The sequence below is a fragment of the Felis catus genome, chromosome B1 (genome assembly GCF_018350175.1).
Source record: "Felis catus isolate Fca126 chromosome B1, F.catus_Fca126_mat1.0, whole genome shotgun sequence".
NCBI classification, from domain to species: domain Eukaryota; kingdom Metazoa; phylum Chordata; class Mammalia; order Carnivora; family Felidae; genus Felis; species Felis catus.
In genome coordinates, this window is record NC_058371.1 from 37,546,236 (window position 1) to 37,680,736 (window position 134,501).

Sequence of the window (134,501 nt, forward strand, 5' to 3'; positions counted from 1 at the left end):
CCAATAAATAGGGCAATCTGGAAGAAGTGGACAAATTCCTAGAAACATAAACTACCAAAACTGAAACAGGAAGAAATAGAAATTTTGAACAGACCCATAACCATTAAAGAAATTGAATTAGTAATCAAAAGTCTCCCCCCAAAAAACAAGAGTCCAGGTCCGGATGCCTTTCCAGGGGAATTCTACCAAACATTTAAAGAAGCACTAATACCTATTCTTTTAAAGATATTCTAAAAAATAGGAATGGAAGGAAAGCTTCCAAACTCATTCTATGAAACGAGCATTGCCTTGATTCTAAAACCAAAGATTCCACTAAAAAGAACCACAGACCAATTTCCCTGATGAACATGGATGCAAAAATTCTCAAAAAGATACTAGCCAACCAGACCCAAGAATACAGTAAAAGAATCACTCACTATGATCAAGTGGCATTTATACCTGGGATGCAGACTAGTTCAATATCCACAAATCAATAAATGTGATAGATCACACTAATAAAAGAAAGAACAAGAACCACATGATCCTCTCAATAGATGCAGAGAAAGCATTTGACAAAATGCAGCATCCTTTCTTGATAAAAACCCTCAAGAAAGTAGGGATAGAAGATCCCTCAAGATCATAAAAGCCATATATATACAAGAGACCCACCGCTAATATCATCCTCAATGGGGAAAAACAGAGCTTACCCCGTAAGGTCAGGAACATGACAGGGATGTCCACTCTTGCCACTGTTATTCAACATAGTATTGGAAGTCCTAGCCTCAGCAATCAGACAACACAAAGGAATAAAAGGCATCCAAATTAGCAAGGAAGAAGTCAAACTTTTCACTCTTCATAGATGACATGATACTCTATGTGGAAACAATAAAAGATTCCACCAAAACACTGCTAGAATTGATCCATGAATTTGACAAAGCCACAGGATATAAAATCAATGCACAGAAATCGGTTGCATTTCTATCCAACAATAATGAAGTGGCAGAAAGAGAAATCAAAGAATAGATCCCATTTACAATTGCACCAAAAGCCATAAAACACCTAAGAATAAACCTAACCAAAGACATGAAAAATCTATACAACTGAAAACTATAGAAAGCTTATGAAAGAAATTGAAGAACACACACAAAAAGATGGAAAAATACTCCATGCTCATGGATTGGAAGGACAAATATTGTTAACATGTTGATACTACCCAAAGCAATCTACATATTTAATTCAATCCTTATCAAAATAACACCAACATTCTTCACAGAGCTACAACAAACAATCCTTTGTATGGATTTGTATGGAACCAGAAAAGACCCCGAATAGTCAAAGCAATCCTGAAAAAGAAAACCAAAGCTGAAGGCATCACAGTCCCAGACTTCAGGATGCATTACAAAGCTATCATCATCAAGACAGTATGGTACTGGCACAAAAACACTTAGATCAGTGGAACAGGATAGAGAACACAGAAATGGACCCACAAATGTATGGCCAACTAATCTTTGACAAAGCAGGAAAGAGTATCCAATGGAATAAAGACAATCTCTTCAGCAAATGGTGTTGGGAAAACTGGACAGCGACATGCAGAAGAATGAACCTGGACCATTTTCTTACCATACACCAAACACAAAAATAAACTCATACACACTCATATGGTGTTTCTTACACAATACACAAAAATAAACTCAAAATGGATGAAAGACTTAAGACTGGAAGCCATCAAAATCCTAGAGAAGAAAGGAGGCAAAAATCTCTCTGACCTCGGCTACAGCAACTTCTTACTCAACACATCTCTGGAGGCAAGGTAAACAAAATTAAAAAATGAACTACTGGTACCTCATCAAGATAAAAAGTTTCTCCACAGTGAAGGAAACAATCAGCAAAACTAAAAGGCAACCAAAGGAATGGGAGAAGATATTTGCAAATGACACATCAGATAAAGGGTTAGTATCCAAAATCTAGAAAGAACTTATCAAACTCAACACCCCCCCCAAAAAAAAACAAATAATCCAGTGAAGAAATAGGCAAAAGAAATGAATAGATACTTTCCAAAAGAAGACATCCAGATGGCTAACAGACACATGAAAAAATGCTCAACATCACTTATCATCAGGGAAATACAAATCAAAACCACACTGAGATGCCTACCACCTCACACCAGTCAGAATGGTTAAAATTAACAACTCACATAAAGACAGATGTTGGTGAGGATGTGGAGAAAGGGGACTCTTTTGTACTGCTAGTGGTAATACAAACTGGTTCAGCCACTCTGGAAAACAGTAAGAAGTTTCCTCAAAATATTAAAAAATAGAGCTACCCTACGACCCAGCAATTGCACTACTAAGTATTTATCTAAAGGATACAGGTGTCCTGTTTCAAAGGGACACATGCACTTCAATGTTTATAGCAGCACTATCAACAATAGCCAAAGTATGGAAAGAGCACAAATGTCCGTTGACAGATGTATAGATAAAGAATATGTGATATATATACACAATGGAGTATTACTCAGCAGTCAAAAAGAATGAAATCTTGCAATTTGCAACCACGTGGATGGAACTAGATGGTATTATGCTAAGCAAAATTAGAGAAAGACAAATATCATATGACTTCACTCATATGTGGAATTTAAGATACAAAACAGATGAACATAGGGGAAGGGAAGCAAAAATAATATAAAAACAGGGAGGGGGCAAAACATAAGAGATTCTTAAACATAAAGAACAAACTGAGGGTTTCTGGAGGGCTTATGGGTGGGGGATGGCTAAATGGGCAAGGGGCATTAAGAAAGACACTTGTTGGGGTGAGCACTGGGTGTTATATGTAGGGTGTCAATCACTGGATTGTACTCCTGGAATCATTATTGTACTATATACTATCTAACTTGGATATAAATTTAAAAATAAAAATAAAAAATAAAGTAGTTCCTAAACAACAAAATAAAATGAAAATAAAATAAAATAAAATAAAATAAAATAAAATAAAATAAAATAAAATAAAATAAAAAAGCTAGATTAATCTGATCTGGGACAAGGATGTCTTACTTGGCATTATAATCAACTATGGGAACATGATTTACTTTTATCTGTGAACTAATTTCTTTTAACACTCTAGAATTTTTTTTTTGGTTTGTATGACTGCTGCAACCTTTGGGATATAAAATTACTAAAACATGATTACTAAAGTGATAATTTTTTAAAAGAAAAGAAAGAAGTGTTTTATAGCATTATTTTAGGTGATGAATGTCATAATTTATTTTATTAACTCCTGTCCACTTGGTCGAACATAAAGTACTCTCTAATTCATCACTTCTTATGACTATTGTTGTAGAAATGTTCTGGTAGATAATTATTTACATAACCTCATAAAGATTTCATTAAGATTTTTTCTTAGAAATAAAATTTGGGCTCAGTTAAGTGTCTTGGTTTCAGCTCAGATCATGATCTCATGGTAGTAAAATAGAGCTCCACATTTAGGCACTGCACTGAGAGTGGAGCCTGCTTGAGATTCTCCCCCCTTCTCCTTTTGCCTTTTCACAATTCACATGTGCTTGTGCACACACATGCATGTTCTCTCTCACTATCTTAAAAATTTGTAAAAGTTTGCATATCTTTAAGGAAGGTTTTTGATGCAGTATGTTAATTTTTCTTCTACAAATTTTATATTACTTTTCCTAATAGCACAAATGATAAAACGTGAAACTTCAAACAAAACATTTGTAAATAATGAAAGAAAAATAAATGTCTAAAATAACATAAAGCTAAATAAGCAAGCTTTACAAGTCTGTCAGAATTAAAAATGTTTGTGTGGGGATTCAAAACTTGATCCCACCATCACCATATATGGAATTGGTTCTACCACGGCTTCCATCTTCTCTATTTTAAGAGAAATACATGGACAAAATCCAAACAAATGGATTCCAGAAATAAAAAGCAGTCACAATGAAGATGAAATACACTCCCTAGGGAGTTTCACATGGGAGGATAAGGGAGTCAAGTATATGAAGCACAGTTTTCTTGATGGATATGACCAGATTGAGAGAAATGGCAGAGGGGAGAAATGTTGTGGAGGTAGGAAAATGGAGAGAGTAAGATTATATTATTCAGAGGATGGGTTACAGGAATTGCTGGGTATGAAAGGGTAGATGAGAAGGGATGTTAATAAGAGATTCTATGAAGTGCGCTTACATACCTTTGAATAACTGTGAGAGACACCAGTAAGAGTCTTGTGTCCTGCTTGGATTATTGTTCTCAAATGTGACATAGCTCCATGACTAGATTATGTGAATTAAGATTTTGAAAAGGGTCACCCAAGATATGTTTTACTCCTATTTAGCTAGTTGCCCACTACAGCCACCCATATTTTCTATTCTCAACATGTTTCCTCATGATGGCAGGGACCATTTTAAGACTCACTCCACAAAGACTTCTGCATCTTCAATGCCTTCACCACCTCTTCAGCCAACACATCAAACAGGAAAATGTGTCTGTTTTATTGATATAAGGATTTACTCTCTTCTCATTCCTGATATGGTTAATTTATATCTTCTCTTTTTTAAATTTATCTTTATTTTTTTAAGTTTATTTATTTATTTAAGAGAGAGAGAGAGAGAGAGAGAGAGAGAGCGCATGGGAGGGACAGAGAGGGAGAGAGAGAGAATTCCAAGCAGGCTCCACACTGCCAGCACAGAGCCTAATGCAGGGCTCGAACCAATGAACTGCGAGATCATAACCTGAGCCAAAACCGAGAGCCAGACACTCAACCAACAGAGACACCCAGGCACCCTGTTTTCTCTTTTTTATTTATTGAGATAGTCTACCTAGAGGTTTATAAATTTTACTTATCTTTTTGAAGAATAGGCTTTTGTTCTGTTTTTGTTGGGTTTTGCTTCCTATATTTTTTCTGATTATCTATTTACTATTTTTGCTCTTTATTTTCTCCTGTAGATACTTACTTCGGATTTAATATGCTCACTTGTTTCTAGCTTCTTAAAGTGAAAGTGTAGCTCATTTAACTGAGTTTCTGTTATTATATCTTCAAGCTAAATAATATTTTCTTTTGCAGTTTCTCTAAACTTCTATTAATTCCATCCAGTGGGTATTTCATTTCATATTTCTATCTTTTTACTCCTAGAAGTTCCATTTGTGTCTTTTTCAATATATGTCTTTTACTTATATGTTCCTCCAAATTATTGAGCACACTTACATTCATTGTTTTAAAATTCCTTATCAGCTAATTCCATCATTTCTGTAATTTCCCTATCTACTTCTATAGTCTTATTTTTTCTCCTGATTATGGGTCACCTATTTATGTTTATTCACATATATAGTGATTTCTGATTGAATTCTAGAGATCATGTTTTATATTTTTGTGTGCTGGATTTTTTTAAAGTTTGGGATATTGGAGTTTGTCCTGGAAAACAGTTACATTCCTTGTGAATCTGCTAGATCCTTTGAAAGCTTGTTTTTAGTTTTAAGAGAGTGGGTTTAGAGAAGCTCTTATGCTCTCACTAGTTTAGCATCAATATTAAGGAAGGACACTTCCGGAGTTTCCACTTTAAGCCCTGTTGCTCAGTGAAGACCTTCAACACCAGCTGATCAGAAGTAAAACACTTTCCAGACTGTGTTCATTTTAGTGTTTCCCTGAATTGTCCTTTGGCTGGTCTGGTAGAATTTTACTCTATGCATGTGCAATTTAATATTCAGTAATAGATTTAAAGTCACTACTATGTAGGTTTATGAATCTCTTTTTCCATGAAGCACCATCTCTGGCACACTGTTTCAGAAATTCTGACTACTTTAGTCTTCCCAAACTCTGTATTCTGTTTGCTCCACTCAGAAAGACTGCTGAGTTCTGTCTAGGACTTTTTCTTTTTGCTGACATCCTGAAAGTGCCTCCAGGAGGAAAGCTCTAGTAATCTTAGAGCTCACATTATTATATTTTTTTAATTTTTTACTTTTACTTTTTTTTTTTTTTTTTAGTTTTCTAGTTCTTTACAAGAAGATGAGTATGGTCCCAGTTTATTACAACATAGACTGGTTTGAAAGTCTTATATCTGTTTCATTAGGCCACAAAACCTTCCTAGGTCTGAGCAACAAAGAGCTCAAAAACAAGCACCCAAAGATCCATATGAATGTGACATAGGATCTAATTTTGAGAGACATCCAAGAAGACGAAATACAGGGGAAAAAAATCAGGGATGCTTTTATAGTCATCTTTTTTACCTTGAGAACTTTTCTTGGCTAAAACTTTAGAATTCTCTGTACAATATTTGGGTTTCATAGCTCTGAGAAGCACTGAATTCCAAATGCCCAAGAGCAAATAAAGAAAATGAATTGAGGCCTTACTAAGTGGAAGTGATTTCAAAATTCGTATTTTTTATAAGTACAAATTACATGTTTATATTTAAATGAGTATTTACATTTATGATAAAATGAGTTTCAAATTTATATTTTTCCTTGCCTAATGCAAGTCCTTCTCACTGATTCCTTACTTCAAGTTAACACAAGCTGTCTGCTGGAATCCTTTCAGCAGAGGTCCCTTCAATTCCCTTTTTTGAGGATCTCATAGAATACAGGAGGTATGAACAATATTCATTTCTGAAGTATCAAAAAGAGAACTGACACTATGTGTTGTCCCTTTGGTCTAGTTATACCCACCTAAACCTCAAAAGTCTATCTCACTGCTATCATCCTATCTTCTCCATCACCTTACTCTTGGACTATTGCCACCAGTCATCACCACTCCAATTCAACCTCCTCATACTGTTTGGTAATATTGCCTATAATTCAACTTTAATCACAGCATTCCCTAGTTGGAAAACGTTTCTAATTCCTGACTGCTACAATGTTCTCCATAATTTGGCCACCATTTTCTCTTCCAATATTCTGTCTCATTTTTTTCTTTTACTGTATTCTAGCTAAGATATTAATTTCTGATTCCTATTCATGAACAATAATTTCACAGCTTTCTTCTTTCTATCTCAGTTCACAATTTATTTCCTCTCTCTGGAATAGTTTTCTTATCCCAACTATTTGAATATCAAAATGTTGCATATATTTATTTTTTTAATTTTTTTCACATTTATTCACCTTTGAGAGACAGAGAGAGACAGAGCATAAGTAGGGGAGGAGCAGAGAGAGAGGGAGACACAAAACCCGAAGCAGGCTCCTGGCTCCAAGCTGTCAACACAAAGCCTGATGAGGGACTGGAACTCACTGACTGCTAGATCATGACCTGAGCCGAATTTGGATGCTTAACCGACTGAGCCACCCAGGTGCCCCAAAATGTTACATATCTTTAAAAGTCCCACTCTGAGGGGCGCCTGGGTGGCTCAGTCGGTTAAGCGTCCGACTTCAGCTCAGGTCACGATCTAGCGGTCGGTGAGTTCGAGCCCGGCGTCAGGCTCTGGGCTGATGGCTCAGAGCCTGGAGCCTGTTTCCGATTCTGTGTCTCCCTCTCTCTCTGCCCCTCCCCCGTTCATGCTCTGTCTCTCTCTGTCTCAAAAATAAATAAACGTTAAAAAAAAAAAATTAAAAAAAAAAAGTCCCACTCTGAAACAGTAACATTCATGAAAATTTTAACATTCTTAGAAGACATCTCTCTTTCCTCTCTGAATAATATTTAACCTAAGCCTCATTTATCCTATATATCACTGTCTACCTTGTATTATAACCACTTCAGTAAACCTCTTGAGAATAGAGTCTGTGTATCATACTTTCTCGTGATTCTTTAAGCTTCAAATGGACTGAATTACACATATGGGTGTTCAATAAATGTTTAAAGGAGGAGTGATTGATTGGAGGCCTGTATCTATTCCTTGTTGTTCCTAATGGTTAATTTTAAATGTATTAGTTTCAACCATATGAAATTGCTGTAGATTCAAAAAGAGTCAAATATCTGCAATTTAAAGTGATTTAATCTTGTACATTTTCTTCCCCATTTTAATGTGAACTACGCTTTCACAAATTGTATTACAATATTAAAGTCATAGGATGTCCAAATTAATCAGGGACAAAGAATTTTCACTAATGAAGTAAAATACCAGAAATAATTGTTGATGAAAGCACAACAGAGTATAAAACTGGCATATATCTGTTAAAGAGCTTGCATGAGCAGAAGGATAGATGTACACTCAAATCAAGCTAACTTCCAAAAGGGAAGTATCAACAAGATTTTGGAGAACTCATGGTCTGAATAAGGAGACATTGGTAAGGGTAGGAGCCAGGGCAGTTTTGAAGGCCTCAGCAGCAGCAGTTTCTGGGCTTTTATTTCTTTTACTTTTTTTAACCCCTAGTCTGTTTTTATTTAAATTCTAAATTCCTAACAGCATCTGAATGACTTGGCAGGGCAAAGTTAAGGTGAGAAAGTTGCCTGGAGCCTGGCCCTATGGACTAGTAGGTAAAGATGGGCAATAGGCATAGATTCATGATTTTTAAAATAAACTGAATATAAATACAAAGATATTTGTATATGACATTCCTGGGGAGATGTTTACTCTGCTTTGTCTTCTGGAGAAAAGTTTGAAAAAGCTTCAAGCTAAATTATCTCTATAGTATTTTCAAACTCTTAGTGTTTTCTCAGTCAATAAATCTTCATATGTAGCAAACATTTTATTTTTCCTCCTCCAACCTAGCTTGTGATTTTTCAAGTTCATGTAAATGGCTAGTCTGCTGTTTGTGATGTCTGAGGTGGCAAGAGATAAAAGAAGTTGAATTACTGACACAAATTGATAGTGGGACAAAGAGAGCCCATCTTGGCTTTGTTTATAATCCATTTAATTAAGATTATTTAGCATCTACTCTACAACAAAATTTAGCACTTAACAATACAAAAACCTTAATGTCCAGCATTGCTAGATACTGTGAGAAATACAAAGGAATTGAAGGAACGGTTCCTGCAGCCAAGAAAGTTATAATCTGATTAGGAAACACACAGGCAAGATTAATAACCATGCAAGCTTAGTGACTAAGGGTATAAATGTGTCTTCTCAGATGAAAGTGCTAACATACATTATTTAATTGTAAAATGTTGAATAGGCATGAACCCAAAGAATCATTTATTGCATGATATTATTTGTTATAGAAAACTGGCAGTAACCGGATCAACAGAACACTGTATTTCTGAGTCATTTGCCAAAATTTGGAAATAGTGTTCTTCAAAGCTCCTGAAAAGCAATTTAATTTCTATCCTTTTATGTTCATCCCATCCTCAATGCTGAACAATAGTGAGTTGGATCTAAAGTTTGAACTGCCTCACCATCCCTTCCTACCAAGGAGAAACAAACAAGCATTCCATAGTCTTTGTACACAGCCTTTGAAGAGGAAATGAGGGGCACCTGGGTGGCTCAGTGGGTTAAGCATCCAACTCTTGATTTGGGCTCAGGTTATGAATTCACATTAGTGAGATCCAGCCTCAGTAGCCCATGCCCAGCATGGAGGTTGCTTAAGATTCTCTCTCTCCCTTTTCCCCTCTCATGTACCTGCATACACACACACATTCTCTCTCTCTCTCTCTCTCTCTCTCTCAAAATAAATACAAATATGTAAAATAAAATGAAGGGGAAATGAGACACAGACAGAGGGAAGAGTTGATGATGAGTTGAAAAAACTCATGAACTAGGAGACAGAAAACTTGATTCTGGTCTTATCATTGATCCTAACTTATTGCCATGCTTTGAACAAGTCACTTAACTTCCCTATGCGCTACTTCAGGAGCAAGTATAAACCAAGAGGGGTGGGAAAAGTTTTAAATTCAACAACATTTATTTCCTTGGGAGGGTTGTCCCCAAGGAATTGCCCTTAAATATTTCCATTAAATGCTTGTGGACAAAATTGAAAACCTAATTTCAAATCATAGGTCCCTAGACTGACTAATAACTGACAATTAATGGTAAAACATCTCCCCATTTCCAAACCTAGCTACATATCTGACTAAACAGACCAAATGCCTCCCCTCTCTGATGCAGTGAAATTCTTCGAAAATAAGTTAAAGGAAAAAATCATTTGGGGGACTTGATCATTGCTCTGACTGAATTTTAACTTGTTGAAGACTATCCCTTGCAAAGGCATTATGAGTATTTAATGTGATTCTATACACAAAAACTCACAGAATAATCTGGCCAATAAAGCATTTCTACTAAAAGTTTATTGTTGAAAGCTGTGGGCTTTGATAAAGTGTTACTCAGGGACAAGTCCCAATGTTCTAAAACCTTCCTCCTCTTTTGCCTCTGTTTATGCTCTTAGTTCCGGTGCCTTGGCTGATGACAAAAAAAAAGGGGTCAGTTCTGACTCACAACACCACTGTAAATATCCTGACCCTGGTGGGCTACAGGGCCTGAGATGTTTATTTCATTTCCCTTTCATTCCATACTCAGCTGGGCTCTCAGAGATGGAAAGGGAAGGAAAGCAGCCCACGCTGACTAATCACTCCAAAAATATTTACTGAGCACTGTCCAAGTACTGTGCATGATGAGGAAACATGAAGACACATCTCAAGCCCAGGGCTTCTGAGCTGTTCCCAGGCTTTGTGAGGACCCCAAATCTAAAAAAGAACACACTAGTTCTTGGAGTGTGTGGGGTCGGGGAGGGGCCCGGGATAGGAGGTTGCTAGAAAGTGCTTATGACCTAAGGACCTCAGTGCATTAATGCATTTAAACATGTCCCCAGAGAGGACTGATTTCTCTCCAAATGTGATGACTTGGAGGATATAGTGAGTGTCCTGAGGCAGGGCAGCAGAAATGTAGTGGAGGCAGCTCCATGACCTTTCTGCTCTCTTCTAGCCCCGATTCCAGGATCAACCTAGAAGTCCCAGACTTGGGAGACCTAGAGTTACTATTTTGCATGTTTTAAGGACTGGGTTGGTTGCCTTTTCCCTATCAGAGTACTCAGGGTAGCTGATTCACGGAGAGAGGGAAAGGAGATGTTGCAAGTCCAGCCTAGTAGGAACTGCACAAACCAGAGGTGTGAGGCTCAGCACTTGGGCATGTCCTCACCACACTCTCTCAGATAAGCTTTTGGCCCAGTCTAAGGCAGAAAGAATAAAAGCTGCTGCCAATTCCAGACCACATTCTAGGGGCCAGATGCTATGCTAAATACCTCAGTTGCATTATCTCATTTGATCTTCACATCACTACTCTCTGCCCCTCCCCTCTCAGCAAGTTATTACTACTTAGTAATGAGGAGAATAGTCTCAGAGAGGCTAAGTAACTCCTCTGAGTTCACATAAGTAACACGAATAGGAGGGCAGATGCTAATACAGGTTTGTCTGAATTCAAATTCTGTGTTCCTCAGTACCTAATATGGCTTGCCAGAAAAGAAGCTGGAAACTCCATGAAAACAGTGGAAGTGGGGAGAGGGCAATGACAGAAAGAAGCAGGGGAAGATAGAGAAAGCTGTTCTCCTGGCTCAACATGGTAAGAGCCTCAGGTTTGGTTTCCTGGAGGTGGCATTTTGGTCCATTCTCAGTACAAACTGATAGGGGAATATTTGTACACCAGAGTCTTGGGCAGAGATTTTCCAGAGATGGAGGGCCCACAGTAGGACCTGTGAGAGCTCATGCTTTGGAGATATATGGAGGACCTCTGACTTGTCTAGGCAGAAGCTTACACTGAGGCATGATACAGTGCCCCTGCACCTTGGCAAACAATAGTGACAATAAGAAGGGACCAATAGGGACAGGGCTAGGTCTGTGGTACAATTCAATTGTGAGGGACTGTACAAAAGCTACAGGCATGGAGGGGAAGTGGCTGGCTTTCCAGTGTCTGTTGTTTTTGGTATTTTTGAACCCAGCTTTCTCCAAGTTCCTTAATAAAACTGCAAAGGAAGAAGATCAACATGGGGAAGTGAAAACTACCTCTGCCTGATGCAGTCTTCAGAAATATTAAGAAATGGAAACATTTCGGGGTGCCTTTGTGGCTAAGTTAAGAGTCCAACTTCAGCTCAGGTCATGATCTTACTGTTCATGAGCTCAAGCCCCGCATCGGGCTCTGTGCTGACAGCTCAGAGCCTGGAGCCTGCTTTGGATTCTGTGTCCCTCTCTCTCTCTGACCCTCCCCTGCTCATGCTCTGTCTCTCTCTCTCTCTCTCTCTCTCTCTCAAAAATAAATAAACATTAAAAAAAGAAAAACAGAAGTGGAAACCTTTCATTGTTTCTAATGCTGTCTTGTTAGGTGGAAGCTCAACGCAGGGTAAAATCAATGAAGTCCATTCCTTTACACATTCACATACATTGCACAAAGAAGCATGAGAAATGGATTCTGCCTTCAAGAAGTACACAAATTTGTTTGTTTGTTTTGTTTTGTTTTCTTAACAACTTTATTGAGATAGAATTCACATATCATACAACTCAATCCAGTTAAAGTGTACCATTCAATGGTTTTTAATATAGTCAGAGCTGTAAAGCCAACATCACAATCAATTTTAGAACATTTTGTCTTTCCCAAGGAAACACTGTTCCCTATGTGTAGACCTATCTATCACCCATTAACACCCTACCCTCCAATCCTAGGCAACCACTAATTTTCTTTCTGTCTCTCTATATGCCTATTCAGTACTTCATTCATTTTTATGGTGAAAAATATCCCATAATAGGCATATAGCACATTTTATTTATTCATTCATTTATCAGTTGATAGTTCAGTTGTTTCCACTTTTTGGTTATGAATACTCATGTACATGATTTTGGGTGGATATAAATTTTAATTTCTCTTTAGTCTATAACTAGACTGAAGTTATAACTAGACTGCTGAGTTGTATGGTTACTCTGTGTATAACCTTTGAGGAACTGCCAGACTGGTTTCCAAAGCAGCTGTACCATTTTACTTTCTCATTAGCAATGTATGAGATTCCAGCTTCTCCACCTCTTCCCCAATATATATCATGATCTCTTTTTGATTATAGACATTCTAATGGTTGTGGTATCTCATTATATTTTGATAACATTTTCTCCATGACTAATTATATTGAGAAACATTTTATGTGTTTGTGAAGCATTTCTATGTCTTCTTTGGAGAAATGTCTATTCAGATCCTTTACCCATTTTCATATTGTGTTTTCTTTTATTACTTAGTTATGACTTCTTTATATATTCTGGATATTCTTATGTCCCTTATCAGATATATGATTTTCAAATATTTTCTCCAATACTGTGGATTGTAATTTCACTCTCTTGATGGTATCATTTGTAATACAAAAATTTTAACTTACCTATTTTTTTATTTTGTCAATTAGGCATTTAAAGCATTTAGTATCATATCCAAGAAATCATTGCCTAATACAAGGTCAGAAAGTTTGTACGTATGTTTTCTTCTAAGATTTTTATGGTTTTATTGTGTACACTTAAATTTATCATGACTTTTGAGTTCTATTTCTTGGTACAGAATGAGATAGGGGTCCAAATTCTGTATATAGATATATCTGTCCAGCAACATTTTTTGAAAACACTATTCTTGCTCTCATTTAATGCCTTGCACTCATGTGGAAAATCAATAGCTCAGTTTACCATCTTGTTTGAGAAGCAGTTTGCATAACTGGGGACAAGATACTCTATGAGAATTGAGGTAGTCATAGGTATTGCTAATGTTAGATTTCACAGAAAACATTCAGATGGTTAATTTGAATTATTATCCATTATGTTATTTCACAGACAAATTAAACAGTGGTAAGAATAGCAAAAGGTTTAGAGTAGAATAGACTGGATAGCTTACTAAAAGCAAGCATAATAATGTAAAAGGTTTTACTGGTTTATTCATTTTTAATATACCTCTAGAGCAAAAACTAAGGAAAAGAAGGAATGGACTCCCTATTTAGGAGCTAGGTTACATAGTATATTTATTAAATACCACTTTTATAATCCTGTATAATACAAGTTCTCCCACATGGATGGTGGACAATTCCTCCTCACTTTAGAGGCTTCTTCCACAGGAGGTGTGATACTCCTAGTCTCTCCTACTTCTCACCTCCCAGAGGAAAAGGTATAATTTAATTGGATTAGTGAATTTAAAGATAATAAACTTGGAATGCTCAGCTCAGCTCAGTTGCATACAAGGATTTGCAGTTCTCTTCTACTCCACATTAGGTCTTATGTCTTGGGGAGGAGAGGTGTGGTAGGGAGTCCTCACTTAGTTTGACATTTTCTGTTACTAGTTTGGTATGTGTATGTAATTCAGGAAATCAGAAAACTCACTTGCCCACAGATATAAGCCATATCTTATGACTTTGCCTTTATCTGCATCAGAGGTGAGGTAGGAAAAAGAGGTACTATTGATTGAATCCACTGAGATGCCATATCATTTGGTGCATGGGGAAAGAAATTGAATTTTCAGGCCAAAATGATGATATGGGAATTCTTTTGGTGGGGCCAGGATGTTAAGGGAAAAAATTATTCATTCTGGTACTTGTCAAAGAATGGTAGGGCAAATTTTATTGGGAGGGGGTGGTTATTACAATAGGTTACAGGGATTACTACAGTGGGGTTTTGCTGTAGGGGAGAGAGATTGGGCTCAATTCTGAATACAAGAAAAAGTGGGGATTAATAGACAAGGAGCAGGGTAGAACCAGTGGATGGAAAATTACTAAGATGAAACACAAGGAGTAAGGGGAGATTTTGATAATCACCTTAATGGGATTCTTGTTGAAGCCTGGCCAAGATGATCAGATGCCATTTGAGGGATGGTATACGATGAAGAACCTGAGTAGATATCAAAGGTGATCAGATATCAAGGATGGGAGATTCTGGATAAACTGACTTAGCAGGATTCTTGCTAAAACTGGGCTCTTGAGAACATGCCCAAGGACCAAGCATAGTTTACAAAGAGCTCAGAAAAGCCTGAGCGGAGTTTGGTCAAGGAGAGAGTATTTTTCTGGATTCGAGGATACAGAAAGTCTGTACTGTGATAATTAATTGTTCTATCAACCAACCAAGCTTTTTAAAAGTGAGGTATTTGAGGTTTGGTGTTGGATTAATAAAACTCCTGAGACTCTGAAGGAATTACAGTGAGAATCCAGGGTACAGCTGCTAAAGGAATCCCAGTTCAACTCAATCATTAGGAAGTTCTCTGGCTGAGTCTAAGCACAGTAAGAAATTGAAGAGGATGAATTTTAAACTTTAATTTCCTTGACCTTTAACTCATAGAAACAAGTTAATTTGATTATGGAGATTAGTTTCTTTGAACTTTGACTTAGCAAGGAAATTTAGTCTCTGAACTTTAAATTCCCCCTGGGAATTTGATAATAAGGGGCGTTTATATTCAAATCTGGGACAGTCCTAAATTGCTGACATTTTATTATTGAATTGTCTTAAGACAGTTTATAATTGGAAGATCTTAGTGGGTCATTTAATTTCATTGGAAAACCTCTGATAAATGTTGAAAAATATAATTAGATATAATTTGGGAAAGGAAAGGGAGTCAATTTTCAACCATGAGTACAAAGTAGTCTTGGGTTTATTTAACTGGGGGACTGCTTTGACCAACTTCAGAATCTTTAGGGATAAACTAAACTAACCGGATACTCAAAGAAACGATAGTTGGCCCCTGAGTGGGAACTGAGGGGACAACACAACTGCTCTAATTTAGTGCTGATCTCCAGCCTTGAAGAGGAAGAACATATTCTTTGTTGACTCAGCTTAATGGCTAAACCCTGTGGGTTAAACAACTAGAGTGGTTAGTAGTTGTCATCCTCATTCTTGGTATTTCTTTTAATGTGAAGTGTGGCATTCCTGATTTCTATCTCCCCACAGAAGGATTTCTCTGTAGATTGAGAATAACATTTGCAGGGCACCTGGGTGGCTCAATCGGTTAAGCAACTGACTCTTGATTTCAGCCCAGGTCATGATCTTACCTGAGATTGAGCCCCATGTCAGGCTCCATACTTATACGGTAGAGCCTGCTTGGGATTCTCTCTCTTCCTTTCTCTGCCCATCACCCCCCAAAAAATAAATAAATAAACACTCTAAAAAAAAGAATCACATTTGCCCACTGACTCCATTCACATTCCCCTATCTGGTCTTTGTTAATGATAAAGGTGGTGTGTCAATTTTTCAACCACAGCCACTTTTTCTTTGTCTTATCAATATTTGGGTGTGATACATAGTAGAAAAGAATGGTGTTGTTCAAACTGCCCAAAGAACATCACCTTAAATTGCTAGTAGTTTACAAGGCTTATTTCACATATGCATACATACACATTTGTGTGATAAACAAAATATAATTTTATAAATCTTATAAATAAAATATATTTTATATTCTATAATATATTTCCACACATTATGAAAAATAATTTCATAAAACATGAAAATATATATTATGTTTACAGTTGTCCCTTAAACAAAATGGGTATGAACTGCCTGGGTCCACTTATATCCCTTTTTTTTTTTTCAATAAACACAGCAGAAAATTTTTTTTGTAAATTTTCAACAATTTGAAAAAACTTGCAGACAAACTGCATAGCCTAGAAATGCTAAAAAAAATTAAGTTAGGTATTAGTGTAAGAATATAATATTAATACATATAACATACAAAATATGTGTTATTCGACCATTTATGTTATAAGTAAGATTTCTGGTCAACAGTAGTCTATTAGTAGTTAAGTTCTGGGGAGTCAAAAGTTACACATAGATTTTCAACTGCACAGGGGTTGGTACCCCTAGCCCCCATGTTATTCGAAGATCAACTATATATGAAATATACGTAAGAATTACATATGGAATATATACACATACATATATTAACATGTATATACAGATACCATACATATATATAAACATACTAGTTTTGTCATTTGCCATTGCAAGCATTTAAAATGTACATCTATTTGACTTTTATGCTGGTTTGCAATATTTGCAAAAATAAAAGTGGCTCTGATTCTCAGACTGAAAGCAGTGATTATCAAACTGAACATGCATCAAAACCTCCTATTAAAACAAGATTGGTGGCACTCACCACAGAGTTTCAGATTCAGTAAGTGGAGGTAGTGCCTGAGAATTTGCATTCCTAAGAAGTTCCCACACTTTGAAGATGACATGACAAATAATAGGAGTATATTGATACTCCCCAGATAAACCTATCTTTGGATAATACTTTATGTTTCTTTTTAAGTTTTTGTTTAATTTATTTATTTTGAGACAGAAAGCATAAGTAATGGAAGGGAAGAGAGAGAGGGAGAGATCTGTGTGGAGTTGATGTGGGGCTCAAACTCACAAACTGTGAGATCATGACCTGAGTAGAAGTCAGGAACCAGACACTTAACCAACTGAGCCACCCAGGTGCCCTGATTAACACCTTAATTTCATACTTAAAGGACTTCTGTTGCCATATGGATCTTAACATATATTGTAATATATATAACCAAGTTCTACTTTCATGGAAGTCAGCCACAACCTGACTTCACCTTCATTCTTTGCTTGCTAGCAACTGGATAAGCAATTGCATTCCATGTTTGAAGTAAGCAGCCAATGAATACTTGGATAGGTACCCTTTTTAATGGCAGCCTTCAAGTTTTGCAGAAACTGTAAAGTTCTCCCAAAGAGTGCTAACCACAGGGACCATAGATGCACATGTCTCCACCTCTTCAGAAAGCCAGCAGTCTCCCTCCCTAGTTGTCCCTCAAAGGCCAGACACAGTGACAAGAAGAGAATCTGAATGCCTGCCAATTCTACCATAAGTTCAGACAATATCTTTGTTGATGCATAAGACATACCTGTTAAAGGAGGCATCATTTAAAGTACTAAATCTCTTTTGCCTCAAGTGACAAGTGATTGGGATTATGAGTCTTGTTCTCACCACACACGTAAAGAGGAAAAGTGAAATTACCCATATTACCAGGTCTGAAACTGAGACACAAAGGGATAAAACTCAGAAAACAGAAAGCAAATATTTTAGAGATTTAAACCCCAGTATAAGTAAGGAGATAATTATGAAGCACTCAGACACTTTTAGTGTCTTTGAGACTGTGGTCTGGGGCTCGCATATCTACATCCCTCTTCTGAGACATTCCTTATGTGTAGAAAAGTATGCTTGTTCCCACACAGTGCCAGAGTCCTGCCTATAGATGATTAGATCAAGGAGCAAGCCTGATCCAAATAGCCAGGGCCATATGGACACTTGATTCTTGAGAAGGATGGCTGACTTAATCAGATCTTCTGGGTGTCCAAAGCAGCAAATGCAGTTGATAGAATAGTGTAAAAGTGGAAAAACACAAGAAAAGACAATAAGAAAAAATCAAGAATAAAAAGAAGCCACAGGCAGAAATAGGAAGGAAAAGAACAGAGAGTAGAATAGGAAAAAGAGGTAGAGAAATGAGAACACCTATGTGGCAGATTGGTTTCCAGCGCTGTTCTCCTTTAAGGGGCTGCTTTGTTTACCTCCTCTTCCCTACTCAGAGCCCTCACTGGGGGTGTGCTAAGGCTTTTATTGTCCTTACAATAAACTCTCATAAATTAAGATAACCTGAATAAGTTCCTAGTTCTTGCAAACATATCGTTGTTAATAGAAATAAAGATAAGAAGCGATTGTTACAAATTAGGATCCTGGACCCAAACCAAGAAAATGAAACATAATACAAGTAAATTGTGAGTTGCTTCATTTCAATTTAAAAAATTAATCAGGTCTGACTGAACAGTAGGTTATATAGACTCGAGGACACCTCAATGCAGTGTATTTGGTAAAAAGCAAACTCAGTCTTACCTTGCTTTAACAGACTAAAAGTGTGTTGACAGAGAGAATGGGTGGATGGGGGAGGGAAAAAGAAAGAGAGAGAATAGCTGCACTCTGCCTTGAACAAATACTTGGACTAATGTGGCATCTTCAGGGTCCCACACTTCATAAGGATCCTAACTAGACATCATGTGGGCACATAGTAACAAGGATGGTTCGTGGCAGCACAGATTAGGTGTTCTCCCCAAAATAGTTCCTAGACATCCATGTACCTTCTGTAGCACCTTGCTACATCTTATTTTATTTGTTCAATGACCATAGTCCCTACCAGACTCTAAGCTTCAGAAGACAACACACCCATCTTGTTCACTGCTCTGTTCCTAGCACCTAGCACAGTGATGAGTATGGTTCAAATAATTGAAATATCTTGAAATATTTGTTGAATAAATGAGAAAAATCACATCATATGAGTAATGGCAAAGTAAAATGGGAACATTAAATTTGGAAAGGAGGAAACTCCTTTCCACTAGATTGTGGACTCCTTACACTAGATTGTGGTTTTCAAATATCTGAAAGATTTTCATGTGGAAGAGGGAAAGGCTTATTAAGGACTCAAGCGATCAGAATTAGCATCGTGCTGAGGATAAGAGAACCAGACTGGCAGTCAGAGCCAGAGCTCATTCCCCAACTCATGGTAGATTTGTTACTTAGACCAAAGCCATAATTTCATCATTTCTAAACTCTGCTCAAGCTTCAACATTTAATGAATAATTCAATGGTAGATAGATATTACTGACAGAGAAATTTTTATTTTAATTTCACAAAACTCCCCAACATTTACAGATATCGAAGATAGAATGGTTTATCAAAAATAAAATGGTTTGTGACTTCTCTGTTAATATAAATCAACAAGCAGAACTGGCTAACTACTTGTTTTGTGTGTTGTAGTTAGGATTCTTGCTCTGGGTGAGATGTAGGATAGGATAACTTATCCCCATCAAATTCTACAAAATTCATATTACAGGGTGAGTTTTTCAGCTTGGATGTCAAGAATGTGAACCAAAGAAAGAAATGGCTTCTGTTTTATTCTGTAGTTTGTTAATTATACAACTTAATTTTACTGAGCCTCAGTTTTCTCAATTGTTAAATGGGGGTAATAGTTTCTGTTTTTCCTACATTAAAAGATTGGCAAAGATCAAATGAGATGATGTTTGTACTTCAAAAATATAAAGTATGTACAAATATATTAAGTCTCTACTCTGGAGGAAGAAAAGGAAATCCTGAAGGACCATATCTTCTGATGACCAGGCCAAGATTCTGTCAACCTAAAGCAAGACTGTTCTTCCTCAAATCCCCCTAGACATCTTAGACATAGTTTGCATCTCTCTTTCTCTTTCTCTGCCTGGGGATAATAGGGCTGTTAACTTGTATTTTAGCTGTGGAGATTTCTCTTGCTATGTAAATGTCAAGTTCCACTTGACTAGAAGTTAATATATAATGTCTTCCCTTTCCTCATGAGTATAATTCTGTTAAATTATCTCTTTATTCTCACATTGATTTTCTTTTCTTTTCTTTTTCTTTTTGCTTTTCAGTTTTAAGTCCTAAAATAGCATATTCTACCCTACTGCTTTACTGTTTTCAAGGCAATAATGATGGTGTCTAGTATTGTGGGAGTTTAATGCAAATCATAGTGAAGTTGGCTGTGCTTCAAGATAGCAAGAGCACTGCCAAATGGGCATTTATCAAGGATGCCTGACAACCCCAGGAGTCTAAACTACCTCACATTTGCAGCCTTTCCTTCACAATCCCCCATCACCTTCATGCAATCCAAAAGGAAACACAAATTTTATTATCTCCATTTTACTGAGAGGAAAAAACTAAGATAGAAAATAATTAAGTTCTTTTATAAAGTCACGTGGCTGGTGCTGCACATGAGCTTACAAATTTGGCTTCCTGTTGGCACATTACTCTTACTACTAAGTCTTTAGACACCATTAGATATTAGATGCTTCTGTCTTTCCCATGGGTTAATTCTACTTCCAATTCACTTTTATGATATGGCAAGCATATCTTTCAACTGCTGGCCAGTCTTGCCAGGAAAGGCTCTGACCTTCATCATGGTATCTTTTCAGGCAAACTGAAAGAAGCCCAGGCTAAGAAAGGGTCTTCAGAACAAGAAGAAATAACTAAGAGAGAAAGCTTGTCTTTGTTACAAAATTTCAGTGTCTGGCTCTTAGAGCTTATTGGGAAACATATACTGGGGGCCTAAAGTCTGCATGGGTGGCAGGTACCCTGAGTGAAAGGAATACAACTGCCATGTATATATAGTGACTTGAGGTTTAAAAGCATTTTTATATTGTCACCTGATTTGGCCTTGGTGACAACTGAGTTAGATATATATGATAGATGTGGGGGGTATTCTGTGCACTTTACAGATAATCAGCTGAGATTAAATGACATTCATGGTCATGTAGCTAGTAAACATCAGAGCTACCCATGAACTCTAATCTTTGGATAATACTAGAGGATTTTGTCTCAGTGTAAATGAATCTCAAGTATTGACTCTCACAGGAATATATTTGGGAAAAAAAAGTCTCTTTTGGTCTCCCAGAAATAATACTATAGAGGTAAACACTGTCCACTATTCTCCCTTGTAAAAAGCTGACCCTACATTATTAATGGTAGGTTCACTGACACATCACCTCTTCAAGGCCAGGAAGGCCCTTTTTCCCTAGATCTGGCTTTTTTATGAGCACCCCAAAGAGAGAATGTGTTTTTAAGCCAGCTAGAGACCTCCCATGCCCAGAGGGAGAGGCACTTTCTCAGAAAGCACTCTTGCACAAGAGCCCCTTCCTTTTTGTTTCTCCCTCTCCCACCTGCACCTCAATGGAGAGTTCCTCACCTTTCTCCAACACCCCTTCATTACCAGAATAGCCAACCAGCCACCCTGTCAGTGCATACCTCCTGCCTTCTCACCAAGCATCCTCTTCCTCAACACAGATTAGGGCCATGGCAGGCCAGTAAAATCAGGTCTAATGGTAGAGGGATTCTGAGAAGCTCTTCTGAGAAGCTTCGAGCCAGCAGAGGTGGCTCCAGAAAACCCCTTCCCCCTCCCAGCACTAGGCTTAGCCCTGCAGCAGTGGCAGCAGGGAACCTAACCACTGCAAGTTGAAACAGGACTCCCCGCCTCCCCTCTCAGCTTTAAATAGGATTAATGAGAGAGAACATGGTAAACACTGCTCTGAGAGGTTCCAGAACAGGCAGTCAGCTACTTCCTCTCAAGCTGCCATTTTGGACAGGGTCCCCTGGCTGCCTCCCCCTTAACTTTAAGTTAGTTCTTTTGTTCTTAGCATCCTAGCTCTGCTGGGAACCCAATTTTGGGATCTCAAGGACAAGATGAAGTCCCATTGCCCTCCCAGGTGACTCCTCTCCCCATGCTAGTGCCATAGAGTTCACTCTTGCCTCATTCATTAGACTATATTCTTTGATAAAATTCAAAGATTTTAGGAAAGGAGGTGGGCAGTGGAGCTAGGAAGGAAACAATATAAACCTATTGGTTTCAGCTTAGTGTGACATGCTCCATTGTATAGCAATCACAGTATCCCCAAGAATTTTAGTAAACATATTTTAATCTGCTTTATATTTGTGTGTGTGTGTGTGTGTGTGTGTGTGTGTGTGTGTCCCTCCCTGTGGAATTACACCGTCAATACCACTCGAAAGTGCCAGAAACCGAGGGTATGGGCAGGAGACTTGGCCAAAGTTTCCCAGCTGGGTTTCGGACAGGGGGAGGAGAGGTATCAAAGAAAATAATTAAAGGGGTTTCTGTATGACAGGTGTGGTGCTAAGCACTGTGAGATAGGTACTAGTACTAGGAAACCTCCAGCAAACTGATGCTATTTGACATTTTGCCTTGATTGTATCATGAAAACAAACTTCTCAAAGTTTACTAAAAGCCTCTTCTGGATGGAATGCTCACCTGGCTGCTGCAACAATCCTTCTTTTTTGTTTCTAGCAAACTTAGCTAAAAAGAGTCAGAGAATGCTGAAAGTAACCTGAGAGAATACCCGGTACAGCTACCCACCACCTCTACTCCTCTGTCCCTTTCCGTAGCTCCTCTATTTTTTGCAGGCAATAAGATTGAAGCCTTCTCATGGTGACTGCAGTCAGTCTGGGAATAAAGCAAAATGTATGGTCAACATCTAGAGAGGTTCACATATAAAGTATAGGGAGTGAGGTTAACCCCAGAAGACCTAAGGGGAGAATCACAATGCTTGTTGAGAGGTGCGGTGACCTGGAGATTTCAATGAAAAAGCCAGGCAGGCCAGCAGTAGCTTCTCATCCCAGAAGACCAGTGTCTGATCCTACCAACTCTTAAGGTACAACATCAGCCTTTCCGTCTGGGACCCCCCCCCCAATCCCAGCAGCTTCCTGAGAAATGACTGAGTAAGTGTGTGAATTAAATTTCAGCACACAGGGTCTAAAAAGCCTCTGTTATCCCCTCCACCCCCTCCCTCTTGGGGGAAGGAAATGATCATGCCAGCATTCCCCATAAGGGATCTAAATGATTTCCCAGAAGCCATGCTCTCATATGCTCTGTTTGTTTAAAAGAGTTCAGGGATATGAGTAAATGTGAGCCTGACAGGGTCCATTTGCCAAAGACCTCCCTCAGAACTGACAAAGGTCATGTCAACTTCTTCATCTGCATGTGGATCCTCAGCCCTAGGGAGAAATTAGCCCAAGGTCAATTAGTCTGTTAGTCACCACCCATATGCTCATTGGCAGGCTAAGTATTATTAGGGATATAGAAAAATAAGAGGTGGTCCCTGCCCTCATTTAGTCATTAAATATTTGCTGAGTGCCTATCATGTGCCAGGCATTGGGCTGAGCACTTAAACATCTACCAGGAAAACAAGATGCATTCACCTGAAATAATAGAATATGAGTTACAAAATGCACAATAAATGAAAGAATAGCAGGACATAGGTGGGCTATTTGATAGGCTTCAGTGAATTGGGGGTAGGGGACCCAGGAGGACTAAGTGAGGGCTTGGGAGGGCCTTGAAAAACTTCTATTATGGTTTGAAGGAAAGCAAGGGAAAAGAGATGAATGTGGCTTTGATGAAGGTGGGGAGCAGTATAGAACCAAGGAGACATACATGCTGAGGAAGAGGGAGAAATCAAGGTGAATAGGTAAGGAAGGGGGCATACAGGGAGGTGTTGGAGATACTAGAAAGCTATTTTATCTCTTGTGCTTATAGTAGTTCCTGGAAGACTTCAATTCATTTCGGGGGTCTCCAGTCTTGGGTAGAGCTGAGAAGGGTCAACCTGGAAGTCAACTGGAAGAGATAGCCTGGAACAATAGAGAGAGGAGAAGCTTTTGATGAACTTGCATTCCAGTCTTTTTTCCTTCACTTACTAGTGGTGGGATTTGGCGTACATTATTTAATTTACTCATTTGGAAAACAGAGATGGTGATTTCTGTGATTTTTAAGTAAGACGCTGTAGATAAAATGTCCAGCAAAGATGAGATACATCATAGGCAAGCAATGACTGTTTTTCTCCATGGCTTCCTCTTCCCCTTGTATACAAAGGTGAAATGTACAGGTATGTCCCAGTATATATTCCACCCCAACCAATTGGTCAAAGTCAATTATGGTATTCTCCTTGAGTATGCCAATGGTTGCTAGATGGTGTCTCCAATCCTATCCGGTGTCAGCTGAGAGCCTTCCAGGAAAGGTTTTCTTGATCTTAAGAAAGAGATGCAGGAAAAAAAAAAAAAGGTCCTTTATTTCTCAGCCCATCACTGGTTCTGGGTATGACCACTAGACTGGCATATCCAACCAAAGTCATGAAGCAAACATCCTGAGGGCAAAGCCCATACTCCAAGAATGGCAGAACAGAGAGATGCAAAGACCTCACCTATGATGACACTGTGAAGCCAAGGTATGAACTAATTTGGAAGCTAATCTCTTAATGTATTAATTCATGAGATTTTTGTTACCTATTGTTTAGGCCAGTTTGATTTAGGCTTTTTGTTACTTATGATGGAAACATCCTCCTGATTCACAGTTTGAGACAAACTAGTCAAAACCACAGAAGAGATAGATTCCAAAACAGGTGATATGCCAGACCAGAATTAGAAATAGCCTATTGTACCCCACTGAAAATGGTATTTGAGGTGAGGCAGGACATGTCAAATCATAATACTTCCTCCTTATTTCTCTGTAATCTAGTTCAACCCTGTATTTACATTGAAGGGTTTGCTAAAGGATTATCACATGAGCCTTGTCAGCTGATGGATGAACAAAGCCTATTTACACTAGAAGCCAGTTAGTGCCATTTGAGCCCTGGTTTTGCATTAGCTAATGTGGCTGTTTCACTACTTTCTGCTCAGGGGAAGGCTGCCTGCCTTTGGTCTCCACTAACCAAACCAAACCACATTCAGGCACTGTATCAGTTACAAGGCTTCTGAGGCAGCAATAGGATACATGCCTCAATACCTTGGGGTCCCAGCTCCAATAAAGCTGGGTCAATTTCTCACCTTGCTCTTTGACTCAGTTTTCATTGAAAATGAAAGAGTCGGATGGACAAACTTCTTGAGATAACTTGGGCATGCAAGTGTAAGTAAGTCTTCATTTGATAGGAATTCTAACATCAGCATGTTCTCCCTAGGGCTCCTAAAGGTGTTTGTTCCCTCTACAGCTTCCCTGGTCTCCTGAATACAGATTAAGTACTCAGAATGAAGTTCTACATGATAATCGTCCTGATGATAATGATTAACAATTTCTTGGAGTCATTTAGTACTTTCTAGGAAAGGAAAAGCATTACTCGCATTTTATCCTATTTGTCTTCATAACACCCAGAGAAGTCAAGGAAGAGATGTTCCTCCCAATGCAAATAAGAGTTTACTAAAGTTCAGGGATAAGAGGTACAAGGTGTCCAGGGACAAACAGGGAAGGAATGTAAATTCTGGTTACAAGAACTAAACATCTGGAAAATTCCAGGGAACTGTTTCCCCCACCCCCCAATCATGGAGGGAGACAGGACACTGGTGGGGCATCCGTCCAGGTCAAGAGGCATTGGATTGACCTGGTTTCAGAAAAATCAGCCTTCCTGTACTTTCCTGGGTAGCTTGGATATAGATGCAGTAGTGACTCAGTGATCTAGCACTGTATTTTCTCATCTACTTTTGGAGATTACCCAACCTCAGTTAAATATAGTCAGCTCTTTTTTTTTAAGATTTTTATTTTTTTAAAGTAATCTCCACACCTAACATAGGGCTTAAACTCACAACCCTGAGATCAAGAGTCACATGCTCCACCCACTGAGCCTACCAGGCGCCCCTATAGTCAGCTTTTCTTACTGTCTAACACAAGTATCTGGAGTTTTAGACTTGAAGTAATATTAAACAACTATTTTACATGTTTTTCTTTTCTTACCACCTTCAACTTCATTAATTCTTTTCATTTTTGCATCATTGCCACAAGACAGGTGAAGATAATGTTAATAAGCCCATTTTACCAATGAGCAAAACAGAGTCTCAGAAAGGTTTTAAAAAGACCACAAATGTGAAGAAGTGGGAGTAGATGTGATTCTTTTGTATTTGAGTCCATTTCTCTTTCTAAAATATCATCTTTCCCCCCTCTATAGACCTCATTCAAATATTTGTGAGTGCTTTCTGTATACCAACAATGTACTGGGTATTCAATGTTGAACAAGAAGGATATAGTCTTTTGAATGAGAAGTTTACAGAAGAACACACAGACAAGATGGACAATTATTTAAGTTGTAATAGGTGAAAGTACATTGAGAAAGGCAGAGGTGTATCTAGTCCAGAGAGGCTGTTAGATTAACTGGTCCATGGGCCTGGTCCTATGTAATTAGTCTGAGATCCTAAAGATAGAAGCCAGAATGGCAAACTACTTGAATCTTAGGTGGTGAACAGATGAGGAGGGTAGGGAATTTTTTACAAAAAAATGCTTTGTGACCCATCTTTCCAGACTAAGCTCAGGCAAAGGAGAGCCTGAAGGATACAGAGGTCCAGATGGGACACCTGGGGCCCAGTTAGGGCAGTGCCCCTTCACCAGAAAAAGGAAGAGGAGCCACATCGAGAATCCCAACAGGGGCGTCAGGGGCAGACACAGCGAGTCAGTGTGTTACCATACCCAACAGCTGAATCAGGGAGCTAATTATGGCTTTCTGCTTCTGGAGACCACATTCCTGAGGCTTTTAGGAAAACACACACACACACACACACACACACACACACACACACACAGTACCATGGCAGCTCTCCTCCCCTTATTCTGTTTCCTTACTTCCACCCCTACTTTCAATGCACCCCATTCTATCTTTGAAGCATCCCTTGCACAGGGCATTTCTGTTATTTCATACTGTATCCTGGTTCTACCAACACACCAACACACTGCCCATACCCTTTGCCTAACTCAGTCATTATAAGAGCGCTACACATCATGCTTTATATTCTCCCTAGAAGGTCTCTATCAGAGAGTCACACTATGTCAGTGCTGGATGAATGCCCTTAAAGAGTCTCATTCAAACTACTACAGATGAAGAAACTGAGGACTAGTCAAGGGTGTGGCTTATCCAAGAGCATTTAAGTAGTAACTGTAGGGCCAGAATGAGGAACAGACTTCCAGGACTTTTTTCCCCTTCCATGGAATTTCACATCTAAAAACACAAAAATTAGTTTGACTGAAGTCTGAAGCCAACCTGACCCCTTATTCTACCTTCCAAGATAATACCTTTTTTTAAAAAAAAAAATTTTTTTCAACGTTTATTTATTTTTGGGACAGAGAGAGACAGAGCATGAACAGGGGAGGGGCAGAGAGAGAGGGAGACACAGAATCGGAAACAGGCTCCAGGCTCTGAGCCATCAGCCCAGAGCCTGACGCGGGGCTCGAACTCACAGACCGCGAGATCGTGACCTGGCTGAAGTCGGACGCTTAGCCGACTGCGCCACCCAGGCGCCCCTATACCTTTTTTTTCTTAAGTGCTGAGATGTTTGGTCTATATTAAACCACTCAGCAAATGTTTCTGAGAAACTCCCACCTGTGAGGGAGCACACCAAGTCCCTGACTCCACATAGTTCATGGTCTAGAGAAAGACAGACCTGCAGTAACAGTCGCCATGCAAGCAAGCTTACATATGCTGTGTCAATGAATGGGACACAAGAGGCATGGAGCTTTAGAGAAAGGAACTGTCATTTTGACTGAGATGATGGAAGAAGGGGTAAATAAGGATTGTGTTTTAGGTCTCAAATTCTGACAGGTAGAGAAAGACTTCTCAAACTGAGTGACAAGTATACACAGAGGTGAAAAAGAAGAGGTGATGTTTAGAGAAGGCTGAATAGCCTTTGGAGTTGATTCAAAAAAGTTGTAATGTTATTTGTAATAGCTACCATGTGTATGTACTTATCACATGCCAAGGATTCTTATTTAGTCCTCATAGCAAACCTATGAACTAGGAATTGGTTCATTTACAAGCAGTTATTGAATGACTACTATATGCTACCCAAGTTTTAGGTATTGAGGATACATCTGTAAACAGAGCAGACCAACAGAACAAAAGAGAACAAGTCCCTGCCCTCAGAAAGTTTACATTCCAGGAATTGTTACCCCCATTTCACAAACGCAAAAAACAAAAACAAAAACAAAAAAACTGAGATATAAGGAAGTTAATGCTCTAGCTCAGGGATGCAGAGAAGACAATTAGCAGAGCCTATCTGTGCTTTTAAACTCTATGTTGTATTGCCTTCCAGGAAGCCTGGGATTGAAAGTAGGGGTTTTCAGAGTCAAGATCTGGAAGTAGTAAGGGTCTCTTACAAAGTTTTGAGCAGTGGGGTGGCTGAAACAAAATGATGTTGCTTCTGTTGGGGCTGTCTTCCCCCACTCTACTTATAATCAGAGATTAGCCATCTCCATCTTCCCTCCTCCACACATACACACCTCTTTTGGCTGAAGATGGCATTCCCTGGGTAGAGCTATTCGTGGTTTTAGCGGATTAGCCTGGGTGAACTCTCAGGATCAGAGCTTCATGCCACACCCAGCACCCCATTTAACTGGTCTTTTGTCCTACCAAAGCTTGTAAATTGGGTTTCCTTCCTAGCTCAATTGCTAGAAGTTAAAAGTGGGAGTGGTAGAGAAAATGATAGCGTTAAAAATGCACTGGGTGAGAATTAAAGCTATAAACTTGAAATAGGCCTCAGCTATCGCTTGAAACCGAGTCCCCGCGAGGAAGCTGAAAAAGTTTGCCTTTGAAATGTCTTAGGAGTGGGAGTGCCAGTGCTCCGGCCTCCAGTCTATAGTCCTAGCAGGGTGAAGCACTGCCCTTCACCAAGGCTGCGGGTCCCTCTTTGAACCTAGAAATCCAACCTTTTTGCGGGATTTGGGGGTTGCTGTAGGGAGACCGTGCTGGGGAAAGGAAACTGGCGAGTAACTAGAAGGGGTGATAAAGAAGGAGAGGAATACGGGAAAAAGGAGAAAGCGAAGGAATGGATAAAGGAAACCGGAAGGAATAAGAACGGAGTGCACATAATAAAAGGAAAAAAAAATGAAGGGACAAGAACAAGATAGAACAGTAGGAGAAAGGGAAGGGCGGGGTGGAGGGGTGGGTGGAGAGAAAGACTCAGGGCCGCCCGGCGGGGTCTGCTGGAAGTGAGAGCTGAGAGATGGGGGACGGCGGACGGCGGACGCCAAGGAGCCCAGAGGTCTAGAGCAGCCCCAGCTGTCAGCGGTGAACAAAGGCCGCCGAGCCGCAAGTGAGAGGCTGCAGGCCCCGCCCCAGCCAATGAGCGGTGCTGGCGCTGGCCCCGCCCCACTCCGCTCCGCCCCGCCCCGCCCCGCCTTCGGCTCCGGGACCCCGCGCGGTGGCCGGCGCGCGGAGAGCTGGCGGGCGGCGGACGCGCGGGGAGGCCGAAACTTTCTCTGCCCGCCTGGTCCAGCTAGCCAGAGCCGCGAGTTGTGGCGGCGCCGCGGGACCCGCTCGGCCGGCAGCTCTGCTAAGACAACCGGGAACACACTGCGAAACACACTGAAAAAAAATTCTCAAGTCAGTCCGAGGCTCAAGGGGGCAGGTAAGGTGCGGTAGACGAGGGGTCGCTCCTGAGAAGTGTCTGCAGCCGCGGCACCCGCATCAGGGCTCCCAGGGAAACTGCACTCCTCACGGCGTGCCAGTGCGTCCGTGCGTCCGTCGGTCTTTGTCTATGTCAGATTCTGTCTAGGTGTCTTTGTCTCTGCATGTAACTGTCAGGGTCTCTCCCTCTGCCGGGGTGGGTGCTGCTGTTCTGGTCCCAGTCTGGAGAAAAGGATGCTGCGTCTGTCCTCTGTCTTTGTCTCGGTCTCCCGGAGACTGGTTTTATCTACTCCAAGCCCCGAATCTGATCTTGATGGATATTAAGTGATGTCTGAGATGAAGAAAAGGGGAGTGTGCGTGAGCCCTGAGGGGGCCAGGTCCTAGACAGAGGGTCTGACAGCTGGGGTCCGGTCACTGCACTTTGACTTCTGGAACTATGGAGATGGGCTGTGTCTGCACTCACAGGGTGGCAGGGATGCGATACAGTTAGGTCTGTAATGTTTCACTGAAGGGATATGTCACAGGGGCTGAGGTGGGTAGAGAGGGGATTAATGAATGAAGGTAAGTGGCACCCTGGAGTTGTGGGTCACCAGGATCAGTCCTCGAGTTGCCATTTAGCCAAATTAACACACGCACAGTTCCACACCCACACACACTACATTCACTTCTTTTTTTCACCCACCATAGGCAACCAGCCCCCCACTCCCTACACCCCCCATCACACCCTTCAACATACTTAACTCCATCTTTCAGAGCATACAACTCAGCAGCAACAGGCACCAAAACACCACAAGCCAGGTGAGCTTTCTCCTTCGTGCTCCAAGTGGAAAGGAGTAAACTGTGGAGAAAATGAGTGTTCTTCTCACCCACAAGTATGTCAGGCCTAGGAAAGTGCTTGAGACTTGTTAGCTTCAGAGCACTCAGTTCCCCAGGAACAAAGAGTGTTAGGGATCTAAGCATCTAAAGTTCCTGGGTCCCTCCTCTCCCATTCCATCCACACCCTCCTGCAACCATCAGCCCTGATCTTGGGTCTTGGATGCTGGCAAACTAGTGTGGAGGCATTGAGTTCTGGAGAGCTCTTGGCAAGAGCTGTACCAGATAAAGGGTCTCCTGCTCTGCTGGTAGTGCAGCCTAATTGCAGTCATGGGAGCTGAGCAGCCCAGCCACAGAGAGGTGAGCCGTCTGCTTGGCAATTCTTCCAGCGCCAGGTACCCTTGAAGTGATTCTGTAGGTAGGAGCTAGAGTTTGTAACCTGAGCTTCCTCTAAGTTCAAAAATAATTTTTGTGGGCATTCTGCAGAAAATACAGGTGTTGAAAGTGTGTATATATTTGCACATACATGAAAATGGGTATTTGAGACTGCATTTACAGGCAGGAAGGGTGTTTGTGTTCAAGGGTGGAGAAGAGCAGAGTGTGTGGGTGGAAATCTGTGGGCAGAGGCACACACACTAATCAGGTGTGGCATTTACACCTTATATTTATCCAGTGCCTTTCTTCTGAGGTGCTTTCTGCACATCACAGACGTTATCTCATTTGTTATCTCCTTTATCCTCACAATGTAACTACCAGGTTGGCATGAAGCATTGTTAATTCTCTGTGTTTTACCAGTGAAGAAACTGAGGCATGAGAGGGGCAGGGATTTCCCTGAGGTCCACTGCTAATGGGAGCAAAGTTAGGAAGTCAAAGGATAAACTCTCAGCTGAGAAGATGTGAGTGTGGACATTCACTCTTCATGAGGTGAGAAAAAACCCAGGTGGAGACAAAAAGGTTGTCTCTCAAAAGTGTCTATGTGAGAGCAAGAAGGAGGATGGGACGTTTGAGATGGTTGTTATTTAACATTTATGGCAGCCTCTGTGCACTTCATGAAGTAAAACCTGCTTTAACAATCCAGCGTGTGCATTTGTGTCTGCAGGAGGAGCCTCCTGTCTGTGTGTGCCACAGTAGATGTGTGTGAAATAGTTGCTGTCAAAGGTGTGTTTTGGGAGACCCAATGCTTTGGGAGTATGTGAGGGAAAGATTTGCCATGCAGTCTTGAGAAGCCATGTGTTTGCCTATGTCTGTCTGTCTGGACAAAGAGGTAGATGGGCTCCAGCCATATAAAAAATGGCTTTCTAATCCTGAAAATTTATTTATATGCCTTTGTACTTATTCAGCATTCACTTAATAAATATTCATTGGATACCTACAAAATGCAAGGCTTTGGGCCAGGCAGTGAGGCTACGAAGATGAATAAGGTAATGAAGGCAAACCTATGGTTAACCAGCTTATAGTCGGTGTAATGGGCAATAGTTAACATTCACTGAGTATACTATGTACACAGTACTTGTTATGCATTATCTCATTTAATCCTCAGCACAGCCCTGCAGGGTGTATGATTATTAGACCAGGAAATTAATAACATAGCTAGGGTAGAAAATGGAGGAGCAAGGAATTGAACTCTGCTCAGCTCAGCCCGGGCTATTTTTTTTTTTAATTTTTTTTTTAATGTTTGTTTATTTTTGAGACAGAGAGCATGAGTGGGGAAGGGGCAGAGAGAAAGGGAGATACAGAATCTGAAGCAGGCTCTAGGGTCTGAGCTGTCAGCACAGAGCATGACATGGGGCTTGAACTCACAGACCACAAGATCATGACCTGAGCCTCAGTCAGACGCTTAACCAACTGAGCCACTCAGGCACCCCTGCCCTGGCTCTTTCCATATTCTTCTGCTTTAAAAATAGAAATACATGTTTCCTCTCTGCAAAATATCCTTGCCCTGTCCCTCTCCCTCTACCTCCACCTAACAAGCTCCCACTTGCAATTCTGGTTTTAACCATGAGAATCAGCACCTTCAAGAAAACTTCCCCTCTCCTTTCCCTGAGTTTCTCTGGGTCACATGGCTTCCTCTGAGTTCTTCCATGCTATCCTGGCATTTACTCACTGGTCCTGAAGAGCCTGCTAAGTTCTTAGAGGCAGAGATAGTGTCGTGAATGCCTAGCTCAGAGTATAGTTTGTGGCTACTTTGATTAGGCCCTTAATAAATGCTTGTTTAATAAAGTAATGGGAAGGAAAAGAACTGTCAGAGACCATTGGCAGGGAGCATTTTCCCAATAGCAGGTTACTGCATGAACACACTTCGTTGGTGTGGCCTCTGCTTTATTATTGGGTCACCTCCTTCAGGGCCGCTGCCTAGACAGGGCTCCTCCATCTCAGTTCCTGACTCCAGTTTGGAAACCTAAGGAAAATCTAGCTCCCAGCCACCCTTCCAACATAGGCACTCTATGTCAGGTTCAGTCAACCCACAAATATATATAAGCGGGAGTTGCTAGGGTCTAGAATTGAGGTTTTAAAATTGTGCATTTGGAACCCCAAGAGGGCAGTGGTTCCAGGGCAATGATGGGGTGTTTCTAGGGGTTTGCCAACAAAGTAGTATCTAGCTGTCTGGGGAATCTTTAGGTAATTTAACTGGTAGGACTCAGAGGTAGCTTTTGAATAGATCTTTATGCTGCTACAGTTTGAAAACCACCGATCTAAAATAGACACTCATAAGCTGCTGTTGGGAGTGTGAATTGCTACCATGTTTGGGGAAGTAATCTGGTCATGATTTGTCCAAGGTCACATGATTACAGTCTGGTGACTCCCTTCCCATACCCTTTACACAACCCTATTATTTCTCAAAGGTTGCCACATGCCTTCTCAGAGGTCTCAGATTATTTTAGTTTTCCTAAAACTGCATTTCACTATTTATTAAAGATTTTATCCATGCAAGGTACCACGGAGTTGGGGGATTTTAAGAAATGTTTCAATAATGCCTTGAGAATAAAAACTGTGATGAAAATTGAAAAGAAGAACCAGAACACATGAATCAATGACAAGTACATTGAAAATTGGATTGTACTAACTTTGAACATGGCAGCTGCACAGTATGAGGGAGGTGATCTCGAAGACACCAGGGAAGAGGTGGTCATGAACTAAACCTTGAAGTTGAGCTTCAGGAATGTGTAAAAAGAGCAGACATAGCAGCAGCAAGGTTATAGTTTCAAGATGCAAGCTGAGACCTGAGGAGATGGAGCTTTTATTCCCAAGGGGAATCCTGGTGGGAGCCTGTTTCCTCCTTCCATGCAACTCAGGAAGACACTGAGAGCAGACAGAGCTGGGAAATGAAAGATATGAGGTAACTCATCTCTAACAACTGCCTTCAGCAAAATGAGTGTGCAGAATCACTTTGGATCCCCTTCTCCAAGGATTTAGAGAAGTGGGTGGGGATGTGTCAAAAATCAAGCATGGCCGCATTGAGCTTCAGGCTAACTGCCGTTTGGCAAAGCTGTCCCTGTGTCTGCAATCTCCATCCTGCTTCTGTTACTCTGTTGCTTCCTGACAGACATCAACTTCTACTTGACGGCCTATCATCATCCCTAGGCTTCCTATAATAATAATTTTAACAGCTCTTTTTATTTGTACAGGACTGTCCACTTGAAAAGGGATATTAATGTTGCTGGTGATGGTGTTATTAGTATCATTATCATCAACCCTGTAAGAAGATATCTTCCACAGTTGGACATATGGGAAAACTCAATGAGCTGATCAGAGGTGAAGGAGCTCACCCAAAATTTTAAGTGGAATGCTGGGATTTGAACTCAGTTTTCCTGACCCCCAGTCCAAGGCTATTACCACCCTATCATTAGGCCTGATGGCAGACAGAATGTGAGGGTGTATATGTGTTAGCTATCAGCTAAAACTAATTGTTCTAATCAATCCAGTAGAGTGGTGATTTTTCTTATTAAGTGACAGGCCAAATTGGTGTCTAAACAGATGTGATGTGGGTTTTGTCCAGTACCTGGAACAAAGGCAATAAGGAGCTGCCCTATACAGATCACCCACAGAATTGCTTCCAAGTCAGTTAATCACTGTGGGAGAAGATAACTGCCTTAAGGATGACTGCTAGCAGGCAGACACACACACACACACACACACACACACACACACACACACACACCCCAAATTCATTCATTCATCTCTCCCATGCTCTCCTCTGATATCCACACTCACAGTCACATCCCATAGCATGAATCCTCAGACATTCCCAGATGGCAGGACCTGGAAGATCCACACCTGTGTCTACTTGGGTTGGTCTCTCCATGGCATTATCTAAAGTGTACTTGGCAGCACCCCTCCTTGATGCCACAGAACCTCAATTTCTGCCATGCCCAGAGCAGTCTTTTGAATTGCCATCAGCCCTTCAGAGCTGCAGAATTTCCCAGGCCATAGCATCCACCAGAAGAGGGATAAATCTAGGTGAGACTTTCAGACTAAGGGGTACACAAGGACACAGACCCCTCAAAAGTGTCAAAGTGGAGTTGAGATCAGGGGTGAAGATGGGCATTATTCTGGAAATCAATTGATGTTGAAGGACAGACCCTGTCCTTTGCATGAATGTAACTGCAATGCATAGACTGCCAGGTGGTTGAGGCAATCCCTGCCTGAGGCACCAGGGTGGGGCTGTGCACTTGGCTCACTGGCCTGTTGGCTTTGGGGGCATCTTCACTCTCCTTGCAGTTGCAAAGCCATTTGCTGCTAAATCACCCTCCTCCTGGCATCCTGGACTGCTAAATTGGTCTCAACTTGCTGTACTTCCACCCACCACCTTAGTCATTATTCGCTGGCAGCATTCAGAGAGTGGGTGTAAAGCAGCTGAACATTATATTCCTGCTGAAGAGAGAATTGAGTATAGGCATGCAAGGGAAGGAGGCAAGAGAAAGCTAAGGAGGCAGGGAAACAAAGCTTGGGTTTGCCAGCACCTTTCCCCAGGAACTCCAATAACTCTAGATGGTGGGGTGGTGAGCAATAGGTGAGTGTGTCCTGGCTCAATAGGAGGAGACACGAGGGGTTTGCTCACTACTGAGGGGCTGCACCTGCTTGGTCTAGGGGGAAGAAAGGACATCAGCTATGGGAGAAAGACCGCCCCCCTATTGGCTCCCTTTTCCTTAAATTTGCAATATGTACTGTCACACCCATTGAGCATCTGTTCCCATGTATTAGTATTTAGCTTCTCTATCCTTCCTCCCTGCCTAGATTATAAATCCCTTGAAAGGAAAATATGCCATGCCTCACATGTAGAGCACCAGGTTCTGAATTCACTTAAGGTTCAGACTCAAATGGCTGAGGGTAATGGTAAGGCCTACAGTGGCCCTTCCTTCTCAGATCCTTCTCAGATCTCCCTGTGGTGCCCAAGGGCCACCGAGTTTGAAAACCCAGGCAGGCAAGAAAAGAAGGAATAACAGGGGAACTTTCAAGGCTGGTTCTCCCTCAGCTTTCAAGGAAGCTTCAGGGAGAGAAAGGGTTGTACCACACAGGAACCGACCAGCTAGGGAGGCAGAAACTTAAAGACTTTCTGTCCTGGCATAGCGAGACTCTACATGATCTCCAGCCAACAGATGGGGCACTCTTTGTTAGCTCATCCAGTGCCCAGGATTGCACTGAGGCTGGTAGGAGGTGGAGAACAGAATCAGTTCTCATGTCAGACAGCAGAGATAGCATCAGGCAGAACAGAGTGACCTTGACAGAAGGTTCTCTGAGTCACTGATAACATTCATTTGGTCTCCCAAGCAGAGGTTGGAAGGGGAATACAGTACCAACACAAGCTGGCCTGGAACCTGATGGATCCCCCAACCTTGGTTCCTTCCCTCCCACCCTCTTATCCATGAAGATAATGAAAAAAACCCTGAGAACAGAAGCCACCACACAGCTAGGGAGGCAGAAACAATGGGGAATTAACTGAGCTTGTCAAGGGATGGAAGTCTGGGGGAATGAGCCTTGAGGTTGCTCTTTACCTTCTGCTGATCACTAAGAGGCAGTCTGACCAGAGTGTCTGGAGGATGCCTGTGCTGGGTCTGCCCTGGCCACCTCAGCAGCAAGGTCAGAGGTCAGAGGATTTCAGAAGGACCCTTTAAGCACTCAGAGAACCTCCCATATTTATTGCAACCTTCAGACATTCTAACTTCAGCTCTCTTCTTCTCTTTCCCATTGAAGGGCATCTCAGCAGTGCACATGTGGAGGAGGCTGGGAAGGATTAGACTGTGCTCACATCTTGAGGAGACAACCTCCTCCAGCCCCAATACCACAGTGGCACCAGCAGGCAAACTGAACTGCAGGCAGATGGGGAAAGCAAAACCACCAGGCAGAGCCGCAGCCTCCACCTGCACTAAAAAGGCAGTGCTCCACTTAAGGGAGCTGTCTGCTCCCAGCTGCCTGCGCTTCTCCCCTCCAGGGGCCTGCAACTGCCCTGCTCAGAGGCATTGCACTGGCTGGGAGTGGGTAGCTCTTGCTACAGACAGGACCTCCAAACCCAAGGCTCCAAGATTTATCAGGAAACTAAAGAGTCTGTGTTGAAGAAATGTCCAGTGTTCTTCATAGAAACACAAAATATCAGAGTTGAAAGGATCCTTAAATTCTATGCTATCCACTCCTCCCACTCCATCCAAAACCTTCTTCCCCAAGTTGCTGTCTTTACTCACCTCCAAGAACTCCTTCTCTGGGTCCCTGGACCCAGTTTTTTCTATTTTAGTTGCATTCTCTTAAAGTTTCATATACTTTCATATACTTAAAGGTTCATATCAAGCACTCTACCAGCTCCTGGCAGGACCCACAAATGAGACAGAGACTGTTCCAGACAGGCTTGGTATTAGGGGAGACAACAGATGCATTAGAAAATATCCCTATACAAAGCTAAACTAGTCTAAAAAGTCTTCATGGAAGATATAGAAGTTGAGAAGTACCCTGTGATCTGGGTGTGATTTTATTTTTTTAATATTTATTTATTTATTTGTTTGTTTGTTTATTTATTTATTTTGAGAGAGAGAGAACATGAGCAGAGGAGGGGCAGAGAGAGAGAGAGGGAGAGAGAGAATCCCAAACAGACTCCATGCTGTCAACACAGAGCCCCGGGTGGGGCTCGACCCCATGAACTGTGAGATCATGACCTGAGCTGAAATAAGAGCTAGACACTCAACTTACTGAGCCACTAAGGCACTCCTGGGTGTGATTTTAAGAGATGGAGGGAGGGTGGAAAAGATAGGGGACAATAGGTTGTGGGGAAACAAAAGCAAGTTGAATCAGATTGAGAAGGACCTTGTGCACCCCTTGGGAGTTTGCTTGTTATTTAGTAGGCAGTGGTAAATGACAAGTAATAGGTAGACAGTGGCTTATAGTAAACCTTGGTTTTAAGAAGTTAATCCAGCAATGGAGAATAGAATAGATTTGGGGTTGGAGAGACTTCTTTCTAGAAATAACATTATTTAGTAGAATGACTTTCTTTCCTCCTTCCTATCTCCTGATTGATAGCACATGTTCCCAGAGATCTTCCACTACCTGGAAATGTAGGGTAGCTAAGGCTCAAGGAGAGGAAAGTTCCTAGTCTAGGAACTTATTTATAAGAAGATACATGGGTAACACCTTGCTTTGCACTGCTTTAGACCTAGACAGAATCACAGGAGCCTTTTTTGTTTTGTTCTGTTTTGTTTTGTTTTGTTTTTGTTTTTTTAAACAGATGAAGGCATGGAGGCCCAGACTGGGGAGGAATTTGCTCAGGGTCCCACAGCTGGTTAGTTGCAGAACTAGGATTGGTGCTCCCACTTCAGACTCTTTACATTAACCTGCTGCTAACTGTGGACAAAGATGGAAGGGCCAATAGAATTCATTAGATCCTCAAATCTTTAGTGTTAGGCAGGTTTGCCCCAGAAGACATATGTCCTTGTCAATAATGGGATATTCTCAGTCTTTGTGGGTCTCTCCCCACCCAAGTCAAAGGAGTCCCTGGACTTCCACTGAATGGACTTCCACAGCCTCCATTTTTCTCTCCTGTATTCCTCCTTATTTTTCTGGGGTCTTCAGATGTTTGATTTCCTTCTTTTCTTTTGCCTTTTTCGTTGTTCCAAGAGCTCTGAGAAGCTCCCATCTAATGTGATAGTGAAGGTTTACTATGCCAGTCTCAGTTGTGACCAGTTGTCACCTTTCCAAAATGAAAATCAAGTTTGCTGTTTGTGTCTCATATGTGCCCAATTTAAACCAAATCTTAATAAAATGAGAAGGCTGTGGGTACCGCTGAGCTCTGCTAACCACCCAGAGAGTTGATGTCACATTGGGAGAGATTCCCAGCCAGGAGGCAGATGTCCATTCCAGTGTTCAGAGAGTCAGATATGGTCAAGTAAGGACCTCCTTCAATCTCAGAACTGGGTTCCAGGGGTCCTCCTGCCCACAGCTCCAAAGATCTCAGAACATCATTCCCTATCGTCTTCTACTTGCCCAGGAGCTTCCCTTGTGTTTTCTAGAAGCCTGACTAACCAAGAGAGGATAAGGCCATGGCAGTGTCCTGTGACATCTCCAGCCTCCAGTGAGTCTTTCCTCAGGAAACACTTCAGCTCATGCCATATGCCTTTAGTCTCCAGAGAAGTTCATCCTCACCTGGATGGCAACCTATGGCCCCGGTAGAGCAGGTGAGCCCCACAAGTGAGGCTTGGGTTTTTTCATTCTTGTCAACCTTTAAGGCAAGTTTGGGAGTGGAAAGCAGAAAAAACATTGTTTTTGGCAGTGTTTGACTCTGCTACCTAACAGCTGTATGGCATCAGGCAAGTCACTTAGCCTCTCTGAGCCTGCTTTCTCATCTTTCTCTTACTATAAAATGTATTGTGTCCTAGGTAGAATTTTTGTGAAAATTACATGACCCAATATAAGTAAAGGCACATGAAACATAATAGGAGCTCTATTTCTGTTAGCCTCATCTCCTTCCTGTCAGCCAATGGAAGGAAGGCCAGCATGAGACTAAGACATCCATGCAAGAAGGCCATGAGCCCTTCATATAGACATGTCCAGGATATCAGGAAGGGGAAACTTTGGAGTCAGTCAATACTGCATGACAACTACGCCCTGTGTGTCTCTCTCTCTCTCTCTCTCTCTCTCTCTCTCTCTTTAACGTTTATCTAGAGAGAGTGTGTGTGAGTGGGAAAGGGACAGAGAGAGAGAGGGAGACACAGAATCCAAAGCAGACTCCAGGCTCTGAGCTGTCAGCACAGAGCCCGATGCAGGCCTCAAACTCACAAACCGTGAGATCATGACCTGAGCTGAAGTTGGACGCTTAACTGACTGAGCCACCCAGGTGCCCCACTCTCTCTTTTTTTTTAATGCTTTATTTTTTTGTTTGTTTGTTTTAATGTTTATTTATTTATTAAGTTTATTTATTTATTTTGAGAGAGAGCATGCGTGGGAGAGGGGCAGAGAAAGAGGGAGAGAGAGAGAGAGAAAGAGAGAATCCCAAGCAGGCTCTGCACTGTCAATGCGGGCCCAATGTGGGGCTCAATCCCACAAACCGTGAGATCGTGACCTGAGCTGAAACCAAAAGCTTAACTGACTGTGCCACCCACATGCCCCAATGTTTATTTATTTTTGAGAGAGAGAGAGAGCATAAATGGGAGACGGGTAGAGAGAGAGACAGAGGATCTGAAGTGGGCTCTGTGCTGACAGCCTAGAGCCCTATGTGAGGCTTGAACTCACAGACCATGAGATCATGACCTGAGCTCAGTCTGCTGACCCACCCAAGTGCCTCCTCACAACTGCTCTCTTATTTGCTTACTCTGGCACAAAGAGACAGTCATAACTAAAAACAATACGGGAGAGGGGGTGAAACACTTCCACCTTTGTCACTCTGGTTCTCTAACTACATTGTCAATTTGACTAAATTAAAATTGGCTAATGAAATTATGTACAACAGATGAGTGTGGCATCATTGAATGTCCTGAGGCAGAGATTCAGTGTTGAAGTAGATCTCTTGCTCACATTGGCTTATGACAAATGTGTGGAGGACAGGAGGCAAGGGACGGGAGGGCTCAGAGACCCTGAAGGGCCACTGGATTTTCCCTCCGCCCTCAAGAAGACTCCATAACACCATCTGGAGCATGTGTGGAATGGAGTTAGGGGAGAAAGATTTCTCCCCAGGGTGATTGGCTGGATACAAGGATTTTATACTGCACCTCTTTCTTTTTGCCTCCTGCCTCTTGCTTCAAAGCCAGTGCCTTTTCCATCTGGGTCATTTTCTGGATTATGTAGCATATAAGGTCAGGAAAAGAGGAGAAAGAAAAACAAATCAAATGAAACTTCTCTCTGCATTTAGTTCATTGGGAGATGAACAGATGAAAGAAGGCCCAAGTTTGGCCAAGTCTCACATAGGAGAATGAAAAGCTGAAAAGTCCACCTCTGTCTTTGGACAGAGGAACATTATTCTGCCTAAATAGCATCATTAACAAGATGGGGCAGGCAGCCTGGGTGGACCAAATCAAAGCTGCTGCTGTTTTGACACACATTCTATACCAGGGACAGATACATGAACCCTCCCATGTGAAATGAGCAGTCTGGCATTTAGTGCACCTTCCACCTGCCTTCTCAGCTCCTTCTCTGCTTTTTATTTTTCTTTTTTCTTTGTGTGTGTGTGTTTTTTAAGCAGGGGAAACTTCTCCACTTTGATGGCATGGTCCAGAAAGTTGAGGTGGTTTCTTCCATGGCACAAGCACACAGCTATTAGGTCTCTGATCTGACTTTAGAACCTACATCTTCAGAGTCTAGCAATTTCTCCATTCTAGTATGTTGGTATCTGTTGGGGAGAAGGCAGTGCCTCCAGTGACAAGAGGCTCTCATGGCTTTTAGAAACATCTGGGAGAGAGGTTGTTAGCTCAGTTGCAGGGCCATCTGATTCTAGGGCCAGGACAGCTTGAACAGATCTTAGAGAGCTGTCCATGAACAAAGGCATCCACAGGACTTCCCTCTAGCAGCCTCTGCCCTCCCCCATTAGACAGCAGTGGGAACCTCCTGTCTGCAGAGAAAGACAGAGTTCAAAGGCCTGCCCTGGGCACAGTCCCTGGGACAGCAGCTATAAACTCCCACTTGACTGCACTTCATGGATTCAGAAGCTGATGAGAGATGTGGAACCTGTTAGAGAGACACAAGGCAGCCTGGAATTAGGCCTTACTCTCATCAGCATAAAGTGGTTTCAGGAAAGCCTGCCAAGGGTCAAAAATAATGGTGCTATGTTGAGGTCCCTACTTAAAATGTCTGCACTCAGCAGGGCCCTAGAGAGGTGTGTCCCAGGATAGGAAAACAGGATGAAGGGTTGGCGACACAAACCAAGAACTCTACTCTTTCTCCACTCCTCATACCTCTTCTGCCAGCTACTGAGGACCTTGCTCTATTGCCTGGCCCTGGAGCAGCTACAGAACAGGAACAAGGAGGCAAGTGGGATTTCTGGGATCTGGTCTAATTGAAGCGCCATCTCCCTGCTTTGCCCAGACCTGTGCTGGATGCACAGCACTTCTCAGGCATTCAGGATTGGAGTCTTCAGGGACACAGTGGCAGGAGGACCCCAGGGATCAGCCACTTCTCGTTGACCAGAAAGGGCTCTTAGGATCTCACTCTTTACAGGCACATATATTTCCACATTGAGTCATATAAAGGTACTAGTAGAAGGTAGAGTCTTGTTTCTACGACTGGTGTCTATGAAGGTTTCTTTTGCCATAGTACCACAGAGTGCTCAGTATGCACCAGATCCAGTGCAAGAGTGGACATTTCATGGTGCAGACCAGCCTCTGTGCTGCTTCATGTTTACTCCCCTTGTTCCAAGCCACTGAGTTGACATCATCCCTTAGATTCTCCCACTCTCTTCTTCCTCTAGCTGCTCCATGGACTCAGGTGAAAAGCCCTCCCCACAGGTGCTCCTGTTTCAGGAGGTGGCAGCAAGTGTGGGCCGAGCAGTAACAGCAAGAGACAGGATAGGCCAACATCACATGCTTCAGTCCAAGAGGATTTTAGGGCCAGAGACCCACAGAAATGCCTCTGGGGAAGACAGAGGTATCTAATTTCATCTACGCCCTGGGGCCAGGCTGCTGTTAGCTGGCATGCAGGGAACATGCAGGGGAATGAGGAGATGTCTCTAGCTAAAAACACCCCATCACCAGCTTAAGGGGTTGTGTCTGCTCCCCCCATTCATACCTGTGCTTCTGACTATCTGCTCCTTTCCTTTAATGTACTGAGTTCTTCTGGGCAAGGCTCTATGGTAGGCCCCAAGGATACCTCTGGCATCCTCAGCGACTTTACTATCTATTTGTTAGTGATTTCTAAGCACTTTAAGAGCAATTTCTACAAAAAAAAAATTGATACATGTTTATCCATGTTTAAAAAATATCTAATCTCTAAAGGCCCTAAATGGAAATGCCCCAGTTCTTTAGATAATGAAAGAAAAGAAGTAGAGCCCAGAGAACAGCAACGTTGGGGAAAAATATATGAAGAATTTGAGTCTAGAATTAGAGCACAAAAATGCTTTCAGTCACCGAGTTCTATATGTTAAAAAACAAAAAGACAAACATAGCTGCCATTTACTAATCTCTCAAATATGTCCCACTTCCTTTACAAATAAAATCTCACTCGATATACACAGAAACTTTGTGTGGTAGGTACTACTGTTAGCTCCAATTTACAGATAGGAACAGAAGCTTGGAGAGGCTACGGTGTTAGTCCAAGATTAGGGTTGCAAAGGACTAACAAGGATTACAGACTTAACCCAGAGTATAGGAGGAGGTGAAGCAGGAGGAAGGGGCAGGGGGCAGAGTTAGGATGAGGTCTGGAGGAACAGGTAAGCCTGTGGGGAGAAGGTTGGGCAAGGGGGCAGGAGAAACACTGGCTGGTATTAAGGTCTACAGAGCATCAATACCACTAGGGGTAAACAGATGGTGTGTGTGGCTAGAGCTCTGTTGATGGCAGTCTGGGTTCAAAGCCAGGCATTGCCCCTTGCTAGATATAAAACCTGAGACCTCATTTTCTGCATCTGGGGTACAGATTACTCCAGATCATGTATGTATAGTCCTTCATCCAAACCTAACAAATGGGAGGTTAAGAGGAACTATGTCCTCCAGATTGACATCTAAGGGATCTGGACTCTGCTATTTCAACTTGGGCACCTACCTCTGGCCAGAGGCAATGGTAATGTTGGTAAACTATCTCCCCACAGCCTTTTCTGGGCAGTGGCCACTTTCTTCTTGAGCCATGGGAGGCTGGCATCAGCCTTTTCAGTGGAGACTCCTGACAGCATCCAGTTTCTGATTCTTCAATGAGGTGGAAACTGAAGAATACCTCAGCTCTGTTGGGGAGGGAACTCTGCACAGGGCTCTGCCAACAGGGACAGTTTCTCTCTTTAGAAAGGAGGAAAGATCGCTTCTTGGCCTTTCGGCTAAGATCAAGTGTAGAAAGGAGGAAAGAGCTTGGAGGCTGAAATGGAAGTAGAGGAGTCAAGACCAAATCCTGGGGACAGAGAGAGGTGGGAGCTGAGGCACACCAGTCTGGCTCCCCCGTCACCCATGAGGGTCTTTCCAGGAGTAGGCGAGTGGAGGAAACTTCACCCTGCTGGTGATAGCCTGGCTCTAGAGGCCTGAGGGAGAGGAGCAGGTCTTCTGCTCCAACTCTGCACTGCATTCTGGGAGCACTGCTGAAACCACTTTGCTGAAACCACCCTGCCAGCCCCATCCTAAAGGTAACACCACTCTGCCAAGTAGGGGGCAGAGTCAAGAACAGGCAAGCTCAGGAACACTCTTTAGAGCCAGGAAGGAAAAGAGTAGAAGGTAAGGAAGGAGGGAAAGTGTAGGTTGGAAAGTTTATAGATTTAGCTTCTGGCCTTCTTCTTCCTACTGAGTGTCTTTGTTTGACCTGCTATAACAAAATACCATAAAGCAGGTAGCTTGAACAATAAATGTTAATTTCTCACAGTTGAGAGGGCTGGGTAGTCTAAGATCAAGTTGCTGGCAGATTTAGTATCTGGTGAGAGGCCACTTCTTGGCTTGCAGACAGCTACCTTCTTGCTGTGCCTTCATGTGGTGGAGAAATAAGGTTCTGGTCTCTTCCTTTTAAAAAACACTAATCCCATCATGCAGGCCCTATCCTCATGACCTCATCTAAACCTAATTGCCTCCACAGGCCCCACCTCCAAAAACCATCACATTGGGGGTTAGGGCTTCAACATATGAATCTGAGGGGACAGAAGCTTTCAGCCCATAACACTGAGCATCTATTGGGCTGCCATGTCTAGCCCTGTGCAGGCAGCAAAGGGAGCATGAGGCAAGTAGGATTCAGGGTCCCTGCTTGTGAAGAGACAAAGCCCCAGTGACGACTAGATGTAAAGTCAGGAGAGGGTGTTAAGGAATGCACACAGGGTGGGCTGTGTATCCACCTCTCTGCATCTGTGAATAGCTCTCTGCCTCTCATCCACCTTGTGACATCGGACCAGTTCCTTGTTCCCTCTGTGCCTTGTATAGTCATTGGCAAATTGGGATGTAGAACCACCTCCTGGGGTCAATGTGAAGGTTTTTTAAAGTGAAAATTGTACTGAAGTATATGATATACATACAGAAATATGCACAAATCATGGATGAACAAACTGATGGATTTTCAAACAAATTTTACATAAATAGAACCCAAGGCAAAAGGTAAGAGTGTTAAAAGTACCCCTGAAACTCCTCTGGCCCTCGTACCCTTTGTCCTTCTGTCCCTCATCCTGACACCATAACTTTACCCTCTTTACCAACATCTTATTAATAGGACCATATAGCATTTGCATTTCAACATATAAGCTGCTGGAATTTTCATTGGTATTATATTGATTCTATAGATTGATTTGGAGACAATTCAAATCTTTAGAATATTGAGTCTTCTAATCCATGAACCCGACCTATGTCTACATTTGTTTAGATTTTCTTTATCACATTTATCACAAATTACTTCAAATAACTTAAATAATAATTTAATATATATAATTATATAATTTAATAAAATAGTTTAAATAACATTTTAAATAATTTAAACAATATGGTTTTCAATGCAGAGGCCATGTATTACTTCAGTTATTTTTGAAATGTACATTTTTTAAATGGTGGTTTTTAAAATTTCTTTTGCTGTTTATTTGTTGCTAGTATATACAAGTGCAATTGATTTTTGTATACTGACATTGTATCCAGATACTTTGCTACATTTATTGCAAGGATTAAATGAGACAATGGATGAACCCTAAGCACATTGCTTGGTGGGGGCTCACTAACTCTGACCTGCATGCGGAAGAACCGAGACCGGTCAGGGACTCAGTACTAAGGGTATCCTTAGTGAAGGAAAATATCACAATAGGAAGGTCATTGAGCTCTGGAGGGAAGGATTTGTCTGGCTAGTTAAGGGAGTGAAAATCCCTATAAATAGAAATAATAGGAGAATAAGAAAACAATCTTGAATGAACTTTGAGAGAAATTCAAGAGATCTGAATGGATTCTAATATTGGTGCTGCTCTTTATAGTTTGTAAAGCCCTTTCACATGCACTGTGTCATTGATTCTCACTGTACACCTATGAAATCACCACATGTGAGATTTTTATACCATTTTCAGAGATAAGGAAAGGGGCTCAGAGAGTTAAGGTGCTTGGCCATGTTGTTTCTCTGAGGAAGTGCTGGTTAGATAGGTTTCAAACACAAGCCTTTTGACTATACTACTTAATGGGAAGGTTTCCCAACACTGTCAGATGGTAGCATTGGTCTTGATGAGGTATGCCATGGGAGCAGGAAAAGGTTATCAGAAAGATTAGTGTGGCAAGTGTTGAAATCTGTATTTAGAAGACCTTTGTGCAGAAAGGGTTAGTGGGAAGAGAGGAGGCAGGCCTTCTTGAAGGTTACACCACATGTTAGATATGAGATGATGTAGGCCCTCAGGGAAGGAAGGGAGAGCAAATGCAGAGGAAGGAACCACAGTGAGCCAGGTACCCATGGGTCAGATCACAGCTCCCCATGAGTAATACATATAAGTGAGGAATTTCCTTTGGGGCTTTTAGATCTCAACTCCCCATTTAAAAAAGAGTGAAACTTGACATGTGTTTACCTTTCTTGGCTAATCTCATGATTAAAACTACAACCAAATAAAAACAATGAACTCTTTCTTCTTCACCTGTCCTGCTAGACCCTCTCTCCCAGCTCCTGTTATACACTGACCTTGGTAACTTTTGTAGATCAGCTCCACTCTGGCCCCCCAGAGGTGGCCCACCTTGGTCTGTTCTCATACTGGGAGCTCAGTCCTTTCAGCCAGTGACTACCTTTCAGATGGCTCTGATATGGCCTGTTCTCAGCATGAGACTGAACTTGGTGGTGGGCATGCACCAATAATTCTTTCTTCTCAAAGCATGTTTGGTTGCTGATCTCACCAGAGCCTCTCAAAGTCTTCCTTGGAAAGAACAGTTGCAGTGCTGCCCAAGAGCAGATGATGAAGGGGAGCTCCAGAGAGAATGACTCACTCAAGACCACACAATCAATCAGTGGCCCAGAGGAGCAATTTAAGGCCCTAGTCCATTGCCCTTTCTACTCCGCTATTAAAAAAAAATGAGTTGCTGGGGTGTTGGGTGACTCAGTCAGTTGAGCATCTGGCTCTTAATTTCGGATCAGGTCATGATATCAGTTCTTAGGATCAAGCCCTGTGTCAGGTTCTGCACTGACAATGTGGAGCCTGCTTGGGATTCTCTCTCTCCTTCCCTTTCTGCCCCTCCCCACTCTCTAAATAAATAAATATTTTAAAAAATTGAGTTGGGGTGTCTATAACTCAGACAACTCTGAAATTTCCTATATTGGGTCAATTTTACTTCTCATAGAAGCTAGAAGCTGGTTGTAGACTTGGAAGATTTCCATGTATCCTAGGCCTGAATGAAATACTACTTCTGGAGACTTTTCTCCTTACTCTGTCTTCCCACTCTAATAGAGATTCCAAGAGCTGAGCAGGCAGAATATGGCAGCTGCAAAGGCCAGATGCACTGAGGGCAGGGTGGGCAGGAAGACTACCCTCTGGGGTCTACAGTTATAGCCAGCTTCCTCTGAGTCCTTCCTTCCTGTGCTCCAGCCAGGCTAGTGTCTCACCAGTATCTTCCACATTCTCTCCTTGCTGGTACAAACAGCTTCTCTACATAAGCCATAGTCCTGCATCTGAAATGGGCCATGTATCTCCCAGAACAACTAGGGAAGAGGAGCACATTGAAGCACAAATGGGCAGCCTGCTTACAAAAAAGGCTCTCCAGAGAAACTACTGAACCCATGTTCCTCTGGGCCTACATCACCCTTTTCCCTGGAGACACTTCTAAGACACACCTGAATGTCCATAAAATGTTTGAGGCCATTGAACACGCTGGAGAGATCACTGGACTTAGACACCTTCTACTGAGCTTCCTTTCTAAAGCCACCCCACTCTACCTAACTAGCACTCAGCACTTTGAGGCTCCAGGGACATTCCATGGTGGGTGAAGATAGAAGGAAAACTGCCTAATTCTACTTAAAATATCTGATGGGACTAATATTTATTGATTCCTTATTATATGCTAGATGCTGTGGCAGATGCTTTACATATGCTATCACATTATCTAATCTTTAGAACAATCCCAAGGTGTAAATATTAATGGTTTTTGATCACTCAACTGGGAATGATTTTGCTCCCCAGGGAACATTCAGCAATATCTATAACATTTTTAATTGTCACAACTGGGCAGGGGAGGGGGGCAGAGAGTGGGTATAATTGGCATCTGATATATACAGAGAGAGAGAGACAGAGAGACAGAGAGAGAGAGAGAGATGAGAAAGTCTCTTACAGTAAAGAATTATCTAGTCCAATTTGTAAGTAACACCAAGGCTGAGAAGCCCAACTGCAATGGACAAATGCAAAAAGAAAATTGGGGTTCAGAATAGTGAAGTAGCTTCCCCAAGGCTCTTATAGCTAGTTAGTGTTAGAGCTCCGTTGCAGTCCACATCTATCTGACTTGAAAGCCTGTGTTCTTTTAGTTACAAAATGCCCCCTTTGAAAAGCAACTGCCTACCAGGTCCTATCTTTCCTGAGAGAGAACAAATGTCACTGTCTCTTATTAGGCAAGCAATTTGCATCTGCCTAACCAGAAGCCCAGTAAGCTCAGGAAGCAGCTGCTAAGTTGCAGACCTTTCCCTTGGGGTGCTCTGGGGGATTGCAGAGCCTCTGCTGGATTCCCTCTAGAAATTTTGGATCTCATCTAAGTAGGTATGGTATGTGCACATGCAGAGGACTTTTGAGTGCTAGTTGACGGTATTGCCAAGAAGCCCATGGACTTCAGAAGGATAGTGGGTCCTGGTGGGGAACAGGGAATATCTCCCTCATGGAAAGGCAGGGCTAGATTAGGTTCTGGAAGGCCTGGTAGTGGTATTTCAGTACTAAGAGGAGAATTGGGATCCTAACATCAGGGAGAAATGAGCCTGCTTCTTGGGTCAGGCTGGGAAGAGCAGGGACTATATTTTGGTGGGTAGGTGATAGACCATAATGAAAGCACCACCATTCCACTGCCTCTTTTCTCTTGTATCTCTTACTTCACGGTTTTACTTTTGGTGTGCTTCCTCTAATGACTTTCTTCATGGTCCTAACAACCATCTTGTTAACCATTAGTTTAAAAAATGTTGGGGTGCCTGGGTGGCTCAGTCGGTTGAATATCCAGCTTCGGCTCGGGACATGATCTCATGGTTTCGTGAGTTCAAGCCCTGTGTTAGGCTCTGTGCTGACAGCTGGGAGCCTGGAGCCTGCTTTGGATTCTGTGTCTCCCTCTCTCTGTACCTCCCCTGCTTGCACTCTGTCTCTTTCTCTTTCAAAAATAAATAAAGATTAAAAAATGTTGAAAAGGCACCACTTTTGCTGAATTGCTGAGGTAGAATAACAGTTCTCCAAGCCATTGCAACTACCTGGCCCCTAAGCAGTGGTTAGGGAAAATATATAAGCAAAGCATGAGCTAAAGATCATAGGAGCAGACCTGCTTGTGGGAGTAGAATTCAATTCAAGGAGGATATAGCAGATAAGACTGGTGGAAGGTACTTGAGAGCCGTCTTCTGCAGAACCTTGAATGCCAGGTTAATGTCCCAGAGGAAGGCAGAGACTGGATCTCTAGAACTAGCTGGCTCTGGGAGGAATGGGGTTAGGGGAAGGGGACGAGGAGCAGTATCTGTCTGGAGTGATGTAGCTGATGGTGTTTTAGAGAAGAGAGCTGCCAGGAACACCCCCACCCTTTCCTCCCTGCCTGTTCTGCAGAGGCCACCAATTTTCCTGCTACTTCTTGAAATAACATTAGTGCAGTAGACTCCCCAGCTATTAGAGGGGGAGGGCGGTCCCCCATTCAGGCAGTACTGCTTCTTATTACAAGTGTACTCACTGCTAATGAGAAGTGAGGTCTGAACACATGTGCACGTGCCTCTATGCATGTGGCAGTGAGAGGAATTATCCCAGTGAATGTTAATGAATGGACGGGACAATGAAGTACAATGAATGAGTGAGTTGTAAGAGGCCTTTCATGAGGCCTGAGTGACAGTTGAACTCCAAAGGAAGGGTGCCAGCAAGAACGGTATCCACATCCAGAAATTTAGAGAGGACTTTTACACCTGACAAAACAAGGCTGCAGAAGGAGCTGAAGTTCCTTCAATTAGCACTATTACTGGGCATATTAAAGCAGGAGGAAGGGCACACCCTTAGTGTGGGATGTCTGAGAAGATCAGGGCCAATTCCTAGAAATTCTAGAGAGGACTGAGAAAAGTAGGGGACTTCCACCTCATCTCTACCCTGATGACATTTGGTGGGGTGGGGTTTGCCTAAGGGAATGAGAACATTTTCCTTGGCCAAAGGGCCCCCTGCTCTCCTCCTGTGGTCAGTAGCAGTTCTACTCCTACTGGAAGCTAGCTGGGGGAAAGGAAACTCAATGCTGATTGCAGATATTTCTGAGGCAAACGGCTAGGTATCTGTCATTTTATATTTTCCTAACATCATACCCGTAACATTCCTTCTTCCAACCTCTTTGAGCCTCTATGTCTTACTTCCCTCCTTCATTTAACAGTCATTGAGCTGAATATGTGAAAACAAATCAAAGTGTGAGTCTTCAAGAACTCCAGAGCCTACTGGGGTGATAGGTAAATAACTAGCAACTTGAGAAGTTACATGAGATCAGTGCTGCCATAGCTTCAGGCCCTCTCTTGTGAAACCACAGGCAAAGAAGCAAGAAGGACAGGAAGGCTTCATGGAGGAAGTGATATTTGAGTGGGACCTTGAAGAGTAGGTTATCAGGCTTGGGTCATAGGGACAAGTTGTGAAAGAAATTCTAAATTGAGCAAACAGCTGAGCAAGCAAAGCTCTGAGGGTATTATGTACTGAGTGGTATTAGAGGAAATGGTGAAGAACAAGTGGAGGGTGAAGTGGGGAACAGGACTGGAAAGGGAGACTGGGACTCAGGTCATTAAAGTCATGAATGAGAGTGCAGGTCTCTGAGGAAGGAAATTAAGACAATTCTCCAAAGGGGAGAAGGTGAAAAGGACTTTAACATGAACTGATCAGGTCTGTGTTTTAGCAAGGTAACTTCCAGTTGCTTCAGTGTGGAAGATCTATTTGAGCTGGAAGAAATCTAAGGCAGGAAGTTCATTCAGTGAGCATTTATTCAGCTCCAACTGTGTACCAGGCATTGTGCTAAATGATACAGTGGTGAGTGAGATATTCCGAGGAACTCATAGTTGATAGCGTTATTTCCACAGATCTTTCCCAATGCACCCCAGGACACTCCTGGTTGCATGGAGGGGCTTTCACACACATTCTCCTATTGCCAGCTTCCCTCCAGTCCCAGAATTCCCCAACTTTGCACCAAGCCAGAATCGGCAGTAGACAAGGATAACCCCCCTGGGAAATTTCCAAGATACTGACAAGTCCTGTTGTTTTGGATCTTGCACAAGATTCTTGCCTTTGTGATGGGTAGAAACATGGAAAAGGGTGCTTTTAGGATAGTTTTACCACCTGGGGTTGCAGAAGTTTTCTGCCACTCTCCCTCCCTTCAACTCTCTAAGGGAAAATCCTCCTGAAGTAAAACCTTCAGAATGAATGTCCCCAGTTAAAACTCCACTCTTAAGTCATTTTGTGTTATTCTGTTAAAATTAATACTAGCTTTATATACTTACCTTCAATTGTGATATCCTATCCTGGGCACACTTTTAACAGTCCTTAGTTCCCTCTTCAAGGCATTGTATATTAAAATGTGTAAAACAAAACAAATCTATTCTAGGATTATATTACTTCTTGATAACTTACAGGCAATTTACACATTTTTTTTTTTGGTGGTAGTAGTAATGGGGTTAGGGATAAGTGTCTAGTGGCTTTAAATACTGTTCTTTCTATTAAAATGTAGTCCAGTCCCATGATTTCTTCTATCGTGCTAAGATGCATTCAACCACATACCTCCTTGCTACTAAGCCCTGACTTCTCTCATTTAATAACAGCTCACCTGCCATGTGACACTTGCACAAAAGAAATGAGATCTCCATAACCAACAGCTATGATATATTCTTTGCCTTCATCTCCATGGCTGTTTCAGCACAGTACCCTCCCCCTTCTTCACTCAGCTCCTACTCCCTTCCCAATCAATGCATTTACATCAAAATGAAGGCCCTTTCCCCTCCTGCTATTATCCACTTTCCTTCTCCCCTCTTACTCTCTCCTTCATTCTCTTCTCCTCCCCCCAGGCTTCCCTCCCCGCCTTGGGATCTCTCCCTTCCCAGATCCTTTTAGACCTCCTCCCCTTGCTCAGGCTTTTACCCCACTCCCTGCTCACTTCACTCTGGGGTCTGCGGGAAAGCAGAGAATTGAGGAGGAGTGGACTGGGAGCTAAAAGATATGCTCAATTCTTCTGTTTCTTCCCACCTGCAAATTAACTCACCATTCCCTCCATACATTTTCTTCTTTGCTCTCCACTGTGGCCCTACAGACACTTCCTTCCACAAGCCCAAGATCACACCCCTGAATGGTAAACCATTTGAGACACACACAGGTAGCCATTCTTTGTTTTCTATAGCATCAGCCTAGGGAACCACCCAATGAGAAGCCAAGGGCCAGATCAAGGTGTCACTCAGGACTAATTTCAGTCTTCTTTGTGCTAATCCCAATTTCCTAGATAAGGCCATCAACTCATCTGGGTTTTACTGGGACTTTCCCCATTCTAATACTGAAGTCTACTCTCCCAGGAATTTCCACAGTCCCAGGCAAATCAGCAAAATGTGTCTCCTCACAGAATTCTCTTTATAGAATGGAGCTCAGAGTACAGATGACTTAGAAAAATACAGCATCATTAAAGATGTTGAATCTAATGCATGATCTTGGTCCAAGCAGGTTAGGTCATTCAACTGTACTCTTACCATGTGAGGAAGGTCTAACACACAAGCCTACAAATGCCAACCATCCAAAGCTCTGGACCAGACTAGGGGGCTACTGAGGTACAAGTGCCACACAGAGAAGCCTTCTTTAAAGCACAGTGGGGGGAAATGTCACAGATACATTCCAGGCTACCTAGTATGTTCCAAAAAGACCCCTGGACATGGGGGTTAGGGATGAAAAAGTTTATAAATGTCCACTATGTAGTGTTTTGTGGTGTTCTAGCTAGGAAAGGGTAGCTCGTGGAATCCATGTACCAAAATATAGAATATGATTTTTATTTTTATTTTTTATTTATTTTTCTAGAATATGATTTTTAAACACATGCTATCTATCAACAAACATTTATTGAGCTCTGGGATGGGAGAACAGTGTATAAAAGTCTTATAATCTGTTGAGAAAGGTGTATGACTACAAAGGACCTGCACTGCAGTGTGATTAACACTGTTAAAAGACTAAACAGAGGGTGTGTTGAAGGCATAGGAAGGCCTTCTAGTAGAAGCCCTGTTTCAGCAAAGTCTCAGGAATTTAGGCCTAGAGAACAGCATGGGAAAACCTGGGAAGTGGGTCAGTGGAAGAATACTACATATTTATAGAACTCAAGTTAGTCAAAATGGATGTAGGGAAGGGTAAGTGAGGGAAGGGATTGACGCCATATAATATGGAGATACAAAGATAAATAGTTCTAATCATGAAGGCCTTCTCTGCCACGTTAGGAAATTTGGATTTTATTTTTTGGACAACAGAGAAGCTTTGGGAGAGGATGGGAAAGAGCAAATAACAGACCTGTTGATATCTCAAGGGAAGTATGATAGAAACGTAGATCATAAGACATTGGAAGTGGAGTCAGAGGGAAATGCTGGTTTTTAGGAAAACCAGTAATAACACATCTTAGAGACTGGTCAGTTATCAGGGTGAGAAGAGGGAAAGGGTTCTGAGCTTGGTCAGGTTTCTTGGAATCAGATTTCTGGCTTGGTCACAGTTGTACCATTCTCCAAGACTAATAACCTAGAAGGAGAGACATGCTGGGGGAAGGTGGGTAATGGCAAGGAAGAGAGAATGGTGAATTCCATTTCAGATATGTTGACTTTGAGATGTGGTGGCCTATCCCAGTAAAGATGGCCAGCAGGTAGTTGAATGTTCAGGTCAGGAGCTCAGGAGAGAAGTTTGGCTATGGACACAGATCCAATCATCACCATGTGGATGCGGCTACAGCCATGGGAAAGTATGAGCCAACCAGGACCAGAGGAGAGGGTCCAAGATGGAACCCCAAATAACACCACCTTTTCAGGTCAAAAGAGGGAAAAGTGACAGAGGGAGAGGCGAAGGGCATAGGAGGAAAGCCAAGAGATCATAGTATCATATAAGCCAAGGAAAGAGTGTCTCAAAAAGAATAAAGTAAGAAAAAAAGAACAAACAAATATGGAGTAACTGAGAGATCAAGTTTGTAACTGTTAAAAAGTGTCAGTTGGATTTATTAATATCCCTGGAGAACATTTCCAGTGGATTATCAGAGACAGAAAACCAGGCTTCTGTAGACAGAGGATAAGTGGGAAATGAGTAAGTGGCAATAGTAAGTAGGACCTTCTCTTTCAAGAAGCTTGTCTGTGAACAGGAGGAAAAGGCAGTGATTTCTAGGTGTGTGGGGGGGAATGGAGTTCAGGAGCTGGTGTGTTGCTTTTCATTTGGCAGACATATGCATGTTTAAATGGTCATGTGAGAGAATAATGGAAAGCCATGGGACACCTGAGTGGCTCAGTCAGTTAAGCATCTGACTCTTGGTTTCAGCTCAGGTCATGATCTCATGGCTTCAGTCGTTTGAGCCCTATGTAGGGCTCTGCAATGACAACATGAAGCTTGCTTGGGATTCTCTCTCTTCCCCTCTCTCTCTCTGTCTTCCCCTCCCCCATTCATGCTGTCTCTGTCTCTCTCAAATAAATAGGTAAACTTTTTAAAAAAATTACAGAAAAAATAGAAAGTCAGAACTTGTAGAAATAGAGGAATAGAACATAATTCTTAGTGCCAGACCCCTGAGAAAGTTGGAGTTGATGGAACCATGCCATAGCTAGAAGAATTAGCCTGATATGAAGACATTCCATTTTGACAGGTACAAAGTAGGCAGGAATCACTTCAACTCTAGGTAAGTTCATGAGTTCAGGGAATTGAGAGAGTTTGATCCCAGTGCTTCTACTTATCTCTGTACTATAGAGATGAAGTTATCTGCAGGGAGTAAGATGCAGAGGTGGTACAGAGCTCACAGAGTGGAGAGGTTTTAATAGATGTGACTTGAGAAATACAAAACGTAGCAGTAAAAGCCCAAGATTGCTAGGAGATCTTGATTCTTTGGTGTGGATGTAAGCATCTGGACTCAGAAAGAGTTTAGTATCCATTTGGGTGACAAAAGCACTATTTAGCAATACACGGTGCTGAGCAGAAAAAGGCAGGGAGGGCTGGATCCAGCAGAGGGGGAGGCACTGTGCCTCAGATGAGAGGGTGTAGCACAAGCAAAGGCATGGAGAAGGGGAAGGACTAGACAGGACTCTGGGCACAATCAGGGATGCTAGCAACAAGGCCATTCTGAATGTCAGATGCAACCCTGAGGGTCTATGACCCTAAGTTCTGGGACTAGTTGGGAAGGGTGTTTCACTGGCAAAGCTTGAGATAGTGGGACGTAAAGTTAGAAGGCAGGTTGAGGTTAGATTGGACAGGATGCTGAATGCAAACTAGATCTGTTATTACATGTCTATAGGGGCTGACTCCATTCTGTTCACTGCCATGTCTATAGAGCCCTGATAGTGACTGCACATAGTAAATGCTCACCAAATACTTGTGAATGTCAGACAAAGGCACAGATACTCCCAAAAGCTCTCCCCAACAGTTACAGATATCTCTTTCTGTCAAAGTGACCACTGGTACATGTACTGGGAGGTGACACATAGCTGTGGCTACTCTACCAGGCATTTCAATCTTGTTTTCACCTTGCTTGCCCCATGACTAGGCTGTGTGAGGCAATAGATGAGTTCTGGCCTTTGAACCCAAGTCCTGGGTCTACAATCAGTTTTTCTACCTGTAACACCTGGAACTCTGCTTACCAATACCTGTCCAGGGTATGGTCAGCACAGATGAGATAAGAACCCAATGCAAAGATGATTGAAGTATAAGGTCTCATAGCACTCTACGTATCACTATAGATAAAGCACCTGATAAGTGGTCCATTTAGCAGGACTTACTACTTCCTAGTTGCTTCCTGTTCCTTGTTTCTTATAGTCAACAGAACACTTAATGGCTGAGGGGAGGGGATGGGGGCCAAGAGATGTCAAAACTCTTTTTTTGACATCCTCATTCATGGCCTGGCCCTCATGGGGAGAAATAATGGCTGATACATAAGGTGACCATATGCCTCAGTTTATGTGTGCTGTTCTGATGTAATTTATACTAGTGTCTTCCTTCACTCTTAAAAGTGTCCAAATTATATGATCTCCCTGCTATAACCTGTAATGTGTTCACAGTTTCTGTGTTCCCTGAGAAAACTTGTGTTTGCAAGTCACTGACTTTAGTTGGAAACAGAGAGAACCAAGTCTTGCTTGGCAAGTTGGCTAAATAATATATTTATGCAACATATGTATCTCATTGGCCACAATCAGTACATCTTCTAGTTATACTACCCACAAGGCAGAGAGAGCCCCATAGCCAGTACAGCAGGATGGAGAAGGTACTAAAGGGAGTTCTCGTACTCTCTACTCTCTTCCACTTTGCTATAATGCAGTGGGTCACAGTGTAAGCAGGCTACCCAGGGGTATCCTTGAAGGACTCTGTGTACAAGGGGGTTTGGGCCAGACTTCTTTGCCCTGGTTTTGCATTTTGAGAGATCAGCTCCACCTGAGAAGCTCCTAGGTTTTTAAAGTCTTTGCAATGTTACTGGGTCAGGGACAATATTTCATATCCCTGATCCAAACTTTTTCAATATCTGGAGCTTTCTGATGCCCCAGAAGTACCTTCTACCATTACTCTACATTCACTGTCAATTTCATGAGCCCAAAGTGGATACTTGGGAAGATGGAAGTAGGGGAGGGAGGAAAGAAAGGATGCAGGAATGATGGATGGAAGGTGGTCTTCTTTCATTGAAGGCAGGTAAGATTTTCCTCAGGACCTTGGGTGGATGAGAAGGTTGAAGGAATCAAGAGACAGGGTCAGGGAGGAATGGGAAGTTACAAATTACTCAGATTAAATCTAATTAAAGTGCTAACCTAAGTCAAATTCACAAAGACTTCCCCAGAATTTCTTCAGAATATAAAAGGTTCCTACCCTCAAGGAACTTACAGTGAAAATTTATGTCAGGCTATGATTAGTACAATGATATAATACAAAGAAAATTCCACAACAGTGGTTGTCAAACTTTTGTTTCTTCTGGAAGTCTGTTAAAACACAGATTGTATGGCCCCAGGCTCTGGGTGGCCTGAGAACATGCATTTCTAACAAGGTTGCTGGTGGAGCTGTTTTTGGTGGTATGGGGGTCACCCTTCGAAAACCATTGCCAAAGAGGATCTAGAGATTGACATGCCTCCACTTTATGTGGGAAGGTCCACAGAGGAGGCAACACTTGAAGTGGGCCTTGAAAGATAAATAGTGTTTGAAATATCATATGATGATAGCTGACAGTTATTGAGAGCTTACAATAAGTTGGGTGTTGAGTCTAAGTGCTCTACTTGCATTGCTAATTTACTCCTCAGAGATATGGGATGAAGTAGATATGGTTATTGTCCCCAGAGGCACTGAGGACACCAAGTATGCTATTGCAGCTCAAAATATTTAAGGGACACAGCATAGGAGATGTCACCTAGGGTTGTATAAGAGCCCCTAGCTGGAAGTCCCCTCCTCCTGCCCAGATCTCAGCTTCTTCTCCAAGCCCCCCAGTATAACTGTGGTATGTCCAACCCTCTCCCTCCCCTAAAGTGTAGGTAATGGATATTTGTGTCTTGGGTTTGATTTCCTAGCATGGCATAGGACTGGCATTCCTTCCTTATGACACAGCCAAGGAAGGCAGTGGGAGGCAGAGGTGCTTGTCTACCTATCCCTGTGATTCAAAGTCAGGGAGGTCATCCCTGACAGAGGGAAGAGTATGTGAAAAGCACTAAGTGGCAAGGATGGCAAGTTGGGAAACCATGAGCCATTTAGCATCACTGGAACATGATGGGCAAGGAGGGACAGGACCAAAGCTGTAGTAAACCTCAAGTCCCAACATCTTTGGGTAGCACTTCAGAGTCTCTTTATGTGTAACGCTTACCAGAAGGTGTCACAGAGGTGGTGGGACAGTAATGAGGAATTTAGGGGCATCCATGGGCCATCCTTCAGGGTATCTAGACTTTGGAGAGAGGTTAATTATCTCACTTTCAGGACCAGTGGGGGCAGGTTCCAGGAAGGCAGGGGGATTGCCTTATGTTCACCAGAGACTCCTTTGCAAAGTGTGAGGCTTCAAGTTCACTGACAGGAACACTCCCTGGGAAAGGAAGGAAGGAAGTTGAGAAATCAGGGCAGAGGTGACACAGAAGTCAAAATTCCCCAGCCAGACACATCCAGTGGTACTAAGAGAAGATTAACTCAGGACATGTGGAGACTCATCAGGAATGGTCACAGGATTCCCATGTTGTGCACACAGATCCCAAGAGACAGACCATGCCATTGAACACTCACAAACACACTCAGATTTACACGGACAACTCCAAATCCCAAAAGCCACATTCCCTAAAGGACCAGGTTGAACTCTTCAAGCCACTCTAGGTCATTTCTAGCATCCAGAGGTCAGGAATCTGAGCTTGGCCCTCTGCCAGGGCTTCCCCAATTCCAATCCCTTTCTGAGTACCAAAACCTTCCAGGTATCTTCCCTGTCCCCTAATACATACTTTTATATACTGGATATAGTCATTGGGTATAAAAGCCAGTAAGTGGTGGGGATGAGGGGGAAAGGTGAGGAGGGAAGGGGAGCTTTTTTAGGACAAACACTCACATTCTTCCTTCACTTTATCCACGCTCCATCCTTGTCTCATGCATCCCCACCTTCTGGAAGAGTCAATACTTTCTGTTGTAAGATCTTACTCTTCTGTTCCCTAAATGATGCTCTCACAAGGGTCTTGTAGGTGGAAAAGTCTTTCTACTCTGCCTACTTCTTTCTACTCTTTCTTCCTCTTATTTCTTGTCATACCCTCACACCAACCATACTTAGATGTTCCACTTATCCTTTGATTTTTTATGGAACAATACTGCTTTTCACCTGGCCTCAGCCCCTGTTTATGGCTGGTGATGACACATGAAGTCACAGGTTGCTGGGATATGTGGATTTGATTTCATCTTTGATTTGACTTTTTTGATCTGAGCAATTTTAAAGAGTATATCTCAACATAGAATAATTCCACTCCAGCCCTTTCTTCCTCTCTTGTTTAACAAAGACCTAAGTAGGAAGAACACCAGCTAGGGATCCAGGAGGCCAAGTCTCTAGCCCCAGTTCTCCTCCCTTGCTGTGTGGCCCAGGAAAAATCACCCAACCTCTTTGGGCCTCAGTAGCCTCTTACTGTGGAACATTGAAGCAGCACCTCTGGGCTTCAAAAGCTTTTTCCCTTCTGTTTTTCTACCTATGATCTTGTACCAACTTGTTTCTTATCCTGATTGCCCTGAGGCTCCTGCCCTCTTAGGATGGGTTTCATGCATAAGTAATTAGATAGTTGTCTCTGTGATGCCACTGAAGGGTCTTAAAGCCCTTTTACTATTCAGGTGGCCCTTCCCCTCCCACTGGCTCCTTGGATGAAATGGCGATAGGTCACCTGTTGTATTTCCCTCTGACCAAGGAAGTTGGTCTGGAGAGTGAAGAGAACCACAGTATGGAGCTGGGGATAGATGAAAGAAGAGTTGGATTTTTGGTGAGGTGGAGCCACAAAGGCATTCCATAGAGTTAGAAATCTGTGGGAACCTCGAACATCTCCCATCCAATTCAAGATGCTAGGTTGTCTGATTTGCCAAAGGCTAACCAGGCTCCAACTTTGGTACCTGAACCAGGGATGTCATGTAGCTAATGGTGTGTCACCACACCCCTTTCCTAAACCATGGCCTGAATTGCTAATTTGTTACAAATTCTTCCCTACTGAACCTAAATTTGACCTTACAATACTTTAGGCAGCCACAGAGATGGCAAATAGACAAAACACGTTTCAGTCACTGTCTGAGACTCAGTTCTGACCATCAGTCAGTCACTCAAACACAGACCTATCTTCAAACCCACCCTTCCAGGAGGTACCCCACTTAGTGTGCACTCTAGGGTGGTAAGGATTTGTCAGGAAGGGGAGCTGTCTGTACCCTGCATTCTGGCCTCCAAAGTCCTAACTGGTCCTGAGGCCCTTATGTCTGATCAGGTGAGATGGAAAGGAGCCTAGGAAGTTTCCAAGCCCTCCTCTAGATATCTCACCCAATCTCTCATTTAAGATCTGAGCCACTGTTCTTTAGATGCTTCCCCCTTTACCAGGAAGAGAGGTGACTCTCTTCACCAGGTGCTGCCTAGCTCACATGGGCCCTTGTGCCTAGTAGCACCTGAGTCATGAATGTGGATGAAGCTTGCCTTCTGCTTTCTCACGTGGGAGCAGCTGCTGCACTAAAAGCAGCGGGGTTAAATTTGCATGAGCTTTGCGTGTAACTGTTGCTTTATTTTTGGAAGGGAGAAGGGCAAGTTGGGATCGGTGGGTAATCATATTCCTGAGGAGAAATGTCAATCATCACTGCTAAGACACAAGCTGCCCACCAGGATGGAGGAAGGCTCAGCCACAGCTGAATATTGACGACCTGAACACAAAAGGCTGCCAGGCAGAATGGCTTTTGATTCCTCCTGAGCAGTGGGAAGCAGCATTGCTTCCGATTGTTCACGCCTGTTGGTATGACTCAGCCTGCCAGTGATTTCTCTTTCACTTTCTGCCTTTCCACAGACCCAAGTGCACTTAAGTGAGAACTGCGTAGGCTTCTGCTCCCAACCCTCAATCAACATGCTCCCCTCCAGACCTCAGCCACTCCTCATGCTGCCCACACTCCCCCACCCTCTTTCTCCTCCACTCTCTCTTCCTTTTCATTCACCCATTCACTCAGAAAATATGTACTAAGCTTTGCACATGGAGCCCTCCAGGCGTCAGCAAACCAAACTTCAGCAGGCTTGCAGACTGAGCTGAGATGATTAACCTGCCCCAACCCTGGCCCCAACCCCAGCCCCTGACCCTCATCTAGAGCAGCAAATGGGAGGAGAGGTTAAGGACAGGAATACAAACATTGGAATTCTAGATAAGGAAAGCTGAATCAGACAATATACTAGAGGAAGGAACAGAGGGTGGGGGGAGAGTCATCTTGAAAGGAGAGTCAATTAACTCTGGGTAAGTGTCCCATTTAGCCCCAGAGAGACCTCTGCTGGGGAGCTGGCTATGGACCCACCCACCAGCCTGATGCAGCCAGGGTCCCCTTCCCCACCCTCATCCCCAGCTGGCAGTTGCCACGGGGCTGCTTTCACATCTCTGCAAGCCCCAGCTGCCCTCTGGTAGTCAGAAAGCAGGTCTAGCTGCTACAAGTCCCCATGAATCCAGCCCTGCCTGCCATAGGGAGATGGGGGTGGGAGTGAGGGGTGGCAAACTTTCCCTAAAGGTCTACTTTAGGTTTTGGGGTTTTTTTGAGTGTAGTTCACACATAATGTTACATTAGTTTCAGGTGTACAATATAGTGATTTGACAAGTTGATACTCACCACAAGTATAGCTACCTTCTGTCACCATACACTGCTGTCACAGTATCATTGACTATATTCCTTATGCTGTGCCTTTTATTATCATGCCTTATTCATTCCATAATTGGAAGCCTATATCTCCCTCTTCCCTTCATCCATTTTGCCCATCGTCCCATCTCCCTCCGCTCTGGCAGCTCTCAGTTTGTTCTCTGTATTTTTAAGTAAAACCTGCTCTTTTAACTTCAAGACATGTGAGGATCTAGTTCTAGCATCTTTCCACATTGACTTGTAATTTCACAAGCACTTGGTTTAAATTCATCCCATGTGTACCATTCTTCTTACTGGGGCCAAGCATTATCATATATGTGATTTCATTTAATTCTGTGAATACCTGATCTGTCAGGTAGGTATCAGCTGCTGTGTTGATCTAACGCATAAGGAGATAGAGATGCTGGAAGATTAAATCTCATGCTGGATGACAAAACAGATCCACCAGTCTGTGAACCTTTGTTGAGGCCTAATGTGATAATGCAGGTAGAACACACCACCAGGTAGGGGGCCTAATGAATGGTACCTGATGGTTATTCCTATAGACCCACAACTGTGCAGGCACAGGTCCTGTCTTTGGGGAGTTTGCTTAAAGGAGCAAACAAGTTACAGCAGGTAGGGACAGAAAGTGAATGTTTTGTGTGTGCCAGAGCTGGGGTGAGGTAGAACTAGAATTAGAACTACACTTCCCTGACTTCCCACCAAGCATCTTGCCATTATAGGACTCTCCTCAAAGAACAGGTCTGTGTACTTTGGGACTATCAACACTATCAAGACAGAGAAGCAGTAGGGAAAACTATAAAGACAATGCCAGAAACAGGGTAACCTGATAGCCTAGGCAGTGTTTTCTGTCAGGGTGTCTGGTGTGTGGGGAGGGGGGAACATGGGGTGGCTAGCTCAGGCCAATATAACAAAATACCACAGACTGGGGGGCTTAAAACAGACATTTATTTCTCACAGTTCTGGAGAGTGCGAAGTCCAGGATCAACACACTGACAGATTTGGTCTCTGGGGAGAGCTCTCTTCCTGGCTTGCAGATGGCCACCTTCTTCTTGTATCTTCCCATGGAAGGAAGGGAAAGGGAAAGAAAGGGGGAGAGAGATTGAGAGAGAGAGAGAGAGAGAGAGAGTGTGTGTGTGTGTGTGTGTGAGAGAGAGAGAGAGAGAGAGAGAGAGAGAGAGAGAGAGAGACAATGAACAGTGCAAGCTTTCTGGTCTCTTCTTGTAAGGACACTAATCCCATCATGAGGGCCTCATCCTCAAGCTCATCTGAGCCTACTAATATTATAATAATTACCTCTTAATACCATCAGTCACATTGGGGGTTATGACTTCAACATTAAATTTTTATGGGGGCACAAACCTTCAATCTATAACAGGTAGATGTAGGGTGAGAACCTTTATCTCACTTCTATACAAAAGAAAAAATTTAAAAACACTCGTGTGCTGGGGGTAGAGAGCACTGGCTCTAATTCAGCCAACTACTGCCAGTGTCTCCTGTGTTTTCAATTAAACCAGTGCTGATTTTTAGACTCTTTATCTAGGTGTATTTGTCTTGCTTCTCAACCAGATTCTTAAAAACATACACTGCCTTATATTTCTTTGTCTTGGTCAAAAACTTCGGATAGGACTGGGAAGTGAAAGAGAGGGTAAATTTACTCTGCTCCGAGTGGCCATTTGACTCAAAGTCTAAGAAATGGAAATTTGGATTGAAACCAGATTTGGATTCTAGTTTTTCATAGACTTGGCTTCCTATCTACCTGTTGTGGGACCTCAGTGTAAGTCATATGTCTTCTCTATGCTTCATCTTCCCTTCCAGAAGCTCGCTCAATAAATCCCTATGTTCCCTGTGAGCTGGGAACTGAGCACCTTCTTTGTTCTTTGCACTGTGCTCAATACCAAGGGGGATACAAAGAAGCTTCAGCTCCATCTCTGACTTCAGGAAGGTTTAAAGATAGTTGGAGAGATGACCATTCATCTCTGAAAGATTAAATGCTGCAGAAGCCATCACTGGACCTTGAAGTCAGTAGGAGGTCATGCAGGAGAAGGTCTATAACATGCTTAGTGAGAGGTTCTATGGATCCTTTACTTTTCCTCTCCTGTCCTTCTTCCCTCTTCCTTTCCCCTTCTTGAATCTCCATGGTCAGTGTGATTGCTTATTTTCACTGCAAGTACATACAGTACTCTGGGCCAGGAGGGTTTTGTTTCCCAGTAATACAAATATGCCCTTTTGTCTTGTCCTTCCTGAGGGCAGAGGTAGCAAGTCTGGCAGGGTTGGGTAGATGGGAAGAACTAGGGTTTGGGAACTAGGATTGATCCACATTTCTGTAATGCTCTCTCCAAGTTGAAAACAGAACAAGCCTAGACACTTAAAGGTAATTAGTTTAGCTTCAAGTGGATCTGGGGATAATCTCAAACTTCAAAGCTCCTCTGTGTGTCAAGAGCTAGGAAGTGGAGAACAGGGGATCTGGAGCTACAGGACAGGAATAAACTCAGAGGACCAGAGACCACCATCCTAAACCCACTCTTCTTTGCTCCCTGGCATCACTAGTCTTCTTCCTCTCAATCCTGTAGAGCCTAGCACAGTGCTTGTGCATCAGAGGTGATCCATACTGCTGCTCAGGTGAACCAGGGAGCTTACCTGTCCCTAAAACCTTGTTGTCATCTGCCAAAGGGAAACGAAGCTATAGCTAGAGGCCATGGACCTTGATTTCTCCTCCAGGCTTTCCTCCATCCTTGGAAACTTACTTTGCCATCCTAACATCTCTGAGCCTTACCTACAGTCCCCATGAACATTGTGCTGTAGCAAAGAGATCATGGAGTTTGGGTATAGGTTAAAGTCCCAGTTTGGCCACTGGCCAGTTAATTGACAAGGACCACATCATGTAACCTCTTTTAGCCAATGCCTCACTTCCTCATTTTTGTTCTAGGAGCTATAAATTTGAAGTCTTTGCTTTCATAGAGCTTACATTCTGGTAGAGATGCACACAATAAACAAAAAATAAGATTATTACAAGTTAAGCAATTGTTATGAAGGAAATAAACAGGCTGGAATAATAGAGAGTAATGGGGACATAGATTTTTTTCCAGCATAACCATAGAAAGCCACATGCAGGGGTAATATCTGAATTGAGAACTGAAGGATGAGAAAGATCTGCATGAAGAGCTAAGGAAAGAGAATTGTCAGCAGAGGCAACAGGAGATGTGAAAGCTCCTGAGTGGGAAAAGGTTTGGTGTATTCACCAACAGAGGAGAGACAAGTCTGGTTATACTTGTGGATGTGAGCAAGTAGGAAATGGGGTGAGATAAGATTGGAGCAGCAGGCAAAAACCAAGCTCTTCCCACTGCCTTATTCTAGGAACAATTAGAATCTTTGAAGGGTTTCCATCAGGGAGCATGATACTGTGACACTTCAGATGCTTAGGAAGAACAGACTGGGGAAAGACAAATGTGGAGGAGGGTCCACCTGAGAGGGGATGGTAGTGGAGCAAGAGAGCCACAAATAGATTCATGCAATATGTCTACCCAATATTATAGTTATACTCCAACTATGTTATATACTTCTTGAGGACAACACCCTCATCTTGGACTTCTGTTGATCACACATACATCTGTAGAACACTGATCATGTACCAAGCACTGCACTTGTTAGTTTGCTTCATCCTCATATTGGTCCTATGAAATAGTTATTTTTTTCCATTTTATAAGCAAAGAAACCTCACAGAGGTTAATTTTGAAATCCATATCTGTCTGATGCCTTAGCCAACTGTTGTATCTCTACAACTTTGTATATATAAATATTCATAAATATGTACTGGGTAGGTAAAAACTAAGTCACCCATTACCCAAGTAGTGTAATGTGCAGAGTGCAGGAGAGTCTTTGGGCGAAAAATAGCTTTCCTCACTGTGGAAAACAGTATGGAGGTTCCTCAAAAAATTAAAAATAGAACTACCCTACGACACAGCAATTGCACTGCTAGGTATTTATCCAAGGGATACAGGTGTGCTGTTTCAAAGGGACATATGCACCCCAATGTTTATAGCAGCACTATCAACAATAGCCAAAGTATGGAGAGAGCCCAAATGTCCATCGATGGATGAATGGATAAAGAAGATGTGATACACACACACACACACACACACACACACACACACACACACTGGAGTATTACTCAGCAATCAAAAATAATGAAATCTTGCCATTTGCAGCTACGTGGATGGAACTAGAGGGTATTATGCTAAGCGAAATTAGTCAGAGAAAGACAAATATCATATGACTTCACTCATATGAGGACTTTAAGACACAGAAAAGATGAACACAAGGGAAGGGAAGCAAAAACAATGTAAAAAACAGGGAGGGGAACAAAACATAAGAAACGCAAAAATGGAGAATAATCAGAAGGTTATTTGAAGGGTTGTGGGAGGGGGAGATGGGCTAAATGGATAAGGGGCATTAAGGAATCTACTCCTGAAATCATTGTTGCACTATATGCTAATTTGGATGTAAATTAAGAAAAAATAAAATTAAAAAAATAGCTTTCCTACATTTGGACAACTTCTTAGGATCTGAAGTCCCAGCTAAGCAAAAGATAGATGATGTGGGGGACAGAAAACACAACTTGTCTTTGTCAGCTGTTAAATTAACAGGGAATTCTGTATTCCTAAGTAATACCATTAGAGATTGGGATGCAGGAAAGTTGCATTTGGAATTGAGAGCACTAGTTCTGGAAAATGAGGTGAGGCATTGAGGATAACATAGGGGTGATGAATGCTGGAGAGAGCAATGATAGATACCAATGAAAATACCTACCAGTTGTGGAGTGCCTATTAGGTACTGGGCATTCAGTAGGCATACCAGACCTGTTAGATTATTTTGGTGCTTATAAACTTCTCATAACCATCCTATCAGTAGACATAATTGTGTTTCTTTGATTCTAAAAGGCCATCAATTTAATAAAAAGCTTTTCAAAGAAAACATACATTGCACTTACCCCATGATGTTTTATTGTGTTTAGTTTCTACTAATGGAATATAGAATGCATTTATTCATAACATAACTATTTTATAATTCATGATAACAATGCAAGTTTGAGTTCAAGTCTTCATATTCAGAGTCTAAAGAGTCTTCTTGTTCTTTTTCACTGTGCATGTACAGTGCTCTATAACCCACCTGGGACTTCTTTCACAACTTTAGGATTGACAGTGTAATTTAGAGCAGAAGAAAGAAGAAAGAGTTTCTTCTGCATTTCCCATTTTATTAAACTTATAGTTTCCCTCCCATCATCTGTCTTTTGACTGAGAAATACTCCTTCACAATGCATGACAACCACAGTTTTTCCCAGCTTTGAAAATCATGTGACCTATGCTTAGAGATTTGTCCAAATCTACAAATATGCTGGTGTTGACATCCCAGTGTATTCCTCAATGTGGTGACTGGCAAGGTTATTGTTATGTTAAGCATTGATTATAAAATGCATTCCTTTAACTTTTAAGTTTTTTATTTTAATTCCAGTATAGTTAACATACAGTATTATATTAGTTTTAGGTGTACAACATAGTGATTCAGCAATTCCATATATCACCTGGTGTTCATCACTGACAAGTGTACTCCTTAATCCCCATCACCTATTTCACACGTCCCCCCACCCACCTCCCCTCTGGTAACCATCACTTTGTTCACTATAGTTAAGTCTGTGTTGTGGTTTTTCTTTTTCTCTTTTTTTCCCTTTGTTCATGTTTTGTTTCTTAAATTCCACATACGAGTGAAATCGTACAGTACTTTTCTTTCTCTGACTTATTTAACTTAGCATTATATACTTTAGCTCCATCCATGTCGTTGCAAATGGCAAAATTTCATTCTTTTACATGGCTGAATAATATTCCAGTGTGTGTGTGCATGTGTGCATGCGCGTGTGTATATCACAGCTTCTTTATCCATCCATCCCACTTAGGCTGCTTCCATAGATTGGCTATTGTAAATAACACTGCAACAAACATAGGGGTGCATGTATCCCTTTGAATTAGTGTTTGTATTTTTGGTGTAGATACTCAGTAGTGAGATTACTAGATTGTACATTCCTATTACTTTTAAAAACATGTTAAGTGTGTTTCAGAATCACTTTGCGAAACTGAAGGTACTTCTCAATGTTTGAGGGTACAATTATTTCCCTCCTCTTTCTCTCCTGAACGCTCTCTGGTAAAGTCTTTTTTTTTTTTTTTTACTCCTTCACCCAAACTACTCTCATCGAGGTCAGTACCTCCACCTGGCCAGATCCATTGACCAATACAGCCATCATCGGCAGCACTTGACACCATCCTTATGAAACAGTTTCTTTCTTATGTCTCCTCTATCAGTTAGAGCCTTCTCAGTTTCTCTTTCTCATTCTTCCTCACCTTCCTGACCTTCATTAACCAGTCCTCAGACTTCCCTTATCTTCCTGCCTTTACTTCTGTAGTGAAGTCATCTAGTGACATAGCTGGCTTCTAGAACAAACAACTTTTACATGGAAATGTACAGCTCCTCACCCATCCTTCCGCCTACCCTACAGCACTCTTTGGATGTCTGATTGACTCTGCAAACTTAATGTCTTAAACCAAACTCCTACTTTCCACCCCATCTCATCCTAAACTGGCTCTTTTTGTAGTCTTTTGTTTCTCAATAAATGGCAACTTATGGCCTCTAGTTGCTTGGATAAAAACATTGAAGGAGGCACCTGGGTGGTTCAGTCGGTTAAGTGTCTGACTTCAGCTCAGATCATAATCTCACATTTTGTGACTTCAAGCCCCATGTCGGGCAATGTGCTGACAGCTCAGAACCTGGAGCCTGCTTTGGATTCTGTGTCTCCCTCTCTCTCTGTCCCTCTCCTGCTTGCACTCTCTCTCTGTCTGTCTCTCAAAAATAAATAAACATTAAAAAACAAAGCATTGAAGTCATTCTTGACTCCTTTCTTTCTCTTATGTCTGGCATCCAGTCCAGTAGCAAATCCTATCAGCTTAACTTTAAAATTATACCTAAAATGTAATACACTGCTACCACCCTGGCCCAGCCATGTTAGTCACTCACCTAATGTAATTGGCCCACCACTTCCATCCAGGCCAATCAGCAGCCCACTGTCTCCAACCTGCAGTCAGAGTGACCCTCCACAGCCTAAGTCAGATCAAGTAATAAGCTTCTCAGAGTCACGCAGGGGCTCCTCATCTCAATCAGAGTAAAAGTCCAAGCCCTATGGCCAACCACACTCTATATTTCCTGGAACCTGCTAGTTCTCTGACTTCTGACTATTGTACACCGCCCGCATTGCTAACTATCCTCCAGCCAGACTGGTCTCCTGGATGATCTTACATATGCCAAGCACAAGCTACCACAGGGACTTAGAGCTTTTGCTCTTGAGGCTTCTGAGCATCTCTCTTCCCCAGATTTCCACATGGCTGCTCCCTCATTTTCTTGAGGTTTCTTCAAGCAGTACCCCAACAAAGAGGCCTCCCTTGTGCCACCTGTATAAAATAATGACCTCCCAGAATTCTATGCTGCTCACTGTGCTTTATTTCCCCGCTCCCAGCACATATATCCTAAGGATGGTAACATTGATTTGTTGATGGCTTGTCCACACTACATTGAACACAAGCCCCATGAATGTGGGGACAATAGCCATGTTAGTCACTACTGTATCCCAGGACTTAGAGGAGGGCCATCCCAAAGGAGGGTCTCAGTGATGTTTGTTGAATTAGTAGACAAAGGAAGAGTGAACAAAAGAGTCCAGTAACAGAGTCAAGGCTGAGTTTTCATCAGAAGTATACATTTATCTACTGCTCAGATCTGGCCATCAGAGCAGCTCCTCACGAAGTCACCATTGAGGACTGTGCCGTGGCTTGCTCATCTCAGGCTGACTTCTACCTTTTGTCCCCTTACAGGTCTACAGCTCTCCCAGGTTCTGTGAGGCTTCTGCTATGACCGCAGCTTCTTCTTGGTACCAGGACTGCCCCTTACTGCTGCAGCCACACCAGATCCCTGCTCTGCCCTGTCTGTCTTTAGCCCCAAGTCAGCATGGGTAGTGTCAGTAGCCTCATTTCTGGCCACAGCTTCCATGGCAAGCACTGCCGGGCTTCACGGTACAAGCTGGGCAAGTCCTCCCATCTCAAGAAACTCAATCGATATTCAGATGGGCTTCTGAGATTTGGCTTCTCCCAGGACTCAGGCCATGGCAAGTCCAGCTCCAAAATGGGAAAGAGTGAAGACTTCTTCTACATCAAGGTCAGCCAGAAAGCCCGGGGCTCCCACCACCCAGATTACACTGCACTGTCTAGTGGGGACATAGGCGGCCAGGCTGGGGTGGACTTTGGCCCGTCCACCCCACCCAAGCTTATGCCCTTCTCCAGTCAGCTAGAAATGGTAAGCAAGGGTCTTTGGTAAGAGTGGGTGGGTTGGAAAAGCAATAGAGAGCAAAATGGAAAGAAGAGAGTGGGGGCAAGGATGGGAATGAAGGCAGTGATACAAACATTTAAAAACCCAAGAAGCCAGGGCAGTGGTGGTGAGGGTGGAAATGCTCAGTCACACCACAGAGATCAAAGGCTGGACGAGGGAATTGAAGCACTGGTCATGCCCCTAAACTGGAAGTCCTGAGTGATCCCTTACACAAAAAGCAAAAGAGAAATGAAAGCCTTTCTGAGCCCTACTGGAATGTAACTCTGGATTGTCAAAACAGGACCAACAGCAGCATTTTCAAGTACATGGCAAGGGGAGGGAGCTCTATTATCATCTGGAAGAGCCAATGGAGAGTCTGCTTGTAGAGAGCTAGCAGCTTTGCTGCTAGCAGACTCCTGAAGGTGGGCCTTTCCCTCACTTGCTGCTGTTGTGGTGCAGCAGCGACTCACTCAAGCCAGGCCTTGAAAGTGTCTTCGGTGGGATAAGAACTGAGTTTGTTATCATCAGTTTAGCAGAAATGAGGTCAAAAGAGGCCTATAAAGTCAGAAATCCAGCCCTTATGCCAGCTCAAGTTCTCATGGGTCCAACCAGTGGACTTGAGAACAATTTCCCTAGTTAATCACATGCCCCCACCTGGGGGGATGAATCCATGACTTTGATATTCTAGGAAGTGACCCACTTAGTTTGCATAGAGCTTTAAGCTTTTCAAATTTAAAGGGTTTGTAGACTGCAAGGTACTCTTCCAATGAAAATGACAGTTTTAAGAAAAGGATTGTTGGGGCACCTGGGTGGCTCAGTCAGTTGAGCATCGGACTTTGGCTCAGGTCATGATCTCAGGTCATGGTCTGTGAGTTCGAGCCCTGCGCCGGGCTCTGTGCTGACAGCTCAGAGCCTGGAGCCTGCTTCGGATTCTGTGTCTCCCTCTCTCTCTGCCCCTCCCCCACTCAAACTCTGTCTCTCTCTGTCTCAGAAATAAATAAACATTAAAAAAAAAGGATTGTTATTGCAAGTGGTCTTCCCAACCCTTTGATGTTAGTCACAGCCAGTATTCTTGCTCCTGGCCTACTGGAAGGGGCAGTGAAGGTGAAGAAGGGATGCTTGTTGACCATGCTTGTTGAGCCTAATGCCCTTACCCTACACCACACAGAGACCCAGAACCAGAGCCCTGGCCTAGGGATCTCAGCCAGGGAACCTAAAGATGCTATTCATCATCTCACAAGGGCTGGGACAAGCTGATGACAGGTTAGTAGTTTGTAAAACAAAGTAACTCAGTGATCCTTAAGTACATCCCCTAGCCACAAAGGAATTCCTCCTTCTTGAGAGAGACTCACCATATTCAGCTGCTTCATAGCAACAGGCAAGATCGCCTATGGTTATTACCAAAAAGGATGCTGTGTGGCCAGCATACACACCCAGCAAGGGAGGGAAAGGTGAGAGGGGAGTTGAAGTGAGACATGGAATCAATATGGTTGTTTTCCTCACCAGGGGTCAGAGAAAGGTGCAGTGAGGCCCACAGCATTCAAGCCTGTGCTGCCACGGTCAGGAGCCATCCTCCACTCATCCCCTGAGAGCGCCAGCCACCAGCTGCACCCTGCCCCTCCAGACAAGCCCAAGGAACAGGATCCAAAGCCCAGCCTGTGCTCTGGGGCACTGTCTGACTCTGGCCGGAACTCCATGTCTAGCCTGCCCACACACAGCACCAGCAGCAGCTACCAGTTGGATCCACTGGTTACACCAGTGGGGCCCACCAGCCGTTTTGGGGGCTCAGCCCACAATATCACCCAGGGCATCATCCTCCAGGACAGCAACATGATGAGTCTGAAGGCTCTGTCTTTCTCTGATGGGGGCAGCAAGTTGGCCCACCCAAGCAAGGCAGACAAGGCTTCCTCATGCATCCGCTCCCCCATCTCCACAGATGAGTGCAGCATCCAGGAGCTTGAGCAGAAGCTGCTGGAGAGGGAGGGAGCACTCCAGAAGCTGCAGCGTAGCCTTGAGGAGAAGGAGCTGGCCTCCAGTCAGGCTTATGAAGAGCGGCAGTGGCGCTGCAAGGAGGAGTTGGATGGCCTGGAGCAGAAGTGCAGTGGCAAGTTGAAACAAGCCTCACAGAAGAGCCAGCGCACACAGCAGGTGCTGCACCTCCAGGTGCTCCAGCTCCAGCAGGAGAAGAGGCAGCTCCGGCAGGAGCTTGAGAGCCTCATGAAGGAACAGGACCTGCTGGAGACCAAGCTCAAGTCCTATGAGAAGGAGAAGACCAGCTTTGCCCCTGCACTGGAAGAGACTCAGTGGGAGGTGAGGCTTATGGTGGGGGCTTGGGGTGGTCAGCTATTTGATACCAGTCCCCACTTCTCCTCCAGGTTCTAGCCCATGGTGTGTGTACACAAATTGCCCAAAGTGAGCCAGAATGCCAGACTTGTGACCCAAACAAAGGGCTCCATGGTGAACCATGTCGGGAGTACAATTAGTTTGAGCTTCCTACTCTCTCCCGCCTCAGGGCCTCATGGCCTCCAGAATTCAACTTGCTAACTGAGTCATTGACTGAGGAGCTGGAGCTGAGAGAATAGAGGCCTCACTGGGCTGAGGCCCGACCCACTTCATCTGCTTGCAGGAAGCTCAAAAGAAACACAAGCCATGCCTGAGCATGAGTTCACGCTGGTTCAAGAGCCCACAAGAGAGCAGACTTTGTTATTTTTGAGAGAAGGGACCCCACGCACTAGTAAGAGTGACCTCATTTGTGGCAGGTATCACTGACAGAATGGGCCATTCTACACAGAACTGTAAATGGGGCTTCTAGTTGGTGGACTGCAATGGAAACATAGAAGAGCAAGAGAAGGGCACACCATACCTGGAAATGAGGCATCTGGACCTGGCTTAGCTGGAGAAGCTAACCCCCACATTCTGATCTCCAGAAAATAGCTTTTCTCACCTGAAGGGCCTCTCAAGGTGGCACAGGGGACAGATAGGGGTGTGGGCATGTTCTTTTATTCTCCCCAAAGACTCCTACCCTGGAAAGGAACTGAGGAGGCATTGTGTCTGATTAGACCAGTGCCACCCCAGGTCAGGGTGACACATCCTCAGCAACATAAGCACCTGTTTGCACTGGAGCTTTCTGTACTCATTCTAGAAATTAGAGTGACAAATGTTATCAGGAGTAGAGAGGAAAATGATCCTTTCTATGAAAGAGATGAATGGGGGTACTGGACAGGTGAGAAGGGAAAATCACTTATTTGCCAGGCTTCCCACAGAGGAAAGGATGCTGGCCATAGGGGTCTTTCCTCTTTCCTATTGATGATGGCACAGAAGACCCCACCCTAACGATCATTTCTCAGCCAGGGATCAGAGACATTTTGGGGCACCTCAAAGATATAAGCTCGTCCTGGTGCTAGGCATCCATGCTTATTTGTCCAATTCCCAGCTAAGCTAGACATCACTGTGACCTCATTCCCAGATTGTCCAGTCAGTCTAGACAGTAAAACAATAAATAGAATAAGTATTTATAATATCACATAAATATATTGCAAACATATTTAGAATAGTAATTTATCAAGTGTTTATTAAGTGCCAAACCCTAGGTTCTCCCATTTAATCCTTATAATAACCCTACTTCATAGGGTTATTATATGAAGTAGGGTTATTATAAATAATCCTTAATTTAGTTAAGAAAACTGACAACACAGAGGTTATAGTAGCAAACAACTAGTTAAATGACTTGCCCAAGATCACCACATAATAGGTATCAGAGCCAGGATTTGATTTAATGATTTGGCTCCAAAGTTCACATTTTTAATCACTACCCCATACTATCACCAAGATCAGCCAATCATATACAGATGTGGTTGAGCCAGGATTCAAAAGCAGGCCCATGCCTCAACCATGACTCTATGTTGCTCCCTCCATGAAACAAACACAGGCTTTGCCTTAGAAAGACATTCCTGGTCCCACACAAGCATTGTGGATGAGGTTATGCATTGCTTCATAAGTGTCTCATGAGAGCAAGGAGTTGGGGGTTCCTACTGTGAGAGAAGTGAGGAAAAATTAAGGTAGCTTCTGGTCTTGTTCCAAGAATCCATTCTGTAGAGGCCCAGGCTCTGACCTTCATTCTATCCAGCTTTCCCACAGGCCAGCAGGAAACATTCTTGTGACACAGCCAACCAGACTGGTCTAGGTCATCTTTTGAGCCACCCATGACCCCAAATGGTCAAGACCCCAGAGATGCATGGGTCTGAATCAGTGCCTTTGATTTTGTCTGCTGCTTTTGGCCAACTTTCGAAGGGGAATAAGAATAGAAATGGTGGAGGGGTGGGGCAGGGGGAGAACATAGTAGCTTGTCATTTGGCAGATCTGAATTGGACACTGTCTCTGAGGCAGGCATGTTGCTGGTCATTGGCATGTATCTGGTCATTGGCGTGTAGCAGTTAATACTTGAAAATAGTCTTTATCCCCAGTAGGGAAGGAGGGGAGCCAGGTATGCACAAGGGTGAGGTCAGAAGATGTGAGCACAAACATGAATGACAGAAGTTTGCCAGACATGGAACTCAAGGTCATTAATGTTAAGTGTGGATGATGGAGCTACCAGTAGTGAGCATTGATTTACACACAACCATGGGTTTGGGTACTGATTGAGATATAGACTCTAATTTGGGGTTGAGACAGGCATGTGGACAGACTAAGACTACAGAATGACAGGAACCTCAGAGAGGGGCTTGGCCTTCACGGGTCACCCAGACCATCATGCCTGGGAACTCTCTTAAGACACCATGTCAGGACCAGCCTAATTCTTTAGGCAGTTAAGATGTTACTCTCCCCAGATAAGGACCTCTTATATCTTAGCACCTTCTCTTCTTCCCAACCCAACCCTTGGCAGGTGTGCCAGAAGTCGGGTGAAATCTCTCTTCTGAAGCAGCAGCTGAAGGAGTCCCAGACAGAAATCAACACGAAGGCTAGTGAGATCCTTAGTCTGAAGGCACAGCTGAAGGACACACGGGGCAAACTGGAGGGCATGGAGCTGAAGACTCAGGATTTAGAGAGTGCTCTGCGCACCAAGGGCCTGGAGCTAGAGGTCTGTGAGAATGAGCTTCAGCGCAAGAAAAATGAGTCCGAGCTTCTCCGAGAGAAGGTGAACCTGCTGGAGCAGGAGCTGCTGGAGCTGCGGGCCCAGGCTGCCTTGCAGCGGGAAGCTGTGTCTCTGGGGCCAGGGCTAGGGCCAGGGCCTGGGACTACCTTCTCTGAGGACATCCCCGCCCTGCAGCAGGAGTTGGAGCGGCTGCGTGCAGAGCTCAAGGAGGAGCGGCAAGGCCATGACCAGATGTCCTCAGGCTTCCAGCATGAGCGGCTGGTGTGGAAGGAGGAGAAGGAGAAGGTGATCCAGTACCAGAAGCAGCTACAGCAGAGCTACCTGGCCATGTACCAGCGGAATCAGCGCCTGGAGAAGGCCCTGCAGCAGCTGGCTCATGGGGACGGTGCAGGGGAGGCCTTTGAAATTGACCTTGAAGGGGCTGACATCCCCTACGAGGATATCATAGCCACTGAGATCTGAGGGGCCTCCTGGGAGAGGGAGAGCCTGGGACCTGACATTGGGAGGCAGGGGTACAGAGCCTGTAAAGGAGGGCTCCTCTCCCCACTACCCTGCTCAATAACTCATGTCTCTGAGAGAAGCCTTCCCCAAGGCACAGACCTGGGACCCAACAGGGGAGGAGAGAGAAGGAGAAGGACTGCTACATGACTTTTCCAACCCTTGCTCACATTCCAGCATATACCATCCCTCCAGCCCACCAGACCTCTAGCTTTCCCAACAGATGCATCCAGGGATCTCCGTCATTTGGTTAATAGATCCCTAAACCTTGCCCTTTGTTTAAAAATATTTAGACCCTCTCCCAGGGATGATGGTGACTGCCATATTGGCTAATGGCCACCCTATGACAGAAACTCCCTTCTGTGTGTTCCCACAACTGCCTTTTTGCCCCTGGACACATTGGGATGCCTTGGGAATAGAAAGAAGCCATCTGTGACCATAAGCCTTGGATCCTGACCTGTTTATAACCTGAGCTATTTTCCTGTGGTCTCCGAGTTGTAGGGCTTGTAGTGAGGTGTGGGGAACCTTGCTTAGCAACACCAGAGCTGTCCCAATTCTGGACAGCCACAGACAGGAGGGGAAAGCTGGGGCAGCCCAGGAATGTCTAGACTCTCTAACCAGAGAAGGTTAGAGGGAGAAGCCAGGTAGTAATGACCAGACCCTGCTGGGCCCTGCTAACTGGAGGTGAGCAGCCTTGGACAACTGGTAGCCCAAATTTGACTTCAGTGACCACTCTTCTTAAAGCCATAGACACTGAGGCCCTGGGGAGGGGGAGATTAAAAGCACCTGACACAGGGTGGGTGTGGCTTATAGGTCAGGGGCAATCCCCAGAGCCCCAGGCAGAGAGAAAAGGCACAAATACAGTCTTAATGAACAGCCCCAGGGCCACTGGCTAGCCTCCCTCCACCTGGGCCCCATAGGAGCCCCCAGCTGTAAAGAAACCAGAGGGCTTCAGCTTTCTGGGGGCTGGGCCAGTACCTGGTAGGGGAAGGGGGGGCGGGGAGGGGGTGCTGGTGTTTCTTTTCTAAAGATGTGTAGAGTTGGGGGAGGTGAGAATGGTGGAGTTTCTCAGTTACTTGGTTCAGAGAAAAAAAATTTTTTTGGTCTTCTTTCGTCTTTTTTTCTTTCTTGTCTTTTCAGAAGCAAGCCAGATCTAGCAGGCAGCCAGAACTGTTCCATGTTCTATTTTTGACTCAAGCTACAGCTGCTGTTCTTTCTTAGGACAGCCAAGCCTTGCTGAATTCCTGAGTTTCATGCCTGCTTGCTGAGAGGGGTTCACTGAGGTAGGAGGGATGAGAGTCTGGGTATTTAGCAATCTGAGACCAAACCCCTGGTTCTGCCTCCCTGACCACAGTCTTTACAGGACCCAGAGTGGGAGTGGGAGCTGCTTCTCATCACCCTCCCCCCACCCCAACTACAGCCCCCATTCCTCCAGAGCCACCACGTTCTTTCTGAGTTGGGCTGAGGGCAGGGCCACCTTCCCTGCAATTGGCTCTGTCTTCTAGTCCCTGAGGTTAAACTGTGCCTGTCCTGCTGCCTTCATGTGACAGAGGAGCTTTTCTGGAATTTCAAGCAATTGCTCTTAGTCATAGGCTAGATTTAAACCTGAAATGGATAGACTAAAAGCCTCCTTCCTGCCTGGAGGGCAGTGCCCTCCATAGGGCACAGTGCAGATCCTCAAGTCAAAGATATCCCATTCCCTAAGCCACACTGTTAGAAAGTGGAACAGGGATGGTATACTATCTCCCAAACTGAGAAGGCACTTTGAGACCAGAAAACAAAGCAGGTGACTCCATTCAGTTTACACAGAATTTTATTCAGGGTAATGGACTGACAGAATAGGGTGGGGGATGATCCAGGCACTCTACACAGCTATTCTCCACAAAGTCTGGACCTTAGTCCACAGATTTTATACAGCCAGGGAACACACAGAAGGGCATTATAGTAAGATCAAAGGGTTTGCATGCACCTAATTGACAGCTAACCTTTAATTAGATCTTGTGGCACCACCTGTTCATCAGGAAGAGGAAAGACTGTGTTCTAACAGATTCATGGGAGGCTGAAACAAGCCTCCCCCAATACCAGCCTTGGAAGGCATGTCTAAGGTACGTATGTTAATCTCCGAGGGGCCCAGAACACGTATTCCCAAGAGAGGTCATCAAGTGAACACGAACAAGATGGAGGGCCAAAAATGGAGTCTATATTGTCAGCACTCCTACACACAGCCCTCATTCCCTCTATTTTCACCAGCCTGTGCCTTGTTTGAGTCCTTTTTCTCAGTGAGATTGCCACGAGATAAAGGGGCTGCTGTTTACTTCCCAGGCTGGAGATACCCCACCACTCCCCACCCCCAAAAAGCAGCCAAAAGCCTGGCACCCTGCGCTCAAGACCTTGCCTGAGAAGAGGTGTGTGCTAAGCCCAGGGGAGGGCGCTCAGGGGCAAGGTTCGCACTCCGCCATGGTGTGACACTGCCCTGCACTCTGCATCCTGACCTAAAGCCAAACCATGGATGCCCTACCTGGTCTGCCGCCAGCCCAAGGCCCCAGAGTAGCCCAAAGTGGCACCAGAGTGCAACAGTGTAACATAGCGACCTCACTGCCATGTGGTTTTTCTTCCCTTCCCCATGCCAAACTCAGCCTTTCTGGAAGGAGGCTCTGAACAACAGAGGCTGAGCAGGGACTGGGAAGTCAGATGGCAGGGCTTCAGAGCAGAGGGTCTGGCCCAGGGCCAGCCAGCAGAAGCTGGCTGCCCTTTGCTCTGAACACTCCTGCTGGCATACTTGCTCATTCAGTCAGATCCACTGGCTCTGCTCTTCCAAAGGATGCTTGGTCTGAAAATGCTCTGGCTGCCTACAAAGAGATAGCAAGCAGCATCCAGCACCACTTCACCAAGAAGGGGACTCTGCCTCCGGGCCTTGCAATGACCAGACTCTCTCAGGGTTCCCCTGGGGGTATTTCTTCTGGCTGCTGTGTCCTGCTGGGTGCACTCTGGCCTCCACAGGCACTGAACTCTACAGGGACCGGGGAGAGCTAGCTCTCCCCTGAGAAGCACTTGCTGAGCCTCTGTTCCTTGCCCTGCTCTTGCCCCGGCCCAGCTGAGAGGGATACCCAGAGGAAGGCAGGCTGGGGCAAGCAGCTTTGGGAGAGGGCTTTCCCCATGGATCCTGAGTTCTCCTGAGCCAGAGCTGCTGTGGCAGGAAGCTGTGCACCCTGTACAGTAGATGCTTCCCTCACCTGTGGTGTGGTAGGTCTTGTGCTGAGTCCACAGGCAGAGCTGGAACCTCCAGTCAAGGCTGGCTTTGGACAGACTGGCATTTGGAAGAATATGCACATAGTTATTTTTCTCTAGGTGGTTTCTTGTTATTTTGTTTGATTGATTTGCTTTTGACAGCTCTGTTTTATTTTTGATGCCCAAAAATGGCCATGTAAACTATTTCTGATAATTTTATGTTTCTATTTATGAATAAAGAATGCCATTTCTCATGCCCTCTAGAACCACTTTTGTCTACTTAAGCTACCCTGCTTTTCCAGGCTGTGGCATGGCAGCTCCTTGGGGCTTCTCCACCTGGAACAGGAAAGGTGACATCTCAACCTGCCAGTGAGAGAGGTGCAGACAGCCTTGATGAAGGCAGTGTTGGCTGGTGGCAAAGCACAGGCCTTGGCATCATGTGGACTTCCAGCCAGTCTCTACTATCCAACCCTGTGATTTTATCTATGAACAGACCCTGGACTGATCCTGAGGAAGGAGAAAAGGAGACTAAGGGACATGGTTGTCTGCAAGGCACAGGGTCCTCTCCAAAAGAGAACCCCTCCACCAACCCCAACCTCAGCCTCCCCTTTCTCATGTTCTAGCTGCTCACCTCACCAGCAAATTCCTTGGCCTATTGAATCCAGCCTCTTTGGCAGGAGACCAGAGTGGCTCTTGTTGCTACTACCTCAGAGTCTCCCAGCTGGGAAGGTGCAGTCACCACAGTGGCCATCTGGCTAGCCTTCTCCAAGCCAACCTGCCTGTTTCACCTTGACAAGGATTCCCAGCTTCTCTGGACTCAAATCCTACACTCAAAGGGCTTCTACTCAGATGGCAGGAGACAGAAGGGACATGTAAAAAGAAAATTGAAAACACAAGGTAGCCTGTGGAACGCATGAAGGGTAGATGGCAATGCCTCAGAGAGGGGACAGATCAGGGTGTCTGGGAAAGGAGGCAGGCAGGAGAGTGTCTGGAGAGCAACCATGGGACATAAGAGGCACAAGCAGAAAGGGAAAGACAGGAAGCACATCCCAGGACAGGTGTTCACACTTGCCTGTCTATACAGGTGACAGGAGCAGCACTGAAGGTTGGAGAGGCAGGAGGCCAGGGTGCAGTAAGCCTCCAAAGCCAAGGAAGGTCAGGCAGCTGAGAAGTGACCAAGCCAGGATGGGAGCCTACATCTATTTAACTTCAAGGCCCAGTACTGGAACAAAGGGGTCATCTCAGACCTGGAGTAACGCGTCTTGTTCTTCCTCCTAGATCTGACTCATGTTGGGTAGGCTATTGCATTGGTGACAGCCACTGCAATATGCCTTCCCCTAATCACACCCTGGTGTGGCCCCTCCCCTTTGGTTCTGGCAGGCCCTGGGACTCACTTTAACCAATTAAAGTCAGCAGAAGTGATGCCCAACCCATTCTAGCCTAAGCTTCGAAGGCAACCTAAGCTTGGAAGCTTCCAAATGTATATTCCTGGGGGGCCTGAGCTGCCAAGTAAAAAGCCCCTCTGGTATGCTGGAGAGATCATCAGACTGGGTCAGTCATCATCCATTGAGCAGGAGTAATCCTGTTGTCCCAGCTAGGCTCCAGCTAAGTGCAGCTGATCCAGCAGACCCCCCTTTGAACAGGGGTTTGCTTCCCCCCATCCTGCCCTTCCAGAATCCTGACCTCAGGACCATGAGCACATTAAATGGCAGTGTTTTTAAGCCACTAAATTCATGGTGATTTCTTATGTGGCATAAAAATAGCCATTCTCTAGCAACCCCATTACTTGCTTCAACAAGCTTCTCTCTGTCCAACAGGCTAGGAGTAATAGAAAAGCAAGACTCTTCGAAATGTGTGGGGCTAAAGACTGCTTTAGCTGTAGGAGGGGCAGCAGAGAGCAAAGCCTTCTTCCTGCCCATCTTCCCCTGAAGTCTTGAGGACACAAGCCTTTTCTTAAGCCCCCAGACCTACTTATTATTTTAGAAAAACGGGGGGGGGGGATGAGAGAGAGAAAGAAAAAGAGAGAGGGGCTCCTCCTCTCCAGAGAACAAGCAGCTGGAGCCTCAGCCTGTCCAGTACTAGGAGCACAGTCTCAGGGTCCTCATAAAACCAGGAACATAGTGTGCACACTTGCGCCTGTGAGGTGGGAGGCAGAGCAGCCACTGTTCCCAGGCAGCCTCTGCATCAGGTGCTTTCTGAATCATATGAAGAAGGTCACACTGCCTCCAAATTTCTCCCCAACCCAGGCATCGCAAGTTCTGAAATTTCATCATTTCATTCATTCATGTGAACATACATGTATTTATTCAACACACATTTATTAAGTTCTACTTTATGCCAAGCCCTGTTCTAGATACCAGAAATACAGAAGTGAACAAAAATAGTGAAGGGCCTTTCTCCTTATGAAGCTTATACTCTGGAAGTAAATCAGATGATTTTCAATTTAGATAAGTGCCATGAAGGAAATTAACAGGGTGATAACAGGCATTGGTGGTACTGTATGGAAAGGCAGCATGGGGGAAATTGGCATAGGAAAAGGAAGGTTGGAAAACCAAAATGTCCTCTTATGTCAATATTTTGGGAGACTGGGTCATCATCCTTTCCTAACTTGGACCTCCCATGCCCACCCCAGTTCCCTCTCCTGGGAATCTCCCCTTTCCTGGGGGCCTCCGCAGACACCTTAACAGGGGACTTACAGTGCTTCTCCCACCTCACCTTCTCTCTTACTGCCCCAAACATCTCCTACAACAGCCCTCACCTTCCTCTCCCTCAGAAACAGTTTCTCCCATCACTTCCAATGAAGATCACCAAAAAGCCTGAAACATCAAATGTCCTTCCACACATGAAAATTATAAAGGAAATTTTGGGTCAGGGTGCCTGGATTGCTCAGTTGGTTGAGTGTCCGACTTCAGCTCAGGTCATGATCTTGTGGTCTGTGGGTTCAAGCCTCACATAGTTGGATAAATTACTTAACTTCCCTGTGCTTCAGACAGTTGTTTTTGACAATTAAATGAGATAATGCCCACTGAAAGTTAAAGTATTGCTATTATTTTTATTACTACTATCATAATTTATTGCTATCATTATTATTATTTGTTACTATAATGTCACTGCTTCCAGCTAGGCTGAACTACACTGGTGCCCAAGACTCTTAGCAGCCTCAGCAAAACCCCACCCCTTGAAGAACAGCTGACTGTCTCCCCCACCCTCAGCTTTTCTCCCCAGCTCTCAACTCCAGAAAGCTGGCTTGTGGGGTAAAACCCCTGGGAGAAACAGAGGACACAGCTGGGAGAAGAAAGGAACAAAGAGGGAATTGCTAGGGGGTGTGGTGGAGCAGGTCTGTGCTGGAGCCAGCCTGTGACAGTGACCAAAACCCCATGCCCAGGGGTACCCAGTTACAATCCTATTCACCACCCCACTAAGGGCAGCCTCTCCAGTGCCAGCACCAGCACACATTTATGCACACACCCCAAGTCCCCATTGTATTCTCCCTTCAGGGCCTGCCACCCCCTACCACCTCAATAAGGGCTAATTGAGTTGTAAGTAGACTTAAGATGGTGTTTGTAATCAGTGACAGGTGGGACAAATTAAATTCCTTAAACCAAAAGTAACAGGACGGTTTGAGCCATCAAGACCCATCAGCTGCTGGCACTCTCTTGGGCAGTGGGGGCCCAGAGCCAGGCGGTACACATATAGCCTGAGTGTTCAAGGTCCAAAGTTCCCTTTGCTTGACCAGTTCTTCCAGGCAAGAAGACAGAGGTACAATAGAGCAGGCTAGGGGGTTAGGGCAAGGGGGCGCTGCCCATGCTAAGCAGAAGGGAAGTTAACCTTTACTGGGCTGGGGGCTAGATGGCTTCTCAAGCTAGCATCTGCATTTACCACTTATAACAACCCTGTATTTTACATATGATAGAACGGTGGCCCCAGTGTGTGGGACCTAATTGTAGCCACAACACAAGCTCTCACTTTTTAAAAAAAAAAAAATGTTTTTTTTTTTCAACGTTTATTTATTTTTGGGACAGAGAGAGACAGAGCATGAACGGGGGAGGGGCAGAGAGAGAGGGAGACACAGAATCGGAAACAGGCTCTGGGCTCTGAGCCATCAGCCCAGAGCCTGACGCGGGGCTCGAACTCACGGACCGCGAGATCGTGACCTGGCTGAAGTCGGACGCTTAACCGACTGCGCCACCCAGGTGCCCTAAAAAATGTTTGTTTTTGAGAGACAGAGCATGAATGGGGGAGGGGCAGAGAGAGAGGAAGACCACAGAATTCAAAGCAAGCTCCAGGCTCTGCACTGTCAGTACAGAGCCCAATGTGGGGCTTGAACTCATGAACTGTGAGATCATGACACAAAGTCTTTACTCAACTCCCTCACCTCCATCCTAGTCATCACCTGGGGCCCCCTTAGAAGAGGTGTGGCTATGGGCTAGGAAGCTATCTGGAGCCAAGAGCAAATCTCAGAGAGGGACTCAGCTGACAGTTGCAGCCACTACACTCCCAGCAGGTGGGAAAGTCTCTTCCTAGAGGGGGGGATCTAGGCCATCCACCATGGTCTACATGTTCCCTGCTCTGTCTTCTCCCTCTCTTCCCTGTACCCTTATTGCCACCCACCCTCCCACAACACTGCACCACAAGCAAAAGCATTATGGATGGCGTGATATCCAACCTAGTCCTAGCGGTCCCACCCTCCAAGCCCTCATGGATGACACCAAGACCAAGCTAAGAGTGCTGTGTAAAGCTGAAATACAGGCTACCTTCACAACTCCCTTCTTCCTGATTCCAAAATAAAATTGTAGAGATGCTCAGTAATGCTTACTGCCAAGAACCAAACTTGTTTATGAAGTTGGACAAATTACAGAGGAGAGAAGGAACATATGTTAAATATCTCCAGTGTGCCTAGCTGACATACACTTTTTAAAGATCCCTGGATATCTCCAGCAATTCTCCAGTGGTGGAACTTTAGGCACATGCAGGGCAGCTGGTCCAGCCAGAGTTAGGGTTGGCAAGGGAAGGAGGTCTAAGGGGGATTGTGCTGTGTTGTGTCGTGTTGTGTTGGGTTGCATAGAGCCAGGCTGCCAGGTCACCTGTGGTTAACCTCTGAGCAGTGGCCTCACAAGCTGGCCCAGCAGCAACATGGCCACAGTGGATGTGGCCTGGATGGGGAGTCAGATTTCCCATGGGTCTCCATTGCCAGTTCCCCCAAATGACCTTGAGCAAATGTCTTAACTCCAAGGACCCTGGCTTTCTGTACCCACATGGTCCTGGAGATCTGGAGGGTACATGGCAAGTCTCTTACCCTATGGCTACCTGGTAAAGCCATCCCAGGTAGTAAATGACAGAGGAAGTAGACATTTCCAGACTATTGTGCTCTACACAGAGGAAAGGAAAAAGGTATAGAGACAAATGACTGTGACAGTGGGGAGGCTGGTCTGGGGAGAGCTAAGGGCTCTCCACACAACAGCCTAATTAGGCAAGCAGAAATCATTAAGGCTGCTTCAGCATCCTAGAAAGAAGGCTGGAGCAGGACTGGGCTGGGGAAGGATCTCCTGCTTTGTGTTCCAAAAAGGGCAGGCATAGTAACTGTCCCTCCTTTCTCTCAGAGTCACAGAGATGAGGGAGCCCAGCAGCTCTGAAGCCTGTGAGGAAAAGCACATTGGCTTACGTGGCTTCAGGTCCATGTCCCACAGGAGCCATGGCAACTGTGATATATGGTATCCCCATTTCACAGGCATACTGAATGACGGGGACACCGCAGAGGTCCCCCGCATGGCTAACGACCTTTGGAACAACACTTTCTCCTGGTTCCCCCTTGGTTGTCTCTCTTCCTCTTGTGCTCTAATCTGTATCTCCTGAGCTTACCCAAACTGGCTTCCTTCCCTGGAATGCTAGTGGCCAAAATTTATGAAAGGAAACTTTGATGAGGGCTGTTCCACGGTAACTAAGGGGGCCTGGGTTGTGGGTGGGGATGTCACCCCCCTACCCCTTGGATCCCAGCACCCTCACTCTGACCTATTAGGACACCCATAGCAGTGGGGTTGAGGGGTCTTACAGTAGCCATTTACAGTCTGCAAAGACCCTCATGCCTCAGGTCGGCAGTGCTCTTACTGCCCCATTTCCTAGAGGCCATAAGAAGACAACCACATTTCAGAAGTGGGGACAGAAATGACCTCAGGGTCTGTGCTCTGGGCCAGGACATGTCTTGGTACTGCTGCCTTCCTGCTGCTCACGAGCCTGGAAGGAGTGGAAATACATCTTCCTTCCTGGTCTCCTTCAGACTGTAAGCTCCTTGAGGGTGCTAATAGCTTTCAAATCCCAACCACACCCTGCATAAGAGATGAAGTCTGTTAGCATTTACTGAGTGGAGAAAGAGCGGGGGAAGAGAGGGAGGCAGCTTCTGCACTCAGGGCCAATGTTAGGCTGAGGAGACTGACACAGGAGTAATCATGAGGCCGACTTCACAAACAGCTGGGGAAGGGGGGATCCTGGGAAAAAGGAGATTGATCTGTCTAGTCTTTCCATTTCATCATGTGGTTTCAGTGCCCTGGTCACACCTTAATTCCCATGGGGTTAGTCATGGTGATGGGGGTTGTGGAGGTGGCACCAGGGCTGGTCTCCTAACAACAGACTGCTCTGGGCTTATAGGGAGGTCCTTGCGAAACTATGCCGAGAAGAGTGGTATGTGAACAACAGAGGCCCCACAACTTCAGCTTTGGTCCCCCAGGGAAGTCTGGAAACTCTCCAGCTTGTTTCCTGCTTAGTTAAATAGGGATAATGCCACCCACCTTTTAGGGGTCTATTACTATACTAGGGCTGCCTAACAAGCACCCCGAACTGGGTGTCCTAAAGGAAAGGAAATTTATTTTCTCACAGTTCTGGAGGCCAGAAGCCCGAAATCAAGGTGTTAGCAAGGCTTCACTCCCTGTGAAGCCTCCAGGGGAGGATCCTTCCTTTTTTCTTCCAGCTTCTGCTGGCCCCAGGTGTTCCTTAGCTTGAGGCAGCATCACACCAATCTCTGCTGGCATTTTCCCCTGGCCTCCTCCCCTGTGCCTTCCTGTCTGTACATGTCACTCTCAGTGTCTCTCTCCTCTTGAGGACACAAGTCGTATTGGATTAGGGGTTACCTCACCTTAACCAATTACATCTGCAATGATCCTATTTCCAAATAAGTCACATTCTAAGGTACTGGGGGTTAGGACATAAGGACGTCAATATCTCTCTTTGGGAGACACAATCCAACGCATAACAAGAGGTGTTGGGAGGACTGAGATCAAGGGCATTAACATGTTGGGGGGGGGGGTAGCTAATCACCACAGCCCTTCATGCCCAGCGAAGACCGAAACAGACCCCAACCAAGAAGAGCTGCAAGACAGAGGAGGAGGGTTCTGGGGAGTGTTTAGGGAGAGCGCTTTAACTCCAGGTGTTGTTTAAAACCGCCCTCCCATTAGGAAGGGGGTGGGCCCCAATGGCTAACTCACTCAAAGCAACTTGATTTTCCCCAGAACAGACACAAGTCCCAAGAGTGGGGAACTGGGGCCTGTCCCCCTTTGAAGTGCAAATGCAGGCCCCACTGTGCAACCCCTGCCCTGAATAATCAGTGCCTAGCATCTGCCATAGCCGGTTCTGCCCCTGCCGGAAGTGCGCCCCGCCAGCTGCTCCTGCACTCCCGGGTGCCCCACTGACCGAAGTCAGGTGGCTGGAAGGATCAGCCCCCAGGCAGTCCGGGTAATCACCACTTAGTGGGAGAGGGAATTAAAAAAAAAACAGCATTTAATGTGCTGGGCAGCAGCTGCGGTCCTGTTTCACCATTTGCTTAGATACCTGCTGCCCCCGCAGGACTGTGGTGACGGGGGAGGGGAGGAAGGGCTCAAGCGACTCTTTGTTTAACGGGCAGTTTACTTCCAGGCAGAATTGGTGGCATCTGAGCTAATTTATAAGATGGGGACAGGATATTTGATGGTTTTGATAAGAATCAATGCGTGAACTTGGGGATAAGAAGGCACAGGGGGCCCGTTGGCAGAAGGGGCGCTCTAGGGATACCATTTGGCTCCACCTCAAACCCCAGGCTCAAAGTCAGCACCCAAGATAAGTCAGGGTTCTGCTCCAAAAGCCTGGGACTAGGAATCCGCACAAATATGGTGACCGTTGTTGGTACTCAGCTTCTGTGGAGCTTTGGTCATTGTTAATTAATTTGAGCCTCAGTTTTCTCATCTGTAAAATAGGAATCAATGCCTACTGATCGATCATGAGAAAGCATATATAACACAGTGCCCATCAATAATAACATTTAACAGACTCTCCCCCTAGGACAAAGGTTTAAGCCCCAGAACCACTGTTGCAGGATTCTTTACCTCAAAACCTGGGGTTCCTTGTCTTGCCACTTCGAAGAATGAGGAGGTGGACACAATGAGCAGTAGGCAGAAGTTTATTAGAGTATAAACTCAGAAAGTAAGAATAATAGGAAAGCTCTCCTTACAGAGAGGGGGCGTTCGAAAGTGAAGGCCCGTGACTGTAGGTAAAGGTCTTTGTTTTATAAGGTTCCTATCAGCACCCCTTCCCTTCTCCCTCATTCCTTCTCAGGTTCTAGCCTTACTGGCAGGATAACTCCAGGTGCTGGATTGTCCATTCCTGATTGGCTCTATTCCATTGTGTGAGGAGTCAGACTAGTCATACTGTCCTTCTTATAACATAAGTTTTATGGTTTACTTTTTTAGCTAGGTATTTTGATTGTTGAATTCCTGAGGGGATCCTGAGTGGGAGTAGGTAGTGTCTGTTACATTCTGAAGAGGGACCTTATGCCTGAAGGTTTGGCTGTAGTTAAACGCTCCCAGCATTGTTCCAAAAATATGTGTTTGTCCCCACCCAGGGACCTCAGGTCTTAACCTTTCCCTCTCTGTCTGTTTTATCCTATCTTTCCCTATTATACCACCCCTCGAAGGTGGGCTAAATAAAGTGTGAGGAAAACGTGAGGCAGTATAAGGCTCAGGCTTTGTGCTGAGACATGCAGGAGACATGATTGTTCCCTTCCTTCTTTCTCCTTCCATCCCCTTCATCTGTTCTTTCTCTACCCTGGTCACTTTACTACTGCCACTACAGATGGCAGGGTCACTTGCCTCTTTCAGGGTCATCTGTCTTGGCTGAGGTTAACAGGGCATGGTCCCCTAACAGCTCCCAACCTGAGGGTGAACCAGGCATTACCTGAAATGCAGGGCCCACCCAATATTTTACATATTTGATTATCAAACCATGAGCAGTAGTGGCTGGGCTTGTGGTCTAAGGACCCAGCCAGAGCTCGGAAGAGGGCTCCCTCTCTTAGGCTGTCCAACTGCTGCCTGGGGCTGGGCCAAGGCTGTCTTCTGAGAACTTCTTCTTGGGGAAGGGCACCCTCTCTTGGAAGGGACAGTGCTGTGTCACTGAAACTCTCTGGAGCCTATAGTGTAAAGCCTTCTTGGAGCTGATGATACGTGCTTCTGTGCCTTCCTGGGCCCCTTAGGAGCCACAGGATCCTGTCTTGCCTTGAGGTTATGAGGATTCCCTAGTCACTGCCACCTCTGCCTACTGAGCCCTGGTCCTCAGTGGGTATCACTAGCAGAAATGAGAGGTTTTCTTGGTCAGTGGGATAGTTGGACCTCCCTGGTCCCACACAGCCACCCCCATGGCAGCTCTCTTGAGGTTTCTCTGCTGTGGTGGTGGGTGGGGAGAGAAGGCAGTACTGAGTTACTATGCTTTGCTATTTTGTTTTCCTCTTTTGCAAAAAGTTGCCAGTCCTGACCCTTCTTCCCTTAAACAGTTTTATTTAGGAATGCAATCTTAAACAAGCCCACTTAGAAACTTGCATGACTCACCTTTATGGCTATAGGTCTCATTTTTCTAATAAGACTTAAGGTCTTATTCATGACCTTCTTACCAAAAAAACCATTGTCTTTGGAGAACAAACTGTGAATTAAACCCAGGTCAATTGTGTACTATCTATGTGACCTTGGGCAAGTTACTTAATATATAGCTTCAGTGCTGACATTAATAAAAATGGAAAGTATCTCACCAGCCATATAAGAGATGTATTAGCTTCCCCTGAACACTTAAGGCTTAAGATCACAAATTCTTTTAAGAAACATGGAGTCTTAATATTTCTACATTGTTTTGAGATCATGCACTAGAAAGTAGTTTTCATTTACTTTTGATTTCTATTACCACATGATGGTTATAGGGATGGCCCTGCTCAGATTGATGTACAGTTGAGGAAGCTAAAAGTAATTGATTTAGTCATTGAGGTGTGGGCATTCAATTTCTCCATAGCTGCGAATCATTTGATCATGAATAAAATAAGTCTTCCTTTCCTTTCCTTTCCTTTCCTTTCCTTTCCTTTCCTTTCCTTTCCTTTTCAAGTTTATTTATTTATTTTGACAGAGAGAGAGAGAGAGAGCACATGCACACACGAGTAAGTAGGGAGGGGACAGAGAGACAAGCTCTGGGCTGTCATCTGACTTGGGGCTCAATCCCATGAACCATGAGATCATGGCCTGAGCTGAAACCAAGAGTCAGACACTCAACCATCAGAGCCACCCAGGTGCCCCTTTTCTTTTCTTTTTTAAATCAAAGGTGTACTATTATAGACATAGAAATGAAGGGACAGAGATAAAACAGTATTTCAATCAGTAAGAAAGGCGCACAGTCAGGATTCAAACCTAGATATTCTGCTAGGTATTTGGGGGTGTTTTCACTTAATCCAATAGTTTAGAGTAGGTATCATTCCCCATTTATATGATAAACAGCGTCAAAGATGGTAAATGACTTGCCTAAATTCTTGTAATTTTGTGGTAGAACATAGATTTCCTCTTAGGCCTGTTGTTCTCCAAAGTCCATGATTATCCACACTAGGCTGCCAGAGTCTGAGGACTCCTAACCATAGCAGAGGTACAGAATGACAGAAAGTCACTCAACTAGATTTCAGGATCCATGAGTTCCTGTTCTACCAGCAAATCCAAGTAATCGTTTAACTTGCTTGCTTCCTGGATAAAAGGGAATAATGTTATCCTGCCCTGTCTTGGGATGGTTGTAAAGACCAATATGATATGGTGGGTTTAAGTGGGCTTGAAGGATAGTGCTAAAAACAGTAATATACTTAGATCTTCCAAGAATTTCTGAGGAAATCCCTATTTCTTACTCCTTCTCTTTACATGGCAGCAGGAGAGAAATGCTCCAGTCTCCTGAATTTTTGGTGACATCATTTGTGGTATAATTCTTGGGTGTCAGTGTAAGAGGAAGACCAGGAAACAGAACAGATAAGGCAGGGCTGGAGAAAAATGCCTGATCTTCTGAGAAAAGTATCCTATGTTCTCAGACATGGGAAAATAGTTCTCCCATTCCAGGCTTGTGCCCAGGTCTGTGGGGAAAGAGCAATGGCTTCCTAAGATACTTACTCCATCCTGTTTTAGAAAGGAGTCACCACTTACAGAAAAGTTGATCAGGGGTAGATCCATGAGTTTAGCGGTGGTCTTATCTTGGGTAAAATGTTTCATTCATGTGAAAATTCTATTACAGGCTTAGAATCCTGGAGTGGTATCCTCTGGAGATTGGCTTGATGATGTATGAGGGGCAGGAAAAAACCCATCATTACCTAAGCAAGATGATAAGAAAGTCCCAGTGGATTCCCAGGAGGGATACGGGACATTAAGAAGCATGGCACACTGGCCCAGGTCAAATCTGAGATCCTGGGATTTAGAAATGTGGCTGTGTTGTTTCCCACCCAAGTTTTGAACTGAAAATAAGGAAATCTATCTTTGCAAAGTATAGGACCTAGATTTCTGAAAGAAACACAAATGGCTAAAAGGTTAGGGATTTGTGGTAACTTGATTTATTATAATATACATTCCCCCACAACCTCTCCATGGTATTAGAAGTTAGGATAGTGGTTTTCCTGGGGAGTGAGTGGGGAATGGTTGGGTCACTGGAAAGGAGCATGATGGTAATTTCTCAGGTGCTAGAAATGTCCAGTCCATGGAGTTGCATCTGGTTATATAGGTGTGTTCACTTTGTGAAAATTCATCAAGCTATACATTAATGATTTATGTAATTGTCTATATGTTACCTTAATAGAATTTTTTTTTCTTAAAATCAAGATGCTGTTTTTGATTATATTTAACAAAGAAAAACACTCAGGTGAGTGTGGGCAAAATTAAATGAACACTCATACACTGATGGTGGGACCATAAGTTGTCATAAATATGTTTTAAAAGCAGTTTGCCAGTGTAAGTCAAGAGCTTTAGTAGTGTTTGCACTCTTTTTACTATACTTTTGGAAATCTCTTAAGTAAATAGCTCACAATACAATTGTTTATATACCAACAAATGCATCACAGCATAAGTGAGAGTTAAAACTATCTCAAGTGTTAAACAATAGAGGAAATATGGTCTATTTATGATAAAGTATTATATAGTCATTAAACTGTCTGAATGCTTGATAAGTGCAGCTTCACAGGCAATTAAGTAAAAAGGCAGTCTGCAACATTCATATATCTTCAATTTCAACTGTATTTAAGCAGTTGGTCTCATAGTAAATAAAGGTCTAATTTTAAAAATGGCATTAAATACATCTTTAAAAGCACAGTAAGATTTCTAGAAGTTACTCACTTCTCAAGCAAAACGTTCTTTGGTATTAAAAATCCCACCCTCACACACTGCTGGTGGAAATGTAAACTGATGCAGTTGCTTCGGAAACAGTTGTGTAGTTCCTCAAAAGATTAAACAGAATTACCATGTGACCCAGTAATGCTACTTCTAGGTTTATACTCAAGAGAAATGACATATATGTCTACATAAAGGCTTGTACATGAATGTTCATAGCAGTATTATTTAGAAGAGTCACAAAGTGGAAACAACCCAGATGTTTATCAACCGATGAATGGATAAATCAAAATTAGTATATCCATACAATGGAGTATTATTCAGTAATAAAAAGAAGCACAATACATTCTTAGACACGGATGACCTTAAAAACATTAGGTTAAGTGAAAGAAGCAGTTATAAAAGATTACGTATTACATAATTCCATTTATGTAAAATGTCCAGAATAGGCAAATCCATACAGACTGATAGGGTCTGGGGAAAATAGGGAGTGCCTTCTCATTGGTACAGGATTTTGGGGGGGGGGGGGCGGAATATCAGAATGTTATAAAATTGTGATGGTCGCACAACTCTGTGACTATACTTAAGAACACTGAATGGCAAGTATTCTAAGTAGGTGAATTGTATGGTATGTAAACTCTATCTCAGTACAGCTGCTATTAAAACACACACACACACACACACACACACACACACACACGAGTAACCATTCTCCTGCATGACCTACAACCGTATGACCTGCAACAGTCCAGGGCACATTGAGTGCTTCAGGTAATGATCTGTCAAAGCAGATTCTCCTATAAACCATGGCATGCAGCCTGAACCTGTGATTAAATTTCTCCACACCAGCCCTTATTGGCTTAAAACATCTTTCATACTTGTGTTTTTTATCTTTCAGAATCCTTGGCAAAACATACAAGTAACTGCCTGGCATTGTTGAAGTACTCAAGGGTACATTTCATGGGCCAAGTCCCTCTCTGGGTGGCCCAGAAACGAGCATACAACCTTTCAGGTTTTACCCTGCCCCTACCCCTGACTTCAAGTAGAGTGGGGGCTTCTAGCTTTACTGGAACCTCAGCCTGCTTTCCTTCTCCACCCTCCCACAGGGTTCAGCCTGACCACCCTGGTTCCTGAGGTCTCATGATAGAAAAGGGGAAGAGAGCATAGAAAGCAGCATAATGAGGGGCTGTCTGGGTGGCTCAGTCAGTTAAGTGTCTGACTTTGACTCAAGGCATGATCTCACGGTTTGTGGGTTCAAGCCCCGTGTTGGGCTCTGTGCTGAGAGCTCAGAGCCTGGAACCTGCTTCAGATTCGGCGTCTCCCTGTCTCTCTGCTCCTCTCCTGCTCATGCTCCATCTCTCAAAAATAAACATTAAAAAAAAAATTTAGAAAGCAGCATAATGGAAAAGTTTCCTCAGACCTGACTGTGGCCTTGATCAAAGGCACTGAAGGAGACAGAAGTAGTGGACCAATGAGAAGGGGCTTTTAAGAAGTACTGTGTTCATGGTAGTTGAAGAAATCTAAACAAAAGAAGTTTATTTTGAAATTATTTTTTTTACGTGCCGTGTTATTTTAACCACTCAATTAAAATACATAGCTGTTTTGTAAGTGTATGTATTAAGAGTTTGTAGTTTAGTTTAAACTCCCATAATCTGGTATACATAGTATCTAGGGAAAGAAGCCATAATTGTTAAGGGATTCTATATGACAAACTGTAAATAGTTTCTTCTGAGTGGTAGGATTATAGGATTCTTATTTCTTTTTACTTACCTGTACTTTTTGAGTCTTATCTGTATAATGAGTATCTATTAGGTAAACCATTAATGAAATTCCCTAGTGCTTGGGTTCCACCTGAGTGCTACTGAATAAGCAGATCCTGGGGGAAAGTACAATAGAACCAGAGAACAGAATGTCTTAGTTCAGAGCATATTGAGATTTCCAGTAGCCTAAGCTTGAATCAGCATCCTAGCCTCAATGGGAGTTAGTCCAAAAAATCATGTTTAGTGTTTTCATGATTTCAGTTCCAGAGACTACTTGATTCTCATGGGCTGAGCCTCTTGGAGAAACTTCTTATTCTGGGGACAACATAAAGCTTAGAACAGAAGTACAAAGATCCCCGTTCTAGATCAGATGCGGATCCTATTAAGTTACTGAAAGATTCCATCACCCATAAAGTGAGGGGTCAACTAGAAAAATTTGACTGAAGAAGACTTAAAATTGGCAACTATCTTCAGAGCAGTGTAGGGTTATCACATGGAAGAGCCCTGGTGGACAGGCCAAGATTTAAAAAAAGAAAAGGTAAAGTTATCCAGAGGCAGTTTACCTTGACTTGGGTGCATCCCAACCATCAGAGAGGCTAATCCTTGAAGTAGACTGCCTCCTGAGACAGTTCCATGTTCACCAGAACCGGGGTTTCCATGTTTCCGATGCTTAAAAGGGCCTTCAATTATCAGGAGAGAGTTGGACCATATAGGCTCTGCAATCTTTCTAATCTAGAACTTCTGAGTCCAGTCAGAAGTTGCTCTTTGCACCAATTTTGGTTTTGGTTTATTTTTATTACAGCATGTTTCCTTGTAGCCCCCAGGCTAAGGTGTAGCCCCTAAAACACCATTTGATTCAATGAGTCATTGATTGTCCTGCTGCTGCAGGTGAAAATGTCCCCATTTCTGGGGCTCAGTGTTTAGCCAGAGCATGGCTGTTGAAGAGCTGTTGCCCTCTTGTGGAAGTGAAGAATATAACTGGTAAAAAGTAATGAAGATGGACTTGAGGTTCTTGTCAGCTCCTACAACCCCGTCTCACCTCCCCTCAAAAAGCTTAACTTTTGGTGTAAGCCCTGAAATTCCTTACTCTAGCCCTTCAGGGCCACTCCTGCTGAGGAATCAAAGCTCTGTGAGTGATTAGTCACTGAAAGAGATTTCTCATTATTTCTAAACCCAGAATCACCTCCTCAACTATTGCAGGGCTTCATATAGAGGATGAAGACACCACACAGTTCGCTTAAGCACTAGGTAGGTGTTCAGCCCCAACTTGGTAAAAGGATATGGAATAAAATTACAGTTGGTAGTAAGTCACATAACTTTCATTTTTAAAACCTAACACACAATGCTTTGTTGACCTCAGACATTTGAAAATAAAACAGCTTAGTGAGGTATTAGTCTGAAACATCTTTTTACTTCCATGAAATCTCGCAAAGTGAAATGACAATCAACTAAAAGCAATAAATGTTTAATGAGTCATCTAGTTAGCCTGGCCTTTGAAAATACTTTTTCTCTTCCCAGAAGTCGACTGAAATATTTCCTTTTTTAAATTACATAATCACAAGGGTCCATGTTAAAGTCTCGTTTTTAACTGGTCCTTTAATTAGGTCTTATCACTGGTACAAAAAGGTACATTAAGGGGCACCTGACTGGCTCAGTCAGAAAAGCATACGACTCTTGATCTTGAGGTGGCGAGTTCAAGCCCGTGTTGGGTGTGATTACTTAATTAAACTTAAAAAAAGGTACATTAATGTTTCCACTAAAAAGTAAGTAACAAGAGTGGTACTAAGTCAATGTTTCCTAAGTATTATGTAAGAATAGTCAGTCAAATCTGCATCAGTAAGAGTTTGTTAATAAAAGTGGTCTACAACGAGTGCCTACCAGGGACCGGGCACTGGCCATAGTCCTTTTAACAACTCTAAAAGGAACACAGGCAGAGTCAATTTTTTTAAAGACTAAACAAGGTCCCATGAATACTGGCAGAACCAGAATTAGAACACAGGTCTACCTAGTTCTTGCATGATTGGGTCCCTTCCTCCTCTATATCTCCTAACAACTGCTTTGAAGAAGGGAGAGAAATGGAAGCCTCCATGATGTCACACCTTTGTCCTTAACCACCATGTTTTCTTTATATTCTGGATGTCTATTTAAGGTATTATTTGAAGCAAGTTTTGGCATGCTTCAATATGTGTTTCATTTTCTATTTATCATCCTCTTTCATCCATTGCAGATAGGTTCTAGAGGTCTTGAAAAATGTTTTCACAATGCTGTAAAACACTTGTAGTAACTCTCAAGCTTGAATCAAAACACAGTATGTTGGAAGATATATTACTGTGGAAAGAGCCTGGAAGGTAGAAAGGTCAGCCTGAAGACAGAAGGATATAAAACATGGGCCATATCCCTATAACACAGGAGGCTGGTGTACAACACTAGTTATGATGTTCAAAACTAAATCAAAGAGGTGATTATATATATTATATATCCACTTGTTATTATTGTTTTTCTGATTAGAAGATACAGAGTCACTCTAGGTAACTTCCATTTAACATTTATTTTCATTTTATATCCAGATGTCACATTTTCTACATTAAAATATAATCATGCGGACTCCCCCCACCCCTACACCCTCAGAGAAAAAAGAACTTTACACAACTTGAAAGATGGAATGCACAGAGAAGTTGCTATTGCACCCAAGTAACAACACAAAGAGACTAAACAGTAGACATGGCAAAAGTGCATAGAAGACAGCTCAGGGCTCACAATAGGAAGGAGTGAGAACTAAAAGGCGAAAGCTTTTAAATGCTATCACTTGTATCACAAGATTAACCTGAAAAGGCAGAGATGGGTCAGAAAACAGGACCAAATAGGGGGTCTTCCAAAGGCTGCTGTCAACAGAGTTTAAAATATCCATACACAGAAAAGCTTTCTCTTCCCCACCTTGCCCTCAGCATCTGGTAAACACTTTAGAAACTTAGGCCACTGTCAGCATGTCAGAATGTAGAATGGATATGGGTTTTTCCTTCTTCTTTTATTATACCCCAACTCTTTCCAAGCAACAGTTCTATTAGTTATTTTAATTATGATTCCTCTGCAGGGAAACCCAGTAAGGATCATTAAGACAAGGCATCTCACTACTATCAGACTGATGCCAGCTGTGCAAAACCTGCAGGATTCTGTGTCACTCAGAGGGAGGGAGAACAGTAAAACACAGGATTCCCAACTCATATGGACTAAAGAGAAAAAGGAAACTCCTTTTCTAATCTAGTCATTAAGTAGGAAAAAGCAGGTGGACAGTTAAAACCATCTGCTTAGAGCAGCAGCACATACCTACGAGCACAGCAACAATCCAAAAACAAATACTCAGGGAAGAGGCTCTTGGCTCTTCAGACAGGAGGCTTCTTTAGACCTGATCCTGGCCCTAACTTGGAGATCAAAGTGTTATAATTTCAGACAGTGATACTCTTGAGGGGGCTGAGAGATAAAGTAGAGGAGACCCAAATAATGAAGACATTAGGCAACTAACTGTACCACTATGTACAAACACACATCAGTAAGAAAAATTCACCTCCATCCCTGAAGCTACTTTAAAAAGAGCACTGATGACCTGGGTTTTCTCAACAGGGGATATTTTAAAGTCTGTTAGAAGTTTAAAACATTGCAACACTGCCACAGCATGTTACCTATTCTTTGTTTTTAATTACAGGGTAACAAGGCAAACTCCAACACAGAGATGGGGGATTAGGGAGTGCAAAAGGAATAAAGAAAACAGAACACTATTTCACAAGTGTATCGAGCCAGCGATAAAGTAGCAGCTAATGCTTTGCAGAGTCTCGAGGATAAAATTCACTCAGGGTGCTCTGAGGGATTCTCTTCAGCATTTCTTTGGGGAAGATTCGGAGCAGTTGCCAGCCAATGTCCAAAGTCTCATAGACAGTGCGGTTTTCATAAGGTCCTTAGAAAAAAATGAGATTGAATGAGTAACGGTAAACTACTTACCACTTATCAGTGTTATTCATTATTTATGCCACAGTAGGGCTGTGAGCATCGAGTATAAAAAAAAAAAAAGAAAAAAAAAAAAAACCAGAAACAAAGCAGTTAGGTCTCCTAAGACTGAAAGCAACCGAATGTGTAAATGAGGATACAGTTAAGTACCATCAGGAATCAGAGAAAAGGGAGAGAGGCCTGCAGGCCAGAGAGGGCAGTCTGGTGTGTGGGGGGACATCTTTTTGGATAACTGGGTAGGATCCTAAATACCTGGAGCAATGGAAACTAGACCCAGTATTCTGTCCAGAGATTACAAGAAAGGCACTTTTCTAGAAACAGAGGATGAATTTGAGGGAGGGTTGTACACACTGAGAAACCTTAAATGTCAACTAAATACCCTGAATAGGTCAGTCATTTTCAAAGTTGTTACTAATTATTTTAATAGCAGAATCACTCTTATCCTCAAATAAATTTCATTTCTTGCCTGAAGAATCAGAGTGGCTGAAATTCTGGGTTCTTTTCTCTACTAAAAGAACTTCATTTTAATCTTTTTAAGGTATTATGATTCTGCATTAAAAAATTATCCACATTTTTTTGGGTTTAATGTTAATAAAAAATGCATCACATACATAGAAGAGTGCACGGGTCCTAAGTGTATAGCGTGATGCATTATTCCAAAGAAAACACATTTGTTGTAAGTACCACTGAGGTCAAATGTCGAGTATTAGCAGCATTAGCAGGTGGCAAAGGAGAGACCAATCAAAACAGCTTGAAAACCCTACATGTGCTATTTGATGAAAACCATTATAGAGCCTTTTTTACTAGAGGGACAATCAATAAAATTAGTAATTAATTTATTCTAGCAATGAGACGTAGAGAGTCAGGAAAAGTGATGAAAAAGCTGGCACTGATGACTAGGATGATGGGAAACGGGTATGGACTAGGCCTTAAGATGCAAAGTGTGGTCAGAGATCAGTAGCATCCACATTATCCAAGAAGTTGTCCAGATACAGAATCTCTAGCTCCATCCAGAACTACTGAATCAGAATGTCTAATTTAACAAGATCCCAGTTGATTCAAAAGTGTATTAAAATTTGAGAAACACTGGACTAATGTACTGTAATGGAAATGAAACCAGAATAGGATATCTTATTTATTGTTTATTTCCATTTATGTTGAAAGAACATGCACAAGCAGGGGAGGGGCAGAGAGAAAGGGAGAGAGAGAACTCCAAGCAGGCTCCGTGCTTAGGATATTTTAAATAAGAACACCACAAATTAATAAATATTGGTCACTGGGGAATAAATGAATAAAAGTGAAGAATAATGCCCAATTACTGAGCTTGGGCTCAGTAGGACAATGCTCATGCAAGAGATAGATAAACTGAAAAGAGAACTGTTAGGCAGGTGTTCAGCAAAAAAACAAAAAACCCCAAAAAAACTCTGGGTTCTGACCATGCTAAGCCTGAGGAGATGGCAGCATAAACAAAAGTATCCTAGTTGGTGATGTGGGATTAGAGCTTTAGAAAGAGGATGAGGATCCTACATAGCAATTTAGTCAACAGCATAAGAAAAAAGTTAAATCTAGAGGGAAAAAACAGCTCAGAAAGAACAGGAAGCTAGGCCTCTGAGAAGGAAGAGGAAGATAAGATATCAGAAAAGGAGATGAAAATAAGTGAATCAGAAAAGCCCCAAACCCCCAAAGCAAGAGGAGATCATTGCAGAGGGGTTAAGAGGAAGGAGAACCAGCAGTGGAGGCAGCAGAGCAGAAAGCCAGGTGAAAGAGAAGGAAAAATTCAGATGGGAGCTGAATGGATAATGGAGTTGAAGGCAAAGGGGAAGGAGCTTGAGGGCTAAGTGCAAAAAGACATGATAGACAATTGGAAGAACCTCTTCTCTACTCAGAAGGAAAATCATGTAGAGACCAATGTAAATTGTCCAGACTGGGAAAGAAGTCTTCAAAACTATATATGAGGTTTTTATATTTGTGAGAAAACAGTCATCTTACCCTGAGCAATAAAGTTCTTCTCAAACTTCTGCAGAAATTCTAAGTAAAGAAGATCATCTGAGGTAAGGGCTTCTTCTCCAACTACGGCTTTCATGGCTTGTACATCCTTACCAATAGCATAACATGCATACTAAAGAGAAGAAATGCTTATATGAATAGGGATAAGATTTTATAAATGTTAACAGTAATCTGGGCTATATATTTAGGAGTATTTCTATACCTATCTTCATGTAAGAGACCACAGAAGTTATTTCACATTATTTACAAACATAATTCACATAAAGTTCATATGAAAGTATAAGAAAAATTTTATTATAGTCTCACTGAGAAAGGAGTCTTCTGGCATGCAGTCCATAGGCACTACTAATATTCTCTAAAACATACACTTCCTCAACATTCAATGAGCTTACATTTTAATAGCATGTGAAGTCAGAACTCATACCACAAAGAAATCCATCTCAAAGTTCAGAAAAACTATTTGCGGTATGAGGTTTGCTTTTTTTTTTTTAAAGTTCACTTATTTATTTTGAGAGAGAAAGTGTGATCAGAGGAAAGGAAGAGAGAGAGAAGTCCAAGCAGGCTCCATGCTGTCAGCACAGAGCCCAATGTGGGGCCTGAACCCACAAACCATGAGATCATGACCTAAGCCAAAATCAAGAATCAGATGCTCAACTGGCTGAGTCACCCAGGTGCTTACCATTTCTACTTTAAGGTCAAAAGTATTTTTCTTTATGGTGCTTGGTGTACAATCTCATACAACTACAAAAACCAAGGACTTCACAGAATATACAAAGCTGTATCCCTTAGTGTTCTGGTGATTGCGTAAGATCTTAAGAAATTACAGTATCATTCAGGAATACTCTAATTATTACTAAGGTTACTAATAATAACTGAAAATGGACTTATATTGTTGTTGTTGTTTTAATTTAGAACTATCTTGTATAGCATTAGACATGGGTATCAAGCATATGAGTTTTAAACTTGGCTATCAGCATCTGTCCTTAATGGGGGAAAAAAAAAGACTTGGTTCTAATGAATGATTATATATTCTACACATGCAACCTTTATTAAAGTTCTACTTGGATTGGGAGATAAGTACAGTGATATGGGAGAAAGACAAGAGGCGTAAGACAGCAAATGGACTAAGAAAGGTATTCGTTTCTTTAAACACCATCCTTAAGATGACATACATACCAGCTGGTTAGATACATCAGCATGATCCTTTCTGGTCATACCTTCTCCAATAGCAGACTTCATTAACCGTGATAAAGAGGGCAGCACATTAATAGGTGGGTAAATCTTGCACAGAACATGAGGAAAAAAAGTACATTTAAATACAAAATTCAAGATTTACTGGTAGTAAAGAAGCATTTTGAAACTCATTATTATCCCTTAAATTATATAAAACTGCATTATTTGTTTCCTTGTTAAGTTCTAATATCTTTTCCTAGCAAGAAAAGGAAGTGAGACTTTATGGCATAGTATTTCTTTTGAGAATAAACTCAAAATGAAACCTACAAAAAACAGTACAAGAGCATATTGAAAAACTAGAATTTTCAACATCTGCCTACAGTATCAAATGTAAATAGCCTTCTGAGCTCTATGTGATTCATATAATCACATATGAAATAAAAAGATTAACTAACAGTAAGTAATTCCACCCAAAAGCTGGTATTAGAAGCCACATCTATTACAAAACCATCCATCTTTTTTTGATTATTCAGCCATTAAAAAAAATCTTGCCATTTACAACATGGATGGGCCTTGAAGGCATTATGCTAAGTGAAATAAGTCAGGCAGAAAAAGATAAATACTTTTATGTTCTCACTTATATGTGGAACCTAAAAAATCCAAACCCAAAAAACTGTGAGCTTACAGGTATAGAAAGGAGACTGGTGGCTGCCTAAGATGGGCACTGGGTGAAGGGAGTCAAAAGGTACAAATTTCCAGTTATAAAACGAGTAAGTCATAAAGATGTAATCCAGAGCGTGGTGACTACAGTGTGTATAATACTGCATTGCATATTTGAAAGTAGCCAGGTGGGTGGATTTGAAAGTTCTCATCATAAAGAAAAAGTGTTTTGTAACTATATGTATTGATGGATGGTAACTGGATTTACTGTCATCACCTTGCAATACATATAAATATCAAGTCATTACTTGGCACACCTAAAACTAATAAAAGGTACTGTCACTGATACTGCAATAAAAAATAGAAAAAAATATTTTTTGTATTAATAATAAGACTGGTAGATTATGCTATTATGGAATAGAATACCCAAGAAAGTTCTTTGAGACCTCTGACTCCATTTTAAGAAAAGTGGAAACTTCATTCTTAGTATTGGCATTCTTGTCCACAATAGGATTTAAGTGTACAGAAATGACAATTTTATAGCTGTATTATAAACAATTCAAGTTGACATTTTCTGACAAAATAATTCCTAAAAGCAAAGTCAAAGTCACTAAAGAGAAACTGAAGAATAGATTTGTAAGATTTACAGCACTGCTCAAATGTCAAATACCTGTCTATTGTGCAGCTGTCTGTCCACATAGATCTGTCCCTCTGTAATATATCCAGTCAAGTCAGGGATGGGGTGAGTGATATCTACCAGAGGAAAACATCTGACATTAAAGTGTCCATATCATATGAACAAACCCACAAGAAGTGAGAGTACATTACCTATAGCATTACATAAAATGGTGCTCTTTAGAATAATTTTCTGTGATAGAAAAGTTCTGTATCTGTGCTGTCCAATATGGTAGTCACCAGCCTAATGTGGCTATTGAGCACTTGAACTGTGGCTAATGTAAGTAAAAAACTTGATTTCAAATTTTACCTAATTTTAATTAACTTTAGAGTTTAAGCAGCCAAATGTAGCTAGAGGTTATCATATTGGTTGGCGTTATTTAGAGTTGCAGCACAGTTAGACATGTATTGGGCATTTAAGGTCAATTAGCTGCATTCAGAAAAAGTACCATGTCTCCTAGTTATTTCTCTCCAAAATATAAATAAAATTCCATTTTAAACACAAGTTCCCTGGCAGAGGTTTACCAATTTAATATATACTGAGAGAACATGCTTCGTTCATAAGCTATTTCAAGTGGATACACACCATTTCAACACAGAAAGTATAGGAATGTTAGACAAGCAAACCACCACTATGCAGGCAGCACCAATAAAGTTCCACAAAGCAAGACGTTTTTAAGTTGGTTAAATGAATAAAGTAATTTTGTAGGTACTTTCTTGGAACAAGTATTTTCATGTGAGAGGCAGTATAGTGTGAATTATAAATTCAGACTGTCTGGGTTCTAAAGCTATCACTTCTTAACTTTAATAGGTTACTTTACCTCCCTGTGCCTCAGAGTAGAACATTTACCTCAAAACTGCTATGAGGATCAAATGAGGTAATATTTATGAAACACTGAAAACAGTGCTTACAGTGAGTTATTACTGATTCTGAAAATACTTTGTAAAAGTGCTTTTTAAGCACGGAGGTAAGGACAAAAAGGCAGTAACAGAAGAGGACTACTGAATGGTTTCACTCCCGAGCATACACTCACACAGGCATTGCACTGTGTACTTTCACAAAATAAGAGTCCTTTTTTTAATATTTAAATTCTAGTTAGTTAACATATAGTATGGTATTGGTTTCAGGAGTAGAATTTAGTGATTTATCACTTACATATAACACCCAGTGTTCATCCCAACAAGTGCCCTCCTTAATGTCCATCACCCATCTACTCTGTCCCCTCACCCACCCCCCTTCCATTAAGAGTCTCCTGTGGTTTGCCTCCCCCTCTAAAACAGAGTCATTTTTAAGCAGCCTTTGGTGATCACTCTGTCTCTAAAGTCTTGTGGCATTTCTTATTTGTGCTCTTCATTTGGCACTTAAGCTACCTTACTAGTACACATACATAAAAAATATCCAACTAGATCAAGTAACTTACATTAAAGAGAGACTGAATTAAAAACACAAAAGGAATTCGTTATATCTAGATCTGTGTCCCCAATAATAGCAGTCACCCAGTAGTAATTTAATAAATGAAAATTGAAAATTTTAATTATAAAGAAAATTGTTTTTCTTCTTCCACAAAAGGATGATTATTATAGGCAGTTATCAAATGAAAAATTTTATTTAGATACAAATCACTAAACTCTTGAAGGATAAACTCTCAAAAGGATTTCAACTCCAAAACAAATGAACACAGGGGAAAAAGGCTAACCAAGAAACAAACTCTTAACTATAGAAGACAAACTGATGGTTATGGGAGGGGAGGTGGGGAGTGGGGGGAAATGGGTAAATTCTACACCTGAAAGTAACATTGCACTGTATGTTAACTAGCTGGAATTTAAATAAAAACTTTTGGGGGGGGGGCAGAATTTCAACTCAAAAAGGTAAATGTTCTTCTGTCTTAGAATCAAGTCCTTACAGTGATTAGGTGTGCTATAATCCAAAGACCAAAACTTACCATCATTAGGCATGGTGAGAATAGGGATTTGAGTAATGGAGCCATTTCTACCTTCCACTCGACCAGCACGTTCATATATTGTGGCTAAATCGGTGTACATGTAACCTGGGAAACCTCTTCGACCAGGAACCTCTTCCCTGGCTGCTGAAACCTGACAGTAAGTCAAGAAGGAGAATATCACATACCAGAATATGAAAAGTAAACTTAGTTAGAACATGTTTTCTTAAACATGCCCAATTACAATGTGGGAAGTATCCTCTTTTAATTTTAAATAGTCTCTAGAAGATGACTTAAAAACCTAGCAACACAAGTTCAGATTATTCTGTAACAAAAATGAAGGGGGGGGGGGCAGAAGTTTTTCTTTTTTCTTTGCTACAATCATATCACCATAATGCAAATCTTCAAATATGTTGCTAGAAAAAAAATCTGCTTGTAATTCTATAAATCAAAGGAAGTTATTTTAAAACTAAGAGAACATTCTTAGTTCACAAGATTTATTTCATGCCACAGATCTTGCCATATTTATGTAAGCTAACTAATGCTGAAAAGGTCAAAAGGAAAGGAAATACATACCAGGGATCATTTGATGCAGCTTACATATTTAATTTAATCCTCACAACAATCCTGTGAGGAAGGTAATGCTGTTAACTCCAACTTACAGTTGGAATCAAGGGTTGGCTAAATAATTTCCCAAGATAACAGAGCCAGGAGTCCATTCATTACACAAAATAAGAATAGTTATAGTCTTTCTCTTAGAGACATGCACACTACAATATAGTCATATATATTAACCTACAACCACCAAGAATTCTAAAGTATTAAGCCCAACTTTTAGGTGTTACTTTGGCACCTCCAAAAGAGTGTGCTACAGTAGTGGTACTCAAAGCATGGTCTGCAGACCAGCTTTTATCAATGTGTAATGAGAGAACACAGAAAGTAGAATAAGTATTTAAAAAACTCTGATGGCAATCTGACATCTGTTGAATCTAGTAAAAGTAAAATTCCAGGCTTGTAAGTTTATACCTTCTTTAAAATTTGCTAATAACTCATTTTAACTGTACTTTTAAAAAGTACTGGTCTGTGATGGGTGGAAAAAAAAAACTCCTATGCTGAAAAAGCACTGCAATAGAATGAGATATGGTGATGGATCATAGGGAGTTTTAAGAAGCTGGGTATTTATACAGCATGTCTCTTCAGAAGTCCTTTTTCCCTTTTTACATGTTTAAAAGAGTAACTTACTCAAAATTTCAGTAACTTGTATTAGAACAAACACCCCAAACTTCTGGGTGGTAACTACGAAAATCTTAACATTGCTCCTAAAAAAACACTGAGTTTTCTGAAGGAAAAAGTTCTAAAGAGGGTGCTATCAGAGTATGCTGTTTTATTTAAATACTAACATTATTAAGAATGAAATTCTGAAAAGGGTTAAAAATTGACAATCTGGACAAAGAACATCCTAGGAGAATAACAATAAACAACTTGCATCATTGGCTCTCTTTTAGAATCAAGTCTTAAATGCATGGAGCTGGTGACAGTATGATAAGTAGGCTAATAATTTAAATCTTATCCTATAATAATTTCAACTAGGTTAACAAAAAAAAAGTTGTGTTTTCCTTTCCAATTAAGGTATTTTACTAATATATGAGTAATGAAGCTTAAAAAAAAATGATTAAAGAAAAATAAAAACTTGTAAAGAGACAAGATAACTCTCAAAAATAATCCATTTTTAGAAAAAAGTTACCTCTCGAAGTGCTTCAGCATAAGAACTCATATCTGTTAGGATAACCAATACATGTTTTTCACATTGATAGGCCAGAAATTCGGCTGTGGTTAGAGCCAAGCGAGGAGTGATAATTCGCTCAATACTGAAATGGAACATTAAGTCCTTTGTTACTCAAATTAAAAGGCCAAAGACTAAACAACATGATTCTGGAAATAACAGTACAGTTTCCCTTCAAAGTTTTAAATAGATTGCAGAGGATAAAGCAATTATTACTTTAAAAGTTCTTAAGTAAGCAGTTATTTTATATATTTTTATAGTAAGAATTACTTAATGCTACAAAGTTAGATTATTTTAGAAACGGGCCCCTAATTTCTCCGAACTACATTATTCTTAAAACAGACAGAAACAGGGAGGGAAGAAATAGGCAAGGGGCTAGGTTTCTCAAGTAAGAGGAAAAGATCATTTACTAGGTACTAGGTAATTTATATGTATTATCTCACTTAAAATGCACAACAGTATGAGACAAGTATTATTTGTCATATTTTATGAGAGAGACAACTGAACTTCAGAGCCAAGGTGATTAGCCCAAAGCCAATTAGCCAGCAAGAAGAGCTGAATTTAATTAAACACAGCTCTGCCATTCCTATCCCCATGTTGCTTTCACTGTAACGTTTTACTTCCCTTGGCTTAGTAACATTTTTGATCTAAAGCCTGAATGAGCAGAAAGAAATAGCTCTATTTACTTACGTTGGGTCATTAGCCAAGTTCAAAAAGAGGCAAACATTGTCCATTGAGCCATTTTCTTCAAAGTCAGATTTGAAGAACCGTGCAGTTTCCATGTTTACCTAAATAACAATGACTTCATCAGTGCAGGGAGAAGAAAAATTTTCAGTATTTATTTCTGATGAAGGCTAAGCTATGGATCTACACTGTTCCTTCTTTTAAAGTTTCAAGTACTCCCCAAAATTTCACAAAAGCCAACAGAGTAAAAACAGCCTGCTTTGGGCATAGAGAAAATTATTCTTAAATTTTGCAGTCAAGTGCTAAATTTTAATCCTGAGTTTACCCCAAAATGCCAAATTGCAACTTCTCTACCTAGAAATAAATCCAACAATGTATGTGTTGTTTCTGCACTGTTTTAATAACATAAACAATTAATTTTATATGTCATATTAAAACAAAAAAATTATACTTACACCCATAGCAGCAAATACAATTGCAAAATTTTCCTCACTGTAGTCCACTACATCTTTGGATTTCTTTACCAAACCAGCCTGGCGACAGATTTGAGCTGCAATCTGATGACAAGTATAAACGAACTGAGTTGAAATCTAAAATTTTTACAACAAAATTGTTTTTATCCTAAACTTTTTGAAATTGGAATTATAAATGAAATGATGTTCTAAAGGACTTTACCCAAAAAAGTTTTTGTACTTTTTGCAAAGATTTGTAAGAGTAAGCAAGATAAACCTCATGCATGAAAAACACAATACTGTTGAAATGGGCAATGGGTACAAGTGAGTATTGCTGAAAACCCTTTATTTGGTTTCCTACTAACAGTGAAGCATTTGAAAATTCTCCCTCGTGATGAAGCGCCTGGGTAGCTCAGTTGGTTGAACGTTCGGTTTGGGTCATGATCTTATAGTTTGTAGGATCGAGCCCCGCATTGGGCTCTGCACTGACAGTGTGGATAGATCCTGTTTGCGATTCTCTTTCTTCCCCTCTGCTGTTCCCCCCACTCACAATAACAAGCTCTCAAAATAAATAAAACATTAAAAAAAAAAATCTCCCTTGTTAAATTTCACACAAAACAGATCCTAGTTCTCACCTCATTGTGTGGTAAGCCAGCAGCAGAGAAGATTGGAATTTTCTGCCCCCTAGCAATACTGTTCATGCCATCTATGGCTGAAATGCCAGTTTGAATCATCTCCTCTGGGTAGATTCGACACTGAGGATTGATAGGCTGGCCTAAAGTAGTTCCAAAAGATAACATTTAATACATTAAGACTATAGCCATATAAATAATTTCTTTCTACTCTTATAAAATCAGTTATTTTTAAAAATCTGAAATTGTTTAAGTAACTTTTCCATTAAGTAATATTTCCAGTCTTTTGTAGACACAAAATACATGGTAGCAGAACTCAAGTTCCTAAAACAAAATAAATAAGAGAGAAATCCTAATTTCAAAATCCTTTACATTTCCAAGCTATTTATATTTCAGATATACCCTAGTGATATTTTATAATCTTAAAATATTTTATATAAAATTTTAAGATTTCTAGAAAAAAATTAAATAATACAATTAATATGTACCACATTGTTTGTCTACTTAAACTATCAAAAAAAATCACTCTCTGACAAAGATATTATAAAATAGAGGCTATTTTCTTCAAAACACAGAAATCCATTTATTGCTCCTACCCATGATGTCAAGGAAGTCTTCAGCCAGTACAACAGGACCTCTATCGATAGGTTTTCCTGATCCATTGAATACCCTACCTGTAAAACAGTAACAAGACAGTACAGAGTGGACTATGACTCAAACAGTCATAATTTTTAAGAAAGACTCCATGGAAATATGTTTAAAAGAAAACAGATCTCTGCTCACAACGCATAGCATCCATTTACCAAGCATATCCTCGGACACTGGTGTTCGGAGAATATCCCCAGTAAACTCACAAGATGTTTTTTTGGCATCTATACCTGAAGTCCCTTCAAATACCTATTGAGAAAGAAAAAGTAATCAGAAGAGTAAAAGGGATTTAGATCATAAGTACTTAAATATTATTTTTGTCTGTTAAACAGCCTATATAAAGTAAAATACATCAATGCATACTATTTTCATAATAAACAGAGAAATGTCCCTGGTGATGAACCAAACTGCCAACCTCTAAACCAAGGATTGTGCCTCTAGGCCAACTCCATCAAGCTAAGAATGTTGTTTACATTTTTAAAGTGTTTAAAAACAAAAAAAAAAGGAAAAGAAAGGAAAAGAATATGCATCACAGACCTTAGGTGGCCCCACAAAGCCTAAAAATTTACTATATAGTCCTTTACAGAAATTTTGCTGATCCTTGCTCTATAGTACTTTTTAGAGGAACATGTTATTTGAGAAAACTGGCATTTCTCATAATTGGTAACATTAAAAACTAGGTATTATACAAGACAATGAAATAAACAAACTCAGATCTTGTTTTGGTTTCATCCCATAAGCTATAAATTCTGTCTTTTCATCTTTCTCTTTCCATGTGATTATCTGCTTTATTAAAAAAAAAAAAGCCATTTATCAGTGGAGCTATTGGGCTAGAATGAATATAGATGCTGACATTTGGCAAGACAACAAGAAAAAATTTTTTCTACCAATAGCCAGTAATCAAGATATACTTACTCAATAATTGCTAGAAAAGACAAGAAGTGTCCCTTAATGTTTTTGTTCAACTGGCCAGGTTTTGAAAATGATGCTTACCTGAACCACTGCTTTGGAACCACTAACTTCTAGAACTTGCCCACTTCTCTTCGTGCCATCCGGTAATGTCAAGTGGACAATCTCAGCGTATCTGGGAAACTGTATAAGAAAAAATAAAAGATCAATAACCAACTTTTAAAAGCTCCCCAAATTCCTCTGTATGCTCTATCTCCATCATAGCATGTATGCATGTAAAATCTCCCCCAAAGGTATATACTGAGAGTTTATAACATCGTCAGGTAGTTTACATTCTTTAAACACTTAGCACCTGGTACATATACTGGTAAACACAGCATAAGGTACAGAGAAAGGGGTCTTAAATCCATAAAAACGCAGCAATTAAATTTTTCTTCTCTGTGTATATGTCTTAAACTTTGAAACTAAAGAAAGGCACAAAACTTACAAATGACTACATTCTCAGTACTCAGAACTGACGTTTATTTCTGGGTTGTGTGTGTACTCACCCTTATACTTTGTGGGGAGGGGATAAAAATGTCAACTGAAAATAAGAAGATAAATGTTCCCCCTCAAACTCTCCTAACCAAGTATGTATGCCTCTTCCGTTTTTAATATTTTATTTTTTTTAAGTTAATTTATTTTTGAGAGATAGAAAGAATGCATGCATGAGTAGGGGGCACAGAGAGAGGGAGAGAGACAATCCCAAGCAGGCTCCGCATTGTCAGCATAGAGCCACAGAGCCTGCTGAAGGACTCCAACTCATGAACTGAGATCATAACCTGAGCCAAAACGAAGAGTCAGATGCTTAACCGAGTCACCCAGGCACCCCCCACCACTTTTAATATTTTAAAATGCAGATTTCCCAGAAATATATTTTAGTGTTTTATTTACATAAATGGCAACATATTATATATATCATCCTGAAGCTTTTCTTTTTCTTCACTTGATCTTATGTTTTAGATCTGTCATGGTAATACTTACCTCTTTTATCAACACAATCTATTGCAAAGTGCATCGCTTCCTGTGTGATGTGAAGGAAAACATCTCTCCATTAAACAATGGTGCATCACTGATTTTAAAACACTCTTTTAAAAATTTTATTTATTTTAATGTTTTTATTTTTGAGAGAGAAGAGAGAGCACATGCGAGTGGGGGGACAGAGAGAGAGGGAGGCAGAGGATCTGAAGCGAGCTCTGTGCTGAGAGCAGAGCCTGATGTGGGGCTTGAACTCACAACCCATGAGATTATGACCTGAGCCCAACTTAGACACTTAACTGACTGAGCCACACAGGTACCCATAAGACACCTGGGGATGCTAACATGTGAATAAATGGGCATCCCAAAATTAATGTTAAAACAAAACAAATGTAGTTAAAATCAAATGACACCACATTTTATTCAAGGTTATTCCAAATTTACACTATTACAAATATGCTACAAGAGCATTCTTGCATGCAGCTCCTCATGCAAGTGGGTTTTCCATAAGATATTTGGTTACCAAGTGATGGGCTAGAGGCTGTGCCCATTTTCTCTAAATTTTCATACTACTCTACAAAGGAACTGTATTTTTTTTAAGATCTCCCTAGCAGTATACAAAGCTATCTTTTCCCTATATTTGTGCCAATCTTTTATTATTTGAACTTTAATTTTTGCCATTTTAATGAAGTAAAAAATAGCATCTTTTCAATATGTATTTTCCAGATTCTCCTAATATGGAACAGCTTTTCATTTCCATTGACAATTAAGACTTCATTACCTACGATTGGCTTATATCTCTTCACTTTTCAAATGGATCTGTTTTTTCTTTCTCTTATAGGTACTGGATATTAATCCTTCTGTAAGTATGTGGTTCTACTGTTTCTTGTCTTTTAATTTTCTTTATGGTATCATATCAAAACTTTTTATGTAAGAAAATGACTTGTCTTCCTTTATGTTGGTGCCTTTTGTGTCTGGTTTAGGAAAGAAAACCATCTAATCTAAGTTGTACAAATAGTCTTCAATTTTGTCTTCTAGTAAGTTTTTCAGGTTTAGGCTAACTTTAATCCAATTGCCTTTGTGGTATCCATTTTTTTTCTCATTTTTATTCTTTTTTCACATAGAAAGCCAATTACCCCAAAAATATCTATGCAGCACAAAATGTCCCCCACTGACTTGCAATGCTGCTTTTATCATTTACCAAGTCACAATCTGCACTGTGACAAGAGTTGGTTTGAGGGAGCTTAATTTTGCTCCACTGATAACAATTGCTTATGCCTGCACCAAATCTTTATTTGTAATTACTCTCTCTCTGATTCTGTTGCCTGAGAAGAATCAGTATCTTGCCTATTCTGAGTCTTTTCATTAATGAACATGGAATCTCCACTTATTTTAAGTCTTCCTTTTTGTCTTCCAACAAAGTTTTAAGGTTTTCTGTAAATAAGGAGTTCTGCCACATACAACACTCCTGATTTCTATAGACTGATTCTTGTATCCAGCAACTCTGTGTTACACCATTGTTTCTAGTAGTTTGCCTACTGAATGACTTGGGTTTTAGTTAATGGTATTACCAAGAAATAATGACACCTGTGCCTTTCCCCTAATACCTTTATACTCTTCTTTCTTTTAGCCACAGCACTGGTCAGGTTCCACGTACAAAGATAGATAATGGTGGTGACAACCAGGCATCCTCAGCTTTTTCCTGATTTAAATGGGAATGTTATTCGAGTCTCTCCTTAAATATGTTGTTTGCTGTAGGTTATGGTAAATATCCTTTAAGAGGTTAAAACCTTTTGTTTTTGTAGAAATGAGTAACTTTATCACCTTTTCTTTATTAATTTAGAGGAGCACAAGCACTTTCTAGTTTAATCCATAAATGAGCTAAATTAAGCTAAATGACTGATATATTTCCTAACATTAAATTATCTTTGTATTAATGGGACAAACTCTACTTTGTCACAATTCTATTGATTTTTTATACTCATTTTTGCTAATCTCCAATACATGACTATTAAAAATTTTGGAATCCGTATTTATAAGCGAGGATAGTTGTCTTTTTTTCTTTTCCACTACTACCCTTTGTCTGGTATGGAAACCAAATATGTGCCAATTTCATAAAATGAATTGAGCAGTCTCCATCTTCTTCTTTTCTGACACAATTTGCATAAAATTATCTGTTCCTTAACCTTTAAATTCTAAAAGCTACTCTAAATGTGGTGTTATAAAGCCATTTCTACAACTACATATATTGACCAGTTTTTCCTCAGCTGGAGCAAACATCAATGAAACTTTTTGATCACTCTTAAAATTACTTCCTGAAAGATATTTTCTAAAGTCCTTCTCAGGGCACCTGGGTGGCTCAGTCACTTAAGCATCTGACTCAATTTCGACTCAGGTCCTATCTCACAGTTCGTGAAATTGAATCCCAAGTCAGGCTCTATGCTGACAGTGGAGTCTGCTTGGGATTTTCGCTCTCCATCTGTCTCTGCCTCTCCTCAGCTTGTGTACGTACATGTGCTCTCTCTCAAAATAAATACACTTAAAAATAAAAATCCTTTTTGTTACTGACTCTTACAGCATCCCACACTTAGCCTTCAGAGCAATACTAACTAGATATTTATATACATATGTATTATATTTGCTTCTCCACTACATGATGCTCCACGGGGGAGGGCCCATTGTTCACCATCATATCTTCTGTTCTGAGCTCAGCGCTTAACATAATTGAAATGTGAATATTTTTAATTGTTTTCAATAACATATTTATAATGAGTCAAAAATGTTATCTAACATAGGAAAAAAAAAGAATAAGGATTAAAAAAAAAAAAAGAAAGCATCCAATCTTTTCCTCAAAAATAAAAGTGTAGGCTCCACTTCACAAAACATTAATGGGCACCTGCCTACACCCTGCACAAACTGAGTGCAATAAATTAAGGCTTTATATCAAATTGCAGACTAGCATGAGACTGTGGCCAGAAGATACGTTTGTTATGCTTAATCTTAAGGTTAAAATTTGTAAAGTTTGTCATGCATAAAAATATAATCTTAGTGATAAAGCTGAAGAGACAATGCACTTTGCCCTTTTTTTTTTTTTTCAACGTTTATTTATTTTTGGGACAGAGAGAGACAGAGCATGAACGGGGGAGGGGCAGAGAGAGAGGGAGACACAGAATCGGAAACAGGCTCCAGGCTCTGAGCCATCAGCCCAGAGCCCAACGCGGGGCTCGAACTCACGGACCGCGAGATCGTGACCTGGCTGAAGTCGGACGCTTAACCGACTGCGCCACCCAGGCGCCCCCCATGCACTTTGCCCTTTCTTTGAGGAAACGTTTTTCGATTTATTTTCTGCTTCCAGAGAGGTCACATGTCAAACATATTTCCACCATTACTTCTCCCAACAAACTAATAATTGTGTGCTTCTCCCCAATCCACCCCAACACCAACCAATACAGAATTATTGTTCTAGAGAGTATACTATATAAATTATTTTCTTGGAAAATATTTTGATCATAGAGCTCAGGTAGGAGGCTTTCCCTACGATATTCAATTACAGTCTATATCCTATGCCTCTTTTTCTATAATAACAGTAATAGTGTTTTTAATTCTTAAGCATAGGTGTAGCTAAATAACCAATATGTAACTAAAGATCCTTACAACAGACTAAGTAAAAACTGTTCTTTAGAGTTTCAGTCACTGCTGAGATAACCTGTTCTTGTTTATTATTACTTGAAAACCAGTGTCAGGCCCTCAAAGATAAAAGTAACTTTGTTTATTCACTCAAAGACCTTAAAATTTAGTAAAGAAGACAAATACTATTAACAAATAAGTATAACACATGGCAGTCTATGACAACAGCCAAAAGATATCACATAGCTAATAATAATCTATAGGTTATAAAACACATTCATAGATTACTGTTGTTTTTCCTCAATAAACCGATGAGGTAGGATTGACACCGCTCCCCAATTTTCTCTTTCTTCTTTTTTTTTTTAATTTTGCAAATGAGGAATTCTAGGCCATAAACAGAATCCACAGTAGATCCACTACTGGAATCCAATATTCTGTCTTTTGATTTTAAAACTAGTCTCCTAGATAGCACTGACATTCAGACCAAAGAATGGCTTAAAAACAGTAACACAAAATTTAAAGTGTGCTGAACAGGACTTAATGCCATGTCTTTAATTACATAAATGTTTAAATGATAATCATAGTGGTATTACCTTAACATGATCTAAGATCACTAGTGGACCATTGACTCCTGATACTGTCTTGTACGCTGGAAAGAAACACAGAAGAGTCAGCTTTAGTCAAAGAGAACAACAACCTACAACTGTCTCTGTAGTATTACCAAAAAGCTACTCTCTCTACTGCACCTATTATAATATGGAGCAGTGAAACAGTTAAAAACTTTTCATTGAATTTGTGAAATATGCCTGTGCCTGTACAACTTTTCATAATCCATCCTCATCCAACCAAAAACATTTTGTGTTCTTACTGTAAGTCACTTTATTTTATGGACCCAGGACACAAAAACAAAGATGGCATAGAGGGGCAGAGCTCTTTCACAAGTTCCCAGTTTTATATGGAGAAGGGGGGAGAGTTAAGGGCTATAACAGACATAGAGGGTTTGTGGGAGCACAGGAAAAACCTAGCAGTAGTTCTTACTTCAAAGAGAAAAGATAATGCTTTAAATAAGAGGTGGCACTTAGCAAAGTAGATAAGGAAGGGAAAGGAAGGCCTCAACAACTTTAAACACAAATGACAAAACTCACAAAGCAAATCTGAGAAAATGTAATCTGTGAGGTAAAAAGCCATAATTAAATGATGTCATAAAAATTACAGGGAAAAGAACTTTAGGAAGTGGGGAGTAGGCAATGGAAGAGGTCAAATAAGACCTTTTTTTTTTTTTTTTCTTAGAAAAAGTAAAATGTTACTGTCAGTTTAGAGGCTTGTATTTTTCTACTGCAAATTATTCTCTAGGAATAAACTACCAGCCAATAAGGTACTACCCAAATCCTTCATTTCAGAAAGGAGCCAGCTATCCTACACCGACAAACATGTCAAATGTAACGCTATTTAGGTATAAAACAGAACACTCAGGAGACAATAATTCTAATCTCAGAATTAACTAAATTTCATAATCAGAATAGCTGAAAAAATGAAATAAATGAAGAAAACTTAATACAAGGCTTTAAATACATTTTAAGAAATTGTCATCTGAGAATTTTTCATTTGCTTCATTTCTTGTGAGGTCTTGGGATAGAGATTTTTGGCACAAATATAGACTTCCAAGAATGAGGAAACCATTTAATATAACTAGTCTGTCCACTCAAGGGGCTTAAAAACTTGAAAACAATTTCTTCAACCAGAAAGCAAGCACCCTGGGACAAATGCTGGAAGCAGGAAAGCACTATCAGGGGCATTTGTCTTTCATGCTCATAGGACATTTAAACCTGATACCAGATATTTGCTTGAATATCTGTAATTGTAATTATCTCAACAGAGGGCCCCAAATGACTTTTTTAACCTTGGATAATAAAAACCAAGTCACAAATTTAAAAAGCTAAGTTACTTGAATGGATGGTAATGTAAAACAATTAATCCAATTCTCTTTAAATTACAGAAACAGAAAAAAACAGAGGCTTTTTATGAAAATCCTCCCCACTATATGAAAATAATCTGATACTCTTAAAAATAATTCCTACTCCTAAAAAAAATTAATTTTTCTCATTTTGAGTGAATTTGAACATTCAGTTTTTCAATGACTTTCTAAAACTGCTATGTAGAAATGCAAAGGGAGCTACATCTGAAACATGTTTTCCTAGAACACAGCTTTTAAAAATATAGGAACACCACATTTTCAAAACCTTCACTTAGTCAGGGATAAGAGGAGGGTGTCAGCTGGTGGGGTGGGGGTGAGGATCTAGTTTTGAGATTTATAGGCAACTATGTTTTAACTTTATTTTTTTAATGTTTATTTGAGAGAGAGAGAGAGAGAGAGAGAGCGAGCAAGTGAGCACACAAGCAGGGCAGGGGCAGAGAGTCGGAGACACAGAATCCAAAGCAGGCTCCAGGCTCCGTGCTGTCAGTGCAGAGCCCCAACGCAAGGCTAGAACCCACCAACTGTGAGATCATGACCTGAGCCAAAGTCAGAAAGAAGCTTAACCAACTGTGCCATCCAGGTGCTCCTAGAGGCAACTGTTTTGAATAAAATGTAACCAACAAAATTCTTCAGATTCTGAAAATTCTCTCTACTTTTTCACCAAGATTGGCATCTTCTCTGAACTTTTAGCCTCCGCAACCAGATCCTTCAGAATCTCACGTTTAAATTCAAGCTCATTTCAAATTATGAAGTTTTGCCAGTCACAAGCAAAAGCCTGACCAAGAAAAAGAAACACTAGTCATTGTTTTTGCTGGAAACAATGAATCAAGTTGACTTCTATTACAGAAAATTCTATTTCATCAAAAGCAGTCTCTAAATTTGCAACAATGTACATACTTTAAAAAGTCTATAAATAACCATTCAAATTAATTGTTTAATACCAACACCACCAATATACAGTTAATAAGTAATTGTCAGGAATTCTCACTTAATCTCCATTAACAGATCAGAGTTAACTAATATTATTCCAAGTTTTAGAAGAGAAAAAGGACTCTCAGATAAGTAGTCAAGTAACTTGACAAGGATCTGAACTTTTTTTTTTAAGTTTATTTAGTTTGAGAGAGGGGGAGAGAGAGAGATTGAATCCTAAGCAGGCTCTGTGCTAACAGTTCAGAGCTCGAACCCAGGATTCCTGAGATCATGAGCTGAAACGAAATCAAGAGTTGGATGCTTAACCGACTGAGCCACCCAGGTGCCCCAAGAATCTGAACTTATATATAGCCTGGACCCAGAGCCACTTGTTCTTTTAACTCTGTACTGCAGCTCAAATTCCAAAACTGAACTGGTTGTTTTCCGTGGTCTGGTACACTCTTGTAATTATTAGTAAGACTTAAGTAGCTATACCACTCAAAACAATTTCACAAGTCTGCAACTTTAGCTATGAAAAAGTAAGTTATTGTTGCTATTTAATGCACTGGACAATACTTCTCTTGTGTCTAAATTTTGTCACTACTGCTACACAGTCTTTCTACAATGGCATATAGCCACTGGCAGAGTGGGAGAATCTAATGGAGATGCTTACTTCTTTCCCCTCACTGGAAAGCTTAAAAAATGCAAGGAGACTACTTCAGATACAAATCAGAGCTTAAGCAACATCTTGATTTAAATTAAATGGACATATACAAACCGAACAAATAAAAGCTATAACCCAAACTAAATAAAAATATTACCAAACTTTACATTTAGAGAGTGTTTCACACTATACAGTGTGTCGTCAGAGAAGTTACCTCATTTCAGATTCACAAAATGCTGGGAGATCAGCAAGGCTGATAAAGCCACTCTACACTTAAACTAAGGCTCTGACAAATTTGTTACTAAATGTAAGAACTGGACTTAGAATTGGATTTTTGGTTTGTTTGGCTTTTTCTCCCCCTAATTCTAAGGTTTGTATTCTATGACCCTGTATTTCTGAACTTAGTCTCCTATATAATTTAATAAATATAGAGGTAACACACTTCCTAGCATTTTGACTACAAACAGGTACTGTAAGACAGTTTATATATACCAACTATAGCTCTTTTCCATAATAAAACTATTTTAAAAAAATACAAGCAGAGAAAATGATACCAAACACTACTTTTTACCTCTCGACAGTGTTTACCCAGCCTTCCTCACAATTACTATTAACAGCCCAAAGCAGAGAGAAAAGTTTAGAGTAAGGCTGCCAAAGACATTAAGCTGCCCTATGAAAAGTCAAAACCTATTCACAAATTATATAAACGTTTGTATTTACCAAAATAATGACCACTCTTCTTATGAAAATTCCCAGATGAGTAAGTTGAGTCTGCAGGGGATATTCAGAACTTCTGACAACATAGATACATGTTTACATTACATGTTGAACACATTACATCTTTGATCCTTAACTATCAAGCAAGTACTATCAAGTAATATTTATGGAGTAATATTTTAAAATCTAAATTTACAAAGGTTTTAAGAAGCACTTATTTTGTCAGATGACATCCTCTTCCTCCTGCAGGATATGATATTGTTCAACACTAGTAACGCCACTTAATGATTGTGAAATTTTCAGAGAAAATTAGACAGCCATTGCATAATACCAGATCCAGTGCTCTAGCCTCCACCTTATTAGCAAAACAAAAACCCCAAGCAATCATCTTCAATTATGCAAGAATAGTAGAGACCCACACCCTGACAGGTGGGTACTAAGAGGTTCTAAAAAAAGGCAAACTGATAATTCCTTTACTTGACTTTTCACTGAGGCTAACTCTGCTCTATGAAATAGGAAACAAGGTTAGTTCTGAGGCTAACTCTGCACTATGAAATAAGAAACTTAAGGTTAGCTCTGATCTAAGTAAGGTCTTAAGAACAATAGAGATCACCTAATTCAAAATGTTCAATGTATAAAAGTTCTATATGTATTACTGAATTTTGCTCACAATTTAAAAGAAAATTAAGTTTTCTTTCCTTGTGATTAGAAATTCAACTAAAATGCTCATGATTACTTCAAGGCTGTATATCTTATTTTCCATTTCTCGTTAACAGATCCATAATTGTGATGCTGTTTTAAAACAGGATCGAATTTTTACAGTGGAACTGCCAAATTAGTTCCACTCCTTTATTCAAAAAGCACACATTAAATTACTATAATAACATATCACCTAAGGTGGTATAATCAATCTTTAGAAAAATTAAGAAGTTAATCAATATTTATTCAGAAGCAAAACTGTGGGACTAGAATCAAGAATATGGCAATATAAGAAAAGGATGATATTCAAATATAGTTAACTGTTAGCCTAAATTCAGTATCATTTATGCTTTTCAGAATAACCCAGACACAGAAGGGCAACTCAAATAAGTGTCCCAACTCCCTACTCTGATTCCACCCACATTAAGAATCTCCTAAACTATTAAAACAAGGGGTTTAAATGCAGGTTATCAAACAATTACAAGACACCTTCTATGTGTCAAGCACCTTGCTACACTGAGGACACAAAAAGGATTCCTGAGGTTCAGTTTTAAGCATTATATTGTAACAATTCTGTCAGGAGGCATCTCCTCTGGAGTTCTTTTGCCGCTGGCTAAGCACACAAAGAATAGTGAAAAACCACACTCCTCTCTTAAGGATTAACAACCATGTTTTAAACAATTTTATTATTTCAGTTGATACTCTCTGAATTAACACTGAAAGAAAGATTATATGGAAACTATTGCACCCTTATAATCTTTTCCTACAAGTCACTAATGTTTACCTGCTCTACCCAGAAAAGCAAAGCATGCAAATGCAATTCATAAAATAAAACGTGTAATTGTTGGGTATAAATTTATTGTCAAAATCTATATAAGAATGCAATATCTGCCAATTTCTTGAAACATTCATTTATATAAACCTCCAACAGGCATTTTCTAATTCAGATAATTCTCAATGTAAAAAGCACATTTTAGTAAACCATGGAATCAACTGTGTTTTCCCTCTTCCTCTCACTGCAGTGCTGTCATATGACCTAGTGATAGATCAGGATAGGATTAGTCAGACTGGAGAGCCCTAGACTGGAACCCTTCATTTGAAATTTTTTTTAACCAATGAGCCGCCCACAAACAGGCATTCTGGCAATTAACCAGTGCAAATATTGTCTCACCACCTGGGGAAACATCAGGTGCTTCCCCAGGTTTTAAAAAGAGTCCATTTCCAGGGCTGATCCCTAATTCCTAAGGAAGCTGTGAAGACATCTGATGTTACACAACTGTACTGTTTAGTAATAAAAATAAATAAATAAACATTTCTTTTGGTAGTCCACTTAAAACATGGTTTATTAAGGCAGGTTTTTTTTTTACAGTCACAACAACACTTAAACATGCATATGTATGATATGCTTTGCACATAGACTATATGATACGGGCAAAGCTGCTTGGCTTCCCCAGGATATCCTTGCACTCAATCGTGTTAGGTTTAACTCATCAGTAAATGAAGAGACAATGGTAGAAAAGGGCCCAGAGAAAATTAAGAAACGGAATTTTAATTCCTGCTCTGCCAATCATTTAAGCGTTTAAAGTCTGGAAGTCGTGTACTACCCAGACTGTAAGCTTCACACTGTAAAATGAGAGCGTTAGACTAGATGACCTGCAGAATACTTTTCAGCTGTAGCATTCTCTGATATCAAGGTGTCCTCCCGTGGAGCAGCCCTTCCACAAAACATCTCCCTCTGGCTGTGGGCCTGACCTCCATCAAGTAAAGGCCAGACCACGTCAGCGATGGCATTACAGAGTCTCCCTAGGCAGGAACTCCAGACTACCCCTAAAGGTCTACACCAGAGGGAGGAGAGGGTACATATCCAAATGATATGGGGCGGGGGCAGCTGAAGACTGAAGTCACAAGAAGCGGCCTTGCCTCAGAGACAGGAAGCAAGTGCCTGATAAAGCTCCAGTCTAGGGAAGTTGGAGAGGGCGGGGCAAATAGCCTGGAGCCCACCACCCCCAGGAAAAAGTTCCTGGCGGTTCTCTTGCCCTTGGCCTACCTATGTTACGAAAACGTTAGGTACACTCATATCTCCTTCTAAGAACAGACTTTTGGGTCAGTGTAGGGGCGGTGAGAGAGGGAAAAATAAATCCCCCCTCCCCCGCTAAGCAGGTGAATGAGAGCACGGGACTGGGTAAGGAGCAAAAACAAGATTCGTCTTGTTCTCTGATACTCACTGAGGCGAGGCTGGGAAAGGTAGTTCCGGCTAACTGCCAGCGCTTGCTCCCGAGATCCCACCACCGGCCCGCTGGTGGGCATGGGTAGCTCGGGTGCGGCCCCGTTCACGATTCCCCGCATCGCCCGCAGCGCCATCTTGTCTCCTCCGTCCCGACTGGCCCCGCAGCTGCCCAGCGCAGGCGCAGATATAGCAAGGGCGGACGGTGTGTCTGGCTCCGCCCACGCGCGCTGCGGGGCCGGGGCCTCGTCCCGGCCTCGCCCCGGCCTCGCCCCGCCCGCTAAGCCGCCTGCTTCGTAGCTCACCGCCTGCAGACTCGTGACTCCGGCTCCGTGTGGGCGGGTGTGAGTCCGCCTACCAGCGAGAGGAGCTGACCAGCGTGCTGTGAGGGAAGGCGCCGGGCCGGGGAGAGGGAAGGAGAAGCGGAAGTGGGCCCCAGAAAGAAAGGCTAGATTTAAGAGAGAGAGAAGAAATGAACACGAAAGGGATCCACATGAAGGGAAGGGGGGGGGGGGGGGAAGAAAGGCGAGCATGTACAAGAAAAGGTCACCCATTTTCATGACACTGAATGAGGAAAACTCAAGTTCTGAAAAAGCACTTTGAAAAACGGAAAAGATATTAAACCTATTCCGTGATTAACATAGGGCACTATGTGCCATTATTTATTGCACTTTACTGTCTTCCTGTCCGATTTATTCCCTCATGTATCTATTTAAAAAAACATTTGGTGGAATGTTTAGGGTGGTGATAGCAGTGTAAGACACGTGTAACATATTCCAGTACTATTTCAGAAATAGAAGGTCACCTGACTCAGTTGGTTAAAAGTTAGACTTTGGCTTGGGTCATGATCTCACAACTGAGTTCCAGTCCTGTGTCTAGCTCTGTGCTGAGACCTCAGAGCCTGGAGCCTGCTTTGAATTTTGTGTCTCCCTCTCTCTCTCTCTCCGCCCCCCACCCCCACCCCCATCTCTCTCTCAAAAATCAGTAAACATTTTTTAAAAATTAAAAGAACTGATACAAGAACGACTAGCTAGTTGTGGGAGGTGACCGTCCAGGCTTAGGGTCTGAGCGATTGAATTGATTGTGGTGCTGTTTATAGTGCAGAGAATAGAGAAGAAAGTGTGGAACTTTGCAGATGGTGGTGAAGGAAAAGATAAAAGCTAATTGGGGATCTGTTTAGTTGTTTCCAGTGGAATATTCTCAGTGAGATTTCTATTGAATTGTATAGGTAAATATCCCACAAGAATATATACAGGCTGAATTGAGATAAAAATTTGTGGCATCACCATGTAGGTAATATGGAAATAAAAGAAGTAAGTCAGTGTGTGTACTGTGGGGAAATGCTAAAGACCAACTTTAAGGGTTCACTAAGATTAGGGGATGAACAAACAAAGAATATCTTGCAATCAAATTTGGAATGATATTAGAGTTGGAGAAAACATAAAGCACATGTCTTAGAAGGAAAAGGAAGAGAAAATCTTTAGGAAGGATTATTGTATAATACCAAAAACTGAAGAGAAGGCAAAGGATAGAAGTACTACAAATATACATTGTATGTAGCCTCTAGAAAACCATTGTGATATAATGAGAGATAGATACTTAACGGAGAACAATAAACTTTTTCACATATGTGAAAATTTTAGAGTTTGAACTACATACCTGATCATCTATTACAAATTAAGTGAACATTACTTGGTTATTTAGTCTATTTTAGGTGAATCTCATTTCCATGCCTTTGGTATAAATACCCACAGCTCTTTTAAACTATAACACTGAAGCAAGCATTCCTTAATTTTGAGTGAGATTGAGTATCATTTAGTATGTCTTAATAATTAAAGAAAAGAAAGGGAAAACAATATGAGACACCATTTTGTTTTAATTTGTGAGAATGACAGCAATTTTGAACTAATGTCCAAAGTTGGTAAGAGCATAAGGAAACAAGAATTTTCATATTCTATTGCTAAAAGCATAATTGGTATGATATCTAGAAAAGCAATTTGGTGGTGTCAGACTCATCTATTTATCTTTCTGTATATCTATCTATCTATCTGTCTATCATCTATCTATCTCAGTATATGTGATAAATATTTTAAATTGCATATATACATCATGTATATTATTATATGATATGTAATCTATATTGATCTATATGCATGTACATGGATATATACAGACATATTCATTGAAACATTTTGAAATAGGAAAAATCTAGAAATAATCTAGATGCCCATTCCTAAATTACAGCCTACCCAGCCAAAGGTATTCCTTAACCTTTGAAGAATTCAGTATAGTCTTAAGTGTTAAGAAATCCTTCAAAATAAATTATAAGATTTTTAAAAGCAATTACCAAATGGTAGGTAGAGTGGATTAATTTGTATACATTTTAAGTATACAAATATATAGTATTTTAAGTATATATTTATATAAGCATAGATGTATGTATATATGCATATATCTCCATATATATGCATAAATACATATATAAAATATATGTACATATGTGTGAGAAAATTCTACTTTTTTTTTTAAATTTTTTTTAATGTTGATTTATTCTTGAAAGAGTGAGAGAGAGAGACGGAGCATGAGCGGGGAAGGGACAGAGAGAGAGGGAGACACAGAATCCGAAGCAGGCTCCGGGCTCCAAGCTGTCAGCACAGAGCCCAACGCGGGCTCAAACTCACAGGCTGTGAGATCATGACCTGAGCCGAAGTCAGACGCTTAACCGACTGAGCCACCCAGGCACCCCAAGAAAATTCTACTTTTAATTTAATAATCTTTCTGTGTGATTTCAATCCTTTATTAGGTGTTTGCACTGATTTTTTTTTAAATACAATGTATGACAGCTTCTTTTTTTAATAAAAATTACAATTAGGTCTTCTCATGCTAATTTTTCACAATAGTAGGTATGTTTCAAATATGAATATCAGACTATTAGCTATTGCCATACCTGTTTTTCTTGTTTTCTAAAATTTATTTTCAATCAAAGAAGTAATACAGTAATTTATTCTTGTTTCATGTTTTTTCCTGTTTTGGTTTTTTAATGTGCACAATACAAATATGTCAAAAGTTCCTCTTGATTCCCACCCAGTTCCACCCAGGGGGGGCCACTTTTGTTAATTTGATAGGTATCTATCTAGATTTGGGGCAAGTGTGTGTGTATTTAATATGAATAAGATCATGTTGTGCACACCATTCTGTGTTCTGTAACTTGCTCTTTTCATTTAATAATAAATCCTGGGCATCATTCTATATCAATAAATAAAAGTTTATTTCATTGTTTTGAAACTTTACACAATATTTCCATAGTAGAATCTACAGTAGTTGATTTAGCATCTCCTATTAATGGACATTTAGGCTGACTCTACATTTTGAATAACAAAAAAAATACATGTGAATTAATATAATTACACTTTTTTTTCTTTTTATCTTAGGAGTAGTTTAAAATTTTTACTTTTTTTCCAGTTTATTCATTTATTTCGAGAGAGAGACAGTGCAAGTAGTAGGGGCAGAGAGAAAAGGGAGAGAGAATCCCAAACAGGCTCTGTGCTGTCAGTGCAGAACCTGACATGGGGCTCAAACTCACAAACCGTGAGATATGACCTGAGCTGAGATCAAGAGTTGGACACTTAACCGACTGAGCCACCCAGGCACTCCTCAAATTTTTACTTTTTAAAAAGTTTTCTTTTATTGTTTATGTGCAAGACTCAATTATGGTCTACAGTGCATGAACAAAGTGTTAACCTCAACACTTATTTAACAAATATTTGAACAATTTATCATCTGTACTGGATACTGTTCTAAGCCCAGTGATACACCAGTGAATAAGCAAAGTCTCTGTCTTCATGGCACTTATAGGAGTGAGAAAATCAGAAAACAAACAACACATTAATGAAGTGCTTAGTAACAAGTGTGATGAAAAATAGCAAAACAGGGTGAAGGACAGATTTGAAGTAGTGTGGTCAGGATCTCAGCCACCTGAGGCCTAAATAAAGAGAGAAAGATAGTCATGGTCAGAAGATGTGTGATACAGGCAGAGACAAAAGTTAAGTGGAAAGTCCTGAGGCAGAATTAAAGTGGAGCTAGAATGAATTAAGCTAAGCAGACAGCAGTAGGAGAAAGGGCTGGGCCAGATCAGATAGAGCCTTGAAGATATGAATAGGGGGTTTGAATTTTATTAGTGTGAGTAGAGAGGTTTTTGAAGGAATAATGTGATCTGGTTATGCTTTAAAAAGACATCTTGTTCTACCAGGCAAAAAATGAACTGAAACAGAAGGCAAGAGCAAAAAATGAACTGAGACAGAAAGCAAGAGAGAAATTGAGAGATCAGTTAGGGTGCTGTTGTAATTGGGTGAGCAATGATAGCTTGTGGCTCTCCTCCAATACCTCCACAGTTCTCTGGCCTTATCTTTGTCACAGAACTCAGTGCTGTAATGACAACACTGACAAGTGTCCATTTATATTTTTCTCCTCTACCGTTCCTCTCTGTAACCTTATACAGAACAAGGGGATTGGCAGGAGGATGTAGATAAGAGCATAGTTAGGAATATTTTGAAGGGAAAAATGATAGAGATAAGTCTAAGACTACTGTAAAACAGGTGTCATTATCTGGGAATACATGGAAATCTGTGAATCCTTATGCAAAATAATATTATGCATATGGGCATTTTCCAGGGAGATGACCAATAGAGTTTTATCTGATTCTTAAAGAAAACTAAAACTCTTGTTTATAATTATTTGTTTATTTATTTATTTTGAGAGAGAGAGAAAGAGCATGAGCAGGGGAAGGAGCAGAGAGAGAGGAGAGAGAATTCTAAGCACACTCCATGCTGTCAGTGCAGAGCCTGATGAGGTGCTTGATCTTACAAACTGTGAGATCATGACCTGAACCAAAATCAGAAGTTGGACACTCAATGGACTGAACTACCCAGGAACTCCAGAACCAAAACTCTTAAAGAAAAGAAATAAGTAAGCATAACTGAGTAATTGGATAAGTGGTATATCCATTTATAGAATCATAGGTGTTAAATCAAATTTCCATATGGTAGTGTCAGATAGTATTACTTGGCATCTTCTCTAATGTCTTGGACAATTATAATTATTTTTATTTTATAATTTATTAGGGTTTTATGATGATATCTCAAAATATGACTTGATCGAAATTGATCATGAAAGTTTCTCAGTTGCTTAGAGCATTAATATTTAAACACTTTAAACATGTTTTAAAAATATTTTAAAATATTTTCTTTTTAAATTTAAAATTTCTTTAAAAATTTATTTCTTTAAATTCAAGTTAGTTAACACACAGTGTAGTATTGGTTTCAGGAGCAGAATATTTTTTTAATATATAAAAAGACAAAGGTTGAAACAAATATTTTATGTATAGAAAAATTAAAGTAGGAAATTATGGAAAATTTTTAGTTTTCCTAATAATGAAAAAATTCAAACTGAGAAAACCATAAAGTTCTATTGCATCTGTTAAAATTAAGAAAACTAACCAAATGATTTTTTTTTTAAGTATTGGCAGGATTAGGGACTAAGAAGTGCACCAAAACATTTCTCCCAGCTTTGTAAATTTACCAGTCCTATGGGTTAGGGATCACAAAACTGTTCATAGTGTGTGATCCAATAATTTGTCTTGGTAACCTCAAGAACAGGATTATGAACCAAAGGAATATGTTTATAGCTTGTTATAACAATACTCCTATTCATCATAGCAAAAATGAAGTAATAACCTAAATAATAGTAGTGAACTGGACAAGGAGTTTGTATCTGTATCTATAGATGGCTTTTAACAATTTTATTTTTAACTTAATTTTTAAAAACTGAAGTATAGTTGACACACAGTGTTACATTAGTTTCAGGTGTACAACATTGAGATTTGACAATTTTGTACATTATGCCATGTTCACCACAAGTGTAGCTACCATCTGTCACCATACAATGCTATTACAATACCATTGACTATATTCTCTATGCTGTAGCTTTCATCACCATCATTTATCCTTCCCATAACTGGAAACCTGTACCTCTCACTCCCTTTCACCCATTTTGATCATCCTTGAACCCCCTTTGCCTCTGGCAACCACCAGAGGGGTTTCTGGTTTTTTTGTTTGTCTGTTTTGTCTTGTTTTGTTTTAGATTCCACATATAAATGAAATCATATGATATTTGTTTTCTCAGCCTGACTTAGTTCACTTTAGCATAATACCCTCTAGGTCCACCCATGTTGCAAGTGGATCTCATTCTTTTTTATGGTCGAGTAATATTCCATCACACACATACCACATCACATCACATCACATCACATCACATCACATCACATCACATCACATCTCTATATCCATTCATTACAAATGGACACTTAGCCTGCTTCCATATCTTGGCTATCGTATACAATGCTGCAATAACCATAGAGATGCATGTATCTTTTTGAATTAGTGGTTTTGTTTTCTTTGGGTAAATAAAATAGCCAGTAGTAGAATTACCAGATTGTATGGTATTTCTAGTTTTAATTTTTTTAAGAACTTACATATTGTTTTCCACAGTAGCTGTACCATTTATATTCCTACCAAGAATGCATAGGGTTTAGTTTTTCTCCATATCCTTACCAACATTTTGTTATTTCTTTTCTTCTTGATACTAGCTATTCTGACTGGTGTGAGGTGATACCTCATTATGGCTTTGATTTGCATTTCCCTGATGATTAGTAATGTTGAGTATCTTTTCATGTGTCTGTTGACCATCTGTATGCATTCTTTGAGAAAGTATCTATTCAGGTCCTCTGCCTATTTTTAATTGGATTATTTGGGGGTTTTTTGGTGTTGAGTTGTATAATTTCTTTGTATAGTTTGGATATTAACCCTTTGTTGGATATACCATTTGCAAATATCTTCTCCCAAGTTAGTAGGTTGTCTTTGTTTTGTTGATGGCTTCCTTTGCTGTGCAAAAGCTTTTTGTTTTCGTGTAGTCCTAATAGTTTATTTTTGCTTTTGTTTCCCTTACCTCAAGAGACAGATCCATGAATATGCTGCTAAAGCTGCTGTCAAAGAGATGACGGCCTATGTTTTCTTCTAGGAATTTAATGGTTCCAACTTTCACATTTAGATCTTTAATCCTTTCAAGTTTATTTTTCTGCATGGTGTAAGAAAGTGATCCAGTTTCATTCTTTTGCATATAGCTGTTCAGTTTTCCCAGCACCGTTTATTGAAAACACTGTCTTTCTCTCATTGGATATTCTTGCTTTCCTTGTTGTAGATTAATTGATCTCATAAGTGTGGGTTTGTTTTTGCACTCTCTATTTTGTTCTATTGATCTATGTGTCTATTTTTATGTCAGCACCATACTATTTTGATTACTATAGTGTTGTAGTATATCTTGAAATCTGGGATGGTGATACTGCCATCTTTGTTCTTCTTTCTCAAGACTGCTTTGGTTATTTGGGTCTTTGTACCTCCCTACAAATTTTAGTATTATTTGTTCTAGTTCTGTGAAAAATGTTATTGGTATTTTTATAGGATTGCATTGAATCTGTAGATTGCTTTGGGTGGTATGGACATTTTAACAACATTAATTCTTCCAATCTATGAGCATAGGATATCTTTTCATTTGTTTGTGTTATTTTCAATTTCTTTCATCAGTGTCTTATAGTTTTTAAAGTACAGGTCTTTGACCTCTGTGGCTAAGTTTATTCCTGGGTACAGTTGTAAACAGAATTGTTTTCTTAATTTCTCTTTCTGCTACTTCATTATTAGTATATAGAAATGCAACAGATTTCTATATACTAATTTTATGTTCTAAATTTAGTGAATCCATTTATTACTTCTAATAGATTTTTGGTAGAAGGATTCTACATTTAATGGATATTGGTATGCATATAATATATAGCTAGTAGACTTTTTTTAAAGTTTATTTATTTATTTTTAGAGAGAGAGAAAGAGAGAGAGAGAGAGAGAGAGAGAGAGAGAGAGAGTAAGGTAGGGGCTGAAAGAGAGGGAAAAAATCCCAAGTAAGGTTCCATACTGTCAATGTGGAGCGTGACACAGGGTTCAATCTCACAAGCTATGAGATCAGGATCTGAGCCAAAATCAACAGTCTGATGCTTAACCAACTGAGTTATCCAGGGGCCCCTAGCTAGTGGATTTTAAGTATATGGAACTATTTGTACAAAATAATAGTGAGTAAAATGAGCTAAACACAGATATAGACCAATTGTAATAACATAAAACACCTTTGTACGTTGATAAAAATCAGGAGACATTGTGCAGTGATATAAATAATTGATATTGCAATTTTTTAGGAGGTATCATTATTTTCTTTTTAAATGGACATTAATAATCCAAACTCACATACACTCACACAGACAGCTTGACCTGAGGAAAGGGGTGAAATTCAGTATTAGGGTTAAGAGGCTCTGGAGCTAGACAGATTTAATTTAAATCCTGATTTTATTAGTTCTATAACCTTGAACAAAAATTTGTTTATTTATTCTTTCTAGGTCTCATTTGCAAACTGAGAATCATAATACCACCTTCCTAATAAATACTCACCCTTATGCTGGTTATTGTCCTTTTCTTATTTGTTGAAATCCTGTCCTGACTTTACCCACAAGGAATGCAAGACCAGCTGGCCCTAGCAGTAGGGAATGTGGTCAGAACATGAGACTCAGAGTCACCAGCCCCAGATTCATTGTGGACTATCTCCTAACGCACAGTGTAACTGTGGGCTGATCCTCAATTCCTTTTGTCTCTGAGTCTCCATATGTCAGTTGGGAAGATTTTATATGATAGTTCTCAAGGATTTAAAAAGAGGGCTTTTAGAAATCAACATCTCAGAAAAAAAGGCAAAAGCTTATTCTTTTATTACAAAAGATTATTGTGGAAGAAAATCAGAGAAGGGAAGTAAAAAAAAAAAAAAAAAAAGCTCATGCTAGTGACCTAATTTTCCCCATAGAAGGTGTGTCTCTTTTCATTTGCTGGAAAATTTTGATCAAGGAAAGCATTATAAAGACAAACCACAACAGAGTATAAAACAGAGCTGTACATTTCCAGGCAACAAGGCAAAAACTAGCATGAGATCATCAATATAGAATTTTGGGCATCAGATGGGAAATTAATTCCTGCATAGGTGTGTGTATTTTCTCTTTCTTGTTGTTAATGTTGGTTATTTTGTAATTCTGACCGTCAGATGCAAAGTGAGCTTTATAGGCTGAAAACTGTATTGACTTCCTGAAAACAGATCTCTGGTTCTATTCTATATTATTTTCATTGTCACTAAGATCACTGATGTGTTGTGGAAAGAGAGGGAACAATAGAGGGCCCCCTACAATCAGAATAATGACTAATGAGCAAATGGTGCAAATATTTAAACTTACAAATCCGAGACAAAGACAATGGTTGGAAGTTCCTTTATCAGGTGCTGCTTGTATCATTGCTTAGCAGTGTGAAATGGGAAGAGGTTTGAAACTCTAGGTAACTTTTGTCAAAGCCTTTCTTTTGTTGGCAGATCAAAACGGCCTTTTCTCATCCCAAACGTATCCATCCGTTTATCCATCAGTTGGATAAATGCTGATGTGTCTATTTGATGGAGTATTATTCAGACACCAAGGCAGATAGAAAAATATTTTAAGCATGGGAAATTTTTCACAATACAGTATTAAGTCAAAATTCTATATGGAATGGCATATACAGTATAATGTCTATTATCTGTATATGAATACATACCCTCAGAGAAAATATTGGAAAGGAATACATACACATATTAACAGTGACAATCTCTGAGTTATGGAAGGTTTTGTATTCTGTCAATATACGGTATATATATACATACATATACTATATATACTATATATATAGTATATACTGTATATATACACATATATACATGTATATATATATACACACATATATACATATATATACAGTATATATATATATATATATATATATATATATATATAGCATGAGCCTCCATTGCATTTTTTAATCTGCAATAAAATTAAGAATGTTAAGATGCTTCTGTTTAAAATGGTACAGTTTTTGTTTTAACGGGCAGATTTGACTAGTGGTAAATAAGCATACAATCAGGCAAATGAAAAGTTTTATATTATAGAGATTTGAGAGGAAGCTGGGTCAAAGAAAGTAGTGACAGATGACACAGAGTCAGCATTTGATGAGAACTCATTGTTTTACCTCAAAGACTAGAGGTCTTGGGATAGACCTTACAAATCAACTAGACTTAACTCTCTAATTTACAGGCTAAGAAACTCAGGGAAGTAAAGTGATTTTTCCAAGTTCCAGAAGCAAGGTTGTAGAAGGGCTAAGACCTTCTACTTCACTAGACTTTAGATCTTAGAACTTCCTAGACCTTAGGTCATCCTTTTTGGTTTGTTTGTTTGTTTGTTTGTTTGTTTTTGCTCCAAAGCTTCCATAGCTGCCCAGTTCTGGCTCTATCACCTGTGTGTACATTTCTTTTAAGTCTGGCAGATTCCTTCTGATGCAGGGCAAATATAGGGTCTGTTCTATCCTTATTTAGGAGACTTTTGGAAGACCAAATTAATTCTAAGAGAGGTGGGGGTTTCTGATTCTTTGAAATAAGAATCCAAGGCCCAGGCACTGACCTGGTGTCTGTATGAAACCTCTACTCTTGTTGCAAAGATGACCTGGGGACAAGCTACACTTAGAACATCTGGGATTCTCAGGAAAAAACCTAGGGACTTATTCTGCTCTGGATCAACTCTAATTTACCAATAGTTGTCATGGCAGTGTGCCTGTACTATCTCAATGTCTGAATCTGACCATCACTAGGAAGGCCTTATGTCCCAGCTTACTTACAACATACTTATTAGAGAAGTACGGTTAAAACTTGAATGATATTTTCTATCAACAAGTGCATAAGTGAATACTGATAATGAACTCAGCATGGTTCTAGGCACTGGAAAACCTTGGAAACACTGAAGGACATGTTTCTGCTCCCAAGTGGTAAGTGCATTGGACTGAGCTTTGTGCTTTTAGCCAGTTTCTTTAAGCCTGTAACAAATTGTTAAAGCAAAGGTGACATATTTGTAAAATGTTATTTATAAGAATCTAAAGGTTAAATTGTGGAGACAAGATTAGCACACTTGATCCAACAAAAACAACATGCAAAACAGCATGAAATGTCATGCTGATTGTCTAACTAGTAAGAGAAAAGTCAGCTAAGATTTGCTTAGGTTAGGGTGGTCTCCACAGAAAGGCAGATCTTTGAGAGGATTTGGATTAGAAGAATGTTAGTCAGGTGTCTGATGTGAGTCTTGAGCAAGGCACATAAATTCTCATGGTAAGCAAGAAGTAATAGCTCTGAAGCAGTTCCTGGTAGATATTCAATTTAGAACAGAAATTTATTTTAGGGAACTTAGTGTTTGTAAATTCCATCCCCAAACAGAGTTTAGTTGGAGCAAAGTCAATGCTTTACTGTTTCTTTGATAAATAAATTCATGGAATCTAATATTATGTGTCTACTATGTGACAGGCACTCTTACAGGCACTTATTGCTAATCTACTCATTGAACCTCCACCACAAACTCTATAAGTTGGCAAACCAAGGCACAAAAAACAAAAAACAAAAAACAGGTAGTTTGTGCAAAGTCTCATAGCTAGTGAATAGCAGAACCAGGACCCAAACCTTGCTAATTCAGGTGCTTCTTTTCTTTTCTTTTTTTTTTTAATTTTTTTAAATGTTTTTACTTATTTTTGAGAGAGAGAAGGACAGACAGAGCACAAACTGGAGAGGGGGCAGAGAGAGGGAGACACAGAATCTGAAGCAGGTTCCAGGCTCTGAGCTGTCAGCACAGAGCCCGAGGTGGGGGTCGAACTCACAAACCGTGAGATCATAACCTGAGCTAAAGTCAGATGCTTAACTGAGTAAGCCACCCAGGTGCCCCACAGGTGCTTCTTTTAGACTTCCTGGTGTTTATAGAAAGATATTTACAGAAAATATGGCCCTTGTTTTTAAGATAGTACCACTGGCCTTTCATACCCTTCTGAAGTCATGGATATTTCTACAGACTCTTTGATCCAGTGCAATGGTGCATGAGATAATAGATTTTTCATCTCTGGTCTATGAATTAAAGTTAATAAGGAACCAATGCTAAGGCCAAGATCCCAAGGGTCAATGGTGGATTTCAAAACTCTCACCTCTGCTTGCTGAATTCTACTCACACAGTCAAGATGGGTGGGAGCTGAATTCCATATAAAAAGTGGAATTTTCTTATGTTTACACACACACACACACACACACGCACACACACACACACACACACACACATATATATATATATATATATATATATATATATATATATATATTTCTTTTTTTTTTTTTTGAGAGAAAGCTGGGGAGAGGCAGAAAGGAAAAGAGAAATCCCCAGCAGGCTCTGGGCTGTCAGCACAGAATCACACATGGAGATTGAACTCATGAACCTTGAGATCATGACTGGAGTGGAAACCAAGAGTCAGATGCTTAACAGCTTAACCAACAGAGACACCCAGGCACCCCTCCTTATTCCCATTCTTAAGCAACGAGGCTCTGGAAAGTGCAAGTGTCCTTCAGGGTATCTAATACCTTGCCAGTCTTATGTGATGCTCAGTGAAGCAAAAAAGTTCATCAGCATCTCATCATCATTATCACCAACAGCAACAACAAATAGTTATATTGAGTACTTCAACTGGGGAAGATGCCAGATGCTATGTAGAATGCAAAGATAAGGAAGATAAACCCCTGCCCTTAAGTAGTATACGTTCTAGGAGCAGATAATTGCAATGCAAAGAAAAATGCCACAAGTGGAATAAAGTATTATATCTCTGCTTCTGGCTTTTGGCCAGTCTTGTTCTTAACCAATTCCTGCATGGCAGTGGGCACTAAAGAAAAGGAGATGGAAAAGTGCTCACTGGTAACTGTACTGGGGCTTCATTTCCTAAGCATGGTGGGTCACACTGGGCTTGAGTCACACTGGGCAGAGATGATACACACTGATAATTTGGGGGAAACACCCAGGCTGAAACTTGATAACAAGGGAGGATTTTTGAAGTGACATACTGAGAGGCAATAAAAAACTAGAAAGAAGGGAGGGACTTCACCAGGTTAAGTTAGAAGAATGTAGAAAGTATAAGATAGACAGTCATGTAGAGAAAAGAGGCTTAGGTCTCTACCAAGGAAACAAAGGACTGAGGTAGCAGGTGAGAAGCAACAGCCAGAAAAGCCTCTTAAGGGCAAATTCTGCAAAGACAATCTACCACTTAGTTTTGCCTTGTAATGGGACAGATGCAGGCTTCTCCTGGTAGCCCTGGCTAAAGGAAATCCAGACTGAGTTTGAAGGCACCTGGCTCTAAAGATGAGAAAGCTGGTTTCACAGAGGCAGATTTTATACCTTCTTTGGTCTTAAACATTTCTAAGTCTGCTGTCTCTATAGGCAAGGCTATCTTCTCAAGAGCATTAGGGATCAAGAGATGTTGGTTGGGAGTGGGGGAGTGCTGAATTTCCCTAGCTCCAGTGTTCTTATTTATTTACTATCCAGTTTGTCACCAGGGTCCCTACAATACAGTTATTCAATGAAGTTCCAGCTTGTTTTAGGTTTGGTTTTAAACCACCTTGTGTCCCTTGATCTGAAACAAACTCTTTCCTCACTTTACCAGGCATAGCAATTCCCTACAGTTTTGGACACAAATCCACCCCTACAGGGTCTACAATGCCATGT

General features: G+C 41.5%; 2 protein-coding genes across 4 annotated transcripts; one reads left to right on the top strand and one right to left on the bottom strand.

Annotated features, from left to right (window-relative positions):
• Positions 1-29,499: 29,499 nt before the first annotated feature.
• LZTS1 (leucine zipper tumor suppressor 1) lies at positions 29,500-79,261 on the top strand. 3 transcript variants are annotated; one of them, XM_045055429.1, is made up of 5 exons: positions 29,501-29,731; positions 39,033-39,197; positions 69,691-70,168; positions 71,687-72,490; positions 75,063-79,261. In XM_045055429.1, exons 3-5 carry the CDS (start codon positions 69,824-69,826, stop codon positions 75,732-75,734), a joined length of 1,821 nt encoding a protein of 606 aa, XP_044911364.1. In that variant the 5' UTR covers positions 29,501-29,731; positions 39,033-39,197; positions 69,691-69,823; the 3' UTR covers positions 75,735-79,261. The 3 variants fall into 3 exon arrangements, with proteins under 3 accessions (XP_006930720.1, XP_044911364.1, XP_003984772.1); XM_006930658.4 differs by lacking the exon at positions 39,033-39,197 and having other exon boundaries at positions 29,500-29,731; positions 69,691-70,030; XM_003984723.5 differs by lacking the exon at positions 39,033-39,197.
• A 17,790-nt stretch (positions 79,262-97,051) lies between these two features.
• On the bottom strand, positions 97,052-120,952 carry ATP6V1B2 (ATPase H+ transporting V1 subunit B2). Its single transcript, XM_003984724.6, has 14 exons — positions 120,774-120,952; positions 114,178-114,233; positions 109,025-109,123; positions 108,187-108,280; positions 107,980-108,057; positions 107,387-107,526; positions 106,755-106,856; positions 106,306-106,403; positions 105,577-105,700; positions 103,836-103,986; positions 101,888-101,970; positions 100,561-100,665; positions 99,367-99,496; positions 97,052-97,327 (listed from the first exon to the last, which is right to left on the bottom strand). Exons 1-14 carry the CDS (start codon positions 120,907-120,909, stop codon positions 97,188-97,190), a joined length of 1,536 nt encoding a protein of 511 aa, XP_003984773.1. The 5' UTR covers positions 120,910-120,952; the 3' UTR covers positions 97,052-97,187.
• Between the last annotated feature and the right edge of the window lie 13,549 nt (positions 120,953-134,501).

Coding starts and splice junctions, on each gene's coding strand:
- LZTS1 (XM_045055429.1), top strand. CDS start 69,824: ATGGGTAGTGTCAGTAGCCTCATTTCTGGCCACAGCTTCCATGGCAAG. Junction 70,169..71,686: donor TCTCCAGTCAGCTAGAAATG/GTAAGCAAGGGT, acceptor TTTCCTCACCAG/GGGTCAGAGAAAGGTGCAGT. Junction 72,491..75,062: donor TGGAAGAGACTCAGTGGGAG/GTGAGGCTTATG, acceptor AACCCTTGGCAG/GTGTGCCAGAAGTCGGGTGA.
- ATP6V1B2 (XM_003984724.6), bottom strand. CDS start 120,909: ATGGCGCTGCGGGCGATGCGGGGAATCGTGAACGGGGCCGCACCCGAG. Junction 105,701..106,305: donor AACTTGGCTAATGACCCAAC/GTAAGTAAATAG, acceptor GTTCCATTTCAG/TATTGAGCGAATTATCACTC. Junction 101,971..103,835: donor TCTCACCATGCCTAATGATG/GTAAGTTTTGGT, acceptor TTCCTCTGGTAG/ATATCACTCACCCCATCCCT.